The 144,179-nt window shown below is 43.2% G+C and overlaps 1 protein-coding gene across 1 annotated transcript; it reads right to left on the bottom strand.

Annotated features, from left to right (window-relative positions):
* Window positions 1–28,390: 28,390 nt before the first annotated feature.
* Window positions 28,391–137,563, bottom strand: LOC126273428 (cytochrome P450 4C1-like). Its single transcript, XM_049976979.1, has 4 exons — window positions 137,352–137,563; window positions 113,662–113,863; window positions 88,723–88,950; window positions 28,391–28,831 (listed from the first exon to the last, which is right to left on the bottom strand). Exons 1-4 carry the CDS (start codon window positions 137,561–137,563, stop codon window positions 28,391–28,393), a joined length of 1,083 nt encoding a protein of 360 aa, XP_049832936.1.
* Window positions 137,564–144,179: the final 6,616 nt, after the last annotated feature.

Genomic DNA, 144,179 nt, shown 5'->3' with positions numbered 1-144,179 from the left:
CGAACGGTTGTATATGATTGTTAAGTATGGAGCTAATGCATCAGCATACTCCGAAAGGAACCTAATTGGTAAACAGTCTGGACCAGAAGGCTTGCTTTTATTAAGTGACTTGAGTTGCTTCACTACTCCGAGGATATTTACTTCTACGTTACTCATGTTGGTAGCTGTTCTCGATTCGAATTCTGGAATATTTACTTCGTCTTCTTTTGTGAAGGCATTTCAGAAGGCTGTGTTTTGTAACTCTGCTTTCGCAGCACTGTCTTCGATAGTATCTCCATTGCTATCGTGCAGAGAAGGCATTGATTGTTTCTTGCCGCTAACATACATCACATACGACCAGAATCTCTTTGGATTTTCTGCCAGGTTTCGAGACAAAGTTTCGTTGTGGAAACTGTTATAGGCGTCTCGCACTGAACTCCGCACTAAATTTCCAGCTTCTGTAAAGGATCGCCAATCTTGGGGATTTTGCGTCTGTTTAAATTTGGCATGTTTGTTTTGTTGTTTCTGCAACAATGTTCTAACCCGTTTTGTGTACCAAGGAGGATCAGCTCCGTCGTTTGTTAATTTATTTCGTCAATTGCTGCCGATACTATTTCTTTGAATCGGTCACCGAGTTTCTTTTGGCATTCGAAGTGGTCGACGGATCACTATCAGACACCTCGCTTGTCAACTGGACGTCTCTGTTGACAGTTCTGACACACTATTTCACCAGTTGGCGAACTTACAGATCATAAAGAGGGCCTGTTACGATACTGACTGTGACAATTTTTGGACCAGCGAATGATGCACCGTGCTGGAGACAGAATGTGGTTGATGGGGAGATTATCGATGCTCCAGCGTCGAGCAGTAGAGTGGCTCTCCCAATATGGTGCCGAAAGGCTATCGCACTGACCGGCGATTATGTCTAAAAACAGGATTTTGTAGCAAGAAGAATGAGGAATAGTACGGTGTACAGGGATTCCGGATAAAAACAACCTGCTTTCTAAAAAAACATGTTTTGCATTACTTACTGAAAGCCCCTGGTATTTATAAGTCTGAAATTCAGAGACGCAAAGGTATCACGTCATAGCTGAGTTAGCGAAGCCAAGACAGTTAAAGTGGGCTTGCACAGCCAGCTGACTGTATAAACATCAAAAGGGTTCCACCTGTTCTGTAGTGTGACTTCCTTTTGCCTTGTATCAAGGAATTTTTATAGCTGAGAGTTATCCGTTACACAAATACAATGCTTAACATTATCTACTTGCCCCAGAGTGTCGAATCACTTAGAATTCCATGAATATTAATTGAGTATTAGCTCCAGTTCCTATCCTAAGGGGAAAACTGTCCATTAGAAATTTAATTAGTGAACTCCACATCAGCTTATGAGGGACGGCACATGACTGTACACTTCAAATAATTTTCTCTCAGAGGGTATTTGAGGCTATATTTTGCAGGAGGAGGGAAGCTGTGCAGGTATGCACCTTGTGGTAAAGCTTAACCAACTAAGAAGCTGCATACTGAAGATTTATGTAACAGATGGAGCACATTCCTGAAACTACACTTATATGAACCATACATAAAAATACGTAACTTATGGTTCCACAGAAGCAAACGACAATAACGTACCGATTATTATCAGTCAGCGTAGATTTCTGGACTAAGTAAACGCAACATCGACATGCAATTACTCATACAAAAAAACTCAAACTCACAGAGTAATCGAAATCTTCCATTAAAAATTGAATCGTCAAAGCCAGCTTGTGACTCTCAGTGCAAAGAAACGTGGAAGTTAACTGGGCACATGATACATGAAGTGAATTGTGAACAAATAAGGACCAAGTTCAGTCCCATCTGAATTTATATAAATCGGCACTAAACTCATTATTTGTGAGAATCCTATACTGCTCTTATCAGTTGAGATTAATCATTATACAGAATCCTAACTCAAACTGAACTAACTCTCATTCAATAATTACAGTTCACATGTGCACGGAAGCAGCACGCCATGGCTACTTGACTACGGTGTAATGACTAAATAATGGATGTCGGACTTGTTCGCGCTGCAGTCACTTCTATTCAAAAACCAGACTACCTCACCTCTGCGTGCAGACAGCGTAAATATTTCGTGGGAGCGCACTGACGAATCAAAAAGATAAATTTTTCAGGGCTCCCACGCGTTTCTTCCTGTCAGAACACAGGAGAGGAAGCGCCTCGTTCCTTCAGCCTAAAATTGTCCACCGGTTTAAGACTGCAATTTTGAAGACTGTGTGTTGAATTCGGAGGGACCAATCTCGGGACCGCACGTCTAGGGTCGTGCAGCCGTGTCTGGCCACCTCAGCTGCATCCAAAGACGACGTTCGACTGCTGCTGCGAAGTTAAGCTGAGAATTTCCACCTGAATTTACCCAGTTGCTTGCATTTGTAATTACACCCATATTTATTCGAAACGAGTGATCATCCATGTGTAGGACAGGTAGCTGCAGGAACACGTCGTGGTACGTGTTGTGTCGGCTACTGTGGGAGTCAGCACCGACACAAACAAGGAAGGAGAGAAGTTGCAATGGCTGGTGGCAGGAATCCACAATCATCTGTACAAAACACTTTCTAATTAATGGACAACTTTCCTTCTAAACAAAAAAGAACCATTGCTAACTTGATTCCTGTACTTCCTGTGCCTCCTACATACAAGTTCTTCGCTCCTTATTCCTACTCGCAGAATGCAGGCTAAACAACAACTTCCTATTACTGAGTACTGATGCTCTCGAAGTCTGCGACTGAACTGGACCGACCAGCAATGGGCGGCGGTTGAAGCAGCGTTCACAGTAGGTCTTGCAGGTGGTGTGGCGCTGCCCGCCATCTCCACAGTCGCACGAGTCAGCGCCTTCTCGATGCCGTTTCGAGGCACTGCGCTAGCCGGGTGCAGTCGCTGCCTTAGGACTGCCAACTATCAACTGTAACTACGTTGAGAATAAACATTTTCAACTTAGGTTTCCCGGTGTGATCTTCCTGCCAGGCATGGGAAGTGTGAATAAAAGCTGTCAGAGAAAAAATACTGAACTTGATAAGACAAAACGACACAGATACATGAGATAAGGACTGACTGACGTCTTTCAGTAAGTTACGGCTCAATGCACACTAGTGTGTACGCAAACGATAAATAACTGAGGATACAGAGTCACTCACTGGAAAAAGGTTTACAATAATATTCGCTTGCACAAAGTATTTTTGATTATGCAAAGTTTATCGCAATTAATTTCAAAAACTGATACAGACAAAAGTGTGTGATAATAAATCAAAAACGTCCCAGTAAACATAGGTCCCATAAAGAGCCACTGGCGAGATAACTGCACGTTTGCGGTTATAAGGCGCCACTGATTTCTATGTGGGCTGTTACAAAGGAGTCGAAAATATACAGTATGTGACCAAAGTTTTATCTAATTGGGCTTAGATTTCGTATGTGTCCCTTTCACAGAGTTAGAGAATGTGGTACATGTATCATGAGGCCATTTCAATTTTTTCTGCTGCTGATGTAACACAACATCTAATGCATCAAAATGTTCAAAGATGGGTCAGTCACACAGGGTCTTTACTTATGCATCCTAAATCACCTGACATCAAGCCTCTAGATTTTTCTATCTGCAGTCATCTCAAAAGTGAGGTGTACAGAACTACTCTTCATAATGCTGAACAGCTGCAGCCGTGATCTGTAGAGTCTTGTCAAGATTTACGAGATGATCTGGGGTTGTTTGAAAGAATTCGTAGGTCACTGAAGAGTCTAATGCATTGTTCCATCCAAATTCGAGGACAGTATGTTGAATGCCTCCTTTAACTTGTTCATAGTCATTAATTAGTTGCCAAGGCCGTCTGATGACGGCATTTCTTTTTTTTTCTCACCATTAGTTGTCTATGTACTTTCAGTCTGACACTGAGCTTCATATACATATGAGCTATTTACAGTACCTCATATGTACACCGCTGTATGGCTGCTTGGCTCGTTCTTGTACTTCTTTGTGTCGATGCAACAACTGACCACTGTGTGTGCAATTGTTCTGGAGCATTTCACATTGTAATTCCTTCATTTTATTTCTAAAACTGCTATCAATAAATTAAACTGCTGCCAAATCTTTAAGTGCCAATTTTGAATAGTCGGATACCCCTTAGATGGAAGCTTTTGTCTGTCAAGTGAAGAAAACGGTACTCTTTACCCCAAACATAGGTGGTTCAGATAAATTGCGACAACTAGTGATTGGGAAGACAACGAAGCCTCCCAGAGAGTAAAATCTTATCGCACCTAGATAAGCAACATGGCATGGATTACAACCTTCTTCAAGAGTCACCGCAAAGCTTAGTGTCCACATGCATCATGAGAAGAGAAAACTAGCTTGCTTCTGGACAATTGTTCGACACATCCCCAGGCACTATAGTTGATCAACATAGAACTGGTATTTTTACCAGCAAACTGCATGAGACGTCTTAGCCCCTAGACTGCCACAATAAAAACCACATGGAAAGAAGGAGTTAAGTCCATTTTATAGATTTTTCAGGAGAGAAATTTTAAAGTTTAAAACGTTACAGTTTCATTGGTTACTGAAATATGCTTTTGTAATTTATACAGTACAATCAACATCCTTTTCACTCAACGCATGTAAATTATAATGATTAATAAGCCCATGTCTCAACTTTTGTATCTTTAAATCACCTGGTATACAACTACCAGCAATTAATCAATAAACAGTTACAACACATGCATTAAAATATAGTTAATAGGTCATAATTTCAGCTATCAGCATAAATCACACTTTTTATAACCCACAGTCTTTATTTCTCAATTTTACTTATTACAAAAAAATATCACAAAACATGTTTGTAAATTCACTACTGGAAAGGAATATTTGTGTAGTATTCTTGGGCCCTGTGTCACAGAACACCTTCAGTTCTTTCAGATCACTATACTTCTCCTTGATGATAGGTAGCAGTCCTGAAACATTGGACATGCGACCTCTTATTAGCGTGGTGTAACGTCCCCTTGGAAAAATTAATGAATTACTGTGCTGATAAACCTCTTACATTATTTGATTTTCAAACAGCTGAGCAGAACCGAACGTACTCACACATTTTGCTCTTTACCTATTCTGATCAACACTAAACTGACACACAATATTTTTAGCACAACGCAATCTGACTTTCAAAAATCTCTACAATAGAATGGCCCTGACTAACATTAACCTATACCTTTCACAAATCACTTACCTCACAAAATCTTCGTTACACGAACTACTGCAATACAGCGAGCGCCACTACTGCCAGCTAAATAAAAGATTCAAACTACTGAAGGCACTAACTACTGATAGGCATAGTTAGCAAAAGAAAGATTTTGATGGAGAACAAAAAATGTATTTACCTTAATAGTGTTCAGAAGTCATAATATATATAACAGTTCATGACATTCATTCTTACAAATGTACTGTTTCTGATGGACACACGTCCAGATCATCCGCTCTCAAAAATCCGCCATCTCACTTCCCCACATCCACCACTGCTGGCGGCTCACCTCCAACTGCGCAACGCTACGCACTGTTAACAGCCAACTGCCCAACACTACAATAGCGAATGTTACAACAATGCTACCCAGCCATAGACTGCACACAGCACAGCCAGTGATTTTCACACAGAGCGCTACGTGGTGTTACCAACATAAAAGCCTAAACAGCCTAGTTACATAGCCCTCATGCTCCCCACAGAAAATATTACAAATTGTTTTGGGCAGTGGCCAATACACTTTTGAAAAAAATTTTTGTAATTACAATAGCAAAGATATCAAATGCACACACTTATTGATACAATTTTGGCAAAAAGTTAAAATTTTCTCACAGTCCATAAAGACAGTCCTGATCATGTATCACAGTAAAATTGGAGTGTTTTTTTTCTCAAAGTCTGAGCAGTAAAAGAAAATGCACAAGGAAGTAATGGATTTCCATGCAGTCTTGAAGAAGTAGTGTTGTCCTTCCAACAGAAAGATAATGCTGACTCTTGACATGCAGACAGGTAATGGTCCACAACAGAGCAAACCCAGAGTAGAGTCAGTCGAAGTTTTGAAGAATATTGGTAGGTAGGTCATCGCAGAAGAGACCCACTGTAGTCCTGGTAGAGAGTATGGTATTGGTGGGCCACCAGAGGTGCAGACCCACTGCAGTCCTTGTAGATATAATGGTATTGGTGGGTCATCAAAGATGCAGACCCACTGTAGTCCTTGTAGAGATGGCCAGCAGCCATCTGTTAAGACTGTGCGGGTGCACAATCACCATTGAAGAGTCTTGCAGATAATATAGCAAGTCCATGAACCACCACTTGTGCATTCACAAAGTTTTTGAAGTTGGCCTTAGAACCAGAAATGCTGTTAACCAGTCCCTTGCTGAATTATTAACACACTTGCAAACACTAACAGTCCTCTTTTTTCAAATATTGTGCATATACTATGACCAACAGAAATATGTGCAGTGGAATGAATGCTTACAAGTTACTTAATTTGATGAACTGGTGTCAATTACAATTTTATAACATGAGAGTGCAATAACAAAGGTACAAAATACATAATTAAAGAACATAACAATACAGATAACATTTGTAGTAATATGGGCTTTACAAACGAATCGAAATAACATATACATTAGTGTTACAGGAATTATGACATAAGTACATATATAAAAGATCAGAATAACTTTTGAAACATCAACTTCACACATTAGCAACGAAACAGAACAGATAAATAATGTCTGAACATCTTTACAAAGTAAATAACATAGTATTAGAAAAATTTTAAAACATAACTCTCATCAGCTAAACACATAAAGACAGGAAAAACACAAATACACGAGGGTACACAAACACATACAATAACACAAGAGGAAAGGTCAGGGTCTGTTTTCAGTGTAATATTTGGTGCTGCAGTTCAACCCAAAACTTCATTCGATAGATCTTTCGTCTTATTTCAACATTTGTTTCCACCAAAAAAATCCAATCCAAGGATGCTTTCTGTATTTATCATCATCATCATCATCATCATTTAAGACTGATTATGCCTTTCAGCCCTCAGTCTGGAACAAAGCCCCTTATAAAATTGCTCCATGATCCCCTATTAAGTGCTAACATTGGTGCCTCTTCTGATGTTAAACCTATTACTTCAAAATCATTCTTAACCGAATCCAGTTACCTACTTCTTGGTGTGCCCCGACTCCTCCTACCCTTTACTGCTGACCCATGAGTCTCTTGGGTAACCTTGCTTCTCCCATACATGTAACATGACCCCACCATCTAAGCCTGTTCGCCCTGACTGCTACATCTACAGAGTTCATTCCCAGTTTTTCTTTGATTTCCTCATTGTGGACACCCTCCTGCCATTGTTCCCATCTACTAGTACCTGCAATCATCCTAGCTCATTTCATATCCGTAACCTCAACCTTGTTGATAAGTTAACCTGAATCCACCCAGCTTTTGCTCCCATACAACAAAGTTGGTCGAAAGATTGAACGGTGCACAGATAACTTAGTCTTGGTACTAACTTCCTTCTTGCAGAAGAGAGTAGATTGTAGCTGAGCGCTCAATGCATTAGCTTTGCTACACCTCACTTCCAGTTCTTTCACTATGTTGCCATCCTATGAGAATATGCATCCTAAGTACTTGAGACCGTCCACCTGTTCTAAGTTTGTTCCTCCTATTTGGCACTCAATCCGTTTATATTTCTTTCCCACTGGCATTACTTTCGTTTTGGAGATCCTAATCTTCATACCATAGTCCTTACATTTCTGATCTAGCTCTGAAATATTACTTTGCAAACTTTCAATCGAATCTGCCATCACAACTAAGTCATCCGCATATGCAAGACTGCTTATTTTAGTGTTCACATATCTTAATCTCATGCAGCCAGTCTATTGTTTTCAACATATGATCCATAAGTAATATGAACAACAGTGGAGACAGGTTGCAGCCTTGTCTTAACCCTGAAACTACTCTGAACCATGAACTCAACTTACTGTCAACTCTAACTGTTGCCTGACTGTCCATGTAAAGACCTTTAATTAAAGTTTGTCTCCTATTCCATAATCTCGTAGAACAGACAATAACTTCCTCCTAGGAATCCGGTCATATGCCTTTTCTAAATCTATAAAGCGTAGATACAATTCCCTGTTCCACTCATAACACTTCTCCATTATTTGCCGCAAGCTAAAGATTTGGTCCTGACAACCTCTATGAGGCCTAAACCCACACTGATTTTCATCCATTTGGTCCTCAACTAATACTCGCACTTTCCTTTCAACAATACCTGAGAAGATTTTACCCACTACGCTGATTAAAGAGATACCTCTGTAGTTGTTACAATCTTTTCTGTTTCCATGTTTAAAGATTGGTGTGATTACTGCTTTTGTCCAGTCTGATGGAACCTGTCCCGACTCCCATGCCATTTCAATTACCCTGTGTAGTCATTTAAGACCGACATTCCACTGTATTTGATGAGTTCCGACTTAATTTCATTCAACCCAGCTGCTTTATTGCACTGCAATCTGTTGACCATTTTCTCCATTCTCATTGAGCAACTCTTCAAAATATTCCCTCCATCTGCCCAAGGCATCCACAGGATTCACCAGCAGTTTTCCTGACCTGTCCAAAATACTTGTCATTTCCTTCTGACCTCCCTTTCGAAGACTGCTAATTACACTCCAGAATGGTTTTCTAGCAGCTTACCCATAGTCTCCAACCTGTTTCCAAAGTCTTCCCAAGATTCTTCTTGGATGCTGCAATTACCTGTTTCGCTTTGTTTCTTTCTTCAACATAACTTTCTCTGTCTACCTGACTTCTAGTATGTAGCCATTTTTGAGACGCCTTCTTTTTCCTTTTACAGGCTGCCTTGACTGTCATTCCACCAAGCTGTTTGCTTCATCCCACATTTACACACTACTGTTCCAAGGCATTCTTTAGCCACTTCTAGTACTGTGTCCCTGTATCTTGTCCATTCCTTTTCCAATGACTCTAATTGACTACATTCAACTAACTGGTACCTTTCTGAGATCGCTGTTATTTACTTGTGCCTGATTTCCTTATCCTGAAGTTTCTCTACTCTTATCCTCCTACATATGGACCTGACCTCCTGCATTTCCGGCCTCACAATCCCAATTCCACTGCAGATTAAATAATGATCAGTGTCATCAAAGAATCCCCTGAATACACATGTGTCCCTCACAGCCTTCCTGAATTCCTGATCTGTTATTATATAGTCAATGACAGATCTGGTTCCCCTGCCTTCCCAGGTGTACCGGTGAATGTTCTTATGTTTAAAAAAGGAGTTTGTGATTACTAAGCTCATACTGGCACAGAAATCCAAGAGTTGTTTCCCGTTCCTGTTGGCCTCCATCTCTTCTCCAAATTTACCCATAACCTTTTCATACCCTTCTGTTCGATTTCCAATCCTGGCATTAAAATCACCCATAAGCAGAACACTGTCCTTGTCCTTTACTCTATCAACTACATCACTGAGTGCTTCATAAAAACTACCCATTTTATCTTGATCTGTCCCTTCACAATGAGAATATGCTGACACAATCCTAATTTTCTTGTTAGACACTGTCAAATCTATCCACATCAGTAGTTCGTTTACATATCTTACCGCAACTACGCTGGGTTCCATTTCTTTCCTGATGTAAAGCCCTACCCCCCATTGTGCTATTCCTGCTTTGACTCCTGACAGGTAGACCTTGTATTCTCCCACTTCCTCTTCTTTCTCACCCCTTAGCCGAATGTCACTAACAACTACAACGTCCAGCCCCATCTTACTTGCAACCTCTGCCAGCTCTACCTTCTTCCCAGAGTAGCCCCATTGATATTAATAGCTCCCCATCTCATAACCATTTGTTTGCCAAGTCGTATCTTAGGAGTCCCTGGTTTGTCAATTAGAGGTGGGACTCACCTCCAAAGGTCCGAGGCATTTTGCTCTGATTGTTGCCAGCATCATATTTAAAGTACCAGGGAAGCAGGTATTTATATGTTCACATATTTCTTACCTCATTATTTATTTTCCATTATCTTACCTCATCACTTGTTTCCAAGAAAATCCTACCTAAACCTGTTGTCCCTAAACTCTACTTTTTTGTTCATATCCTCTTTCAAAATAATTTTTGGCGAAACCATTTTCTTATAGCTTCTCAATGCATTTCTTCCAATTCATCACAACTCGTTCTCTCATATAGCCGATCCCATCTTAAGTTAACTTAAATCTACTGGGCTCAGATGCTAAACTAAGGGACGAGGCAATGCAGCAGCACAAAATAATTAACACAAACAGCAATGACAAAAAATTCAAATTGGCAAAGCGAGCAGCAATATATATAAGTTATTAAAGCAAATGCAACATTGGCACTAATATGAGCCAATGTGCAGCAAAAAGAAAAATAAATCAGTAGTAAAGCTGGCTTAACAGAGTAATACAAAGTGAAATTTAATAGCACTATGCCTGGCAAGCAGCAGCAAATGCAATAAATTAAATCTAATCATGACAAAGCTCAAGCAAAAAAAAAAAAAAAATTACTGTAAAGATGGCCGTGTGTAATACCTATATCACATCTTAACACTAGAGTGATGCATCACCTTCACTTACTCTAGCAGACAAGTTACCAAACCGTTAAAGAATTATTTTTGCAATTCCTGTGAATGGAAATGTCTATTTGAGCTCTCTTTTCTACGAAGATACATCATAAAATTATTCTTTACTAGGTCTGTAGACAGAAAATAGTGATATTAGTACATCTATTAAATTTTATTTTAACCAATACTGCAGTGCAGCTAGAAACTAGATATTAAACAAAACGAGTAAATATGTACAGAGGAAGGCATGAAACATCATTCACTAGCCATATGGCATTTCATAAGGCAGTAAAAAAATCTCTCAACTAGATAGACAGTAGTCATAAGCAGGTGAATAGACATAAAATATTTCTCGTCATTTCATTAGGAATTTCAGTAAATATCATAAATTTAGAGCTCCACAGTGTAATCATATGTTTTCATGTTTAGGTGTGTAGTATTTGCGAAGTTTTCTACAAAGAAATGTCAATATCAAGGATAATGGCCTCTTTTTTTTCTTCACCTGTGCAACTGAAAGATACACACTAATGGCTTTTTTCCAGGCGCCTGTGTAGCAGCTGCGTGCTTACAGCGACCTACCTTACTTACCGAAATATTGACGACATCAGTTTCCGCTACAGTGACAGTTTGATACAAATAAAATTTCACAGGTCGAAATATTTGAGTTACAAATCTGTAAAAACAAAATCCTATAAACATAACAGTGTCCAAAAAATTTTCGCTGGCATTGTGATACATTCACGCATTCACACACATTTCATAACTTTTAAAGTACGATTCTTGGTTTCCAACATCCTTTTTCACAAGTAAGAGTCCCTATCCACTACTCATCATTCCTTACCTTATTACACAAATATGTAAGTAGGCTGTTTAGATTTTTATATTGGTAACGCCACGTAGCGCTCTGTACGAAAATCACTGGCTGTGCTGTGTGCAGTCTATGGCTGGGTAGCATTGTTGTAACATTCGCTATTGTAGTGTTGGGCAGTTGGCTGTTAACAGTGCGTAGCGTTGCGCAGTTGGAGGTGAGCCGCCAGCAGTGGTGGATGTGGGGAAGTGAGATGGCGGATTTTTGAGAGCGGATGATCTGGACGTGTGTCCATCAGAAACAGTACAAGAATGGATGTCTTGAACTACTATGTATATTATGACTTTTGGACACTATTAAGGTAAATACATTGTTTGTTCTCTATCAAAATCTTTCATTTGCTAACTATGCCTATCAGTAGTTAGTGCCTTCAGTAGTTTGAATCTTTTATTTAGCTGGCAGTAGTGGCGCTCGCTGTATTGCAGTAGTTCGAGTAACGAAGATTTTGTGAGGTAAGTGATTTGTGAAAGGTATAGGTTAATGTTAGTCAGGGCCATTCTATTGTAGAGATTTTTGAAAGTCAGATTGCGTTGCGCTAAAAATATTGTGTGTCAGTTTGGTGTTGACCAGAATAGGTAAAGAGCGAAATGTCTGAGTACGTTCGGTTCTGCTCAGCTGTTTGAAAATCTAATAATGTAAGAGGTTTATCAGCACAGTAATTCATTAATTTTTCTAAGGAGACGTTACGTATGTCGACCCTTAGCCGAGGATACCTCACTGGAATCTTCTGATTTTTTTCTTGTAGTTTGTGTAATTACTGTAGCTATTGTTTATTGCTAGTGCGTAATCATAGAGAGAATTTCCTTTGTAGTTGTAGTTTTTCATTGTTTTACAGTAAAACAGTTGTGGCATGCTTGTAGATTTGCCCCAAGTATTTCGCAGCTGCGCTTGCAATTAACTATATATTATTTTCACTGCTATGTTAATGTGTTTTCTTATTTTGCTCTTCAAATTGTGCTTTTCTGTGTTATCGTGTGAAATATTGTGACAATAATGGCGTGTGAAAAACGTAACACTAGGCTCCAAAGTCATCTGAGAAATAATAGTGACGACGAGCGTAGCTTATCAGCACCACTGTGAAATGAATTAACAGAAATTCAAAGTGGTAATTTGGTAATTGTGCATAGGGAAATGGAGCGGGCGGCAAATAATGGAGTAGACAGTGAAACAATTAGTGAACAGGGAAGCATTATCGATCGATCGGTCGGCAACAGCTCGCCTCAGGAGTCCGAAATGGCAGGACACAATCTCGAAAATACTGTAGATTCAGGTTTTGGGTCCTCACCGTTTTCTCAAATAAGTCAAGACACATTTTCTGCTTGTCAAAATGTGAATGTTGCCGGTGCAAATTCACTGCCGAAAAGCACTGAGGAACATGTTTCAGACACCAGTGCGTTGTTATTACAATTAATACAACAAATGGGACAAACACAGCAAAATCTTCGAGAGTTTGACACAATGGAACAAAATCTTCAAAGGTTAGACACCAAGCTTGAACTGACACGTGAAGATTTAACTACTGAGTTACATAACATCGAATCGAAGTGGCAAATAGTCTGTAATGATGTAGAAACACAAATTTGTGTGCATTTCCAACCTATTTTTTCGCGGCATGAAAACACTTTGCAGAATCACGAAGCAGCCATAAAAGAACTGCAGACTATTGTTCATGAAAATCATGAGACATTGCAAGCTAAGATTGACTCAGCTGCATCTACCGATTCGGTTACACAACTTGCAAAAACTCAGGAAAACTTAAAGGACACAGTAGATACGATTTCAACACAAATGGGCACTCGGAAACTTGGTTCAGAAAAACACACTGAGGAAATAAGTTCACTATCGGAGAAAGTAGCCGAACTTTCGGATCAGTTCACTAACTTATCTACAATGGTGGATGATGATCTGAATGACACAAGACCTGTAGCCTTCACTGACACAGAAGAGTGCGAACAAATTAGGAAATTCAAACAAAATCAGAATCAAATTAATACGCAATACCAAAGAGAAATCCGGGAAGTACAAGATCAGTTGACACAGGTAATACAAGAATTACATACTTCAGAGGACACTAGCGCTCCAATACGGGAAGAGGGGGGGAACAGCCACAAAATAATAACACGAAGAAATTGGCAAGGTACACCGCATTTTGAGATGGAACCGCCGAAACGACGTAACAATGACCGACATGCTACTCGCCGACATGATGATTTTGACTATAAGCTGTTTATTACAACACGTAAATTCAAAACATTTAAGAATTCCGGCAACGACATTCATCCACAAACGTGGCTTCATCAATTCTCTCATTGTTTTCCTCCCAACTGGTCATTAGAGCACAGATTAGAATTTATGTGTGGCTACTTAGAGAATGAACCAGCTGTAAGAATGCGATCGGTCATTCACGATTGCCACAGTGAAGGAGACTTTTACCATGCCTTCCTCTCAGCATATTGATTGCAAGCCACACAAGACCGAGTAAAATATAGCATCATAATGATGAAACATTTCGAACAATCTGAATTTTCCAGTCTTGTGAAATATTTTGAAGACATGTTGCACAACAATCAGTACCTGTCAAACCCTTATAGACCCTCAGAACTCATCCGCATTTGATTAATAAAATTGACTGAATATTTACGACATATTATTTGGCAGGACGTTGCAAAGACGACATTGAAGCTTTTCAGTGACTGTTACAAGAATTGAAAGTTCTTTTAATTACTGTCACTAAAGTCTTTACCAGCCTATCTTCGTAACAGGGAGAAGGGAACAAAAAACCTCGTTCTGCAAGTTCTGGTTCAAAAAATGGTTCAAATGGCTCTGAGCACTATGGGACTCAACATCTTAGGTCATAAGTCCCCTAGAACTTGGAACTAATTGAACCTAACTAACCTAAGGACATCACACACACCCATGCCCGAGGCAGGATTCGAACCTTGCGACCGTAGCAGCCCCGCGGTTCCGGACTGCAGCGCCAGACCCGCACGAGCACCGCGGCCGGCCAGTTCTGGTTCCTCTTCCATTCGTTCTGCAGGAGCTGTAACAATTGATGTGATCCAAGATCCATTGTAAGTGTTATGATGTATGAAAAGCGTTTGATGGTGACGTTCTATCTTCACTTCCTTAATAATTCGCGATGGGAATGGACATTTTGGTCGGTATCTTGGTTGCAAGAAATGAGTCCAGTCACGTGTCATTGAACCATGAACTTCAACAACCTGAAAAGAAGTGGGTTTCGTATGTGCATTTTTAATTATGTCTGTTCAGTCCTTTGGGAGGTCAACTTTCGTTTTACATCTCATGTCTGTGTCAATTTCCAGGTATGAATGTCCTCTTTCTGGGAATGTTACACGAATTGGTTCAAATCGCTTTGCATGATGGGCAAGATAATGGATGAACCTCAAAAGGGTGTAGTTTTTGTTTTGACCACCAAATTATTCACAGACTGTTTCCAACGTTTTAATCACAGGATCCAGAAACGAGGTAAAATAATGATGCAGGAAAGTAACACCTTCGTTTGAACCTTTCTTCCCTATAGTTTCAGGATAAATAGGAAACATTGCATTACTGTCAGAGAGTCAATGCCTGTTAAATAGGCGTAAAGATGGCTGTCGCTTATAACAGAATATGTTGGTGCTGATGTTTACACATGGAAGATCGTTGCAAATCCATACATTTCGATTCTGTGTTTGTAAACTTTCTGCTTTTCTGTCGAGATTGTCTTTTACGCTGAATGAATGCATCATCTTTATGGTGGTGCAGTTCATATTTTATCTCCTCTCTCTCAGTATTACTTTGAACGTCTGATCTTTCCTTTCCATCTAATACACGAGTGAGTTGTGCCTCTAGAGCTTTGAAAGTAACAGAAACATATTACAAGTACTGCATGTATCACTTCGAAGGAAACGGAATGAGATATTAAATTTTTTATTAAATATTTTACGACAAGTTTTGTATGATATGAAACAAGTATGTGTGTCTCTGAAACATATTGAACATCTTCTTGATTGTGAGTACTTCAGGAAAATACTGTTTCTGTGTTTTATTTATGCTGTAATGACTGGACCGTGCTTTAAATGACTTGATGTGAGAGCAGATGTTTTGCTCTGTTTCTGTTGCAAGTTAAGGAACTTGGTTTCTGTGTTTCCCTCGTTTATCAACTGGCGCCATGCCCTCATTTTTTAAGGAATTCCTAATAGTTTACCGAGCGATATGGGGCAGTGGTTAGCACACTGGACTCGCATTCTGGAGGATGACGGTTCAATCCTGCGTCTGGCCATCCTGATTTAGGTTTTCCATGATTTCCCTAAATCGCTCCAGGCAAATGCCGGGATGGTTCCTTTGAAAGGGCACGGCCGCCTTCCTTCCCCATCCTTTCCTAATCTGATGAGACCAGTGACCTTGCTGTTTTGTCTCCTTCCCCAAACAACCCAACCCCTGATAGTTTCTAATCTTTTCTTAAAAGAACATGCATTGATATAAAGGCCTTTTGAGAAACAGAAAATTCTGTCATAGTATTGTCTCTCATTACTCTGACCTTATAATGAAATGCATAATCACGGACAGTAGCTTATGTCTCATCTCTGCGAGGCCTTTGGCATTGTACAGTGTCAACAAAAATCAGTCCCGTCAGGTGATTATTTTGCTCATTCCAGTCCTCCTGCAAACTGAAATTAGATATTAATGTAGATTTCTCTGTATCAGTTAGCTAATCAGTACATTTCTTCTTTCAGTTACAATGCTCTCCTAATTCAGGTGACATTGTTCTTAGCTTTTTAGATACTTCAGATTGCCTACCATAGCTCTGTCTTTTTCTAGACTTACTGCTGCAGCTTGACTCTGGATGTTCCACCACCAGTTGAAACACCGACCTCAGTTGGATTTTACACGAAATTCATTTCTGTCTACCACACCACAAAACGCTGAAGCGATTGTCAAGGCTGCTCTATGTCAGCACAAATCACGGCACGAAATTCAGTTCCGCCACAGCACAAAGTAAAGAAGTTAATGTCAAATCTGCTCCGTGTTATCTTCGATAATACATAAGAAAGATCAACAATGACATTGCATTTAACAGAGTCAACAACGACGCTCCCATAAAACCAGACGAAAAAATCAATACAGCTCAGAAATCCGCACCTGCTGGACTTCACCCTTTCTGTCCATGTATAGGATGGACTTGACCCGTTTTCTCCATGTATACCATATTTTAATCTGGCTACATCTCGGAACTATACCCATCATATTCATTTAAGCTCACCCAACTGAAAGTCCATCGGATGAACTTCATAATGATACCACTAACTCATTTTCGTGAGATTTGGACTGAACTCCTTTCCATGTAGTCTTCAAATGCAAAATACAGGAAGATGCCGGTTCAGTGGTCATTGCACATCTGCACAGTGGGATGGAAGATCCTACAATTAACGTGTTGCAGGTAAGCCAAAGGATTGCGTTATAGGTTAGGATACTGTTTATACATAGGCTCCCTATATTTCATATGTTTAGCATTCCCCGTGATTTCCCTCTGAAAGTCACTGAAATATTTAGAACACATTGTGACTTCGTTGGCTTTCCCTCCGAAATAAGTGTTGAAAATATCCTAGAGTTTACTGCCAGATCCTAAAATCAACTCGATTCAATATTTCGGCGATTCTACTGTGCACCATTTTAAAGAGAACGTTGCATCTCCTGAGTCCCGCTGGACACTGTTGCCAAGCTGCAAATCGACGTCCTTTATAGGTCACCGTACCGTACACGGCGCATGCGCCGCTCATCGTAGCTGCCACACTGTAGGGCAGAGCAGGTGGCGCCGCTCTTAGCAGACCACCAGCGGCAACGAAATACCGCACAAGGACCATTTTCATACACTCGGACTGTACTCACCGAAGAACGTTGTTTTGATGCGGGGTCGAACAGAGTTTCACGTCCTGCTAAGACGAAAGCTTTTGTCTCTATTAACAAAAGATGAAACTCAAGCTGAGCCTGGAAACTTTGAAGGTTATGACGTGGATTTTGATATACCAGAATATTGGGCTCGTGTCTAAAATGGAGTTGATTTTGATAATTTTGTTAACTGTGATGCTGATGCTGCAGTCCAAATGGTTCAAATGGCTCTGAGCACTATGGGACTTAACATCCATGGTCATCAGTCCTCTAGAACTTAGAACTACTTAAACCTAACTAACCTAACGACATCACACACACATCCATGTCCGAGATGCAGGCAGCTACAGTGACATGACGTTAGCATAATGTGCGAAAGGAAATGAAAACTTTCGTGGTTTTGCACTAATAAGAATTCTCACAGTTCAGACTTCCACAAAAATTATTATTCAGACAACACTATCTGCGCTACACATTTCTCACAAAAAATACGTCTTCTCCCTACGAGGACTAAAGACAGAGTCTATGTAATAATTGACAAAAAAAAATGAACGAATTTTTATCATTTGTCATTCGCCTTCCGGCATAGCAAAATCCATCTTTTCCAACACTTACAGAGGTCGCGCTAGTGTTTATTATCATTGCGTTTCAGTTTTTGTCGTAACTTATTGGGGCTTTTCCTTATGTACCTACACATCTACACAGTTTACAAACAGTTTTATTCTTCCAGCAATGTGGAATACGCATGACATAGCTGGAAGAGTTACACATTTTAATTACACTTGACATTATTGGAATATAGCTAGAACAGATGATTGTAGCTACACTTCGTATGGAATATTTGTTTACAGCTCCACCTGTGGGACATAGCACAATACTAAATGTGAGCTCTTTTGGTATGGCTAATGGCAGTGAAACTTAACCTCCTGTACGGATAATACACACAGGGTGTGCAGAAAACGAGTTAACTTTGATACATGACGTGCACTCGAACATATGGTGTGCAAAATAAGACATGTTTCGCAAAAAAGACTTGAAAAAAAAAATCATTCAGACACATCGTGTGCACAACACACACACACACACACACACACACACACACACACACACACACACACACACACACACGAACCTACACATGTACGCATGTGTAGCTATGACACCAGTTTACACTCTGACAAGTGCGCCATACTATTCAACAGCTGCACACACATTGTTTCTCCATCTATGCAGTACATGCACACATTCTGTCGCCAAGGTAAATTGTGGTTTCGATCCCGTCACCTTTCTCTGCATGCCATGTGTACGTCATATGTACAGTAGGCTAAGTTTTCCTGCTGCTGGCCATACCAAAAGAGACTTTATTTAGTTTAATGTTATGTCTCACTGGAGGAAATTATCAAGGGAAATGCCTGATTCAACTTCTGGAGTTAAAGGTGTTAGTTTTTTGGAATAAATGATTCGTTTGAGCTGTACAAGTCAAGGGAAATGGCCGCTTTTTGGAATTACGGATGTCGGTTTTTTGGTATCGTCGGACTGGTTTGATCTATACAAGTCGAGTGAAGTGTAAGATGCTTGCTGGTTTTGTGCAGTAAGTTGTAAGGTGAGGATTTATATTTTATTTACTGAGTTATCCATTTATTTATTTTTTAATGGTGCAGTGTTTTTGATTGTTGTATATTTAGCTTGCCCAACCCATAAACCTCGTATTTCCCAAGGTTGTCCCATTACTTTCATTTTGTCTTTGGAGTGAGACGTTCTTGTGTCTTTTTTAGTTTTGTTCACGTTTGTTAGCATGTGTAAGTAGTGGCGATATCGTCACCACTTTGTATAAGCTGGACATAGACGTTTCCTCATAATGATGATGTCATGGATCAAAGTGGATGAGTTGAACTGGATTCTTCCGTGCTGACTTTATGTGTGAAATGCTTAATGATCAGCTTTACAGATGCACCATTTTAAATGATATTGTTTATTATCACTTTGTTAGGAATGATGACAAATGTAGATTCTGCCTCAAAATCTGGTGGAAGACTGACCTCAGGCGACAAAAATCTGCCAGTATTTCTAGTAAACTCTGCAGTGGGTTGATTGCTATAAACAGACTTTATGTGAGTTACAGTTAAAAGTTTCACATTTAGTTGACAGTTTGGATGGCCAAATATTTCTAATTTATAGGTACATATTTTAAATACAAAGCTCTCAGTAATTTTAGATTTTTGTAATGAAATGAAAGTGTTTAATTTAACAGTAGTTCAGTTACTTCTTTCTTTACTTATGGCCAAACTAGTTAATAAAAGAGTTCCCACCAATAATTGAGAGATGAAATTAAACATAGAATTTCGTGATTTAGGCAAAATTTATGTATCTGGGATAGTTATCAGAAAGTTAGATTTGTTTACATTTCCGAATAGTGACATCACCATGAATTGTGCAGTTTTAACACATTAACTTGTTTCTGTAGCTTCGAACACATTAAAAGCTTAAGAGCATTTAATAGAAATACATTTGGGTTAATGTTTCATTGCATGTGGCAGAAGTAATGTTTGATAAAATTACGTTGCATCACTCATTGTTTGTGATTACGTTTTGATGATTTACAAAAGAGCCAGATAATCTTATTCATTCCTACCAATGTGAGCAGTGCATTTCAATACATAGGACGTTATTATATAGTTATTATTTTCACAATATTTCCCTAATGTGACTATTACTCACGTTTAGCTGTTTTGTGTTACTGCCTTTTGGTACTGTTTGCACCTACATTTACATGTATGTGCTAGTAAATTCATTATATATATCAGACCCAGACATCAGTATTTGGTAAATGAATATTCTATATGTTACTTCGCTTATGGTCGATATCAGCTGTTGTACTTCAGCTACCGGTGGCTAGAAGCAAGATCCGTATGTGAAATGATTTACCGTTTCCATGATATTAATGTATAACCTACGCAGACACTTTTACAAAGAATTTGTCTGAATAATAGACGACTACTGTGGTCCATGAAACAGTAAGATTCACAAACTATACTGTTTTTCGTAGTTATAACGACTTTTTGTTGAAGAGTAATATGAGTTTAACTGTAGATACTAGCTAATAGTTCTATGCACAATAATACTGAGTAAACTTCAATAATCCCATGAATACACATGACATGAACATTTATGGCGCACTGAATAGATGTTCTTTATGTAAACATTTTATACTGAAACAGTATTATAAATGTATATCTTGCTCTTACAGTACTTAATGTAAGAACCTTCAAACCCTAGTTAAGGTATTATTCTGACAGCTTTATGTAGAAGAAGAAACTAGTAGTGTCTAGTGGACGAAAGTTTAGGTGAAGTTAATTGAACGTACACACTGTCTAGTGATGCTCCATGTTTGAACTTTTCTTTTCATTGATTGAGCTTATGTGCGATTTAAACACGTTTTCGGTTTTTCTTGCATTGCCTTGGAAGACGTTTCATGCTTAATATGGGGTAAGCCTTATTCTGAAATCTGAAATAGTGTAGCACCGGTATTTTAATGAGTATTCATAACACCAGATTGGCCTAGCTGCTATTTACTTGCCCTTACCTGACATAATGAGATACAAATTGAACTCTCTTGTAAAGGACAAGAATAGACTCCAAAATGCAAAAAGAAACTGTTTATATTTCTAAGCAGAACTTGCCGCATAAATAAACCTATTTCTTGCTGAGATCCAAAGGGACAAAAATTTCAATTATAGTGCCATGTAAAAACTATGATAAGCTACAACGTGAAAGTACTATATGGGAACTAGAGTGAAAATTATGGGAAACCATTTTGTGAAAGTGTGTCTGTCGTGATGTGGCTGTGAAAGTAAAGATTTTAACATAGACAGGGTCGAGTGTTTGGTGTAAGATGCTACCAGTAAATGAACTATTTCACTCAAACTCAAAGAAAGAAAGAACATTTTTCTTACTTGTCCTACGTCCAGTGAGCAGTTGACTACTTGTGCTCTATGGTGCGAGATTCTAGGTGTGAATGGGCTCTTTCTAGTGGTCACAGGGGAAGATGTTAGACACTCTGCAGCTACACTCAACTCACTGCAACGCCATATGTACGTGCCTGGCGACAATCATAACTACGTACCACAAATATGATTGTTGAGCTGACTGTAGTGCAAGTAGTGCTATCGCAGAATTTCAAATGATATAAAGCGTCAATGAACATAAAGAGAATGGATAACATGGACACTAATACATAATGTGTGTTATGAACATTCATCCTGAACTGAAATGAAAGAGACTGAATTGTATTGTAGAGCAATCACAAAATTTATACAGTTACACTGTACTGAAGAGCAGTAAACAAAATGTGGCAAATAAACTTTAAGAAAAGTCATGTTCCTTGGGAAAAACTTACCAGTTCTTGAAAATAAATACAAAAACATTTTAACTCTGTATCCCTGAACTAGATGTTAGGAACGGCAGTTTTGTATTTCTAAGTCTACATTTTTCTCTCGGCACAATCATCATGAGTTGTGATGAAGTATTACTGATTCTGTTATGTGGTTTTTCCATGATTCCTCAAATTGTTGAGCACCTGAGACCTACGTGAACGTCATCCTGGTCATCCTACAACGCCATGTGTCAGTCTGGACAGACAACTCTATGGCTGGATCCTACTCCCTGGGCTGGTACCACTAGTCATCCTGTGTCACCACTTGCCACATGTGGTCACTATGCTGAGAATGGTTCTATGTCTAAGCAAATAATATACAATGGTACAGAAACAGTGAAGAATCTAAAACTGCAACTCTTATTCTCTACAAAGCAATGCCATGACTATGTGTTGAAAATGTTATTCTAAAACGAACGAGACAATGCCGCTCTAAAGTGAGCAAAAGACAGTAACCACGTAAATAAAATAAAAACTATCGTTTGTTATCTTTGACCTTACATACATGTAAAAAGAAATTCTGTACAATGTTTTGTAAGCAGATTATAGAATCGTTAGTATCAGTATGTGTTAGTAAGAAACCACTATTTGTGTTACTGACAGTAACCATCAAACTACATATTGAATGAAATCACCAATTGAGGCAATAAACTGTGTTTGCACTGTCCAGAGGGGTTGAATGATACGACCTTTTTTTTCTAAATACATTAGACAATGGATTGGTGTGACACCGTGTTGTAAAACTTAAATGTAATCTGTGAAACAAATGATAATGGTTTCCTTAACAAGTGATCTTGTCTCCTTGACACACTTTCTCTCTTCTTTTACACACTGTAATTATGGCCGCAGTGTTTTTTAATACTTGTACCTTGTTTGACAACATATACGTTAAAATTAAATAAACTTGTTTACTAAAATGTTTGTAACTACCTTGACATCATGCATTTCTTATCCATATCAGATTTAACAAGAGATGAGGCAATGTGGAAGTATTGATACGGTGATGTGAAATTTATTTTTACAAACCAAAGATACCTTCGATAACCACTGATATATGAACAGACTGACATATTTTTTTTCAAGGTATAATTACAATGACAGAGCACCACGAAAGGAAATTTAAACTCACTGTGGGCATGGTTACATCTAGCAAGAACCATAATACGTCAAATGTAGAAAGACAAACTACACATTCAGAGTAAACTACTAGCGTCATCACAGAATCAATGATAACCATCGTCGGCAGTTATCGATGGTAAATATTAATTACTAAATGTGTGTAAACGTCATTAACTCTGTTCCTCCGTTGTTTGGGCACGGGAAGAGCAGGGTTCCAAACAACAGAGTTGTTCCTGACACGTTCCACATCATTACGAAGTGTCGTATTCATGATCTATGGAACAAGTATTAATCTAATCTAATCTAATCTGAGGGGAATGTGAGGGGTGGAGGAAGAACGACGTAGCCTTTGCATCTAGAGGGTCACGAGAGGGGGAGTGGTTACTTTTTTTGTGAGGAATACAAGAGGGTTCCAAACAGACGGACACAGTTAATGCTACTTGCCTACATTCACTATGGATAACTTCTGACATTATCGTAATTGTGTGGTTGGCGTTAGTTCTTTACTCTGTGTGTGTGTGTGTGTCTGTGTGTGTTGGATTTCTGTATACTATGGTGATAAGCATTTAATAATGGTTTTAAGGAAGATGACCAGTATGTGACCATCATTTTAAGCGATGTTTAAGGAGATTTAGTCACAGTAAATTTCAGCTGCGCAACAAAATTGCTTTTCTTGGAATGGGTGATTACAGAGTCATAAATATAAAACGAATTGGAGTAATTTGCTTACGTCTATCCTGTTATATAATGCAGTATTATATTTTGGAATAATTCCACAAACAGAGAGAAAATTTTTAGACTCCAAAAATGTAGTAAGACTCATTTGTCTTGTTAATTCAAGAACAGTAAGCCGAAACCTATACAAAGAGGATTCTCTCATTGTTGGGTATATGGAATAAAAATGAATCTCATCTTATCTAAACAAAATAATGTATTTTCCAGAATATGGATTACACAAAAATAATCATAATAATATTTAACAAATTTGCTCATGTACGTTACGTTTACCCTACGAGTATTTATATACAGAACTGCAGAACTCTTTCTGTGCAATCTATCAGTACTGGTTCTTTCAAACCTTTGTGAAATGTTGTGCTGTGTGAGTCAATTGAGAAACAAATAACGTAAACTATATATTTGAACATGAAGGTATCGGTGAGGCACTTTCGTGATTCCTTGTTACTTCCATTTGTTATTTACACAATAGGTGCTGACGAGTAAGAGCATCGACAGTTGCCAGTACTGGCTGAGAAACAAGTAAACATTCCCCCTGTCATGAATCTTCTACAAGCATAGCCTATGTCATTCTTTCTCCGCTCCTCATACTTCCTTCAGACGAACTGTCTTCTTCCCATATAAGTCCGAAAAGAAAAAAGACTGTTTGTTGTCAGTACTATTGATAATTATACGAAAACTATTCCAGATCTGTCTTCTGGGGAATTTAAACTGTCAATAGTAGCTAATTGGATTAATATTTATAACAATGGTCAGAGATGAAATATTTGGGACAAACAGGTAGTTAACAAGAGAGATGGAAGGATTAAAAGAAACTGCTATAATATAGGACAGCCCAGGGAATATGGAAGAATAGGTCACCTTGCTGTATACGCTGTATTCTGGTTGTTGGCTGTTGCATTTTATATCATGAAGAGGGCTGCATTCTCGTAAGTTGTATGAATAAATTTCCTTAATTCTGGTACTATATTCCCTTTTGTTGTATCACAGGTGCTGTCACATAACATAACTTTCACCATTCCGCATCCAGCTAAGTGAAATGACATAGTTGTAATATTCTATCTAGTGTGAATATACCATCCACTGAATCATCTCTGTGATGCAAATGGTGCATAATGTCACATTCCCTTCTGTTCCAGTGACGTCCACTGTGAACATTTAAAGGACAGCTGTAAGTTTGCAGCTACATAATTTTCCAGCGCCTGTGGACTTGGAGCAGTGTCCTTGATTGGTTCTCAAAACGTCCTCGGTCCCACGTTCGAACCATGCCGCCACTTAAATTTTGAATAAAAGTCGTCAGCAACGGTGGATGAAGACTTCCATCATAAGAAGAGATCCTCATGCTGCCAACCGTCTTGTCAAAGAGGACAGAGGAGTGGATAGAGGTTCAGGGCACTCTCTTGCCCTTGGGGTGCTAAATTGCCCCCAGAGGCGGAAGAATCAGCAATGATCAACAGCATGAAAATACAGAAGCTAATGGAAACCATTGCGTTAAAGGCACATAATCTGTATGCACTGGACAAGCGACTTGTAATTGAAAAAGAGTCATAGTGATGTCTCCGTTGGCAAAAGATTCTAGACTAGGCCCCCATTCGGATCTCTGGGAGGGGACTGCCAAGGGGGAGATGACCCAGAAAGAAAGATCGAATAATCGACGAAAGGATAACGGTCGGTGAGTCGGGGCATGGAATGTCAGAAGTTATAACGTATTATGGAAGGTCGAAAATCTGTAAAAATAAGCGCTGAGTTTCAGTCTAGATATAGTTGGGATCAGAGAAGTGAAGTGTAAAGAAGACAAGGACATCTGGTCAGATTGGTACAGTGTATTGTCAACAGCAGCAGAAAATGGTATAATGGGAGTAGGATTTGTTATGAACAGGAAGGTACAAAAAGGAGTGAGTTACTTTGAGCAGTTCAGTGAGAGGTCGGCAGCAAACCAACCCCAACAATGGTATTTCAGGTATATATGTCGAATTTGCAAGCTGAAGATGAAGAAATAAACGATATGAGGATACTAGAAGGGTAATTCAGTACTTAAGAGGGGGTTTTGCAGTGTGATTGTAGGGGAAGGAGTAGAAGAAAATGTGGACTTGGCAACAGGAATGAGAGCGGAGAAAGACTAGCTGAGTTATGCAATAAACTTCAACTATTAATAGCGAATATTCTGGGCAAGACACAGAAGAGGAGGAGGTATACTTGGGAAAGGCCGGGAGGTATGGGAAGAACTAAGTTAGATTGCATCGTGGTAAGGGAGAGATTCCAAAATTGTAAGGCATACCCAGGAGCAGATATATACTCAGATCACAGTTAAATATCGATGAAGAGTAGTCTTAACATTAAGAGACTAGTCAGAAAGAATCAAGACACAAAGAGGTTTGATACGGAATTACTAAGGAATGAAGAGATAGGCTTGAATTTCGCTGATGTTCAGATATTGCCATTAGAAAAAGCTCAGCAGGCACTAGGTAGGTCAGTTGAGGAGGAATGGAAATTTCTAAAAAGGGCAATCACGGAAGTTGGAAGGAGAACCATAGGTACAAAGAAGGTAACTGCGAATAAATCATGGGTAATAGAAGAAATACTTCATTTGATCAATGCAAGGAGGAAGTACAAAAATATTCAGGGATAGTCAAGAATACAGAAATACAAGTTACTTAGGAATGAAATAAATAGGTAGTGCCATCAGGAAAGCTCAGGAGAAACAGCTGCTTCAAAAATGTGAAAAAATCGAAAAAATTACCGTTAGAAGGACCGAGTCAGCATATAGAAAAGTCAAAACGACCATTGGTAAAATTAAAAGCAAATATAGTAATACTGAGAGTGCGGTGGGAGTTCCACTGCTAAATGCAAGGCAGAGAGCAGATAGATGGAAAGAGTAGATGGAGGGCCTCTATGAGGGTGAAGACTCGTCTGATGAAAACGCGCAACAGAAGAAAACCAGGAGTCAATGTAGAACAGATAGGGGATCCAGTATTAGAGTCAGAATTTAAAACATCTCTGCAAGACTTAAAATCAAATAAGGCAGAAAGGGTGGATAATATTCTATCAGAATTGCTAAAATAATTGGGGGAAGTGACAACTAAACGACTATTCACATTGATGCGTAGAATGTATGAGTCTGGCATTAGTTCATCTGACTTTCGGAAGAACACCATCCACACAATTCCGAAAACTGCAAGAGCCGACAAGTGTTAGAAATATTGCACAATCAGCTTAACAGCTAATGCATCGAAGTAGGTGCAAGAATAATATAGAGAAAGATGGAAAAGAATGTTGACGATCTGTTAGATCACTATCAGTTTGGTTTCAGGAAAGGCAAAGGCACCAGAGAGACAGTTCTGACGTTGCGGTTGGTAATGAAAAAACAAATCACAGAAAAATGAAGACACTGTCGTATGATTTATGGACCTGCAAAAAGCGTTCGACAATGTCAAATGGTGCAAGATTTTTGAAATTCTGAGAAAAACTGGAGGAAGCTACAGGGAAGGGAGGGTAACATACAATATTGTACAAGAACCAAGAGGGAAATATAAAACTGGAAGACCAATCGTTGGTAATGGAAAATACACAGAAAATGAAGACACTGTCATAGGATTTATCGATCTGGAAAATGCGTTCGACAATGTCAAATGGAGCAAGATTTTAGAAATTCTGAGAAGAACAGGAGAACGGTACAGGGAAGGAAGGTTAATATACAATATTGTACAAGAACCAAGAGGGAACTATAAAACTGGAAGACCAAGAACGAAGTGCTAGGATTAAACGAGTGTGAGACTGGATTGTACTCTTTCGCCCCTAGTGTTAAATCTATACATTGAAGAAGCAACGACGGAAATAACAGAAAGATTCAAGAGTGGAATAAATAATTCAAGGTGAAAGGATATCAGTGTGCTCAAATGTGTGTAAAATCTTGTGGGACTTAACTGCTAAGGTCATCAGTCCCTACGCTTACACACTACTTAACCTAAATTATCCTAAGGACAAACACACACACACCCATGCCCGAGGGAGGATTCGAACCTCCGCCGGGATCAGCCGCACAGTCCATGACTGCAGCGCCCCAGACCGTCGGCTAATCCCGCGCGGCGGATATCAGCGCTAAGATTACCTGGTGACATCATTATCCTCACTGAATTATCCTCACTGAAAATGAAGAAGAATTATAGAATCGTTTGACTGGAATGAACAGTCTAATACGTACAGAATATGGACTGAGAGTAAATCAAAGAAAGACGAAAGCAATGGGAAGTAGCAGAAATGAGAACAGCGAGAAACGTAACATCAAGATTGGTGATGATGAAGTAAGTAGATGAAGTTAAGAAATTCTGCTCCCTAAGCAGCAAAATAGCCAAGGATGGACGGAGCAAGGACAAAAGAAGCTGACTAGCTGTGGCATAAAAGGCATTCCTGGCTCAGAGAAGTCTACTAGTATCAAATGAAGGCCTTATTTTGAGGAAGAAATTTCTGAGAGGGTATATTTGAAACACAGTTTTTTAAGTTAGTGAAACATGGATTGTTAGAAAGCTGAAACAGGAGAGAATCAAATCATTTGAGATGTGGCGCTACAGATGAACATTGAAAATAATTTGTAGAGCATAAAAACAGAGAATGGAATACATCTAAAAAATAAATTGAGGGTGTAGCTGCAAGTATAAGTACTACTCTGACAAGAAGAGACTGGCACAGGAGAGGAATTCGTGGTGGGCTGCATTAAAAAAAAACCAACACAGTCTTCTCTCACACTGAATTGGAGGGTACGTTTTCTCGTGGGATACAAGTAACTCTAAAGCCAGTGATTGGGTGAGATGATATTGACATCACACTCGCTTCCAGTTCCCCCCTGCTCGTTCCGGGAAGTATTCGGTAGCGCCGCAGAATCGTCGCTAGGATGACTTTCATCTGCAGTACTGCATATCGGTTGCCAATACACTTGCGAGTGCCGATGCCAAAAGGGATGTAGCTGTAGGCTTTTCTGGACGTGGCGCTCCCGCCCTCCAGGAACCGGCCGGGGTCGAACTTGTGTGGCTCGGGGAAGAGATCGGGGTGGCGGTGCATCAGATAGTAGGCTATGAGCACCGTGCTGCCCTGGGGCGCGACGTGCCGGCCACCTGGCAGCGGTGTGTCCTCAGGCACCAGGTACGGCATGCAAGGGACCGTCGTGAACAGCCGCCCAGTCTCCTGCCAGCACAACAGAGGATACATGCAGCAGGCACTGATCAAAGGCTGGGGAAGGGTTCATTGGGACCATCACCTCCCCTCGATAACATTGTACTAGATGCATTTCTAGAGGGTCGACTAAATGCAACTGGCTATAAAATTATTGCATGTAGTCTAGATAGGCAACCCCCTTACATCAGAAGCACATGATTCAATATTTACACTACTGGTCATTAAAATTGCTACACCAAGAAGAAATGCAGATGATAAACGGTTATTCATTGGACAAATATATTATACTAGAACTGACATGTGATTACATTTTCACGCAATTTGGGTGCATAGATCCTGACAAATCAGTACCCAGAACAACCACCTCTGGCCATAATAACGGACTTGATACGCCTGGGCATTGAGTCAAACACAGCTTGCATGGCGTGCACAGGTACAGCTGAGCATGCAGCTTCAACACGATACCACAGTTCATCGAGAGTAGTGACTGGCGTATTGTGACGATCCAGTTGCTCAGCCCCCATTGACCAGTTGTTTTCAATTGGTGAGAGATCTGGCGAATGTGCTGGCCATGGCAGCAGTCGAACATTTTCTGTATTCAGAAAGGCCCGTACAGGACCTGCAATATGCGGTCGTGCATTATCCTGCTGAAATGTAGGGTTTCGCAGGGATCGAATGAAGGGTAGAGCCACGGGTCGTAACACATCTGAAATGTAACGTCCACTGTTCAAAGTGCCGTCAATGCGAACAAGAGGTCACCGAGATGTGTAACCAATGGGCCCCCATACCATCACGCCGGGTTATACGCCAGTATGGCGATGAAGCATACACGCTTCCAATGTGCGTTTACCGCGATGTCGCCAAACACGGATGTGACCATCATGATGCTGTAAACAGAACCTGGATTCATCCGAAAAAAATGACCATTCGTGCACCCAGGTTCATTGTTGAGTACATCATCACAGACGCTCCTGTCTGTGATGCAGCGTCAAGGGTAACCGCAGTCATGGTCTCCGAGCTGATAGTCCATGCTGCTGCAAACGTCGTCGAACTGTTCGTGCAGACGGTTGTTGTCTTGCAAACATCCCCATCTGTTGACTCAGGAATCGGGACGTGGCTGCACGATCCGTTACATTCATGAGGATAAGATGCCTGTGATCTCGACTGCTAGTGATACGAGGCCGTCGGGATCCAGCACGGCGTACCGTATTACCCTCCTGAACCCGCCGATTCCATATTCTGCTAACACTCATTGGATCTCGACCAACGCGAGCAGCAATGTCGCGATATTCTCCTCCTTACACGAGGCATCACAACAACGTTTCACCAGGCAACGCTGATCAACTGCTCTTTGTGTATGAGAAATCGGTTGGAAACTTTCCTGATGTCAGCACGTTGTAGGTGTCGCCACTGGCGCCAACCTTGTGCGAATGCTCTGAAAAGCTAATAATTTGCATATCACAGCATCTTCTTCCTTTCGGTTAAATTTCCCGTCTGTAGCACGTCATCTTCGTGGTGTAGCAATTTTAATGGCCAGTAGTGTAATTTCGGTTGCCTGTCTTAAGTGCAATGTAGGGCAAGAAAATAGATGCAGTACCAAGGAATTACCACAATGGAATGGAAAACGATAAGTGTCATGTACATATAAAGAAAAACATATGATTTCAATTTCAGAAAATCTGGATGATTCGTTCAAGGGAAAGCATCATAAACTGAGGAAGTTAATAATACGTTGATCCACTTCTGACCCTTAAGGAAACAGTTATTCAGCTTGCTGTTGATTGATAGGGTTGTTGAGTGTCCTCCTGAGGGATGTCATGCGTTATTCTGTCCAGCTGCCATGTTAGATCATCAAAACCTCTTGCTGGTAGGAGGGCCCTGGCCATAATGAAGTTTGTGAAGCTCTTTTTCTCGAATAATTCGTCCAATTTTTCTGAAATTGCAATAATTCGTTTGTCTGTAAATGTACATCAAATCTACCGGTTTCTACCCCATTCAGATAATTCTTTCATGGTGCGTTAATTTTTTTCTTCTCTTCTTCTTTTCAGCGTACTTTCTGGATCAGTGTTATTTTCTCAATATGTGTTTATATATTTATTAATTTTCTAAATTTGCTGCAAGCTTTTGGAGCATATATTATCGTCAGAGCTACGAGGGTTGAATGAAAAGTAATGCCTCCATCTTCGTTAGTTGGCTTTGGATGGGGATATTTTACTAAATCAAACGTAGAAATAATCCCTAGAATGTGATCTTTAATTACCAATATTCACTTTTCCACATATTCACCAGCCAATTGGATACATTTCTGCCAACGGTGAACAAGTTTTCTGAAGCCGTCACGGAAGAAGTCGACACTATATTTCCGCAACCATAGTCTCACAGTCTCTCAACGTCTTCATCAGAAGATTAATGGTGACCCCCAGATCGTCTCCTGTCACAACTGAATGGAGAAAGATGTCACCTTTATTCTCGTAACGCGAGAGGAGTTCCTGGCAAATTTCAAGTCTGTGCGCCTTCATTTCAGGGGTCAGCATCTCCCGATAGCCAAGCAAAGCAATAATGTGACCCACACGTTGTTGTGAAATGGCGATTGTGCTCGCAGTTTCTCTCTGAGTGATACGGCGATCGTCCGGAATCAAGCTGTCAATATTTTGCTTGTGAAACTTGGTGGTTGCTGTCACAGGACGTCCAACTCTTTGTTTGTCACGCAGGTCAGATGTTCCCGCCTCAACATCTTTAAACGACGCACAGCACTCACATTAACACAATCACCATAAACTGCTTTCATTCTCTAATGAATCTCCTTTGGGGTTACACCTTCTGCTGTCAAGAATTCAATGACTGCACGTTGCTTAAATCGCATTGACCGACCGTCTGCGTCGGGTTCTGTACCTTACACTGTAACAACACACTGTTCTATGCTAAGGCTTCCCGCCAATTGGAGCTGTAGAGAAGAGGCTACAGTAGAAGCCAGTACCTGCCGCATAGCAATGCTGCCAACTGTTGAAGAGTTACGAAGGTGGAGGCATTACTTTTCAGTCAACCCTCGTAAGAATCACGAAAATGGCAAGAAATCGCCCAAAAAGTTACTGCCTTTATTTAACGTAGGACAGTTTCGAGTTACCATCTCTGTCTGTGTACATTCTCTGCAAGATCATGGTGGTGGCTACTTAGGATCACTGCTAATCATTTTCTTTCATCGGAGTCGAAAACGGAACGAGAGATAAACCACAGTGAATAAGCTTCCATATGAGTCGTGAATTCTCTTTTTTGTCTTTGTGGCCTTACACAAGGTGTACGAGTATTGCCCTGCACTATGTTGCAAGTGCTGTTTCTGTAAATTTTCTCAATAGGCCCTAATGTTCTGTAGGGAGATTATATTCCTCACAGGAATTGCGTCCGCGAGAATTTCCATTATACTTGAATGTTGACTATACCTGCCGGTAACAAGTGTAGCAGCACAATTTCGGACTGCTTTGACATCTTCCTTTAATCTGATTTGGTGGGGACCCCAAAAACTCGGGTTTACAAAGGAAGTAGAAGAAGATGCTGCCTTTCCCATCCTCGATGTCCTAGCACGCAGCAAACAAATTGGATGGCCTTGGCTACAGTGTCTACAGAAAACCTCCACACATGGATTTGTACTCCCACGCCATCAGTCAACAACAGCCAGCACAGAACATCTCTGCGATGCAAATGGTGCATAATGCAAGAACGAATATCAAAAACTGTTAACTTGACCCATTAGCAGAGCAATTATACAAGGTGGTCAGGAGCAATGGCTACAACGATCACCAAATAACTGAAGTGATCTCAAGAATAAAATAAGGCCACCTACCAGGAACACGAAAAGAAATCTAAAGTGTATTGGAATTACTTAAATGTACTTTAGTGTTATCTTAAAAAAACATTTTTGTAAAGTTAGACAAACAAGTTACAGTCTGATGTGTAGACGCTTTTATAAATGATTTCCACAACTTTTACGATTATTTGTAATGAATACAGGCAGTTTTATTCTGTGATGTTAAAATTTCTTGCAACAATTCCCACTGATCCAGATTGTGGTCCATTGCATAATTTCAGGTTTTTGTGTATGTGTATGCTAAGTTGTTTACTTGACCAGTACCTTCCACGTAAGCCACACACACACCAGTGCTCGGACACCCTCCTGCAGGCGCCATGATTTCTTCTGCAGCACGCACAATTAGGCTCGACACTGCAGTTCGAGGCCTATGCCTGTTGGATTCTTGTTGGCATTAAGTTTTTAACTGATGAAACTTAAGCTTCAGTTGACGATAAACAACTGATATGTCAAAGTGGTGTTGTAGATACATACTCTCTGGAAGTTTACATTTCATTGCTCTTGCTGTTGTTTTATTGTAATTAACATTGTTATAACTAAGTCTGAGGGGGGGGGGGGGGATGCGATGGGGAGGATCCCTTGTGAGCCTAGTTAAAGACGTGCCAGAAGTTTACAAAATAGCCTGTCCTTGTAGAAATCTTACATCATACCACAGTGCACAAAGTTAAACAATGCGGGTTGGAGCATGAGAGATTTGATTCCTACAATACCCCATAAAAATTGCCTTAGCTGAGCCTTCTGTAGTGAACTGTTACGAGAGAGTTTTGGTGATATCTCTCTTGTCGCTTGCAGTAACGGCTACAACTCAGTCAACGTGAGGTCGAAGCGGACGCTTCAAACACAAAGTTAACTATACCAAGAGCACATGTGATGTCACAGCCCACGTATAGTCTGTAAGAGTGTGCCAGCAGGTCAACAGCAGTCATTCCACTTGACAGTGTTTGAGTACTTGCTCCAAAGCTCGTGGCGTTTTAATCGCTTGATGCGGCTGGAAGACCGAGAACATTTTATTCTACACGCCATATATAAATAAAACAAAATTGGTGTCTTCATAATTTTGTACTGGATATTAACCCCTGTTCTCAGAAATCTGTAACTGTTGCCTTGTATGGAAATGTTGTTTATATTTACATGATGAACAGAAGAAGACGAATGGTTCAAATGGCACTGAGGACTTAACAGCTATGGTCATCAGTCCCCTAAAACTTAGAACTACTTAAACCTAACTAACCTAAGGACATCACACAACACCCGGTCATCACGAGGCAGCAGAAGAAGACACTTACATGTTGCTCTGCATTTACACAGTGACGATACTTTGTCGTTCGTTGTTCTTACCTTCTTCGGAACTTTTTATTATCTTCACTGTACGTTGCTCATTTTCAAAATTGTGTAGGATAATTAACAGACAGTCCACTCACTACAAATCAGTCTTCTTACAAAATCAAAACTGTAGTAACTTTTGTTAACAGCATTTAACTAAATGTAATCTTTGGCTTCATGAATGACTTCCCTTCAAACATACTTGAAATTCTATGGCTAATATATTATGCCATCGCGCTCTCTCAGTATGTGGCTGCCATTATAGTTTTTCTGTGTCCAGGTCAAATTCTACACAGATTTCAATCTTATTTTACTTGGTAATGTTAAAATCTTCCCCTACAGATACAGCGACTGTGAATGTCGTTTATTCTCTTAGATTTCTTCTAGAGAAGTAAATGTTTAATGAGATGAAAATCCGTCCTAACAGCTTCACGTTTCAAAATTTAAATTCAAAATTTTTCTTACCAGAAGCCAATCACCATATATGTAACATGCACTGAAGAGCCAAAGAAACTGGTACACCTGCCTAATATTGTGTAGGGCCCCAGCAAGCACGCGGAAGTGCAGCAACTCGACTAATGTCTGACGTAGTGCTGGAGAGAACTGACACCATGAATCCTGCAAGACTGTCCATTGTCCATAAATCCGTAAGAGTACGAGGGGGGGGATGGGGAAGGGGGGGGGAGGGAGGGAGGGAGAGATCTCTTCTGAAGAGCACGTTGCAAGGCACCACAGACATGCTCATTAAGGTTCATATCTGGGGGTTTGGTGGCAGCCGAAGTGTTTAAACTCAGAAGAATAATCCTGGAGCCACTCTGTAGCAATTCTGGACGTGTAGGGTATCGCATTATCCTGCTGGAATTGTCCAAGTCCGTAGGAATGCACAACGGACATGAATGGATGCAGGTGATCAGACAGGATGCTTATGTTCGTGTCACCTGTGAGAGTCCTATCTATACGTATCAGGGGTCCCATATCACTCCAACTGCACACACTCCACACCATTAAGGAGTCTCCACCAGCTTGAACAGTCCCCTGCTGACACGCAGTGTCAATGGATTCAAATGGTTCAAATGGCTCTGAGCACTATGGGACTCAACTGCTGTGGTCATTAGTCCCCTAGACCTTAGAACTACTTAAACCTAACTAACCTAAGGACATCACACACATCCATGCCCGAGGCAGGATTCGAACCTGCGACCGTAGCAGTCGCACGGTTCCGGACTGCGCGCCTAGAACCACGAGACCACCGCGGCCGGCTCAATGGATTCACCAAGCTTTCTCCATACCGATACACATCCATCCGCTCGATAGAATCTGAAGCGAGACTCGTCCGACCAGGCAACATGTTTGTAATCGTCAACAGTTCAATGTAGGTGTTGACTGGCCCTGGCGATGCGTAAAGCTTTGTGTCGTGCAGTCATCAAGGGTACACGAGAGGGGCTTTGGCTCCGAAAGTCTATATGGCTGATATTTCGTTGACTGGTTCGCACGCTAACACTTGTTGATGGCCCAGCATGGAAATCTGCAGCAGTTTACCGAAGGGTTGCACTTGTGTCACGTTGAACGACTCTCTTCAGTCTTTTTTCCGGCCACAGGGATGTCGGAGATTTGACGTTTTACTGGATTCCTGATATTCTCGATACACTCGTGAAATGGTCGTGTGGGAAAATCCCCAATTCACCTCTACTTCGGAGATGCTGTGTGTCCGTAGCTCGTGTGCCGACTGTAACACCACATTCAAAATCGCATAAATCATGATAATCTGCCACTGTAACAGCAGTAATCGATCTAATAACTGTGCGAAACACTTGTTGTCTTAAATAGGCCGACTGCAGCGCCGTATCCTGCCTGTTTACATATCTCTGTATTTGAATACGCATGCCTGTACCAGTTTGTTTAGTGTTTCAATGTAGTAAAGTATTCAGGCTTACTATTAGAGGCAACTTTTTCACAGAGGGACCATTTGTCGTGGGGCTGTGTCTTTTATATGTTGTTGTTCCAGTACAATATTGAATGCATTGGTAGGTGAGGAGGTGAAGGCTCAGGTGCACCTGAACAGTCGTCTTGTGGCTGGCACTTGAGAGACATGTTTGGACCGTTTCTAGAGTGGGTGATGCATAGTTTGTAGACATGCTACAGCGCCAGGTGTTGCTGCGGATATCATAGGCAGCTGTAGCATGAGCTGGACAGCAAAGCCAAGAGTGGTGGTGGTAGATCAGCAGGAGATTCGTCACTGATACATAATGCTGCTGATGGGGTAGGAAGCTGCAACATGTTTCAGTTGACAGTAGTCTTGATCAAAGTGTCGTCTTTGGGCTGTGATGTGAGCATGTTGCAGGACCCAGATAGGCTTGGGGTGGGAGAGCAAGACTGTTATGAACTTGCCACAAGACAATATAACAAATGTCTGTGGCCAGCATTGGAGTACCCAGTATGGCCCAGTGCATGATAGCTGCAGGGCTTCCAGAACCATGTCATCCCTCACTGTGACAAATTCAGCCATAGAGAGCTCTTTGTGTATCAATACCTTGGGAGTTGTGTGGTGAGCTAGAGGTGGCGAGTGTATCATCTGAATGTGCTGACAGATGCGTTGTGTGAGTACCTCAAAGTCCTGTTGATGGCCAGTGGTAATATGCGTGCAAATTCAAATGTTAGGACTACTGGTTCCTTATACACTAACCCTGCTAGGTAGGCACTTAAGTCTTCTTTATATTAGGTGCAGATGCAGAGAAGAATCCAGGGCAGCGCTTCAGTCCATGAACCAGTGTTGCACATTACGGCTATCTTCATGGGCCTGTGCCACATCTCTATGAAGCAATTTCTCTGCAGTAGATACACTGCTGTCCATGTGTGTGTAACCCTGTACATACAGCACAGGACGTTGGACAGACCTGACTGTCGGCGATGATTAGTCATGAGCAGCTCAGGCATGGTAAGATGAATGATATAGTTCTCCAAAAAGGACTATGCAACTGATTCGGGGGTGATGGGCGATGTTAGTAGGGGAGTTGCTTCAACCCAATGGGACATTCTACCGATTACTGAAAGTAAGTAAATGAATGCCTCAGGATCTGTAAGTGGTTCAACAATTTCCAATTGGACATGGTAGAATCTTGTCTTGAGAATTAGGAGTTATCTGAGTTGTTGTTGGCTGTGGCTGATACTTTTCGAAAGCTGGCATGCAAGGCAACTCTGCGCCCAGTGACATCAGTCAGGTTTGATGTCAGGCCACACTAACCTGTCTGTCACTAATCATAGTGATGCTTTGAAGCCTGGGTCGCTGAGGTCGTGTAGTCTGTTGTGAAACACTTCTTGGTGCATGATGAGCAGAACTGTGGTCTGTCTTGAGAAACATCACACAACAGTGCCTTATTAGTGGAGGGCAGACTGCTATGTTCGATCTGCAACTTTGTAGCAATATCGTTGAGAAAGTCCGTGATAATGGAGTCTTTCGCTTACTCAGCTGCCTTAAGTTCATAATCGCACCGCAGGGAGATTGCACAGATTCAGGACAGATAATCAGGGACCATATTATCTGTGCTGTGAATGTAACTGATGTCAGTAATAAACTGCATGAAGAGGTCTGTGTGTTTGCACCGCTGAGAGCTGGAATCTTGGGAGGGCCGGCCAGTGTGGCCGAGCGGTTCTAGGCGCTTTAGTCTAGAACTGCGCGATCGATACGGTTGCAGGTTCGAATCCTGCCTCGGGCACGGATGTGTGTGATGTCCTTAGGTTAGTTAGGTTTAAGTAATTATAAGGTCTAGGGGACTGATGACCTCAGAAGTTAAGTCCCATAGTGCTCAGAGCCCATCTTGGGAGGGATTTCTAATGGCATTGACCAGGGTCTTGTGGTCAGTGCAAATTGTCACCTGACGTCTTCCGATGTCTTCCCTAAAATGTCTGACAGCAGTGTACACCACGAAAAAACTTGGCGTCGAAGGCTGACCATTTACACTTGAGAAAAGTCCTTTGAGAAGAATCATAACAACTGAGGCACTCTGTCAACAACCCGCTGCAGCATCACACGATCTGCAGAGTCACTAGCATCAGTGGAATGTATGAAGTGAGCTTCCTAACTTGGGGAGAGAGAGAGAGAGAGAGAGAGAGAGAGAGAGAGAGAGAGAGAGATGTCTTGTGCCAAACTGTTCTCTGCTTTACCGGATGCCTTAAACATCTAGACTGTCTAGTCGATTTTCCTCTTACTCTGCTGATAAGGCATCTGTAAGAGGACTGAAGCTCGGCAACATGTGAGAGATGTCTGTGATAAAAATTCAGAATCTCAAGGAAACAACATAAGTGACCAAGAAATGTTACTTCCAACTGACGCAGCTGTGACTTGTCATCATTGGTGATACCACCTTGCTGCAATGTAAAGTGTGTACTCTTCTGAGGAATGAAAGGTAACCAAAATATTACGGTTGCGTCTTGTCAGCCTCAGCTGAGGCATGTCTCATTTTGAGACTGGGCATGGCCCTTATCCCACGCACGTGCAGCGCATGTCGCCTTTGAAAAGCGATCATTGCACATGCAGGAAAATTGGTTCTTTAGTACGCTTCCTTTTGAAATGCATTTGATACAAGCACTTACGTAATAATATAGAACATGTAACGGAAACAGCACTATACACGATGAACTGAGGAATCCAAGCACGTGGACGCATTTGAATGCAATGTCAACAACATCTCAAAAGCAGAACATGACATATACAAACAGATTCATCAATACAGAAGGCGCAGAAGACAACAAACGTAGATAGCTCAAGTAGCTCCATTACTGACGACGATATGAGTATGTTGTCACATCACTGATGTACAAAGGCACACAAAATATACGTAACGTAAAACATGTACAACTATTCACGTGAACATTCATCGAAGATTGCAATTTATATTTTATTATGAATGGATCTAATTAAAAGTAGAGTAATTAGAAGAGTTCAAGGCTAGATATTCTTCTATAACTCATGTTAAACGTGTAAGTAACTTTGTTAAGTAATTACATAAATGAGCACTTTTTTGTAAATGAAATAACATGTATGTAATATAAATTTTATATAAAATAAGCAAGCAAAATGAAGCAGTGAAATACACAACAGATCATGCATATTACATAAATATACAAAAACAATGGGTCCACTACTGAGAAATGCCTAGTTTTATTCTACAGAAAAGTTTTTGCAAGTGTAATGATAGGTTAGTTGTGGTTTGTTATTTCTCCTACAGCTATATAGGAACAGTACATAACTTAATTAGGTTACTGTGAGGAAGGATATTGTTTCAAAACCATGAATAATTTGTTTACTAACGAACCTAATAGTAGTAGTTCCTATATGACCTAACAGACATCAGCTGACACAGCACTCTGACAAACAATTCTGACATAGATTAGATTAGATTTGCATGGACTAAACATATCGAGTTTTCCAGAGAGGGATGTTCATGTAGATAATTAACAGTATGGGCACATGCAAACACTCGACTTGGAGTTCAGTATCAAGTCCCTTTTCTCAGGTGGTGTTGGTGAACGGGTATCTATATCTATTCTTTCCTGTCTTCCTTTATTCTTTTCTTCAATTATACTATAAATTTACAATTTACTACTTCCAAATTCCTATTTTCTTTGCAAAAAATAAGTGTAATTGCTGTAAGTAAATAAAAGATGGTACCAAAAGGCAGTTAAAAGAACTCTACAGTCTCACCTCCAAGTGATGCTGCATGGGCAACAGTGCCCATGGCCACAACTGCTAGTGCAAAATGGTTCAAATGGCTCTGAGCACTATGCGACTTAGCTTCTGAGGTCATCAGTCTCCTAGAACTTAGAACTAAGTCAACCTAACTAACCTAAGGACATCACACACATCTATGCCCGAGGCAGGATTCGAACCTGCGACCGGAGCAGTCGCTCGGCTCCAGACTGTAGCGCCTAGAACCGCACGGCCACTCCGGCCGGCTGCTAGTGCAATTTTGCTGTGCGGTGGTGGCCATGGGTACAAGATAATAGGTTTGTGTGGAGCACTATGGCCTATATAAAGTAGTAAGATGGCAGGCCTTGACAGTCATATGCAGCTTAAAGAAGGGAAAAATTGCAGCTTGTGGCAGGGAGGAGGAGGATTGGGTTGTATGTGCGCACGACGGCAAGGTCTTCAGCGCCCGCTCAGTAACAGATTGAGACGGGTATCAAGAAAAGACTCAGAACAGTAAGATAAAGCAGAATGTAAAGCACAGGTAACAACGTTGGAAAAATATGGGCCTACGCACACCGAAGCGTGGGACGAAGCATGCCGCCAGCAGTAAAACATGGACAACACAGGAAGAAAGTGGTAGAGGGAGCTAAAACAATATAGCAGATGGAAGTGGCTGGCCGACCGCAAGGAAAAAATGGAGGAGCCACCCACTGTGCAATACACTAAAACTGCAGCGTAAAAGTTTAGGCCAGACTCCAGACACATGACAAAACTTTAAAACTCTAGACGCACACGTCTCATCAGTAGCTAAAACATAGAGAAGATCCCTATCAAATTGTGCTTCTGCCCTTGCATCACGGTATAAAATGCAGTCTGTTAAAATGTGGCGGACGGAGATGTGCACACCACAAGCGTCACAAAATGGGGGATCCTCCCGCCGTTATAGAAAGCTATGTGTGAGAGGACAGTGCCCGATCGGAAGACGCGTGAGGGTCACTTCTTCCCGCCTGAGCAACCGGCAGGAGGAACGCCATGGCCGAGTTGTTGACTTCACCAACCGCAGATTATTGACCGTCACCGCCAGCCATTCTTCCTCCAACAACTCCACGCACCTCTTGTGGAGTGCAGAAATGACAGGCTGCAAGGGAATAGGACACTGTACCACATCCTGATCTCTGCAGGCCTCCTTGGCAGCCCGATCGGCCAGTTCATTGCCCCATATTCCTACATTACCAGGCACCCAGCAGAAGGACACCTCCTTACCCCGCCGTTGGAGCAAGTAAAGTTGGTCATATATCAGCTGGACCATCTCCTCAGTTGGGTACAGGTTATGAAATGATTGTAAGGTACTAAGAGAATCGGAGCAGAGGAGAAATCGATTGCCCCGAACACGATTCATCTGCTCCAATGCCTTCAGGATCGCTTGGAGCTCCACTGCGAAAACGGTATATTCATCAGGGAGGCGAATCCGGGTAACATGATCAGGGAACACTACAAAACAGCCAAGGAAATTCTCCTGTTTTTAGCCACCAGTGTAAAACCGTGATGCGCATCTAAAATGTTAAAAAACTGAGATTGTGTCGCACTGAGACCACTGTGGTGGTAGGTGGCGAGGAGGGTTCACTGCGCAGCCTAGCCGTGGCCCTAGTGGAAGGCGAGCTGTCATACAAACGCTACAGCAGTGACTTATCAACTGGATTGTTTTGCTTGTATTGAACTTGTATATGCCGAAGGACCTTGATTATTTGCATGTCTCCATTTGCTTGCAACATACATTTGTGAACACACAAAGTTAAGTATTATTAATTCCACCTACTGTAATAAACTTCATTAACATGATTGGCTTGAAATGTTGTCGACCGATCCGAGAAAACTGCTTCCTAGGCACGCTGTATTAGGTGAGTGGGCAGGATACTACATTGGCGATGAGTTATAAGAAGAACCGAGTGCCTTGCACCCACAGAATTTACTTTTGAGTTTTGCTGGCGCCTCAATTCTCTCTTGTCTTTTCTTTGCAGGGATATTTACTTGCTTTAACAGTCTTTGATTGTGTTTCTGCTAATCAGTGGTTTCAGGTGGCCGTTGCAGAAATTTTCTTTGCTTTTGCACTTATTTCTCTTGTTGCCCTGTCTGTTTCTTGCATTTGTCTCTTTCAACATGCCCACCTCATCTATCCCAGCCCCTGCTCAGACTCCACAGCTGCAGGTATTAGATGCAATGCAGATAATGTAGATGTTTTGAGTTCCAGACCAAGTAAATATCTACATTGCTAAACACAGTGCAGCAGCTACTAAACAACGCTGTGTGCCCGATGGAACAAGCAACACCTACAACTATACCTCCCTTTCTCCAGTTTCATGAGCAAGACAAGGAATGGCTCGAGTGGTTGTGGTTGCAACAGTTTGAAGCCCATGTAATTGCTCACAATTTACCAGGTACTGTGAAACTCCCCTATTTCTTGTCTACAGTAGGAAGTGCAGTGTTCCATCTCCTACAGAAGTTATTCTCTAACGCCATCTAAGTGAGATTTCGTATGATCAGGTTGTAGATTCGCTAACTAACTATTATGACCAACAAGTGAATAAGGTAGCAGCCAGGTATAACTTCTTTAATTGCATAGAACCACTCCGTCTACAGGCCGCAAGCGGCCCATCGGGACCATGTCACCCTCTGAGGAGGATGCGGATAGGAGGGGCGTGGGGTCAGCACACCGCTCTCCCGGTCGTCATGATGATATTCTTGACCGAAGCCGCTACTATTCGGTCGAGTAGCTCCTCAGTTGGCATCACGAGGCTGAGTGCACCCCGAAAAATGGCAACAGCGCATGGCGGCCTGGATGGTCACCCATCCAAGTGCCGACAGCGCTTAACTTCGGTGATCTCACGGGAACAATTGCATACAACGGTCAAAAAAACTTATTGCGAGTGGGTAACAGATTTTCAGGAAATTAGGAGGAAATGCAAATTCAAATGTGCATGTGGTGCTTTATAGGTGGCGCATGATGCCATCGTGTACAGTGTAACTGATGTCAAACTCAGAGAATAGATTTTGAAACTGTCTGATCCATTATTTGAGCAAGTAGTGCAAATTCTAGATCAATAAGATTCAGGTACCCAGTCGGATGATAAATCTGAGCAGCCAGCAATTTGTTGGGTTGAGCCATTGTTTGCGAATGGCCCATTTGGCAGTGACAGCCTGCTCTCGCCACACTGCGTAAATATCTCTCCATGCCGGGTAAGCACCTCACTAAACAGGTAGCTACACGGGCGAACAGAATTAAGTATTGCCCTCGGTGTTACACACAGCACAAACGCCAAGACTGCCTCTCCCTACAAGCACAATGTTACACTTGTGGCAAGAAAGGACATGTGCAATCCGTATGTTTGAAGTGGAACAACCATAAGAATTTGGCCCACTCACAAAAATCTAGTCACTAGGTCGACGACATTAATGCAGTATATTCATAGTCTGCAACAGGCATTAGCAAAACTAGCCAGCGAGCAATTTCTTCAGTGCTACACCAGTCCAACAAACATTTTCTTCTTTGTGAGAAATGTGTGAAATTTCAGTTGGATATGGGTGCCTCTGTTACACTGCTGAATCGTCTCACATATGAAATGTTAGGTTCCCCATGCCTGTCTAAATCTAGCATGTACCTGACCGCTTATAATGGACAAGACATTCCCATTCTTGGAAAATATACTTTACCTGCCATGTATCGCCTGCATTCATGAAGAGTGATTTTATGGTGCTACAAGCACGCGATTGTGAGAACATATTTCGTCTTGTTTCATTTGATTTGTTTGACTTTAACATTTAGGACAATGTGTTGTTCCATACAAAAGATTGCTAAAATTTTGTTGCAAATATTACTGTGAAAGACAATGCTTAGCCAAAATATTACGGGTCCAGAACTGTTCCAATTGCATTACAGGACAAAGTCGGAATTGCAAGATAGCGGAGCTATTGCACCCATACAAGCTAGTCAGTTGGCACGTCCACTGGTTTTGGATCCCAAACCTTCAGGTCGCATTCGCCTCTGTATTTACAAGTATATGGTCAACCCAGGAACTGTAATTGATACTTACCTATTGCCACTCCCAGAGGATCTCATGGACAGATCAGGCACTGGTCGCTACATCTCAAAAATTGATTTGAGCGAAGTGTATCTTCAAATACCGGTCGGTGAATAATCTCAAAAAGTGTGTGTAGTGAATACTCATTAAGGCTTGTTTAAATATTTGCGTTTGCCTTTTGGCAGTGCTTCCGCACCCTCCATTTTCCAATGGTATTTGGAATAGCTGACTGCTCAAGTGCCAAACCGCTCAAACTATTTGGATGGTATTGTCTTAGCAGGTCGTACAGCTTAAGATCATATTGCAAACCTGTGTACTTTCTTTCGCGTGTTATCTGATTCAGGACTAAAGTGTAGACTGGACAAACGTGATCTTTTTAAACCTGAGTATCTTGGTCAAGTCAAATACAGTCAAGTTGTACATCCTCTTCAGTCGGATTTGTTAGCCATACGAGATTTGCCAGTTCCTCGTAATATCCCATAATTGCAGCCAGTCTTAGGGAAAATGAACTACTATATTAGGTTCCTGCCGAGCGCTGCACAAATCGCAGCTCCATTGTATCGCTTGTGCCGCAAGAATGTCCCCTTTGGTGGACAGATGAGAGCCAAGTACCGTTTCAAAAACTTAAAGATGAATTACTCAGTGGTCGACGCTTAGTTTACTTTGATCCTGACAAACCAATTGTATTGCAAGTTAACGCTTCCTCTTACGGAATCAGTGCAGTGCTTTCGCACATAATTGGTGATAAAGACATGCCTATTGCTTTCGCATCAAAAGTGTTGTCCAAAGCTCAGTGTAACTATTCACAAACTGAGAAAGAGGCTTTGGCTATCGTGTATGGAGTCACCATATTCCACCACTGTTTGTATGGCAGAAGATTCTACTTAGTAAAGGATCACAAGCCATTGCAGTCCCTCTTTCATCTGACGAAACCGGTTCCGGTACGAACTGCATAACAATTGCAGAGATGGGCTTTATTGTAGTCTCAATACCAGTACGAGATTATGTATCGTCTGACAGCTCAACATGGTAATGCGGACGCACTTTCACGTCTTCTGATTGACCCTGATACAGACTTCGACGCTTCTGCTACATCTTGTTGTCACATCGATACTGAGGATTCTGAATTGCTTCAATCTTTTCCTCTGATGTATAAGAAAATTGCACAGACCGCGCAAGCTGATTGAGATTTGAAGATTTTGTTAAGATACTTTCGCACCTCTTGGCCTCGTTCCTTGCATAGCATAAAGAACTCTGTAGTGTGCCGATGATTTGCACTTCGGCATAGCCTCGCTATACAGACGGGTGTGATTCTTGTTAAAAATGAAAGTGGACCGTTATGGGTGTTGATCACTAGAGTTTGCAAAAGGAAGTGTTGCAGTTACTTCACCAAGGACACTGGGGGGCTGTCCATACGAAACAGTTAGCGCGTCGACACTGTACTTATCAGGGCATGGAACCCAAATAGAACAGATGACGTCACAGTGTAACGCAGCTGGGGAAAACCAGTCCGCTCCTCCACAAACATTCTCTGCTCGGCCATAGTCGCAATCACGATGGCAATATGTGCACAGAGATTTTGCGGTTCGTTTTTGGAATACTCGTTGGTTGATTGTGGTTGACTCGTATAGCAAGTTTCCTTTTTCTGTGCAATGCGGATTCCTTCCTGGGAAGTCAACTATAGGTCAAATATTCACCTTAAGACAAATCCTGGAAAAAACAAACGAATACGGAGTTGGCACGCATCACCTGTTTATAGATTTCAAAGCAGCTTATGATAGCATAAATATAGAGCAGTAATATCAAGCCCTAGATGAACTGGGGGTCTCTAGAAAGTTGGTAAAGGTGGTGAGAATGACAATGAGCGAAACACAAGGTAGTGTGAGAATAGGAGGAATGATGTCCAATACATTGAGTATCAAATATGGAGTGCGATAAGGCGATGCATTGGGATGCCTTCTCTCTAATGCCGCCCTGGAGAAAAAAATGTTCAGATGTGTGTGAAATCTTATGGGACTTAACTGCTAAGGTCATCAGTCCCTAAGCTTACACACTAGTTAACCTAAATCATCCTAAGGAGAAATACATACACCCATACCCGAGGGAGGACTCGAACCTTCGCCGGGACCAGCCGAACAGTCCACGACTGCAGCACCTTAGACCCCTCGGCTAAATCCGCGCGGCCCACCCTGGAGAAGGTGATGAGAAACGCAAACCTTCTGAATAGGGGAATGATCTTCTATAAATCAGTGCAGATACTGGCCTACTCAGATGACATAGATATAATAGCAAAAACCCAAAAAGCAATGGAAGAGACATTTACAGCTATTGAACAGGCCAGTAGGAACATGGGGTTAATTATTAATGAACAAAAAAAATATATGGCAGCTGGAAAAGCACACAGAGAAAATATTCCAAATACAATAACAATGGGCAATTATACATTTGAAAGAGTTGAACATTTCAAGTACCTGGCCTCGACTGTAACACATCTAATTGATACCTCGTATGAAATTAAGCAGAGATTAATACTGGCCAACAGAGCCTATTTTGCCCTAACAAGACTTCTATCGTCAAGGCTCCTGACTCGTACCACAAAATTAACTACGTATAAATCTCTTATACAACCAGTGCTTACATATGCATCTGAAGCCTAAACATTAACAACTAAAGATATTGAAACACTGGATGCATTTGAAAGAAAGGTACTTAAAAGAATTATCTGCCCAATCTGTGAAAGAGGAAGATGGAGGAGGAGGTACAATCATGAGTTGTATATGATATACAAAGACCAACCCATCAGAAGGATAGCGAAATCATCGAGACTGAGGTGGGAGGGACATGTGGCTTGCATGAATGATACAGAAGTACCAAAAAGAATATTACAAGGAAAGCCAGGAGGGCAGAGAGGACGTGGTCGACCAAGAGCTAGATGGGAAGATGGAATAATCGGAGATCTTAGTAAGATGGGTTATAGAAACTGGAGAGTATTGGCAAAGGACCGAGAGGAATCGAAGGAAATTGTAAAAGAGGCCAAGGCTCATCATGAGCTGTGATGCCAAGAAAGAAGAAGAAGAAGAAGAACTCGACAACGTCACGTAGCACAATTCATGTGTTGTCCTCTATTTTTTGCCTCGAAGGTTTACCTGAAGTCATAGTGTCAAGCAACGGCCCTCAGTTCAAGTCAAATGAATTTGAAACATTCAATGGCATACAGCGTCTAACTAGTGCACCGTTCCATCTACAGTCAAACGGCGAAGCGGAACGTTTTGTCGGAATCATCAAGCAGTAGATGGCCAAACTTCGTTCCGCGCACACCAGAAATCAAGCATTGCAACTGTTTCTCGCCTGCTATCGTTCGCACCCACGAGATGGAGCATCGCCGGCGGGATTGCTCCACCCTCCTCAGCATCTGGCCCCGGCGACGAAGGGAGGCCGCGAGTATCGCTTCACAGCGCAGGGTTTTTAGTGGCGGCGGCCGGTGGGTGCGGGGCGAGATCGTCTGTCGACGTGGCGCTTGCATGTATCTCACTTCAGATCCAGACGGAATGCAGCGCCATCACAATCAACATCGCCACAGCCATGTGCATGGTGATCCTTCTGTGTCTCTTCCCCCAGACTCGTGGATTCCGGGGACACAGCAGCAGCCAGAGGATGTCATCACGACACCGCGGGATGACCGCATGGAAACGGAGCCTTCGCCTCCTCTCGTCCTGGAGAGGAGCCCGCCCACACCGCAGCAGCCGATGCCTTCCACACCTGGTTGTTGACCTCAAGATGTGCACCTGTACCCTTCTGGTCTTTTGCCGGGGCACGTTTGTGCCAGAGCGAAGGCTGCTTGGCGTGATACGACCGGAAGCTTGAAGTCCCTTGCAGCCACGGCTTCCAGTCCAGCGAAGCGCCCACACTCCTGCCTACTCCGCCGGTGTCGCTTTCCCTACACGGCGGTCCGTCGCATTGGTGGGCAACGGGCCAGAGTGGAAGACGAGCTGCCATAGAAGCGGTACAGCAGTGACTTACGAACTGAATTATTTCGCTTTCATTGAACTTGTATACAGGGTGGTCCATTGGTAGTTACCAGGCCAAAAATATCACTAAATAAGCGCCAAGCAAAAATAAAAAAAAAAAACTATAAAGAACAAAACTCGAAACCAGATGGCGCTATGGTTGGCCCGCTAGATGGCGCTGCCATAGGTCAAACGGATATCAACTGCGTTTTTTTTAAAAAATAGGAACCCCCATTTTTTACTACATATTCGTGTAGTATGTAAAGAAATATGAATGTTTTAGTTGGAACACTTTTTTCGCTTTGTGATAGATGGCGCTGTAATAGTACCAAACGTACATGGTATCACATAACATTCCGCCAGTGCGGACGGTATTTGCTTCGTGATATATTACAAGTGCTGAAATGGACAGTTTACCAATTGCGGAAAAGGTCGATATCGTGTTGATGTATAGCTATTGTGATCAAAATGCCCAACGGGCGTGTGCTGTCTATGCTGCTCGCTATACTGGACGACATCATCCAAATATCCGGACCGTTCGCCGGATACTTATGTTATTTAAGGAAAGAGGAAGTGTTCAGCCACATGTGAAACGTCAACGACGACCTGCAACAAATGATGCCCAAGTAGATGTTTTAGCTGCTGTCGCGGCTAATCCGCACATCAGTAGCAGACAAATTGCGCGAGAATCGGGAATCTGAAAAACGTCGGTGGTAAGAATGCTATATCAACATCGACTGCACCCATATCATATGTCTATGCACCAGGAATTTCATGGCGATGACTTTGAACGTCGTGTACATTTCTGCCACTGGGCGCAAGAGAAATTACGGGCCGATGAAAAATTTATTGCACGCGTTCTATTTAGCGACGAAGCGTCATTCACCAACAGCGGTAACGTAAACGGGCGTAATATGCACTGTTGGGCAATGGAAAATCCACGATGGCTGCGACAAATGGAACATCAGTGACTCTTGGCAGGTTAATGTGTTGTGTGGCATTATGGGAGGAAGGATAATTGGCCCCCATTTTATCGATGGCAATCTAAATGGTGGAATGTATGCTGATTTCCTACGTAATGTTTTACCGATGTTACTACAAGATGTTTCATTGCATGACAGGATGGCGATGTACTTCCAACATGATGGATGTCCGGCACGTGGCTCGCGTGCGGATGAAGCGGTATTGAACAGCATATTTCATGACATGTGGATTGGTCGTCGAAGCACCATACCCTTCACCGGATCTGACACCCCGGATTTTTTTCTTCGGGGAAATTTGCTATCGTGATCCACCGACAACGCCTGACAACATGCGTCAGCGCATTGTCAAAGCATGTGCGAACATTACGGAAGACGAACTACTGGCTGTTGAGAGGAATGTCGCTACACGTTTTGCCAAATGCATTGAGGTTGACAGACATCATTTTGAGCATTTATTGCATTAATGTGGTATTTACAGGTAATCACGCTGTAACAGCATGCGTTCTCAGAAACGATAAGTTCACAAAGGCACATGTATCACATTGGAACAACCGAAATAAAATGTACAAACGTACCTACGTTCTGTATTTTAATTTAAAAAACCTACCTGTTACCAACTGTTCGTCTAAAATTGTGAGCCATATGTTTGTGACTATTACAGCGCCATCTATCACAAAGCGAAGAAAGTGGTCCAACTAAAACATATATATTTCCTTACGTACCACACGAATATGTAATAAAAATGGAGGTTGCTATTTAAAAGACGCATTTGATATCCATTTGACCTATGGCAGCGCCATTTAGTGGGCCTGCCATAGAGCCATCTGGTTTCCCCCTTAAAGGTAGACAAGTATCGTTTTTTTTAGTTCTTTCGTTTGACGCTTATTTCGTGAGATATTTGGCCCGGTCACGATCAATGGACCACACTGTAAACCGAAGGACATTGATTATTTGCATGTCGCCATTTGCTTGCGATATACCTTTGTGGATAGGCAAAGTACAGTCAATTCAACTTACTATAATAAACTCCATTAATATGATTTGCTTGAAATCTTGTCTAGCGACCCTAGAAAACAGTTTCCTAGGCACCCTATATTAGACGATTGGGCAGGATACCACACAACTGCCTCGGACCAAGACTCAGATCGCACTACAGCCTCTCTGCGCCTTCCAAAGTTAATTCTCTTCTCATGGAAGAAGGTGTCTGGAAACTGTAACGAGGTCGATACTTGCATACGTGCTTTCAAGTTAAGAGATTTTTCTATAGTACAGTAATCTCAAAGTGAAACATCATTAATGGTTGTGTCATTATAATTATTTGTATACTGTAGAATAGTAAATACACTACTGGGCATTAAAATTGCTACACCAAGAAGGAATGCAGATGATAAACAGGTATTCATTGGACAAATATATTATCCTAGAACTAACACGTGATTACATTTCAACGCAATTTGGGTGCATAGATCCTGACAAATCAGTACCCAGAACCACGACTTCTGGCCGTAACAACGGCCTTGATACGTCAGGGCATTGAGTCAAACAGAGCTTGCATGGCGTGTACAGGTACAGCTGCCCATGCACTTTCAACACGATACCACAATTCATCAAGAGTAGTGGTTGGCGTATTGTGACGAGCCAGTTGCTCGGCCACCATTGACCAGACATTTTCAATTGGTGAGAGATCTGGACAATGTGCTGGCCAGGGCAGTAGTCGAACGTTTTCTGTATCCAGAAAGGCCCGTACAGGACCTGCAACATACGGTCGTGCCTTATCCTGCTGAAATGTATGGTTTCGCAAGGATCGAATGAAGGGTAGAGCCACGGGTCGTAACACATCTGAAATGTAGCGCCCACTGTACAAAGTGCCGTCAGTGCGAACAAGAGGTGACCGAAACGTGTAACCAATGGCACACCATACCATCACGCCGGGAGATACGCCAGTATGGCGATGACTATTACACGCTTCCAATGTGCGTTCACCGCAATGTCGCCAAACACGGATGCGACCATCATGATGCTGTAAACAGAACCTGGATTCATCCGAAAAAATGACGTTTTGCTATTCGTGCACCCAGGTTCGTCGTTGAGTACACCATCGCAGGTTCTCCTGTCTGTGACGCAGCGTCAAGGGTAACTGCAGCCATGGTCTCCGAGCTGATAGTCCATGCTGCTGCAAAAGTCGTCGAACTGTTCGTGCAGATGGTTGTTGTCTTGCAAACTTCCCGTTCTGTTGATTCAGGGATCGAGGCGTGGCTGCACGATCCGTAACAGCCACACGGATAAGATGCCTGTAATCTCGACTTTTAGTGATACGAGGTCGTTGGGATCCAGCACGGCGTTCTTTATTACCCTCCTGAACCCACCGATTCCATATTCTGCTAACAGTCATTGGATCTCGACCAACGCGGGCAGCAATGCCGCGATACGATAAAACGCAATCGCGATAGGCTTCAAACAGACCTTTATCAAAGTCGGAAACATGATGGTACGCATTTCTCTCCCCCCCCCCCCTACACGAGACATCACAACAACGTTTCACCAGGAAACGCCGGTCAACTGCTGTTTGTGTATGAGAAATCGGTTTTAAACTTTCCTCATGTCTGCACGTTGTAGGTGTCACTACCGGCGCCAACCTTGTGTGAATGCTCTGAAAAGCTAATCTTTTGCATATCACAGCATCTTCTTCTTGTCGATTAAATTTCGCGTCTGTAGCACGCCATCTTCGTAGTGTAGCAGTTTTAATGGCCAGTAGTGTATGAACGCCGCCCCGCCTACCCGCGGCTGGAGTGGAAGACGAGCTGTCTTGCAAGCGGTATACCAGTGACTTATGAACTGAATTGTTTTGCTTTCATTGAACTTGTATATATCGATGGATAGTGATTATTTGTATGTCGCCATTTGCTTGCGACATATCGGTGTGAATAGGCAAAATATCGTCAATTCAACTATAATAAACTCCGTTAATATGATTTGCTTTTAATGCTGTCTAGCGATCCGAGAAAACAGCTTCCTGGGCACCCTACATTAGACCAGTGAGCAGCATACTACACAGCTGTCTCGGACCAAGACTCAGGTCGCACTACACTCTCTCTGCGCCTTCCAAAGATTATTCATGGAGGGAGGTCTCTGGAAGCAAGAGGTCGATACTTGCACACGTGCTTTGAAGTTAAGTGATTTTCCCATCTAGAATTGTTAACATATGCTATAGGCTACAGTCATAGCGTTCTCCATGTATATTTTATTAAATGACAGAGAATTTAATAATTAGTCGCACTTCATTGGATCATTAATAATTTTATTTTTCGTTTATCTCAATGATAACATAAGAACAAGTACCATTTTGTGACGATAAGTGAGGAAACTGCTTAATTTTGTATGATTGAGATATGGTAAAATCTATAGTAAAATATATTCTCCAGAAATAGTAGGAAACTCTCCCTGAATTTAAGTATAAAATTAATAAGGAAAGAATCATCAAAATCAAGGAAATTAAATCCATAAATACCTTGATAATGGCGTCGATGGCTTTAAGATTGGCGAGGTCTGTCGTGGTCACAGATCGTAAATAGTCGCCCCCAGATCCGAAATAGTCATCCAGCTCGCGTTGTGCCAGGTCCTGCCACTCTGGGTAGAGTCCCAGCGCACACAGCATGTAGCCCATAGCGCAAGAGGTCGTCTCGACACCAGAAACGGCAAGTGTTACTAACTGCCAAAAAAAAAAAAATTACCATCCCTCTTGACGTCGAGAGTAGTTACAAATTGACAAATACTCATCTGCCTCATAAACAGTCATACCACAGTGAATACGTACTAGATTTCTGAACTCACTTACTTACAATAGTCTAAGGAACAAGAGTGCTAGGAATTCTTGTGGCCTCTAATTGTGTGAGGAGGGAATGTTGTTAAGCAATGGAGTCTTCATTCGATCTTGTATACTTCACAACTGAGCTCCAACATTTACTTGAGAAATATTTTTAGATATAATCGTTTCGAAGATATTCCCTGTAATCGTAATATGCCAAATTATGTTTTGAGATGTGTTTTACACTTAAAAGTGAAATTGGGCAGAAACAAAAAAATAAGTATTGTCATTTTGCTGCTTCTACACACTCATCAGATTTCATTAAGATCATTTATTGACACTTTTGAATGTTCACTTGTTAGAATCGCTACAGGTATGAAACTGAATGTCTCGATTTGCAGTACAGTCAAAATAAGGAAATGGTATACTTCACATCATCCCACAGGCATTTTTGTTTGACTGACTCTGACACCCAGAGGGGATGCAACTTTTTGATTCTGCATTGAGTGTTTCAATTTTGCGTTGGAAACAAGAAAATTTACTTTGAAATAAGTTTCCAGCAATTTGTATCTAACCTAAAGCAATTCCGGTCCACATACACTCCTGGAAATGGAAAAAAGAACACATTGACACCGGTATGTCAGACCCACCATACTTGCTCCAGACACTGCGAGAGGGCTGTACAAGCAATGATCACACGCACGACACAGCGGACACACCAGGAACCGCGGTGTTGGCCGTCGAATGGCGCTAGCTGCGCAGCATTTGTGCACCGCCGCCGTCAGTGTCAGCCAGTTTGCCGTGGCATACGGAGCTCCATCGCAGTCTTTAACACTGGTAGCATGCCGCGACAGCGTGGACGTGAACCGTATGTACAGTTGACGGACTTTGAGCGAGGGCGTATAGTGGGCATGCGGGAGGCCGGGTGGACGTACCGCCGAATTGCTCAACACGTGGGGCGCGACGTCTCCACAGTACATCGATGTTGTCGCCAGTGGTCGGCGGAAGGTGCACGTGCCCGTCGACCTGGGACCGGACCGCAGCGACGCACGGATGCACGCCAAGACCGTAGGATCCTACGCAGTGCCGTAGGGGACCGCACCGCCACTTCCCAGCAAATTAGGGACACTGTTGCTCCTGGGGTATCGGCGAGGACCATTCGCAACCGTCTCCATGAAGCTGGGCTACGGTCCCGCACACCGTTAGGCCGTCTTCCGCTCACGCCCCAACATCGTGCAGCCCGCCTCCAGTGGTGTCGCGACAGGCGTGAATGGAGGGACGAATGGAGACGTGTCGTCTTCAGCGATGAGAGTCGCTTCTGCCTTGGTGCTAATGATGGTCGTATGCGTGTTTGGCGCCGTGCAGGTGAGCGCCACAATCAGGACTGCATACGACCGAGGCACACAGGGCCAACACCCGGCATCATGGTGTGGGGAGCGATTTCCTACACTGGCCGTACACCTCTGGTGATCGTCGAGGGGACACTGAATAGTGCACGGTACATCCAAACCGTCATCGAACCCATCGTTCTACCATTCCTAGACCGGCAAGGGAACTTGCTGTTCCAACAGGACAATGCACGTCCGCATGTATCCCGTGCCACCCAACGTGCTCTAGAAGGTGTAAGTCAACTACCCTGGCCAGCAAGATCCCCGGATCTGTCCCCCATTGAGCATGTTTGGGACTGGATGAAGCGTCGTCTCACGCGGTCTGCACGTCCAGCACGAACGCTGGTCCAACTGAGGCGCCAGGTGGAAATGGCATGGCAAGCCGTTCCACAGGACTACATCCAGCATCTCCACGATCGTCTCCATGGGAGAATAGCAGCCTGCATTGCTGCGAAAGGTGGATATACACTGTACTAGTGCCGACATTGTGCATGCTCTGTTGCCTGTGTCTATGTGCCTGTGGTTCTGTCAGTGTGATCATGTGATGTATCTGACCCCAGGAATGTGTCAACAAAATTTCCCCTTCCTGGGACAATGAATTCACGGTATTCTTATTTCAATTTCCAGGAGTGTAGTTGCTTTTCCAAGGATACAGCTTGTAGCTTTGCAGAGCTAGCATGGAAGTCTCATACTTATAAATGTTGCACATGGTTCAAGACGTGGTTGAGTAGCCCTTTTGATTTTGACTGCCAGAATTCTGCATTTTGATGTACTTGTACATAAACGACCCACATATACATCAAAAGTTTACAAAGGATTTAGAAATCATTTCTGATGAATTGTATGAGTGCTTGTACAGAAAAATCTCCTGTAACAGTTGATATAGATGTGGCTCAGTCAGTAGAGTACCAATGGTTGTAGTAGTACAAGTAGTAGATTCAGTAGGTTCAAGCAGTGGACCCACTTGGTGAATTCAGTATGTTAGATTCATACTATAGATTCCAGTAGTTTCCCACCTATGTATAGCATAAATTTATAAAAATAGATTCCCTCCCAGTGTACCAGAGTAACAACACACTCTTTTGGTGGGAGTCAGTATTATTCTTAACTGACAAACATCGATTTCCACTATCGGTATACCTTGGTGAGGTGGACATATGTTAAACATTAAATTCCACTATCCTTCCTATAAAAAGAATGTGACCTATTGCCGAGACTAGCACTGAATTTTTAAGTACTTCCTCACATAAATGTAACTGTCTTATGTTGAACATAGGAAGTTTAACATTTCCAGAAGAATCCGTTTCCCTCACTCATCCCTAACATCGAGACTTACCAGGCATGAAGAACATACTCGACAAGAATGCAGGACTGTTTGCAGACAAACTCTATGATGCACTGGAGTGGGACTCACAGAATCTTTTCTAGCCTTTGAGTGTCCACTATCTCCAAAGTCTACACTGTAGCATCGCATAGTGCACCAGTGAAAGATATGGTACTCCTTGTAACATTAAATATGATGTTATGGGATAGTCCTCAGATCGAGAGTTCAAGGTAACGATAATTTATGAAAATCCATGATTTTGATATGAAGGTAACGCAGTCAGCTTGTGATTGATACCGGTCCTATCGGTATTCGGTAATATAACTGTACTGTTCAACTCTCAAACTCTGACAGTTGCATCCCCTCTAGACATCAGAGTCTATTAAATGACGAGGTATGTGAGATGATGTGAAATGCGCCTTTTCCTTGTCGCATCTTGGCTGTATTGTAAATCGAGCCATTCAGTTTCATAGCTGTAGCGATTCGATCAGTGACGGGATGTGATGACGTTATATCAGCTCTAGTCATGTGCTCGGCAGTTATTGTGTGTGAGAAAGATTGGTGTCTTACAGTTAGTGCAATATCAATGCATATTGTTAAGTTCAAACTAAAACGCTGCTGTCCGACACAAGCATGTTTCTGTCACGGAGTTCACTTTCATTGCATTGGTTTCATAATGTGGGGAATTATTATACTGAATGGCAATTCATTTGCTATATAGTGGCTAACATGAATAGTTTCCTGACTTCATCAAAAACAGAAATAGTGAATGGAAGACTTAGATTTGCTGGAATGGTTCTCAGAAAATGACAGGCATTGTAAACGACTACACTAGTATGATTAGTTCTAGAGTGCATGACAAAAGATATCAAAGGTTAGCAGAGACATGCTGCTAGGATCACAACAATTATGAATAACCCATATGAATGTGTAGTGGTATGACGCAAAACTCACTTCCCTTAGGTGCAAATTTTATTGAATTTAGCACAAAACTGAACAGTTTTGATGTACATTTAATGGTTCATTGTAATATGCCAACTGTCTCCATTCAGAAATTCTGTGTGGATGTCTGATGTTATGTGTGCAATGTAAACATGTAGTAACATAGGAACCCTTAGATACGAAATTCTGTAGCTTTCATGTGTTGTTTGCTGGTAGTAGGTTAAATTTGACGTGGAAATTCTCTTACGTATGTGAAAAGTTGATTACTTTTATAGTATATTCGTTGATTTCAATGAAGACTTTAATGTAGCTGGTACAACACTGGTTGTGAAAAGTATAAGACTACATCTGGAGAGGGAATTTACGCTTCTTTAGACGTAAATTACATTCCATTAGTTGCAACATTCTTTCACTGCAGCATTAAAATGATGTGAAATTTAAAATACTTGCTGTGGGTATGCCACCTGTCTTCATTTCGAAATCCTATGCAGATGTCTGATGTTAAGTATAAATAAGCTCATAGTTCACATACTGAAGCATGAACCCTTAGATGTAAAAGCTCCATGGCACAATTGGTGTCATGTGCCATTTGCTGAATGAGTAAGTACATTTGGCGTACATGTTCAATGGTAGAGGAGGAGATTTGATAAAGAAATTTCGCTTATAACCATGGTTAATAATGTCTGCCAGCTGCAAGCTGTTGCTGGCCGGCAATGCACATAATGCTGGCCAGTAGGTGGCCATGCAGAGCCTCCTAACACATGACTGCAGTATATTTAGCGAGGCATATCACTTTCTCCAGTGCTTGTAGCGCAAGGGGTTGTGTCATCCCCTATTACATGGCTGATGTAGACTCTCGATTATATCTTCTGACTATTTGTCTACTAGATGATGGTGTGTGCTGCTGCTGATGGCAGTTCAGTTGTTTCGCTCTGAAATGTAGTGTACAAATAGATTATCGAGTACTGCTCTTATGAAGTATACTACAACTTCATCGTCATATGTATTTGCAATGTTTTAGATGGTTACAATGATACTTGTAAATATGTATAAATGTGCATCGTTCCGAGACGTGTTTGAGACAAGTTTGTCTGTAAGAATGACTAGTTCATGGAAGAAATGTACGTTTGCTAGGAATACTGCAGCTTACTGCTTGTTTTAATAGCTGTCATCCATGCTGCACATTCATTTTTAATGGTGAGTTTTGCAAGCATGGTACCTAACCTTACACTGCAAAAGCGCTGCCCACAGGTCGAGAATACTTCATTGTCCCCTCCAACCTGCCCCCCCTCCCTTCGAATTTCAGATTCCATCTATTGACCGTTTGTGTGGATTACAGGTATTTTTGAATATCCCACCATTTTTCAGTATGATTAAAGCATATGTGTGAAGCTTCCATTTTGAATTTCGCATTTGTTTTTCACTTAGGTCATTTTGGGCTCTGGCTGTACCACCATCACAGGCAGCATGTTAGTGTGACAAAGTGGTTGTCAGCAGTAGCGAGACGTTTGGGACTCAGGGTCATCTGCTTGGCAGGTGTGGATGAGTCCAGTGCAGCATTCCATGAGTGTGCATTGTGATTTAAGGCCTCGAGAGCAGCTGCAGGTGTGATGGTGCAAAAGGGACATTCCTTCCAGTCTGGTGTTAAATAAAGGCTCGGCATTGTTCCTACTATACAAGATGATACTGACTACTACACACTTTTAAACTAATTTTCGAAAAATCTTGTTTAAACTATGGTGTCAGAATGTCAGTTGTTTAAACTTAGGGGAAGTGGACTTGGAAAACCATCGAATTTTGTAAGTGGTCTGACTGCTTTAAATAGCTGTGAAAATCTGAATGAATGCTGCACCAGTATCCTGCGGAGGGGGGGGGGGGGGAGGGAGGGCGGTTCTATAGTCAGCACAAGTGACCTAATTCCAGAGTGATATCAGGAAAAACTTGGCAGCCATACTGAATTCTATTTTGTAAAATGTGACCTATGTCCACCAGCATGACAATGCACCATCTAGGATTTTTTTAATTTCCCAGCAGTTCATACTGAGGGCAATAGCTGCACTTCTGTGTGGTGGGAAAGCCCTGTCTGTTTTCGAATTTCCCACCACTTTATACAGATGGCAATTGACCTATATCAGAAACATGGAGGACGAAGGGTGTAAAAATCTATGACTCATTGATGACATCGTCAGTGACATCACTAGTTCTGTTTGTTTCCTTCACAGTGGTGTCTCGTTCCGGTAAGCAGAAAACGGAAAACTCGGAAGACTTCTCTCAAATAGCATATTTGCTTCAGCAGTCGCCCGTCGACCGATGTTTGGGATGCTACAGTGTCACAGCAATATGGCAAAAGGAATTCTATTGTCAAGCATAAGCGAGCTATGTATCGGCAGCTGTGTGAAGGAAGCGCGCTGTTGTCGCATAAACCTAGTGTTAACAATAGCTACACAGTCCTGTCACATTAATGTGCCCACCGCCTACGTTGGGCGACAACATGTAATACCGACTCACAGACGGCAGATGGCAGAATCAGCAGTGGAGGTTATATAAAGCGTGTCGGAGGGACGCGGAAAACAGTGCAGTCGTTGTCATAAGCGGAAATGGAGTAATTTATCTGGCATGATTACTGGCTTTGGGGCCAAGAGCAGAAGCCTTTTCAAAATGTTTGAGTCTGTAAACTGTTCACATGCCACCAAGCTTAAAGTACACTGTGCATGGTAAAATGGAGCCATCCAAAACTGGCGCCGAGGAAACTGTGGTGGACCACGGACCATAGATGGCAGACCTGAACGACGTCTGCGGAGATGTGGATGGGGTAAAAGGCAGTGAACTGCTGAGAGACTGAACCAAGGGGCTGCCGTCATGTTTCCTCTACGACTGTTCAGTTAACGATGCTTCATATGGGCCTTAGATTAGATTAGTTTTTCGTTCCATAGATCCATACTGAGGAGATCCTCGTGGATGTGGAACATGTCACTTTTTTTTAAGCTGAAATAACACTACTAATAGTATAAATATATACAACACATCATTTGTTTCTATTAAAAAATTCGTCAATGGAGTAGAAGGAAATGGCCACTGGTAAGTCTTTCAGGCTCCTTTTAAACTGATCTTTATTTGTAACTAATTTTTTTTATGTTTGCTGGCAAATTATTGAAGACGAGTGTTCGTGAGTAGTGCACCCCTTTTTGAACTAAAGTAAGTGCTTTTAAGTCCTTGTGCAAATCATTTTTGTTCCTGGTATTGTATGTATGAACTGAGCTGTTTGTTGGAAAAAGAGATATATTATTTAGGACAAATTTCATTAAGGAGTAAATATACTGAGAGGCATTCGTTAGTATACCCAGTTCTTTGAAGAGGTTTCTACAGGACCTCCGTGAATTTACTCTACACGCTTTTGGACGCTGAAAATGTTTGTTTGACTTGAGGAGTTACCCCAAAATATTATACCATATGACATTATGGAATGAAAGTAGGCAAAGTATGCAAGCTTTTTCATTTTTATGTCGCCTATGTCTGTTAACACTCGAATTGCAAATACAGAATTGTTAAGGCATTTCTGCATTTCTGTGGTGTGCTCCTCCGAACAGAATTTATTATCAAGTTGTAATCCCAGGAATTTAAGACTGTCAACCTCTTCTATTTGCTCTTCTTCATACTTTATGCATATGCTAGGTGGAAACCTCTTACAAGTTCTGAATTGCAGATAGTGAGTCTTTTCGAAGTTTAATGTCAGTGCGTTGGCTTTAAACCATTTATTAATATCCATGAAAATATCATTAGCAGATCTTTCTAGAACTACACTCGTCATACTATTTATTGCAATATTTGTGTCATCTGCAAACAAAACGAGCTCTGCTTCTGGCATTGTAACTGATGAGAGATCATTAATGTACACAAAATAAGCAATGGCCCTAAAATGGATCCTTGTGGGACACCACGTGTAATTTCGTCCTATTCTGATGATGACTGATGACTTAATTCACTAGTCTCTTGCACTGACAGCCTCTGTTTCCTCTTAGTGCGGTATGACTACAGCCATTTTGCAGCACCATAGAATTCTAATTTATTTAAAGTGATGTTGTGGTTCACACAGCTCCTGTTAACTGATGTTCACCGACGTCGAAGGCTGGAACTTCCACGCCAATATCGCAACTGGGCGTCCACTGAGCGGCGACAGGTGGCCTTTCCAGATGAATTACATTTTATGCTGCATCGGAGAAATGGTCATTAGCGCGTACGGCGTGAAACGTTTGGAAGCAAACACTAAGCCAATTGTCGAAAAGGCCCAGAATGGAGAAGGGAGCTTCTCGTATGGGGAATGCTCTCCTGGTATTCCCTGGGGAAGCTCGTCATTCTGGAAGGCACATTGGACCAACTCAAGTACATATTTATTCTTGAGAACTACGTCCACCCCTACGTGAGACTTGTTTTTTCACAGAACAGTGACATCTACCAACAGGACAATGTAACTTGTCACACAGCTCACCGTGTATGAGCATGGTTCAGAGAGCACCAGGATGAATGTACCGTACTCCTCTCGCCACCAAACTCCCCAGATTTAAACCGAATCAAAAATCTGTGCGACCATCTCGATTGGGCTGTTCCTATCATTGATTGTCAACCGAAAAAGTATAGCGTAGCTTACGACGGCACCAGCGTCAGCACGGTTCTACATGCCTGCCAGTACATTCGGAAACCTCACTGACCGTCTTCCTGCCACGCCTCGCAGTGGTCCGCACATCACAAGGTGGTTATTCGGGCTTTTGACAAGTGGTCACATCAATGTCACGGGACCGTGTATCTATTTGGTAGCAGTCGTTTCTCTGTGAAGCTGCTTGGTGCCACTTGGGGAAAATGAGTAGCTGGGACTGAAGGCCAAGGAAAAGACTTCGTCTCGTTGGCACAAGACAGGGACGCAAGGAATAGGGCAACGTGTTAATTCGTAAACCGTCTTCCTTTCTTGTTTCTTTGTTTGTTCTGTTTTTGCGCCCACTCTGTGCCCGCCCCTTGGGCGTGGGCATGTCTCTCCACCACCTCAGTACAGCCCGATTGCTCGAGCGTTAGTAATGCTGTTGGCTACAAACTTCCAATCAGTGACATGTACTGGCACAAACAGGAAGTGCTACGCCTTGAACACGTTGACAGACTGCAATCAAACCGAAACTCTAGTACATCATTGCCAGTGGGATATGAAGTTGTACGTAGGCTGTTTAGGTTTTAATGTTGGTAACGCCACATAGCGCTCTGTACGAAAATCAGTGACTGTGCTGTGTGCAGTCTGTGGCTAGTTTACATAGTTGGAATATTCTCTATTGTAGCGTTGCGCCGTTGGAGGTGAGCTGCCAGCAGTGGTGGATGTGGGGAGAGAGATGGCAGAATTTTGAGAACTAAAGATCTGGACGTGTGTCCGTCAGAAAAACGAAATTTGTAAGACCAGGTGCCATGAACTGATATATACATACACTCCTGGAAATTGAAATAAGAACACCGTGAATTCATTGTCCCAGGAAGGGGAAACTTTATTGACACATTCCTGGGGTCATCTGTGCGTCGCTGCGGTCCGGTCCCAGGTCGACGGGCACGTGCACCTTCCGCCGACCACTGGCGACAACATCGATGTACTGTGAAGACCTCACGCCCCACGTGTTGAGCAATTCGGCGGTACGTCCACCCGGCCTCCCGCATGCCCACTATACGCCCTCGCTCAAAGTCCGTCAACTGCACATACGGTTCACGTCAACGCTGTCGCGGCATGCTACCGGTGTTAAAGACTGCGATGGAGCTCCGTATGCCACGGCAAACTGGCTGACACTGACGGCGGGGGTGCACAAATGCTGCGCAGCTAGCGCCATTCGACGGCCAACACCGCGGTTCCTGGTGTGTCCGCTGTGCCGTGGGTGTGATCATTGCTTGTACAGCCCTCTCGCAGTGTCCGGAGCAAGTATGGTGAGTCTGACACACCGGTGTCAATGTGTTCTTTTTTCCATTTCCAGGAGTGTATATTGACTTTTGAACACTATTAAGGTAAATACATTGTTCATTGTTTGTTCTCTATCAAAATCTTTCATTAGCTTACTATGCCTATCAGTAGTTAGTGCCTTCAATAGTTAGAATCTTTTATTTAGCTGGCAGTATTGGTTGCAACAGCGGTGTGTGGACGAGTGTAACCTTGCTGGAAAGCACCTCCTGGAAAGCTGTTGACGCCGGTCAACTGCTGTTTGTGTATGAGAAGTCGGTAGGAAACTTTCCTGCTGTCAGCACGCTGTAGGTGTCCCCACTGGCGCCAACCTTATGTGAATGCTCTGAAAAGCTAATCATTTGCATATCACAGCATCTTATTCCTGTCGGTTAAATTTCGCGTCTGTAGCACGTCATCTTCGTGGTGTAGCAATTTTAATGTCCAGTAATGGGACGTAGCCTTCACAACGGCACCTGTAACGGAGGCGCATCCCAGGCAGAGAGTTGTCATTGAGATCCCTTTGGCGGAAACCCAGAGCATCGCAGTTTTGCAGAACGCGTACGGACACTTGGTAGTGAACAAAAGCATTGTAAGACGTCTTTCATTATCACATCAAGGACGCGTAAACCTGACCGATCTTCCGCGTGCCCGCCGGCCGCACTAGCTCCGACTCCTGCAATAATGGAACGTTCTAAGTAGGCTGTTTAGGTTTCTATGTTGGTAACGCCACGTAGCGCTCTGTATGAAAATCACTGGCTGTGCTGTGTGCAGTCTGTGGCTGGTTGGCATTGTTGAAATATTCGCTATTGTAGTGTTGTGTAGTTGGATGTGAACAGGTCGTAGCGTTGCGCAGTTGGAGATGAGTCGTCAGCAGTGGTGGACGTGGGTAGCGAGATGGCGGAGTTTTGAGAGCGGATGATTTTGATGTGTGTTGTTATATAGTGACTTTTGAACACTACTAAGGTAAATACATTGTTTGTTCTCTATCAAAATCTTTCATTTGGTAACTATGCCTATCAGTAGTTAGTGCTTCCAGTGGTTAAAATCTTTTATTTAGCTGGCAGTATTGGCACTCGCTGTACTGCAGTAGTTCGGGCAACGAAGATTTTTGTGAGGTAAGTGAATCACATCTTAACATCTTGTTGCGCTACTGGACGTTTATGTTGCTAACGCTGCCACACTCGCCCTGTAAGCATGTATCGTGTAGTAGTTTGAATCTTTTATTTAGCTGGAAGTAGTGGCGCTCGCTGTATTGCGGTAGTTCGAGTAACGAAGATTTTTGTGAGGTAAGTGATTCATGAAAGGTGTAAGTTATTGTTAGTCAGGGCCATTATTTTGTATGGATTATTGAAAGTCAGACTGCTTTGCTCTAAAAATATTGTATGTCAGTTTACAATTGATCAGAATAAGTAAAGAGGGAAATGTCTGAGTACGTTCAGTTTTGCTCAGCTGTCTGAAAATCCAATAACGTAAGACGTTTACCAGCACTGTCATTCTTAATTTTTCCAAGGGGATGTTTCAAAGTTTACGATTTTTTCCTTGTGTGAGCTTATTTTCAATACAGAAATATGTCGTTGCTACAGATGCAGTATGATGTTAGTACATGAAGGCTATAGTGTTGTATCTAACAGCAATGGCACTTCATTGGTGAATATCACAACAGAGAACGCCCAGAGAATAAGCATGTGTAACTTATCCCCATCTTTAAGGCTTAGAGAAGTCGAATAACTGGTATGACGGATTTGGGACCATCATACCGACAGATCACAAAGACATTTGGCTGTAGTCCAATGACTGCAGAACATGTGGTAAGTAGATGGGCTCAGGGTGACAGTGTAGCAAGAAGACTGCGCACATATCGATCCAGAAGATCAGGATCAAGAGTGTATCGTAGTAAAATTCTTGGCCTCTGATGAACAGATGAATGGCAACAGTTATCCTGACGGTGCTTACAGGCAGTGTGTGGCCACATTACACAAATCGGGTGACCACTGCGAGTTGCGAAGTGTTGTTCACCGTTGAGACCACACCAAAGACAACACAGACGTTAGTCGTATGAAGGCACAGTAAACTGAGACACCCTATGGTGCTCAGCGGTGAGTGTCGTGTACCAATCCGCGTCTTGGAAACCTGGTGTGATGATATGAGAACAGGACGATTTGGTAACTATTGAAGGGAGGATGAATGATTTATCAGTATGTGCCATGATGGTAGACCTTATATACACTCAGACGGAAAAAAATCGCAACACCAAAAAATAATTAATGTAGAGTAATGAAATTTCGGGAATACATTTGTCAAGGTACATATTTAAGTGATTAACAGCGCAAGATCGAAGGTTAATGTTGGTGTGAGATAAGCCATTGCAAATGTGAAATACTGGTACATTAATAACCAGAGTAACTGCCAGAATGTTGAATGCAAGCGTGCAAACGTGAGTGCATTGTGTTGTAAAGATGCTGACGCTAGTTTGTAGGTTGGAGTTACAGGCCTATTTCACTTGTCGGTCAATACAGGGAGGGTTAATTCTGGTTGCTGATGACACTGGAGTTGTCGTCCGATGATGTCTCAAATGTGTTCGATTGGAGACAGATCTGGTGATCGAGCAGACCAAGAAAATATGTCGGCACCCTGTAGAGCATATCGGGTTGCAACAGCGGTGTGTGGACGAGTGTAACCTTGCTGGAAAGAACCTCCTGGAAAGCTGTTCACGAATGACAGCTCAACAGGTCGAGTCACCAGACTAATGTACAAATTTGGAGTCATGGTGGTACTGCAGTCATACGAAATCACACCTCAGTCCATAATTCCAGGCTTGGGTCCAATGTGTCAAGCAATCAAACAGGTTGGTTGCAAGCCCTTAACAGGCCTCTTTCCAACCAACAAACGACTATCACTGGCACCGAGGCAGAACCAGCTTTCATCAGAAAACACAAGAGACCTCCGCCCTGCCGTCCATGAGCTCTCGCTTGACAACCACTAAAGCCACATATGGCGGTGATTTGGAGTTTATTTATTTACACGTCAAGTTCCGTAGGATCAAATTGAGGAGCAAATATCGAAGGTCATGGAACGTGTCAGTACATGAAATTACAACATAAAAGTAATAACAAATAAAAAATAAAATCCAGAATGAAATTTTCACTCTGCAGCGGAGTGTGCGCTGATATGAAACTTCCTGGCAGATTAAAACTGTGTGCCCGACCGAGACTCGAACTCGGGACCTTTGCCTTTCGCGGGCAGGTGCTCTACCAGCTGAGCTACCGAAGCACGAGTCAGGTCCGGTACTCACAGCTTTACTTCTGCCAGTATCCGTCTCCTACCTTCCAATCTTTACAGAAGCTCTTCTGCGAACCTTGCAGAACTAGCACTCCTGAAAGAAAGGATACTGCGGAGACATGGCTTAGCCACAGCCTGGGGGATGTTTCCAGAATGAAATTTTCACTCTGCAGCGGAGTGTGCGCTGATATGAAACTTCCAGGCAGATTAAAACTGTGTGCCCGACCGAGACTCGAACTCGGGACCTTTGCCTTTCGCGGGCAGGTGCTCTACCAGCTGAGCTACCGAAGCACGACTCACGTCCGGTACTCACAGCTTTACTTCTGCCAGTATCCGTCTCCTACCTTCCAATCTTTACAGAAGCTCTTCTGCGAACCTTGCAGAACTGGCAGAAGTAAAGCTGTGAGTACCGGCCGTGAGTCGTGCTTCGGTAGCTCAGCTGGTAGAGCACCTGCTCGCGAAAGGCAAAGGTCCCGAGTTCGAGTCTCGGTCGGGCACACAGTTTTAATCTGCCAGGAAGTTTCAAGTTTCAAAAAATAAAATGTTTATGAACCCCAAAATGTCAACGCATAAGTTTAAAAGTAAACGCAGTCAACAATACAAGAAGTATCAGCTTATTTTTCAAGGAACTCCTCGATAGAATAGAAGGTATGACACATGAGGAAACTCTTCAGTTTCGATTTGAAAGTGTATGGATTACTGCTAAGATTTTTGAATTCGAGTGGTAGCTTATTCAAAATGGATGCAGCAGTATACTGTACACCTTTCTGCACAACAGTTAAGGAAGTCCAATCCAAATGCAGGTTTGATTTCTGCCGAGTATCAACACAGTGGAAGTTGCTTATTCTTGGGAATAAGCTAATATTTTTAACAAGAAATGTCAGTAAGGAATATATATATTGAGAGGCCAATGTCAAAATACCCAGTCTTTTGAACACGGTCGAGAAGAGGTTCGCGAACTTACACCACTTATTGGCCGAACCGTCCGTTTCTGAGCCAAAAATATCCTTTTGCAATGGGAAGAGTTACCCAAAAATATAATACCATACGACATAAGCGGATGAAAATATGGAAGTAGACTAATTCTCGTGTCGAACGATCACTCACGTCAGATACCGTTCAAATAGTAAAACATTACGTCTTTGAAGAAGATCCTGAACGTGGGCTTTCCCCGACTGAACTGTTCAGTTTCATTAATCTTACGACCATTCTGTAAAATTAAAACGTCGGGTTTTGTTGAATTGTGTGTTAGAAACTGTGAAAACTGAGTCTTACTGTCATTTAGGGTTAGTTTATTTTCTGCAAGCCATGAACTTAGGTTATGGAATGCACTATACGAAACCGAACCAATGCTGCACAAAGCATCCTTTACTACCAAGGTAAAGCCATCAGCAAACAGAAATATTTTAGAATTACCCAAAAAACTAGAGGACATATCATTTACATAAATAAGGAACAGGAGTGCCTCCAACACTCCAACACTGATCCATGGGGCACCCCGTGGCACCCCCCCCCCCCCCCCCCGGACTTGAGCATACCCCACTCAGAGCAAACATGACCTTTCGCTGTCTGTTGAACCAATAGTAAGCCACTCCCTGTGTTCCGTAATGATCCAATTTCTGGAGCAATTTTTTTTTGAGATCGACAAAATCCAATGCCTTAGTTAAATCAAAAATATGTCTAGCGGTCGAAACCTTTTGTTTAATCCATCCAGTACCTCACAGAGAAAAGAGAATATAGCATTTTCAGTTGTTAAACGACGTCTAAAGCCGAAATGTAACATTTAATAGCAAATTGTGTGATGTAGAATGATCAATTACACTTACTTACATTCACAGCCTTTTCAATAACGTTAGCAAATACTGATGGCATAGAACTAGGTCTAAAATTGTCTACATTAGCTTTACCTACCTTTTTATGAAGCGTCTTTAGTACTGAGTACTTTAATCGATCAGGAATCTGACCATTCCTAAAGGAAAAATTACAAATATTTCTAAGTACAGGGCTAACATGTGCAGCACAATACTTTAATATTCTGTTAGGCACTCCATCATATCCGTAAGAATCCTTTTACTACAAACTGCCTTCATGTCGTCGACCTTGTGTGGCTTACCAGACACTTCCTTCACAATTGACCATAGAATTTTAATTTTATCCTATGAATTAGCTATTCTATTTGCATACCACATACTATTTGCCTTCCTAATAACATTTTTAAGCAGCTTACAGTACTGTTTGTAACGGGCTACCGTAGCTTGATTGTGACGACCTCTAACATTTTGGTATAATTCCCACTTTGTTCTACATGATATCCTCATCACACTAGTCAGCTACCCAGGCTGCCTATTACTGCAAGTACCCCATTTAGAACATTCTAATGGAAAGTAACTCTCAAAGAGCATGAGAAATGTGTTAAGGAAAGCATTTTATGTATCATCTATGTTATCGGCACTACAAACATCCTGCCACTCATGTTCCTTGACAAGGTTTAAAAAACTTTCAATTGCTGTTGGACCATCTTTCATACATAGTTTGTAATTATATATGACATTTGTTTGAGTACAAAAGCCTTTTACTGTTAAAATTTGTGCATCATCGTCTGAAAGGCCATTCACCCTTTTACGAACAGAATGTCCATCTAGTAATGAAGAATGAATAAAAATATTGTCTATGGCTGTGCTACTGTTTCCCAGCACCCTAGTTGAAAACACCACAGTCTGCATCAGATAAAATGAATTCTGGAGATCTACCAACATCCTTTTTCTTGCACAGTCATATAAAATTAATATTGAATTCACCATACATAACTAATTTCTGGTACTTCCTATAAAGCGAATCAAGCGGCCTCTCTAGCTTGAACAGAAGTGCTCTAAAGTCAGAGTTAGGGGACATATAAACCATAAAAATTAGAAGTTTCGTTTCACTAAATTCAACTGCCCCAGCACAACATTCAAATATCTGTTCAGTGCAGTACCGCGACACGTCTATGGACTCAAAGGGAATCATGTTTTTTTACATACATGCTCACTCCTCCACACTGCAAGGAACTCCTTGAAAAACAGTCATCCAATCTGTATCCTGGTAAAGGAAGCCTCTGAATTGTCAAATTACGTGGTGCTCCGACATACCAATAATTTCAGAGTCAGCATCTATAAGCAGTTCACTAACTTTTGTCTCTAATACCTTTTATATTTTGATAAAATATGCTAATTCCTTCTCTACTTGGAAACATGACATCCTCTGTAGGAGAGCCCTTACTTAGAGGGACTTCCTTGAAGCAGGTATACTTATCAGCTGACTTCAGTCTAAAAACGGTGCATCTCTAACACTAACTACTACAGGAATTTTTCCATGAGTGATCCCACCACCACCCACTACACTGTCGTCTGTAAGCTTTGCCAGCCTCCCCTTCTCACACCTGTTGAGGTGCAGGCCCTGCCTAGTGAAACCCGATCTGCTGAAAGTCCCAACTGGCACCACTGAAATGTGACCCATGCCCTCTGCCGTCAGCACCTTCTCCAGCCCAATGTAAACGTGTCAAACAGCTGCATTAAGGTGAGGCCGATCATGACGCTGAAACAGTTGCGTGAAATGCACATTAGTGCCACCAGTTTGAGTAGCTATCTTTACCATGTCACCACCTACATCATATTACCCATCCCTATCAAGACTGTTACCTGCTCCACCTACTATCACTACCTGATCCTCCTTCGTAAAATCTACGTAATTCCCCTACGCTGTCAGTCACTTGAGCCCACCCTGCTCTAGGCTTCACAATGCTGGTGACCTGGTACTCATTCCCCAACACTTCCTGCAACAGCTGGCCCACACCTTTGCCCTGAGAACTACGTAGAAGCAGAACCTTCTTCTTTCTGTTAGACTTTGCAAGTGACCTAGACCTCCTAACTGTTGACGACTGCTGTATGTTGACTACACCTACAGCTACACGAGGCTCCTCCCGCTCCACTCTGACAATTGGTCAGATCTATTGCATACACGGAAACTATAACTGTCTCAATATCTCCTCCTCCTAGGTGCCTTCTTGCCAACTGCTAGTTCCCAGTCCTCACGACCCTTCAACCTCCTCAACTTATCTAGTCCCTCCTTTACGCGTTGGAACTGCACCTGAAGGGCACAGATCTTACGATCTTACTCCACTATCGACTTTTTTCTACTACAGATTTTTGCATTCCCAGGAGAGGATCTCACTCGACTGCCCACTGACTTCCCCACTGCATTCCTTCCCCAATGAAAATACTGTGTACAAATCTGTGGAATGTACGCTATAGGATATGTGGCTCGGAGCTATCTTTGAAGCAACTGATTTATAACAGTTCGTGGTGTCACTGCGGTGCCAACTGCTGCTCAAAAAAACGGTTAAAATTCGCAATACAAGATGACCACACTGCAACCTAGAAAATTAGGTGAATGTTTCAAGACGATTTGGTTTACAGGGGAAAGGCAGGGTGTAAGTGTCCTACAGGCACAATATGTTGCCAAGCGACCACATCGCCATCATCGGTTCAGCCGACGAACTGGTTGCCTACGAGCTAACGCAGGGCTTACATTTCAAACCCTCTCCCTCATAGACGGTGCTCGGTGCGTGGTCCGCACCCAGCACCACCTCCGCCCCCCCGCCCCCCCCCCCCCTCCAATCGGTCCGTGGTTCCTGCCCACCGAGCGAGGTAGAGAGCAGTGGTTACCAAAATGGACTCGCATCTCGGAGAATGACGGTTCAAACCCATATCTGGTCTTCCAGATTTAGGTTATCCGCGATGTTACTAAAACGCCCCAAGAAAATGCCGGGACGCTTTCTTTGAATGGGTGCGGTCGATTTCCTTCCCCATCCTTGACACCACCCGATCTTGTGCCCCACCTCTATTGACCTCGACGTCGACGGGACATGAAACTCTATCTTCCTTCCTTCTTTCCGGTTCGTGCCCAGGGAATCGTGCTGGCAACGTATTGGCTGTTATGTCAGTCTTGATTAGTAGGAGGAAGAACGTACATTGAGATGACAAACGCCGTGTGACAGCGGTATCATATACCGATGGCTGCAGTATCGCGCACGTAAGGTACAAAAGGGCAGTGCATTAGCGGAGCTGTCAGCCGCACCCTGGTGATTCATGTGGAAAGGTTTCCACATGATTACGGCCGTACACAGGTAACTAACAGACGTTGAACGTGGAATAGTGGTAGGAGCTAGACCAATCGGACATTCAGTTTCGGAAATCTTTAAGTAATTCAATATTCCGGTGTCTGTAGTCTGAAGAGTGTGCCGAGAATACCAAATTTCAGTCATTACCTCTCATCATGAACGACGTAATGGCCGGTGGTCTTCACTTAACGACCGAGAGCACTGGAATTTACAAAGAATTTTCAGTGCTAACAGACAAGTAGTGTGCTTGAAATAACTGCAGAAGTCAATGTGGGACGTACGACGAACGTGTCCGTCAGGACAGTGCGGCGAAATTTGGCGTTAATGGATTACAGCAAAGGACGATCGACGTGAGTGACTTTGTGAACAACATGACATCGCCTGAAGCGCCTCTCCTTCGGTCTTAGCCATATAGGCTGGACCATAGACGACGGGACAACCGTGGCCTGGCCGGGAGAGTCCCATTTTCGGTAGGCAACAGCTGATGGTAGGGTTTGAGTGTGGCGCAGATCCCAAGAAGTCATGAAGCCAGGTCGTCAACAAGGCACTGTGCTAGCAGGTGTTTGTTCAGTAATGGTGGGGGCTGTGTTTACGTGGCGTGGACTGGTCCTCTGATCCAACTGAACTGATCATTGACTGGAAAAGGTTATGTTGCGCTTTTTGGATACTATTTGTTCTGGAACAACGATAGAATTTTGATGGATGACAGCGCGCCATGTCGTGGGGCCACAATTGTTCGCGACTGGTTTGAAGAATATTCTGGGCAATTCTAGCGAAAGATTCTTCCATCCAGATCACCATAGTTGAACCTCATGAGACATAATCGAGGGGTCAGTTGGTGCACTTCGTGTGGGTGGGTCTTTGAGTCCATGCCACGTCGAGTAGTTGCACTACGCCGGGTAAAAGTAGACCCGACACGATATTAGGAGGTATCCCATGACTTTTATCACCTCAGCGTATACCACAGTTAACTGATTTCAGGACAGGCAGAGCAAATGGATTCTGTTTCCGTTCTCGCGTCCCATTTAAATATCTAAGACAGCGTTTTCTCTAGTAGACTGCCTGCTGTACATCTCGGCAAGAGAGCAGTTGCAGTCTCCCAACATTAAATCGTACAGCGGCCCTGACATCGCCTTTCCATGACTTCATTGACACCACCCAAACGTTCAGGGAAACATTCAAGGTGACTGTTCAAACAGTGATTGAAAGCGCTCATCAGCCACATTAAGTTCCCGGAACTTCTTAAGATGTTGGCTACAGTGTAAACATACTGGCCGAAAAAAACTCACAACACCAAAAACTAATTACGGTAATGAAACTTCGGAAATATATTTGCCTAGGTAACAAGTTTCACTGATTAGCATTGCAAGATCACAGGGTCATGCAAGCGCGAGATGAGCCGTTGCCACAGGCTGACTTCTCGGTAGTGCCACGTGACCGTTCAGATCCCGGTCTTCCTGCGACCGTACTTTCACGTGACCACCGCTGCCAGCTGTCGTGTACAGTGGCTACGTTCCTGTGAAGTCTTTCTGCATTATCGCAGAAGGAACAACCAGCTTCTAGTACCCCAGTTACGCGAACACGTTCAAACTCAATGAGGTGTTGATAATGGTGTCCTTGTCGTCTTAAAGGCTTTCTTGGCTAACATCAACTTACCATGTCCTACCTCAAAGGTAACTAACGCCCACTGCCGGCACAGCTTGTACTAAAAGCAAACCTAATTTGCACTCTCCTAGTGGTACCAATAGCACCACTCTTATGTGACTGCCACGGAATTTGAGTAGACATCATCTTGCAGATGTGCACTACTGGCCATCCATTAAAATTGCTACACCACGAAGATGACGTGCTACAGGCGCGATATTTAATCGACAGGAAGGAGATGCTCTGATATACAAATGATTAGCTTTACAGAGCGTTCACACAAGGTTGGCGCCGGTGGTGACACCGACAACGTGCTGACACGAGGAAAGTTTCCAACAGATTTCTCATACACAAACAGCAGTTGACCGGCGTTGCCAGGTGAAACGTTGTTGTGATGCCTCGTGTAATGAGGAGAAATACGTACCATCATGTTTCCGACTTTGATAAATGTCGGATTGTAGCCTGTCGCGATTGCGGTTTATCGTATCGCGACATTGCTGCTCGCGCTGGTCGAGATCCAATGACTCTTAGCCGAATATGGAATCGGTGGGTTCAGGAGGGTAATACGGAACGCCGTCCTGAATCCTAACGGCCTCGTATCACTAGCAGTGGAGATGGCCGGCATATTATCCACATGGCTGTAACGGATCGTGCAGCCACGCCTCGATCCCTGAATCAACAGAAGGGGACGTTTGCAAGACAACAACCATCTGCACGAATAGTTCGACGACGTTTGCAGCAGCATGAACTATCAGCTCGGAGACCATGGCTGCGGCTACCCGTGAAGTTGCATCACAGACAGGAGTGCATGCGATGGTGTACTCAACGACGAACCTGGGTGCACGAATGGAAAAACGACATTTTTTCGGATGAATATCCAGGTTCTGTTTACAGCATCATGATGGTAGCATCCGTGTTTGGCGACATCGCGGTGAACGCACATTGGAAGCGTGTATTCGTCATCGCCATACTGGCGTATCACCCGGCGTGATGGTATGGGGTGCCATTGGTTACACGTCTCGGTCACCTCTTGTTCGCATCGACGGCACTTTGAACAGTCGACGTTACATTTCAGATGTATTACGACCCGTGGCTCCACCCTTCACTCGATCCCTGCGAAACCCTACATTTCAGAAGGATAATGCACGACCGCATGTTGCAGGTCCTGTACGGATCTTTCTGGATACGGAAATGTTCGACTGCTGCCATGGCCAGCACATTCTCCAGATCTCTCTCTCCAATTGAAAACGTCTGGTCAATGGTGGGCGAGCAACTGGCTCGTCACAATACGCCAGTCACTACTCCTGATGAACTGTGATATCGTGTTGAAGCTGCATGGGCAGCTGTACCTGTACACGCCATCCAAGCTCTGTTTGACTCAATACCGAGGCGTATCAAGGCCGTTATTACAGCCAGAGGTGGTTGTTCTGCGTACTGATTTCTCAGGATGTATGCACCCAAATTGTATGAAAATATAATCACATGTCAGTTCTACTATAATATATTTGCCCAATGAATACCCGTTTATGGTCTGCCTTTCTTCTTGGTGTAGCAATTTTAATGGCCAGTAGCGTACATCTGCAATTTGTTTTTCTGTCTGTGTACAATGCAGGTCCTTTTCCTTCTCTAAGAGCTCTTTAGTAACACCTTTGAATGGTACTCAAGCCTCCCGCTCATTCATTGTCATGATTGATTAAAACCAGGAATCGAACATCATTTTTCAGTTTTATTTCCCGTAGATAAGGACGTTTCTTAGAGATATCTGAAATATTCTATACCTGTTGGTAAAGTTTTGACAACGTTTCCATTGGACCAATTTTTGTCTAGTAATAGGTACCTTTGATAATCGATAATCCAGAGAAGGGCAGCACTAATGGACACAGGTTTGTTTGATCTGTGGGAGAGTGTCGCAAAGATCCTGAAGAAACTGAACTGAGCGACTCTTGATGACAGACAAACTACTCTGAGAGAGCCTACTGAAAGAATTTCAAGACCCGACTCTAAGCGTTGACTGTAGGCACTATCCACAACCCCCTAAATATCGCTCCCATAGGAATCATGAGGAAAAGATTAGATCCATTACAGCAAGGACAGAGGCGTTTAAACAATCATTCTTGCCACACTCTATAAATGAATGGAACAGGAAAAAACTCTAATAGTTGGTACAGTGGGTGTACTTCATACTGTTTTGCAGAGTACATAAGAAGACGTAGATGTCCTCGTCCAAAAAGAAGAAGAGCCGAACAGTTTGACATACCAGTTACGATACTTACTAACCAGAGAAACTTCTTCCACCGCAACTTCAAATTTACTAACAGAAATATTATATGGAATATTTTTCAATTAAAATCTCCAAAAATGTATTTTTCAACTATCGAGTGTTAATTGTAAAAAAATAGTTCAATGAGTTTTTCCATCGTTGACCTGTGGTATTCGACTGGCGAGATGAAGAACCACAGCTGGTCATTCAAATGCCTGAACACACTCTCATGATGCTGGGGGAAATTTCCTGTCCCGAGTGTGAACACATTGGTGCCTTCATGCGAAGAACCCCATTTCTAAGCCTGAAATGAAGCAGTTCAGTGTTTGCTCAGAGGTCACACAGGACTTCGCGATGAGCATGTGGGACTAACAGCTGATTGTTATGTGTTCTGCTACAACTGGTCTCGACCAGTTTCGTCGCCCACAGCCTTCATTCATACTGCCTGAAAATGTGCTATTATCATCCACAGTGCTTGCATTCATGTATTCTTGTCTACAGCATATTGTATGCACTTGCTGGTAATAAAATGCATAATAGCCTTCCAACATAGTTTGCCTGTCAATGTACTGTTTGCTTTACAGAAACAATAAATAACTGCTTTAAAATGATCCTGAAAGATTTTTATTAAGATACTGGACATGTTATTGTTTCCCTGTCTTAATCATAGTGATGCTTTCTAATCATACTTTATACAATGTAAATAACTGAATAGCTATTGTACACATAGAATATTTTAGGTAAAAAATTGTTATAATGTGCTGTGTTGACATCCCTGCCTCTAGCATATGTAATCTCTTTGTTAATGAAATTCACTTCAAATGCCAAAGTCATGTGCTATTATTTCATAACTAATAAAAATAATTGAACTTTACAAGCAACATGCCTTAGCTTTTCCGAAATTCTGTGGTTACAAGTGTATCAAAGACAATTTTTGATATCTAGTTCTCTTCCCTAGATGATAAATAATGTATAATCTTGACATCAAGGAGCCAATCATGTAACACCTATAACAATTCTGAAAACCTTATTTACACATGTGACACATATAATATTCTGGAAAATTTATTTAAATCTCAGGAAGTAGTGTACTCACTTCATCACGAAATTCCTTGTCAGTAAATATCGACCCTGAATGTTCTTCCTTAAGAAGAAAGGTGAGGAGTGTTCTATCACTGGCCTTTAGACCATCTAGATTTTTACTAGCCAAGGTAATGCCACGATCAGCTATGAATTTGAGAACAGTAATAAACCTTTTCATTTTCCGACCTTCTGCAGTCATCCACCTCATCATGTTGATTGTTGTCCATGGACGGAATATAATTGCCTGTTGATGAATGTACAAGAGATTTAGTATTATGAAATATATATGAGATTAGCCAACCATATTACATATAAGTTACCAGGCAAAGAATTATAGCTTCAAGTGATTAATGATTCTCATAACTTCAATGTTCAAATGAAAATGTCTGAAATGTTCAGTATTACAGGAAGTAAGAAACGGAATAGAAATATAATCTATTAACAGCTATCATAATAAAATGTGTAACTGCGTATGAAACATAATTGAAAATCATATTCTACTTGCCAGAGAATTATGTAATGATACAGAATAGTTTGTGGAAACAAATAAATATTATGGAAATAACGATATAGAAGGTACACATCAAATGAATTCGCAATTGCGAATAACGGCTGCCATCAGCTGTAGAATGGTATGACAACCATATATCGTCAACCACGCATCTACAAACTGTACTTGTACATCTATTATGTATATTCCCTTACAGTCTTGAAAATCATTTGCCTGGTACTGGCAGACAAATGCGATCTGACCTGTATGGGAATATATGTAGTGGCTGTATGACACATAGTTGATGACATATGGAAACTTCAGTCTGGCCATGAGTCATGCGTGGAGAGCCAAATGGTAAGGTGGCTGCTCACGATAAGTGGAAAATCCCTGTTCGAGTCCTGGTCTGGCAAAAATTTTCATGGTCGTCATATCATTCTACAGCTGATGGTAGTCTTTACTCGCAATTGCCAATTGATTTGATGTGCATCATAACGGCTGTGGTCGCCATAGTGCCTGCGCCTTTGGGCACACATGCATGCCCAAAGGATCTTTGCATCATAATCAGAATATCATGTATAGAATATAGATACAGACTATCATATGTACGTGATATGCTGACAAAGATGCCACTGTTTTTCCCATGTCATAGTACTTCAATAGCTTTTATTTTGGTTAAAACTGGGTAACAACAAGGTACTCGTTTAAATTAAGTGATATGTAGTCATGATGTCTATTTGAGGTTTCTCAGATTCTGTACTTGATTTTTTTAAATTAACCATATATAGACCAATGAAATTGGTAATTCAAGTGATGTGTGATACATTTATGCAGTAGACTTATAATTAGTTATTTTGTTGTATTAACATTTATTCAATATAATCACATTGTATATCACCTTCAATACACGAAATTACAAAGTTAATCTTTGTGATTCATGAGATGCTGCAATTTATCTGTATGTATGACAAAATATTAAAAAGTTGTAATTGGTGGACTGGCACTATGTCGATCATAAACAGAAAAAATAATAATATTTGCATCAAACACATACATTTAAGTGATCATGTAAATTTACTGGTACTAGTGGGAGTGCTAAACAAATAACACATGGATGTTTTTGTATCTAAATAAGAGAAACTGAAGGGGAATACTACACTCAGGTTCTTCAAAAAAGAATATATTTCACTAAATTTTACAATTAAAGAATCACAATCGAATAAATATAATAATTACATAAATCATAATATAAAAGTCATCTGAAGATGTTTCAGTATAGATTTATATTAAAATCCAGTGTTAGTGTAACAAATTTTCTAAATTATGTAATGAAATACAATTTTGCTGATGTAGTGATATGATGCCTGGAGTTCTAAATATCTGTTTCTTTTTCATGAACTACATCTTACAAAGTTATTTATTTTGTATGAGTTAATTAATTTTCATTTTGTATTTCGTGGAAAAATCAATCAAACATTTTATAATTAAAAAAAATATCTATTGATTCAAAGGTTCTGCAACATCCTTGTGTGTAAAACTCGTAATATATTTATTATTTCTTATGTTTTAGTGCAGTTTATTTCTCTTTTTATTTACGAATGTTAATCAATTTTCCCCCAGCAGGAAATAGCACTTAACAACGGATAAGTGTCCCCAAAAGTAACTGGCTTTTGTATTATCTCCTTTGCCATAAGAATTATTTTGCACAAAGTAGTGTGTAACTATTTGTGATACATATCTATGAAAATACATCCTACATGTTTCCATTATGATTAACTGCAGTATATTCATAGTTTGACACTTCATTCTATTGATTTATTGTTTATTAACTCCTTGCAATGTAATTCAGTCAGCTATTTTAAAATGTTCGATAGCCCCTCTTGTATATAGTTTACTTTCTCTCTTTCTCCAACTGTCGCCCATTTTAAGCATTGAAATGATCTTCATGAATAAATTTTTATGAAGTACATCTGGTTTCTGCATGTCCACTGCTAACTAATGGAGAGCACCACAAGCAGAAAATAAGAAATGTAGAAACGCTGTTTTTTATGTTATTCAACTTTTCGGCTCTCTTAGCAGCTTGCCTTCACCACTTACCAGTTTCAATCATGCAATTGAGTTCCAGGTTTTTATTGTTACTACTGCTAAATTCTATTATTCGTAACCCTTGGTATCTATACATTTTCTCTCTGGGTTCTCTTAGAGAATGATTAACTAGATCTAGATTACATTCCACTATCCTGTGACGTGAAATTGAAGAAAGGTTCATGAGGATCTCTTTATCGAAAAAAAGGTACTATGTCAGTTCTCTATTTGTATCCCTGGAAGGGCACTGCTAAGGGAGAGGCGACCATCAGAAAACGCTGAAAAACATAGAAACATTAACATCCTACGAGTCCGAGCATGGAGTTTCAGAGGAATGAATGTGGCAGGGATGCTAGTAATCGATTTAGATACAGCAGGTTTCGGTGAAGTGTAACAGAAAGGTCGTAATGATTTCCAGTCAAATGGATACAGGGTGGTATCAACAGTGGCAACAAACGGAATAGTGGTAGTCGGGTTCATTGTGAATACGGAGTAGGGAAAACACTAAATTACTGTGATAAGTTTGGTGATAGGATTATTCTTATCAGAATCAACAACCAACCAACATCAAAGTCAGTTCACAAGAAGCTTGTGAGAGAAAGTAATTTTATACGCTTTTCCGTGTTGCTGCATGTCTACGTTAGTTGTTAAATGCTGTAAGTAAACTTCTGTATTTGCTACATGCATTTTACTATTATTACTATCGGTTTCAGAGAACTAATTCTCCATGTTCAGGCAGTTGTTAGTCAAAATTACTTTGTTGAAAAGGCTCAGTCATAAATGTAATGACGTAATCAAAATTGAAATTAATACGATAGGAGTACAGCTTTTCGATGGGAATATAATTCAATTAAACTTTGACAGTAAGTGCCGTATGGAAATGGCCAAGCCGTCCACGGTGGCCGAGCGGTTCTAGGCGCTTCAGTCCGGAACCGCGCGACTGCTATGGTCGCAGGTTCGAATCCTGCCTCGGGCGTGGATGTGTGTGATGTCCTAAGGTTAGTTAGGTTTAAGTAGTTCAAAGTTGCTGAAATTAATATGCAGTGTCTTGGTTGTCCAACGACCAGCTTCTCTCCAGCCACCGATGGATACAGCACTTATCTCCCCATTATTGTAGCACATCATAACTTATATCTTCTGGTTTCCCATCGTGTCCATGTGAATGACTTCTAGCCTTTCTTTCATTGTACACGTCTTGCAAACATACGGAGATACAGCTTTCAGACGTTAACAATAAGACGATTTTTTTTATCATCGAATGAGCCAGCACTATGGTATGTCGTTGTTAACAGTAAATTCCTATGCAATCGTCGGTTTCATTATACAGGACGGGCTACTTCGCCACTTTGCTCTGACAGTCGAGTTGGCGACGAGTGGCCCTCTGGCGAGGAAGAGTGGAGGCTTAGAGAGTACCGACGAAAAAAACGGGACGGCAGAGTGTTAGGGTCGGGATGGTCCGAATTGTGCATTAATAATTTTGGCATTCTGTGGTAATGAACTGATGGTGCAACCGAGACGCTTGGGAATTCAACGCTGCTGTGGAACGATAAGCCATGGGCTCTGCAGTTGTATGGACGCAATTTACGGCGAGCTGTGGCCGATGTCGTTTGTGGGTGTTTTGCCACGGCAGATAAACAAGACAGCGTGGGTCTGACCTGAACACGCTGTGCTGTAGCATGTTCGGCCACAATAAGGATGTCGTCATATCGGAGAAGAAAGCAGTGGAATACGGCACGTGTATTAACCTTCAGTGACTTCTGCGGTGTTAGTAGATTAAGCAGTCACTGTCACTTTTCAACTGAATTTACGACTGTGCAAAAGTGTGGCCAATGCCGGATGGGCGATGTCATAAAGTTATTACACTCCTGGAAATGGAAAAAAGAACACATTGAGACCGGTGTGTCAGACCCACCATACTTGCTCCGGTCACTGCGAGAGGGCTGTACAAGCAATGATCACACGCACGGCACAGCGGACACACCAGGAACCGCGGTGTTGGCCGTCGAATGGCGCTAGCTACGCAAAATTTGTGCACCGCCGCCGTCAGTGTCAGTCAGTTTGCCGTGGCATACGGAGCTCCATCGCAGTATTTAACACTGGTAGCATGCCGCGACAGCGTGGACGTGAACCGTATGTGCAGTTGACGGACTTTGAGCGAGGGCGTATAGTGGGCATGCGGGAGGCCGGGTGGACGTACCGCCGAATTGCTCAACACGTGGGGCGTGAGGTCTCCACAGTACATCGATGTTGTCGCCAGTGGTCGGCGGAAGGTGTACGTGCCCGTCGACCTGGGACCGGACCGCAGCGACGCACGGATGCACGCCAAGACCGTAGGATCCTACGCAGTGCTACGGTCCCGCACACCGTTAGGCCGTCTTCCGCTCACGCCCCAACATCATGCAGCCCGCCTCCAGTGGTGTCGCGACAGGCGTGAATGGAGGGACGAATGGAGACGTGTCGTCTTGATCGATGAGAGTCACTTCTGCCTTGGTGCCAATGATGGTCGTATGCGTGTTTGGCGCCGTGCAAGTGAGCGCCACAATCAGGACTGCATACGACCGAGGCACACAGGGCCAACAACCGGCATCATGGTGTGGGTAACGATCTCCTACACTGGCCGTACACCTCTGGTGATCGTCGAGGGGACACTGAATAGTGCACGGTACATCCAAACCGTCATCGAACCCATCGTTCTACCATTCCTAGACCGGCAAGGGAACTTGCTGTTCCAACAGGACAATGCACGTCCGCATGTATCCCGTGCCACCCAACGTGCTCTAGAAGGTGTAAGTCAACTACCCTGGCCAGCAAGATCTCCGGATCTGTCGCCCATTGAGCATGTTTGGGACTGGATGAAGCGTCGTCTCACGCGGTCTGCACGTCCAGCACGAACGCTGGTCCAACTGAGGCGCTAGGTGGAAATGGCATGGCAAGCCGTTCCACAGGACTACATCCAGCATCTCCACGATCATCTCCATGGGAGAATAGCAGCCTGCATTGCTGCGAAAGGTGGATATACACTGTACTAGTGCCGACATTGTGCATGCTCTGTTGCCTGTGTCTATGTGCCTGTGGTTCTGTCAGTGTGATCATGTGATGTATCTGACCCCAGGAATGTGTAAATAAAGTTTCCCCTTCCTGGGACAATGAATTCACGGTGTTCTTATTTCAATTTCCAGGAGTGTATATATCTTATTTGTGAACATTATTTTCTGTTAACAGGATTACTCGTTGGACAGATTTGAAATTGTCAGTTCTACGCTGTAGTTCAGCGGGTTGTAAATACTGGAATTTGATAAATATGCCAACTGTGAGTTTTGGGTATGTTTTTACATCTGCGTGTTAAATGGAAGTGAATTTTGAAGTTTGTAAGGTACCATTCTGCCATTACTATTCTGTAAGTTTTTATTTGTAAGTGATGTTGTTTGCTACTGTTATTGGTTGAGAATTTATTAACCGATTAATCAAAGGAAAATTTATTTAACCAGTCTTTGTATGAAGTACCTTAAGACTTTTTTTGGTGAACTATTATTAATAAATTACATAAATCAGTAATGTTGTGTAAGCAGTTATTGAAGGCACCCATCTTCATTAGCCAATCAACCATGGCCAGGTGGCAACGGGAACTGATGTAACATTAAGGGGCTAGAGGCTATTAATTAAGTTGTGCCAACGCTAATCCTGTTGTTTGTGGTTCTTGTTGAATTGTCTAGTCGCCCCTAAATTAAATTCTAATACCCAAAACTCACAGTTAGCGTATTGTCTTACGTGCCCTCTGAAACAGGAAGCTTGGTGGCTTCACATCGAGTGCATTGTGGTCTGTTGCCCCTGTTCCCCTCCATCGACGGTTACCCCGGCGTCCCTGCTGTCGCCTAGACTTCACACTACCCTGTTCCAAGACGCATGCACTCATTTGGTTTTGAGGCCAGGCTTTAGAATAACTCTTTCACAACAGTCCGTGCACGGTTCTCGGCTTGTGGAAGCGCGTTGTCACCGCGCAGGGTACTCCTGTCCAGTCGTCCCATTAGCGACGAATCTTCGCAGGGTACCTCCACAGTGCCTTTCTTGATCCCCCGTCTCTCCATTACATCACTGATCACCTTCCGCGGTTATGTGCACTAATACGTACAGGACAATGAATGGATATAATAACAACAATAAAAATCCTTGTTTCATGGTTATTGGGATCGCATATGACTCATTCCTATTGCCCTTAACGATTGGCGTTCGAACGGTTTCCCCTTTTAACTATCACAGTTTTCTTAGGCGGGGAGGGGGGGGTTAAGTGTAGTGACGATGGCAATAGCTGATGATGGATCGGTTTGTTTTTGTTTGTAGGGGTCGCAAGTGGCAGTGCTCCATAGGATTAGTCCTGTTGTATAAAAATTAGAGCTAATATAGAGTAGAGAAAAATCTGACGCACCTAATGTGCTGCACATGATTTTTAGCACCTTTCAGATCTACATTGTTTCTTACTTTTAGACAAATCATATCACAAAATATTTGATGTTTTTATTTCACTTTTTTACTTTATTTTCAAGTTTCACTCAGAGACCATGAGCTTATTGACACCTCATTTGCTTTCCGGGCGTCTTCGGTTCTCGAAATGACCTGGTTAGCTTCTTGAGTGTAAGAAATCAGTTTGACTGTTAAATACCACAGTAATGTAGCTTTTTACGCGCAAGGTAACCAGCCATTGAATTTTTTCACACTTCATTTACATAGCTAGCACTGGTTCTTCGTGAGGCGTTTCAATTTTCTCTCAAATGACTAATTAACTTTTTCTTAATTAACCTGATGACTTTAAAACAATCAAATACTTTTTTTGAAAAACTAGACCTACCACATTTCAGTCTGCTAGCCCATTTGTCCATATACCACTCTCCGTTAGGTTATGAAACTTTGAACGAGAACCCATTGCGTAAACCATTCTACTAAAAAGAGCTATGGCATAGATTAGCGCGAACACGAATAGGTTTCCCAGTTTTTTCATCCGGTGTATGGTGAGTTACGATTTTCGTAACGGAGTTTGACTTGATTTCGTATCATGATTTTTAGTTTAACCGCTGCAACATCACACTCAGGACCTGTTTACTGCATGTAATCCACAATTTATTTAATGCTTGGTCTCACAAATCACAAAGTTTGTACGACTCACTTTCTTGGTTATGTATATTAATTTTATTCATTTCTTCATCCAAAAATCTTTTGATTTTGTGAGACGTCATTGCTTTGTAAGTGTTGCCTCCCTCCCATCGTCCACCACCCCCCTCCCTGCCACATACACAAACACACACACTGCTGCAGAAAATCAAACATAGGTTGCTGTTCTTGCAGTTCCAGAATTTGCGAAAGTGTACCTGCCGACCTTTGTTTTCACTTTCTTCAACAATAAACTGAAAACCCAATGAAGTCGAATGGAGTATAACAGCAATTACTCCACAATACCTGCGGCAGGATGCTCGTGCTTCGAAATACTGCTATCAGGAAGCAATAATGGAAGGAAAGTGGCGCAACAAATGACAACCAAACTGAATTTTTTGTCGCATGACAGAAGTTGCCTCTTTTACGTTGTTACGCCACTAGAACTCGGAGTTGTCTTGTCAGATCTTTGCATAATGAACTGCTTTTGGTACGTGTGATTCTCATGTCAGTAAGAAATACTTTCATCGTTAGGCACTGTCGTTTATCGCGAGTAGAAACAATTCGTAGCAAAATGTAGATTATAAGTGAAACCAATGTAGTCAGTAGCATGCTGGAAATTACAAGAAATTACAGGGAAGGTAATAACATTTTCATATGTAAAGAAGTCAGAGTATTGTAAGTACGATTGAATTTGCCTCAGACTGCAATCAAATGATTTTATACTTGATTTTAACACGGTCAGTTCTGGCCACATCTTTACAATAAGCCAGTGCACATATAAGAGGGGCTTTCGATAAGAAATACAATACATTTTTCTTCTGAAAGCAGGTTGGTTTTATTTAGGATTCCATTACACCATATTACTCCTCGCTATTTTAGCTACAAAACCCTATGTTTCAACATAACCTCCGTTCAGTGCGACAGCCTTACGCCACCTTACTGGAAAGACCTGTATGCCCGCATGGTACCACTTTACAGGTCGACGTAGCAGCCAACGTATTACTGCGTGAATAATCTCCCCATCATCGACGTACACTTTCCCGCAGAGTGCGTCCTTCAATGGGCTGAAGAGATCAAATTCGGAATGATCGAGATCCGGGCTGTAGGGTGGATGAGGAAGAACAGTCCAATGAAGTTTCCTTAGGTCCTCTCGGTTGCGGAGGCGCGTGTGAAGCCACCGATTATCACAGGGAAGGAGAAGTTCTTTTGCAGTTTTGTGGCGGCGAAGACACTGAAGTCGTTTCTTCAATTTCCTGAGGGTAGCACAGTACACTTCTGAGTTGATTATTGCACAGTGAGGGAGGACATTTGTTGTTACTCCGACCGCAACGGTCACGGGGTTTAATTGACGGAAACGCAGCCGGACCCACGGAGAGGCCCGCGAATAACAACACAACGGGAAAGGACTGACACGACCAACGAAGGACAGAACAATCAACAACAAGATCGAACAACGGAGTCACAAGGAAATCTAACAAACACATCCACTCGTGCACGGAACAAGAAAGTAAGTAAGCTGTCTAACGCGAGGCGATGTGTCCACAGACGTACGTGAGATTAGCCAGGCTGGCTGGGCTGAGCTTTTTTTTCCTTTATTGTATTTCAATTCCCCATAGCGGCGGTTTGGCAACAGCAAGCAGCATATGCACTACTCTTCAGGCGAAAGACATAGAACAAACAATAGAAGACATTTAAAAATATACAAAGGAGAAAACATGGTGAACATAGATATAAAAAATGTAGAACATAATGGAAGACAATAGACAAAAAAAGGGCGACTGTAAAATGGAGATAAAAACCGTAAAAAAGTAGTACACACAAAAAACCACACACTGGGACAATTAAAAGAACCCAAGGCACAGTATGACCGAAGCATAAAAGTATCGATGGATGGCGTAGCAAATAACAAACATTGACAGTGACACTAAGTACAAGGCCAGCTCACAAGTAAAATCACACCTCTCGACACACAGCAGAAACAGCACTAAACACAACACTGACGTGGCACACTGGCGATGATCAAAATGGAGGATCTGCCAGGCGCAAGGAGATGAGGGAGACCGGACGAAGAGAGGGAGGGAGGGAAAGAGAGGGGAAGAGAGGGGGGAGATGGACGGGAGGCGCGCTGAAGAGGGCCAAGTAGGGAGGGATGTGGGAAGGAAAGAGACAAGGATGGGGTGCAGGGTCTAAGGAGGGAGGGAAGAAGGAAAATGAGCACTGGGAGAAGGAGGGGAGAGGAGAAAGGGGGTCCTGGGGAGGGGGGGGGGGGAACAAGGCCAGGTTATAGTTGGAAGGAAGGGTAATTGTCACGGCGCAGTTCGTCACCCGGGAGGGGGAGCCGCTGGAAATTGCCCTGATGAAGGATATGGAGGATGTGGAGGTGGAGAGAGGGAAGGTTACAGTGCCAATGGGCGGGGAGTGAAGAGGAAGCAGGAAACCAGAGGATGGGGGGGATCATGCCTGCGGACAATGTAAAGGATGCGGAGATGTTGGAGGAACAAGAAGAGGTGGGGGAAATGGCTGAGCGAGAGGCAGGCGCTTAAGTACTCTATCATGGACGCCGCTATTGGTCACTGGAACCACGTGTTCCACTGTGGCGCCCTCACACTAAAAATGGACCAGGAGGCGCGCGCCGACACAGCTTACGGGGCGATGGTGCAGAGTCCTCTAGGGGTCTTCGACGTCCATGACGTCTGGCGTGGATTCAAATTCTACGGCACATGGTACCAAAACATTAAGCAGAATAACCCCTTCAGAGTCCCAGAAGACCGTCATCTGATCTTGCCGGCTGAGAGTGGCACTTTGAAGTTTTTTTCGGATGAGAGGTGGTGTGGTGTCACTCCATTGTTTGCCACTTTATTTGCGGTTTGTGGCGATGCACCCATGTTTCAGCACCTGTGACGATGTTCGACAAAAACTGTCGCAATAAGCATCGTAACGAGCAAGCCAATTCCCCACAAATGGTGCTTTGTTGCTCTTTATGGTCTTTCGTTAGGCGGCGAGACAAAAATCAGGCACACACCTTTGAGTACCCCAGCTGGTGGACGAGTGAGTCAGCACTAACAAGACAGATGTCCAGCTGTGCAGCGAGGTGTTTGATTGTGATCCATCGGTCAGATCGAATTAGAGTGTCGACTCGTTCCAACATTGCAGGAGTCACAGCTATGTGTGGCCGGCCAGCACCTAGGATATCGGACACATTTGCAGAACTTTGTTGCTACAACGAGAGTCACTTGGCCCAACGACTCATGGTTCTTTTGTTCACAGACAGGTTCCCGTACACATTCTGCAAGCGGCTATGAATATTTGCAGTGCTCTGATTTTCCGCCAAGAGAAACTTAGGGACCGCTTCCTGCTCAGACCGTACCTCCGTTAAAGACCCCACTTCGAAGGCTACGTGCAGTGCCGACAACAATTGGAACTTCATAAAATTGTAGCGGACGAAGAGGGAATACTCCAAAACAAATCCCGCAATTTTTTCAGCCGAAGTTGGCCGAGAGAAGCAAAATTGTTGCATTACTTACTACCGACACTCGTAAACCACCTACATTTCTTGCTGGTTACGTGTTAACAACTTCCTTAACCTTTTTACACTACTGGCCGTTAAAACTGCTTCACCAAGAAGAAATGCAGATGATAACGTGTATTCATTGGACAAATATATTATACTAGAACTGACATGTGATAACATTTTCACGCAGTTTATGTGAATAGATCCAGAGAAATCAGTACCTAGAACAACCACCTCGGCCCGTAATAACGGCCTTGATATGCCTGGGCATTGAGTCAAACAGAACTTGGATGGCGTGTACAGGCACAGCTGCCCATGTAGCTTCAACACGATACCACAGTTCTTCAAGAGTAGTGACTGGTGTATTGTGAAGAGCCAGTTGCTCGGCCAACATTGACCAGTCGTTTTCAGTTGGTGAGAGATCTGGAGAATGTGCTGTCCAGGGGAGCAGTCGAACATTTTCTGTATCCAGAAAGGCCCGTACAGGACCTGCAACATGCGGTCGTGCATTATCCTGCTGAAATGTAGGGTTTCAAAGAGATCGAATGAAGGGTAGAGCCACGGGTCGTAACACATCTGAAATGTAACGTCCACTGTTCAAAGTGTCGTCAGTGCGAACAAGAGGTGACCGAGATGTGTAACCAATGGAACCCCATACCATCACGCCGTCACGCCGGGTGATACGCCAGTATGGCGATGACGAATACACGCTTCCAATGTGCGTTCACCGCGATGTCGCCAAACACGGATGCGACCATCATGATGGTGTAAACAGAACCTGGATTCATCCGAAAAAATGACGTTTTGACATTCGTGCACCCACGTTTGTCGTTGAGTACACCATCGCAGGGGCTCCTGTCTGTGATGTAGCGTCAAGTGTAACCGCAGTCATGGTCTCCGAGCTGATAGTCCATGCTGCTACAAACGACGTCGAACTGTTCGTGCAGATCGTTGTTATCTTGCAAACGTTCCCATCTGTTGACTCAGGGATCGAGACGTGGCTGCACGATCTGTTTTACAGCCATGTGGATAAGATGCCTGTCATCGCGCAGCAATGTCGCGATACGATAAACCGCAACCGCGACAGGCGGAATCGTGTTGGTACGCATTTTTCCTCCTTACACGAGGCATCACAACAACGTTTCACCAGGCAACGCCGGTCAACTGCTGTTTGTGTATGAGAAATCGGTTGGAAACTTTCCTCATGTGAGCACGTTGTAGGTGTCGCCACCGGCGCCAATCTTGTGTAAATGATCTGAAAAGCTAATCCTTTGCATATCACAGCTTATTCTTCCTGTCGGTTAAATATCGCGTCTGTAGCACGTCATCTTCGTGGTGTTATCAGTTTTAATGCCACTGGTATAGATTGTGAGGTTAATTAATTCACTTATTTTCAAGCCAAAAGTACGCACAAAAATTCAGTTTCTTATAACCACAGGCAAGAAACATGTATACAATGATATTGAGCAATTTAAACGTGTTATTATCTAATGCTGTTTTTACAGTTTGCCTTAAATAAACATGCATTCAGAATGACAGTGTATGTGTCACAGTCCAGCGGCATCTCACGTTTATGAGTGAGAAAAAAGTCATAGCCTTGTATATTGAACTTGCTCACATATTATTCTAAAAGGCAGTTGTCAGCACGTTGTCGATAAGTAAAGCGAAAGTTTTATATATGAGGTGACTTATCTTTATTCTTTATGTGAACAGGTGCATCTCAAGATGAAGCTAGAAGCCTCGAAAGCGATTATCTTTAAAAAATTGCGGATGATTTATTTACCGTCTGAGGATAATTCATTCTCACAGTTTATCATACAACTGCGTTCCTGCAGTTCTGTCAACAATGGAAAAAGTAAACGTAAGTCACAGTATATTTCATTAACTTACCGATAAAGTTTTTCCGAAATCCGTCATTAGATCAACCACCTCAGCCTGCCGAAACCGACCTGGTAAAATCCGCTCCAAGTCGATGCCTAAAATAGTGGCTACAACCGAACGAAGAGCAGTGTGCATGAGTGGGTGGTACAGTTCCACCTCTGTGCCTTTCTTTTCCTCCAGCAGCTCGCACAAAAAGCGCCCAGCGTCGTTGAATTTGGACATGAATTTCTCCAGCTCCTGTGGGGAAGGACAAAAAGCGTCTGAAATTCTAATGCAATATAGTTTTCAACGATTCAAATTCGTAATGTTTCATATTTACGTGAAGTTATATCGTTACCCTGTTCCATGTATTTTTCCTGCTAAAATTTGTTTCATGTTGCACAAATATCGTAACATACACAAAACGCTATTTCCGTAGAACTGACATTACACACATGCCCTAGAACGCAGTGCATTATGTTTTACAATGGTGGTGAATGTTCGTTCACAAAAATTACTCTGTATTTCTCCTGAATCTTGTCGAAAACCATACTGTGTGTGTCACAGAACAGTCCATGGTTGATATGAGGAATGACAGTACATAGTTCCTTGGTGGATTACGTTTTCCCACCTCTCGTCATATAGGATGATCAAGGAGGAATGCGACATAGCTTGTAAGATGATTCTACAAGTGAAAATAAAACCAAAATATCCTATGAACATGTGTCCGATTTTCGATCATTAAGGAACTGGAATGGACTGAAGACTACACACATCCATAAATGAGTATGAAGACGAGTGTGAATATTACATACTGAAATGCTGTGTAGGCGCTGTGTCGGACAGGTAAATGATGGAACAGTTGACTTATCCATCCTAAAAATGATGTGGGGGTGCTTCAACAGATGGCAGCACTGTGATACCACACCAAGGCGACAGCTGCAAGTGTACACAGTGGGATGGAACAGGGAGCATTCGTAAGGCTGTGTGCGAGTCGTGTGTGAGTATTGCTTAATTGAGGAAGTCCATTGTGTCGGTGAATACCAACATGCCAAAGACGTTCACCCGTACATAATATGCAGAAACGTTTTTTGTATACAGGTACGGAAATGGAAATGCCTGTGTGGCTATGACAGAATACCAGAGACGGAAGAACTCCCTGCCGGCCGGAGTGGCCGAGCGGTTCTAGGCGCTACAGTCCGGAACCGCGCGACCGCTACGGTCGCAGGTTGGAATCCTGCCTCGGGCATGGATGTATGTGGTGTCTTTAGGTTTGTTAGGTTTAAGTAGTTCTAAGTTCTAGGGGACTGATGACCTCAGAAGTTAAGTCCCATAGTGCTCACAGCCATCTGAACCATTTTTTTGAACCAAGAACTCCCTGTGTCGGGACATTTTCAAAGATTTTTCAAACATTATGTGAATTTAGAACACTGCCCAGTGTAAACGTAACATCAGAACATGAAGCTATCCAGTCAGTTGAGGAAACGGACGACATTATTGCAATGGTAAAACGGACTAAAGAACAGGGCATTAGCTATCAGGTCGATAGTCCACAAAGGTTAGTGCGGCATACATTATGTTCTGAGAGCTTGTACGCACTACATGTGCAGCATGTGGAACATCTGCATCCAGGTGACTCAGTAAGCAGGTAACAATTTTGTGAATGGTTGGCTGTACACAGAGATGTAATGCAAAATGCTTCATTTACAGATGAAGCTACATTTACATGCAATGCTATCATGAATACCTTCAATTTTCATACATGGGCAATGGAGAACCCACATGACACTAGTAAAACTAGGTTCCTAGTTAGGTTCTCAGTGAATGTCTGGTGTGGTAAGAGTGATAATCTGGTGTTAGGCCCTGTGTTCCCGCAAAAACGCATGACAGCTGCAGCATACACACATTTCCTGACACAACACTTACCTGAAATTTTGGGAGACATGACAATACAGTAAAGAGCTTCTGTAAAGTTTGGAAGGTAGGAGACGGATACTGGCAGAAGTAAAGCTGTGAGTACCGGGCGTGAGTCGTGCGTCGGTAGCTCAGATGGTAGAACACTTGCCCGCGAAAGGCAAAGGTCCCGAGTTCGAGTCTCGGTCGGGCACACAGTTTTAATCTGCCAGGAAGTTTCACATTGTTTGTTCTCTATCAAAATCTTTCATTTGCTAAGTATGCCTATCAGTAGTTAGTGGCTTCAGTAGTTAGAATCTTTTATTTAGCTGGCAGTATTGGCGGTCGCTGTATTGCAGTAGTTCGAGTAATGAAGATTTCTGTGAGGTATGTGATTCATGAAAGGTATAGCTTATAGATAGTGAGGGCCATTCTTTTGAAGGGATTTTTGAAAGTCAGATTGCGTTCCGCTAAAAATATTGTGTCAGTTTAGTGGTGATCAGAATAAATAAAGAGAGAAACATCTGAATACATTCAGTTCTGCTCATCTGTTTGAAAATCAAATAACGTAAGGGGTTTATCAGCACACTCATTCATAAGTGTTTCTAAGAGAACACTTCATATGGCGACCCTGCCAGGATTCGAACCTGGAATCTCCTGAATGGTATCTGTTCTTTTGGACATGTCCAAAAGAACAGATCCGACTGAATAGTTAAAATGGCTCTGAGCACTATGGGACTTAACATCTGAGGTCATCAGTCCCCTAGAACTCAGCACTACTTAACCCTAACTGACCTAAGGACATCACACACATCTATGCCTGAGGCAGGATTCGAACCTGCGACCGTAGTGGTCGCACTGTTCCAGACTGAAGTGCCTACAACCGCTCGGCCACACTGGCCGGCCCATCTTCAGATAGATAAGGCTAACCGGCCATTGATCTTCTACAGTGCGGATGCACTCACATTGCCCAAACTCTTACTGAGATCGGTAGATTGAATGCCGTGAGTAATGAGTGTAGTTGGCAGGGACACTACAAATCTAGTGTGTGGACAATAAGCTGGGAATGTGGGTCTCATGGGGAACGTGCCAGAGGTAAGTCCCTGCAGTCGCACTATCCTCTGTGTCCTGGGTGGCTCAGACAGATAGAGCGTCTGTCATGTAAGCAGGAGAGCCTGTGTTCAAGTCCCGGTCAGGGCACACATTTTCAACTGTCCCCATTGATATTTAGCAATGCCTGTAAGCAGCCAAAGGTCTGGATTTCATTGTAATTTCATTCATGTGGAGCACTTGTCACTCGCATCAGCGACCCTGTTGCCCACATTAAAGTCCGCTGACATGATGTCCTTGAGGGGATGGAGGGAGAGAGAGGAGGGGGGGAGGGGGGAGACAACCTCAAATGTGTTGACAAATGAACTGCGATAGGTGAGGGACTTTTGGAACACCTCTTTTAGGATGTATCAGGCATCTGTCCCACCATATTTCTGTCCATCACAGCGCCACACAGCATTTCGGTAAGTGATAATCAAACTTGCCTTCACAATCGTACGTGGATGTGTGTACTCTTCAACCCACCGCAGTACCAAAACGATCGAAAATCGGACACCTGTTCGTATGACCATTTCCGTTTATTTTCACTTGCAGTATCACCTCAGAATTTATGTGACATTCCACCTAAATTATCGCGTACGACTGTACCATCAGCATTGTTGATTGTTTTTGTGGTCCTGGTTCAAAAATGGCTCTGAGCACTATGGGACTTAACTTCTGAGAACTACTTAAACCTAACTAACCTAAGGACATCACACACATCCATGCCTGAGGCAGGATTCGAACCTGCGACCCTAGCGGTCGCGCGGTTCCAGACTGTAGCGCCTAGAACCGCTCGGCCACCCCGGCCGGCTGTGGTCCTGGTCTTATGGTGTAGGGAGGTATAATGTTGCCTGGGCTTACTGGCCTCCAAATCTATGAACACAGTACACTCATCCGCAGATGTTGCTGTGACACTACACTCCTTCTCCATTTGCATTTTGTCAGGGATGCACTCAGCCCGATTTCATTTTTATGGATGGCAGTGCATGACCACATAGAATAGCACATGTGAACGAACTATTGGTGCAAGCGGACATTCAGGGGACAGGCTTGCCCATTTCTCCAGCTTTAATCCCATCAAACGTATGTTGGATGTCGTGGTGAAACATATGTCCACATGCATCAACGATCATCCAATAGCTGTCAACCGCAATGGTGGAATTGAATGTCCTACATAAAAACTCCTTGGGAACTTTGTGACCAGCATGGAAGCACATTTCAGAGCATGCACTGCCGTGGTGATCACACATCCTATTAAGAACCAAATTCCCCTTTTGTAACGTTAAGGGGACCTTCATGAATGACGGCGATTTCGGTGTAATTATCGTCTTTGAATAAATGTCTCATTTCTGTTTTTCTCACTGTGTGATTCTTTCATTTATCTCCTGTACAACAGTGTAGCAGTTCTTTCAATATACGTTCAAATTTTTATCGAACTACCTCATTTGGTAGGGACACATCATACAAAAGCTTCTTTCAGAGTTAAGCTGTGCACACCAGTACAGAAGGAAGTACCAGCCTTTGGGGCGTTGTGACAGTTATTGTACTAAAAAGAACTCAGTTGGTAATAAACCTTTAGATGCTGTTGTAACTACCACTCAGGGAAATCGTACAAACATACTGTTGTTTGATAATCGCACGGACTTCTGTACGAAGGACATAGTAATATGCATTCCTGATAAACAGAACGGGTGAAAAAGCTGAAAACAAATGTATCTCCAGGTCCAGATGGAATCCCAATTCAGTTTTGCAGTACGCGCAAAATCTCGAGTGATTGGAATAAAGCTGTATATATGAAGGGTAAGATAACAGACCCACAAATTTAGAGACGTATATCCCTAACATCTATTTGCTGCAGGATTGTTCAACGTATTCTCGTTTATGACATAATAAATTTCACTCAGATGGAAAATCTGCTGTTCACAAATCAACTCTGTTTCCGAAAGCATCACTTGAGCAAACTCAGCTTGACCATTTCTCACATGATATCCTGCGAACCACACATGAAGAACAATAGGCAGAGTCCATATTCCCAAATACCTTAAATGCTTTTGACACTGCAGATTATTAACCTAGGTACAAGAAAACGGAATAGCTTCGCAGATATATGGGTGGACTGAGGACTTACTAAGTGGCAGAACCAAGTACTTTCTTCTCGTCGGAGAGTGCTCATCAGAGGAAAGAATATCATCAGGGGAGCCGCAGGGAAGTATGACAGGACTGCTGTTATTCTTCACAGACATAAATGATGTGACGGACAGTGTGAGCAGCAGTCTGCAGTTGGTGTGATGAATGGCAGGTAGATCTACACTCCTGGAAATGGAAAAAAGAACACATTTACACCGGTGTGTCAGACCCACCATACTTGCTCCGGACACTGCGAGAGGGCTGTACAAGCAATGATCACAGCGGACACACCAGGAACCGCGGTGTTGGCCGTCGAATGGCGCTAGCTGCGCAGCATTTGTGCACCGCCGCCGTCAGTGTCAGCCAGTTTGCCGTGGCATACGGAGCTCCATCGCAGTCTTTAACACTGGTACCATGCCGCGACAGCGTGGACGAGAACCGTATGTACAGTTGACGGACTTTGAGCGAGGGCGTATAGTGGGCATGCGGGAGGCCGGGTGGACGTACCGCCGAATTGCTCAACACGTGGGGCGTGACGTCTCCACAGTACATCGATGTTGTCGCCAGTGGTCGGCGGAAGGTGCACGTGCCCGTCGACCTGGGACCGGACCGCAGCGACGCACGGATGCACGCCAAGACCGTAGGATCCTACGCAGTGCCGTAGGGGACCGCACCGCCACTTCCCAGCAAATTAGGGACACTGTTGCTCCTGGGGTATCGGCGAGGACCATTCGCAACCGTCTCCATGAAGCTGGGCTACGGTCCCGCACACCGTTAGGCCGTCTTCCGCTCACGCCCCAACATCGTGCAGCCCGCCTCCAGTGGTGTCACGACAGGCGTGAATGGAGGGACGAATGGAGACGTCTCGTCTTCAGCGATGAGAGTCGCTTCTGCCTTGGTGCCAATGATGGTCGTATGCGTGTTTGGCGCCGTGCAAGTGAGCGCCACAATCAGGACTGCATACGACCGAGGCACACAGGGCCAACACCCGGCATCATGGTGTGGGGAGAGATTTCCTACACTGGCCGTACACCTCTGGTGATCGTCGAGGGGACACTGAATAGTGCACGGTACATCCAAACCGTCATCGAACCCATCGTTCTACCATTCCTAGATCGGCAAGGGAACTTGCTGTTCCAACAGGACAATGCACGTCCGCATGTATCCCGTGCCACCCAACGTGCTCTAGAAGGTGTAAGTCAACTACCCTGGCCAGCAAGATCTCCGGATCTGTCGCCCATTGAGCATGTTCGGGACTGGATGAATCGTCGTCTCACGCGGTCTGCACGTCCAGCACGAACGCTGGTCCAACTGAGGCGCCAGGTGGAAATGGCATGGCAAGCCGTTCCACAGGACTACATCCAGCATCTCTACGATCGTCTCCATGGGAGAATAGCAGCCTGCATTGCTGCGAAAGGTGGATATACACTGTACTAGTGCCGACATTGTGCATGCTCTGTTGCCTGTGTCTATGTGCCTGTGGTTCTGTCAGTGTGATCATGTGATGTATCTGACCCCAGGAAGGTGTCAATAAAGTTTCCCCTTCCTGGGACAATGAATTCACGGTGTTCTTATTTCAATTTCCAGGAGTGTAAATGTAAAATAGTGTAAGTTAATGTAGATTGGTAGGAAAAAGAATCCTATACGGTTCAAATAGAGCATTAGTAGTGGTCCAATTCTTCCAGTACCTCGGCTCCTACCTTCCAAACGTCACAGAAGCTTTTCTACGAACCTTGCAGAACTAGCACTCCTGGAAGGAAGGATATTGCGGAGGCATGGCTTAGCCACAGCCTGGGGGATGTTTCCAGAATCAGATTTTCACTCTGCAGCGGAGTGTGCGCTGCTATGAACTGAAGCTGTGAGGACGGGTCGTGAGTCGTGCTTGGGTAGCTCATTGTTAGAGCACTTGTCCGGGAAAGGCAAAGGTCCCGAGTTCGAGTCTCGGTCCGGCACACAGTTTCAATCTGCCAGGAAGTTTCATATCAGCGCACACTCCGCTGCAGAGTGAAAATCTCATTCAGCATTAGTAGTGCTGTTTGACACAGCGACATCAATTACATGTCTAGGCGTAACAGTGCAAAGTGTTATGAAATGGAACGAGCATGTAAATATTGTAGTATGGAAGGGGAATGACTTCAGTTTATTGGGAGAATTTTAGGAAAGTGTGGTTCATCTGTGAAGGAGACAGCATATAGAAAACTAGCGCAATCCATTCTTGAGTACTGTTTGCGATCCCTGCCAGACTGTATTCTAAGGAAGACTTCGAAACAATTTAGAGAAGGACTGCTACATTTGTTACTTATAGGTTCGAATATCACACAAGTATTACAGAGATGCTTTGAGAACTTAGATAGGAATCCCTGGAGGGAAGGCGACGTTCTTTTCAAGGAACAATATTGAAAAACTTTGGAGAACTGTCATTTGAAGCTGACAGCAGAACAATTCTACTGCCATCGATGTACATTTTGCATAGGGACTACAAAGATGAGAGAAATTATGGATTGTACAGACGCATATAGACAGTCGTTTCTCCTTGACCCTGTTTGTGGTTGGGACAGGAAAGTAAATCACAAGTAGTAGTACAATGTACCCTCCACCACACACTGTATGTTGGTTTGTGGAATATGAATGTAGATGTAACTATAGACAAGTGAATCAGCTCATCATCAGAGGTGAGAACCTATGCCGCAGATCACAGAGACATAGAATAATATGGAACCATGTCGACATTTTATCACTGTAGATATGCACGGTGAGCACTGGAAACCGATCCTGAGTAAAACAATGTTTTGTGAGTAACTCTGAAATTACCTTGCAGGCATATCAGTTACAACTGCACAAGCAAAGGGGCACTTTCAACTGAAACGGCAAAACGTCTCGAATCAGATGTAAGATTTGCGGTGCCCTCAAAATCTTTATGAAACTATCATTGTAATTCATGCAAGACCACAATCAATTCTTCAAACCTCGCACTCTCTTTAACGCTAGTGAGCTTAGGGAACTGGATGTCTTTGGCAGGTTGTATCCCTTCAACAACGCGAATTTCTTTTTAAATGCATTCCCATCAAATCAAAACGACACTACCTTGCAATGTCTTCCTGTGGGAGGTGAGTAGTCAAGTCCACTTAAAATGCGAGGTCTGCAATCCTTCCTAGATGTTTCTAATTTTCGTTCCTGCCCTCCTTTTCCCTTCATAAATTCAACAATAGCGAGACTTCTATCGAAAAATCTTTCCAGGCGTGCCTCTCGACTTAACCAAGGTACTTTGCGGTAATATATGACATCTCCACACTCTTCATTTATTTACATTGAAAATCGTTCCTCTGAAAATGGAGTAATATGTGCGATTTCAGAAATTTTACTACTCGCAGTACTACACTATTGGCCAATAAAATTGCTACACCACGAAGATGACGTGCTACAGACGCGAAATTTAACCGACAGGAAGAAGATTCTGTGATATGCAAATGATTAGCTTTTCAAAGCATTCACACAAGGTTGACGCCGGTGGCGACACCTACAACGTGCTCACATGAGGAAAGTTGACTGGCGTTGCCTGGTGAAACGTTGTTATGCGTCGTGTAAGGAGGAGAAATGGGTATCATCACGTTTCCGACTTTGATAAAGGTCGGATTGTAGCCTATCGCGAATGCGGTTTATCGTATCGCCACATTGTTGCTCGCGTTGGTCGAGATCCAATGAGTGTTAGCAGAATATGGAATCGACAGGTCAGGAGGGTAATACGGAACGCCTTGCTGGATCCCAACGGCCTCGTATCACTAGCAGTCGAGATGACAGGCATCTTATCCGCATGGCTGTAACGGATCGTGCAACCACGTCTCGATCCCCGATTCAACAGATGGGGCCGTTTGAAAGACAACAACCATCTGCACGAACAGTTCGACGACGTTTGCAGCAGCATGGACTATCAGCTCGGAGACCATGGCTGCGGTTACCCTTGATGCTGCATCATAGACAGGAGCGCCTGCGATGGTTTACTCAACGACGAACCTGGGTGCACGAATGTCAAAACGTCATTTTTTTGGATGAATCCAGGTTCTGTTTACACCATCATGATGGTCGCATCCGTGCTTGGTGAACGCATATCGGAAGCGGTATTCGTCATCGCCATACTGATGGTATGGGATGCCATTGGTCACACGTCTCGGTCACCTCTTGTTCATATTGACGGCACGTTGAACAGTGGACGTTACATTTCAGATGTGTTACGACGCGTGGCTCTACCCTTCATTCGATCCCTGCGAAACCCTACATTTCAGCAGGATAATGCACGACCGCATGTTGTAGGCCCTGTACAGTCCTTTCTGGTACAGAAAATGTTCGACTGCTGCCCTGGCCAGCACATTCTCGAGATCTCTCACCAACTGAAAACGTCTGGTCAATGGTGGCCGAGCAACTGGCTCGTCACAATACGCCAGTCACTACTCTTGATGAACGGTCGTATCGTGTTGAAGCTGCATGGGCAGCTGTACCTGTACACGCCATCCAAGCTCTGTTTGACTCAATGCCCAGGCGTATCAAGGCCGTTATTACGGCCAGAGGTGATTGTTCTGGATACTGATGTCTCAGGATCTATGCACCCAAAATTCTTGAAAATGTAATCACATGTCAGTTCTAGTTTAATATATTTGTCGAATGAATACCCGTTTATCATGTGCATTTCTTCTTAGTTAGCAATTTTAATGGCCAGTAGTGTAGTTCGATCAATTACTTCATACCTGGAAATTTAGCATAAAGTGCTTCTTGATGTGCAAAACAATGAATCCCATCTGTCGAACATAGCAATTGTTTGTTTCTTCGTTGTCATCTAAAAATTTAAATTGTTGTGCATCGCACTATAATGTCGCTTTCTAGGACGTTAGTAGTACCTGTCGATTATGCGAATAGAGAATTCCCATCCCTCCCTTCTGTCACTCCGATTCATGTTAAAGGATTGAGACGATAGATCGCTAGACTGCCTCTTTTTGTACAAACAGCCACGGGACTTGTCATCGCCCTTCATGCCGCGAACAAACAGCGAAGGATGAACAGTGCTGACCCCACGAATACGCCAAACTCAGAGAGTTGTGCCGACCGCAAAATGCCGCACCATAATGCTAAACGAAATGTCGCGCTGCACCGAGTACTTCCGAAAAGTACCGAGCAAAGCCGAGTGACAGGCCAGATCTCGGCCCACACGCCGCACGCCTCAAGTGTGGTAGACCGTGGCCGTCTCTGGTCTATTCCGACACCTGACACCGAAACAGCGTACGTCGTTGAAAAAAATTTCAGGCTTGCAGCCGGTGGTCGTTTAATTTATCGCCACAGAATATGCGACAAGGATATTTCTTTGGCACTAATTGGCAAAAAGTTTCAGGCTAACATCAATGTTCGTTCTGTCGTGCTCTACCTTTCACCTACTTTACGTTCAACCAAGAACAATTTGAACAGATTGATGGCACCGCCATGAGCAGCCCCCTGTCTCCCTTAGTGGTCAATCTTTCCGTGAAAGATTTCGAGGAGAGAGCGCTTGAATCGTTCGAATCAGCTGCCCTTAAACCAACTATATTTTTTAGTATGGGGACGATACTGCCACAGTGTGGCCTTATGGAGAAGATGAATTGGAGTCTCTCCACCACCTTAACTTAAAACAGCATTCGATTCACTGCGGAAATAGAGAAAGATGGTTGTCTGCCTTTCTTGGACGTCTTGAGTAAACGAAAGAATGATAGCTCTCTGGGGCATTCAGTTTATCGCGAGCCCGCTCATACCGGTTTGTATTTGCAAGCGTCAAGCTATCATTACCCGTCTCAAACTATGGGCGTGCTTAAAATATTCGTACACAGAGCTCACACAGTCTCAGGTCTAGATATTTTGCGAAAAAAGCTCGCTCACTTAAACAACGTGTACAGAAAAAATGGATGCTCCACCCAGAAAACTAACAGAGCACTTTCTGTTAAGGGGACCACACCGTGGTTCAGGTAAAAAACAAATCGATTTTCGGTTTTCATCATGTTTCAATAGATTAAGGTTTTATTTAAGTTCTGTGAAAAGTATTTTGCTGAAAAATTTTTTTTTCGTGCTTTTAAAGAGCATTTTCCTACCACCTGTGTTTATGTGCCACGCCCACTTTTCTGTCACGCACTTTTCTGCATATATTTTAGATCTTTATATCACCTTCATTGCACGTTAGGGACTTTTATTTACTCCCGAGTGTGTTGGCTATCCCTGGAATGCAACGGTCGGTATTCTTTTGTTTCTGCTGTTGGTAAACAACACGCTTTCTACATCTACATCATTACTCTGCAATTCACATTTAAGTGCTTGGCAGAGCGTTCATCGAACCACAATCATACTATCTCTCTAGCATTCCACTCCCGAACAGCGCTCGGGAAAAACGAACACCTAAACCTTTCTGTGCGAGCTTTCATTTCTCTCATTTTATTTTTATGATCATTCCTACCTATGCAGGTTGGGCTCAACAAAATATTTTCGCATTCGGAAGAGAAAGTTGGTGACAGAAACTTCGTAAATAGATCTCGCCGCGACGAAAAACGTCTTTGCTTTAATGACTTCCATCCCAACTCACGTATCATATCTGCCACACTATCTCCCGTATTACGTGATAATACAAAACGAGCGCCCTTTTTTGCACCCTTTCGATGTCCTCCGTCAATCCCACCTGGTAAGGATCCCACACCGCGCAGCAATATTCTAACAGAGGACGAACGAGTGTAGTGTAAGCTGTCTCTTTAGTGGACTTGTTGCATCTTCTAAGTGTCCTGGCAATGAAACGCAACCTTTGGCTCCCCTTCCTCACAATATTATCTATGTGGTCTTTCCAACTGAAGTTGTTCGTGCTATTAACACCCAGGTACTTAGTTGAATTGACAGCCTTGAGAATTGTACTATTTATCGAGTAATCGAATTCAACGGATTTCTTTTGGAACTCATGTGGATCACCTCACACTTTTCGTCATTTAGCGTCAACTGCCACCTGCCACACCATACAGCAATCTTTTCTAAATCGCTTTGCAACTGATGCTGATCTTCAGATGACCTTACTAGACGGTAAATTACAGCATCATCTGCGAACAACCTCAGAGAACTGCTCAGATTGTCACCCACGTCATTTATATAGATCAGGAGCAGCAGAGGTACCAGGACGCTTCCCTGGGGAACACCTGATATCACTTCAGTTTTACTCGATGATTTGCCATCTATTACTACGAACTGCGACCTTCCTGACAGGAAATCACGAATCCAGCCGCACAACTGAGACAATACCCAATAGGCCCGCAGCTTGATTAGAAGTCGCTTGTGAGGAACGGTGTCAAAAGCTTTCTGGAAATCTAGAAATATGGAATCAACTTGAGATCCCCTGTCGATAGTGGCCATTACTTCGTGCGAATAAAGAGCTATCTGTGTTGCACAAGAACGATGTTTTCTGAAACCATGCTAATTACGTATCAATAGATCGTTCCCTTCGAGTCGATTCATAATGTTTGAATACAGTATATGCTCCAAAGCCCTACTGCAAACCGACGTCAATGATATAGGTCTGTAGTTAGATGGATTACTCCTACTACCCTTCTTAAACACTGGTGCGACCTGCGCAATTTTCCAATTTATAGGTACAGGTCTATTTGTGAGCGAGCGGTTGTATATGATTCCTAAGTAGGGAGCTATTGTATCAGCGTAATCGGAAAGGAACCTAATCGGTGTACAATCTGGACCTGAAGACTTGCCCGTATCAAGCGATTTGAGTTGCTTCGCAACCCCTAAGGTATCTACTTCTAAGATACTCATGCTAGAAGCTGTTCGTGTTTCAAATTCTGGAATATTCCATTCGTCTCCCCTGGTGAAGGAATTTCGGAAAACTGCGTTCAATAACTCCGCTTTAGCGGCACAGTCGTCGGTAACAGTACCATCGGCACTGCGCAGCGAAGGTGTTGACTGCGTCTTGCCGCTTGTGTACTTTACATACGACCAGAACACGTGGTTAGTGTTGTTCAAGTGTGATTGCGAGCAGTTGTTACACTTAAGTTTGCAGTGCTTGTTTACATGTGTTGTGTTTATTGAAAATGACGAAAAGTAAAGGCATTTTCAAGAAACGACAATTTAGAGGAAACAAGTTTAGAAAGCTTTCTGTACAAGGTATTATGTCATGGCTTGTGTCCATCAGGAGAAAATTCGTGGTGCAAATACAATAGGCCTCAGGCAACTGGAGAACCTTATTCTCGCCAGCATTCTCGTCCTGCTGCTGTTATTACAGCAATTAAACCTATTTTCACAGACATTGCTCATCCTGACCTTCTAAGGAAATGTCTGCATGGGCAGACACAGAACCCAAATCAATGTTTCAACAGCATAATAAAAGGAACCGCCTTCCTAAAACTGTATTTGTAGGCATGCATACAATGAAACTTGGAGTTTATGATGGTGTTATTACATTCAATTGTGGTAATATTGGAAGGTGTTGGGTACTGAATAAGATGGGAATTAATCCTGGTGAAAATATGATCACTGGGCTGCAACATTGCGATGAAATGAGGATAGCCGATGCAGACAGGTCTGCATCTAATATGGCTAAAAAAGGAAGACAAACATCCAGGAAGCTGAAAAAGAAGCGGAAGACCTGCTAGAGACCAAAGAAGGGCCATCATATGCAGCAGGACAGTTTTAATTAACTATAAGTAACAAATTTCAAAAGTTTTTTCTTTAAAGTCAATTTCCTGCAAACTAAAATTATCAGTACAGATGCCCCATTATATCAGGAACTATCATAGATAAATGAATGAAATTTTCAGACACTCTACATAACATAAAAGGACACCTCTGGTACTACATTCATTAATATTCCCCCATTAGGAAGTTCACAAAAAAATTTTCTGCAGAAAAAACTTAATATTTTTTGTTAATAGATTTAAAAAAGTATTTCTTAAAAACTATAAAATGGATAAAGTAGATTTTAGTACTTTTGACTCTATTAGCATCATGTATCATACAGTAGAAATATTAAGGTCCTGCATCAAATAGTTTTTTTCAGAAATGGGTCAAATACTTCCCTAATTTAACATGGGTTATATAGGTAGGGTGTGGTCCCCTTAAAACCATGAATCAGAAATGGACAGAAAGGAGAACACTCCGGCAAAATTTGTAGCTTTTCTTTCTTTCGTAAACGACATTTCGTTTAAAATAGCAAGACTTCTGTATAAATTTCAGATCGTTTTTTCGTCCACCATCTAAGATTGCAGAACTTTTCGGATCATTAATGGACGACTTGTCATTGCAGAAGGCCGGAACTCACAAAATTCATTGTCAGTGGTGGTGTGCCCCTGTACATAGGTCAGACCACATGCTCCGTGAAGGAACGCCACACCAAACATTAACGTTGCACTCGCCTGATGCAACCAAGCAAATCTGCTATTGACCAATACTGTATTTCCAGTGGACATTCAATGGATTATGATAGAACAATGATTACGACCGTAACAACATGTTCTTGGTACTCCATTGTTAAAGACTCAGTGGAAATAAGCCTGGCGGAAAATCTGACGAAACGCGGTAGTGGCTACCAGTTGGACAGTGCATGGAACCCCATCATCTCCACGATTTGTTCGAATCAAAGACGACAGAGTGCGCCAACGGCCACGGCGAGCGGTGACGCAAGGAAAGATGAATTCCGCAGTTCCACCAGCGAGGGCGCTGCCGCCAGGAAGTGTGGTCCGCCTGTCAGTTTGATTATGTTGCATGCAGGTTACAACTGCAGCGCGCTACATATTGCGGAACACAGCAGCTTTTCGTCATTTTTCGGTGGCTCACCTGAAGATGACTGGCACGTCCTCCTGCACTGATGCATGCTTCTTGTATTCGTCGTGGCATTACTATCCACAAGTTCATCAAGGCACTGTTGCTCCGGATGTCCCACTCCTCAACGGCGATTCGGCGTAGATCGCTCAGAGTAGTTGGTGGGTCACGTCGTCCATAAACAGCCCTTTTCAATCAATCCCAGACATGTTCGATAGGGTCCATGTCTGGAGAACATGCTGGCCACTCTAGTCGAGCGATGTCGTTATCCTGAAGGAAGTCATTCACAAGTTGTGCACGATTTCGACGCGAATTGTCGTCCATGAAGAAGAACGCCTAGTCAATATGCTGCCGATATAGTTGCACTGTCGATCGGAGGATGGCATCACGTATCGCAAAGCCGTTAGAACGCCTTCCGTAACCACCAGCGGCGTACGTCAGCCGCACATAACACCACCCCAAAACAGCAGGGACCATCCACCTTGCTGCACTCCCTGGACAGTATGTCTAAGGCGTTCAGCCTGACCGGTTTGACTTCCGTCAAGAGTGAAGTTGCGCATCATGCGGCCTATTGCGCAGTTTGAGTCGTAGCATGACGTCCTGTGGCTGCACAAAAGCATTATTAAACATGCTATTAGGGTTCCTCCGAACCGTAATCCGTAGGTAGCAGTCATCCACTGCAATAGTGGTCCTTGGGCGGCCAGAGTGAGGCATGTCATCGACAGTTTCTCTCTCTCTGTATCTCCTCCATGTCCGAACAACATCGCTTTGGTTCACTCCGAGACGCCTGGACACTTCCCTTGTTGAGAGCTCTTCCTGGCACAAAGTAACAAAGCGGACGCCATCGAACCACAGTATTGACTGTCTAGGCATGGTTGAACTACAGACAACACGAGCCATGTACACCCTTCCTATTGAAATGAGTGGAACTGATCAGCTGTAAGACCCCGCATACGCGGTCGAACCGCGGTATTGACCGTCTAGGCATAGCTGAACTACAAACACGAGCCGTATACCTACTTCCTGGTGGAATGACTGGAACTGATCAGCTGTCGGAGACCCTCCGTCTAATAGGCGCTGCTCATGCATGGTTGTTTATATCTTAGGGCGGGTTTAGTGACATCTCTGAACAGTCAAAGGGACTGTGTATGTGATACAATATGCATAGTCAACACGTATCATCAGGAGTTCTGGGAACCGGGGTGATGCGAAACTTTTTTTGATGTGTGTATATCAGTAAAACGAATACAGCATTAGACTAATTTGGGGTCACTTTATCGAATGTGCACGTAAAATTAGACATCTAAAGTCATTTTGGTTGTAACGGGGCAAAAAACTGACTTTCTGCGTTGACACCGATCGCCGATGACACATACGAATGAGCAGTATTCGTTTGACTTGATTCCATTTATAGACGGCAAAAAAAAATGCAGATCTCTGACAAAATGGGCCTGACAACTCTTGGGAAAGACGCTGCTGAACCAAAAAAATGAAGAACCCAAAGACATGGATAGATGTCAACGTAACTTCGTACATGCACACGCCCTCATTGGGTATGTAAATGATTAACATTCCAATCCAACAAATTGTATTAATGTTGGTTGTGTTTCGTGTTGTTACCAGGCCTGGTAGGGTAGATTAGAGACGTGAATAGCGTCAGATGCTACGCAATCACTGTGACCGACACAGAGATGGGGGTGTACTGCTGTGAGGCAGTGGTATCGTTGCCTTACAGACATCAAAATGAGCCTCGTTGTGGGTCTTCATTTGATAGACTGTTCGAATTGAATAGTATCAAGATTTGTAGGGCATTCTGATGCAACAATGACCTGACGTTGCACTGCTTGGGAATATAAGGACAGATATGCTCATCATCAATGTTTCATTGGACTACATCTAACCGTCGAAAGGAAGGATCGTCGTATCGTGCACCATGCACTTTGAAACCTCTTTACACCTGTGGCTGCCATCCAAGTAATGGACTCCCTACAAAATTCTGTATTCGTAGTGTATGCTGCCGTTAATAACACAACGCAAGCGGGTGTTGCCATGACCGGGATGCACGGACTGCCGTTGGTTATCGTTGCGTTGTGTTCAGCTATGAATCACAGTGTAAGTAGGCTGTTTAGGTTTTCTTATTGGTAACGCCGCTTAGCGCTCGGTATGAAAAATCACTGGCTGTGCTGTGCGCAGTCTGTGTTTAGTTTGCATTGTTGTTTGCCATTGTAGTGTTGAGCAGCGGCAGCTGGATGCTAACAGCGCGTAGCGTAGCGCAGTTGGAGGTGAGCCGCCAGCAGTGGTGGACGTGGGGAGAGAGATGGCGGAGTTTTGAAATTTGTAAGAACTGGTGTCACGAACTGATATATATATTATGACTATTAAGGTAAATACATTGTTTGTTCTGTATTAAAATCTTTCATTTGCTAACTATGCCTATCAGTAGTTAGTGCCTTCAGTAGTTTGAATCTTTTATTTAGGTGGAGAAATGTAGGGTCCCCCTGAATAGGTCAGGCGTGCACTACACGCCGGAAGCGGCTACGAGGGTAGCGGAGTACGTGTGGAGTGCACATGGGGGTTTTTTAGGTTAGAGAATTCCCTCCCTAGGCCCGACAAGACGCCTCCTGAGACGCGGCAAGGCAGGAGTAGGCAAAATGCAACAAGGAATAACAATATTAATGTGCTAATAGTAAACTGCAGGAGCGTCTATAGAAAGGTCCCAGAACTGCTCTCATTAATAAACGGTCACAACGCCCATATAGTACTAGGAACAGAAAGTTGGCTGAAACCAGACGTAAACAGTAATGAAATCCTAAACTCTGATTGGAATGTATACCGCAGAGATAGGCTGGACAGTGAAGGGGGAGGCGTGTTTATAGCGATAAGAAGTGCAATAGTATCGAAGGAAATTGACGGAGATTCGAATTGTGAAATGATTTGGGTGAAGGTCACGGTTAAAGCAGGCTCAGACATGGTAATTGGATGTCTCTATAGGCCCCCGGGCTCAGCAGCTGTTGTGGCTCAGCACCTGAAGAATAATTTGGAAAATATTTCGAGTAGATTTCCCCACCATGTTATAGTTCTGGGTGGAGATTTTAATTTGCATCGATGATTTCAGCCGTAAATAGAAATATTAAAAAAGGTAGGAAGATTTTTCTGTTTAGCAAAAGTGACAAAAAGCAGATTTCAGAGTACTTGATGGCTCAACACACAAGTTTTGTCTCAAGTACAGATAGTGTTGAGCATCAGTGGACGAAGTTCAAAACCATGGTACAATATGCGTTAGATGAGTATGTGCCAAGCAAGATCGTAAGAGATGGAAAAGAGCCACCGTGGTACAACAACCGAGTTAGAAAACTGCTGCGGAAGCAAAGGGAACTTCACAGCAAACATAAACATAGCCAAAGCCTTGCAGACAAACAAAAATTACGCGAAGCGAAATGTAGTGTGAGGAGGGCTATGCGAGAGGCTTTCAATGAATTCGAAAGTAAAGTTCTATGTACTGACTTGGCAGAAAATCCTAAGAAATTTTGGTCCTATGTCAAAGCGGTAGGTGGATCAAAACAAAATGTCCAGACACTCTGTGACCAAAATGGTACTGAAACAGAGGATGACAGACTAAAGGCCGAATTACTAAATGTCTTCTTCCAAAGCTGTTTCACAGAGGAAGACTGCACTGTGCTTCCTTCTCTAGATTGTCGCACAGTTGACAAAATGGTAGATATCGAAGTAGACGACAGAGGGATAGAGAAACAATTAAAATCGCTCAAAAGAGGAAAGGCCGCTGGTCCTGATGGGATACCAGTTCGATTTTACACAGAGTACGCGAAGGAACTTGCCCCCCTTCTTGCAGCGGTGTACCGTAGGTCTCTAGAAGAGCGAAGCGTTCCAAAGGATTGGAAAAGGGCACAGGTCATCCCCGTTCTCAAGAAGGGACGTCGAACAGATGTGCAGAACTATAGACCTATATCTCTAACGTCGATCAGTTGTAGAATTTTGGAACACGTATTATGTTCGAGTATAATGTCTTTTCTGGAGACTAGAAATCTACTCTGTAGGAATCAGCATGGATTTCGAAAAAGATCATCGTGTGAAACCCAGCTCGCGCTATTCGTCCACGAGACTCAGAGGGCCTTAGACACGGGTTCACAGGTAGATGCCGTGTTTCTTGACTTCCGCAAGGCGTTTGACACAGTTCCCCACAGTCGTTTAATGAACAAAGTAAGAGCATACGGACTATCAAATCAATTGTGTGATTGGATTGAGGAGTTCCTAGATAACAGAACGCAGCACGTCATTCTCAATGGAGAGAAGTCTTCCGAAGTAAGAGTGATTTCAGTTGTGCCGCAGGGGAGTGTCATAGGACCGTTGCTATTCACAATATACATAAATGACCTGGTGGATGACATCGGAAGTTCACTGAGGCTTTTTGCAGATGATGCTGTGGTGTATCGAGAGGTTGCAACAATGGAAAATTGTACTGAAATGCAGGAGGATCTGCAGCGAATTGACGCATGGTGCACGGAATGGCAATTGAATCTCAATGTAGCGAAGTGTAATGTGATGCGAATACATAGAAAGATAGGTCCCTTATCATTTAGCTACAAAATAGCAGGTCAGCAACTGGAAGCAGTTAATTCCATAAATTATCTGGGAGTACGCATTAGGAGTGATTTAAAATGGAATGATCATATGAAGTTGATCGTCGGTAAAGCAGATGCCAGACTGAGATTCATTGGAAGAATCCTAAGGAAATGCAATCCAACAACAAAGGAAGTAGGTTACAGTACGCTTGTTCGCCCAATGCTTGAATACTGCTCAGCAGTGTTGGATCTGCACCAGGTAGGGTTGATAGAAGAGATAGAGAAGATCCAACGGAGAGCAGTGCGCTTCGTTACAGGATCATTTAGTAATTGCGAAAGCGTTACGGAGATGATAGATAAACTCCAGTGGAAGACTCTGCAGGAGAGACGCTCAGTAGCTCGGTACGGGCTTTTGTTAAAGTTTCGAGAACATACCTTCACCGAAGAGTCAAGCAGTATATTGCTCCCTCCTACGTATATCTCGCGAAGAGACCATGAGGATAAAATCAGAGAGATTAGAGCCCACACAGAAGCATACCGACAATCCTTCTTTCCACGTACAATACGAGACTGGAATAGAAGGGAGAACCGATAGAGGTACTCAGGGTGCCCTCCGCCACACACCGTCAGGTGGCTTGCGGAGTACGGATGTAGATGTAGATGTAGATGTAGCTGGCAGTAGTGGCGCTCGCTGTATTGCAGTAACTTGAGTAACGAAGATTATTGTGAGGTAAGTGATTTGTGAAACGTATAGGTTAATGCTAGTCAGGGCCATTCTTTCGTAGGGATTTTTGGAAGTCAGATTGCGTTGCGCTAAAGATATTGTGTGTCAGTTTAAGCACAGTCTAGTATAAATTTTTCTACTAGACTGTGCTTAAACTGACACACAATATCTTTAGCGCAACGCAATCTGACTTCCAAAAATCCCTACGAAAGAATGGCCCTGACTAGCATTAACCTATACGTTTCACAAATCACTTACCTCACAAAAATCTTCGTTACTCAAGCTACTGCAATACAGCGAGCGCCACTACTGCCAGCTAAATAAAAGATTCAAACTACTGAAGGCACTAACTACTGATAGGCATAGTTAGCAAATGAAAGATTTTAATACAGAACAAACAATGTATTTACCTTAATAGTCATAATATATATATCAGTTCGTGACACCAGTTCTTACAAATTTCAAAACTCCGCCATCTCTCTCCCCACGTCCACCACTGCTGGCGGCTCACCTCCAACTGCGCTACGCTACGCGCTGTTAGCATCCAGCTGCCGCTGCTCAACACTACAATGGCAAACAACAATGCAAACTAAACACAGACTGCGCACAGCACAGCCAGTGATTTTTCATACCGAGCGCTAAGCGGCGTTACCAATAAGAAAACCTAAACAGCCTACTTACAACAGTTATGCACTAATTTCACATGACCATCATCATCGAGCATGGCGGCAGCGTAAGGAAGGATACTACTCTTCAAATGTTCTACAGAAGCTCAGCTGTGTTACTCCTGACCTCATGGTGTGGGGTGCCATCTCTTATGACATCAAATCAGGGGTGATAGTGCTTGAAGTAACTAACAGAGCGTTGGTACGTCACTGACACCTTGCATACTCATGCGTTACTTCTCATGTGACATTGCCATGGTGCCATTTTCAACAGGACAATGATCGTCCACTTGTGGCCCATGTGTGCTAATTGTGCGGAACCCAAGTGGCCGGCAAGCTCTAGCAGCAAGATCCCTGGATCTGTCTCGGCGTGTGTGGGACCAGCTCGGACGTCAATTCCATCCCATGTGATGTATAGAAGCTAACATTTAGTCAGTAAATCTACCCATAGTACTGTAGTGTATCACTGTTAACGTGCAGCTAACACCACCGAACTACGAAACCCTACACAGAACCGAGCAGTACTGAACACAAACTTGAGAACAACGAAGTAAGTAGGACATCAAAGTTGTCAACAAAAAGTAACGTGAGTGAATGGTTCAATTGGCTCTGAGCACTATGGGACTTAACGTCTGTGGTCATCAGTCTCCTAGAACGTAGAACTACTTAAACCTGACTAACCTAAGGACATCACACACATCCATGTCCAAGGCAGGATTCGAACCTGCGACCTTAGCAGTGGCGCAGTTCTGGACTGAGCACCTAGAACCGCGAGACCACCGCGGCCGGCGTGAGTGAATGGTAACAAGACATACAGCACACACTGTCGACGTTTGTACTGTTATGTACTAATTTCAGGGCATTACAGATAAAAGCTAACTGGGGCAAGAGAGCAAACGAACTACGAGGGTTGCCCAAAAAGTAGTGCATCACTTTTTTTCTTCAACAGTTCTTTATTGAACACAATGTGAATTACATACACGAAACGACGGTATTTTATCTACATATCCTGTTTTTCCACATAATCTCCATCTCATTCTGTCGCCTTCCTCCAGTGCGAAAAAAGAGCGTGTTAGACCTGTGGGTACCAATCCTAGTCCTGGTGATACAGCCAGTGCTTCACTGAGTCAATCACTTCCTCATCGTCCTCCAAATGTCTTCCACGAATGTCATCTTTTAACAGTGAATGACAACATGACCTTGTAGCAACGCATCCATTGTGACAGCCACGGATGGTCTCCCCAACTGCTGCCTTCCGCTGACCTCTCCCTCCGTGACCAACGACTAACTGTACTTCTGCCTGGATAAACTGGAAGAACCAGAGGTTGTAGATAGCTTCAGGGAGAGCATTAGGGGACGATTGACAAGAATGGGGGAAAGAAATACAGTAGAAGAAGAATGGGTAGCTTTGAGAGATGAAATAGTGAAGGTAGCAGAGGATCAAGTAGGTAAAAAGACGAGGGCTGGTAGAAATCCTTGAGTAACAGAAGAGATATTGAATTTAACTGATGAAAGGAGAAAATATAAAAATGCAGTAAATGAAGCAGGGAAAAAGGAATACAAACGTCTCAGAAATGAGATCGACAGGAAGTGCAAAATAGGTAAGCAGGGATGGTTAGAGGACAAATATAAGGATGTAGAGGCGCATATCACTAGGGGTAAGATAGATACTGCCTACAGGAAAATTAAAGAGACCTTTGGAGAAAAGAGAACCACTTCCATGAATATCAGGAGCTCAGATGGAAACCCAGTTCTAAGCAAATAAGGGAAAGCAGAAAGGTGGAGGGTATATATAGAGGGTCTATACAAGGGAGATGCTCTTGAGGACAATATTATAGAGATGGAAGGGAATGTAGATGGAGATGAAATAGCAGATATTATACTGCATGAAGAGTTTGACAGAGCACTGAAAGACCTAAGTCAAAAGAAGGCCCAGGGAGTAGAGAACATTCCATTAGAACTACTGACAGCCTTGGGAGAGCCAGGCCTAACAAAACTCTACCATGTAGTGAGCAAGATGTATGAGACAGGCGAAATACCTCAGACTTCAAGAAGAATATAATAATTCCAATCCCAAAGAAAGCAGGTCTTGACAGATGTAGAAATTACCGAACTGTCAGTTTAATAAACCACGGCTGCAAAATACAAACACGAATTCTTTACAGACGAGTGGAAAAACTGGTAGAAGCCGACCTCGAAGAAGATCAGTTTGGATCCCGTAAAAATGTTGGAACAAGTGAAGCAATACTAACCCTAAGACTTATCTTAGAAAATAGATTAAGGAAAGGCAAACCTACGTTTCTAGCATTTGTAGACTCAGTGAAAGCTTTTGACAATGTTGACTGGAATACTCTCTTTCAAATTCTGAAGGTGGCAGGGGTAAAATACAGGGAGCGAAAGGTTATTTACAATTTGTACAGAAACCAGATGGCAGTTACTACAAGAGTCGAGGGACAGGAAAGGGAAGTGGTTGGGAAGGGAGGGAGATAGGGTTGTAGCCTATCCCCGATGTTATTCAGTCTGTATATTGAGCAAGCAGTAAAGGAAACACAAGAAAAATTCGCAGTAGGAATTAAAATCCATGGAAAAGCAATAAAAACCTTGAGGTTCGCCGATGATATTGTAATTCTGTCAATGACAGCAAAGGACCTGGAAGAGAAGCTGAATGGAATGGACAGTCTCTTGAAAGGAGGATATAAGATGAACATCAACAGAAGCAAAACGAGGATAATGGAATGTAGTCGAATTAAATCAGGTGATGCTGAAGCTATTAGATTAGGAAATGAGATACTTAAAGTAGTAATGGAGGTTTGCTATTTGGAGAGCAAAATAACTCATGATGGTTGACGTAGAGAGTATATCAAATGTAGACTGGCAATGGCAAGGAAAGCGTTTCTGAAGAAGAGAAATTTGTTAACATCGAGTATAGATTTAAGTGTCAGGAAGTGGTTTCTGAAAGTATTTGTATGGAGTGTTGGCATGTATAGAAGTGAAACCTGAACGATAAATAGTTTAGACAAAAAGAGAATAGAAGCTTTCGAAATGTTGTGTTACACAAGGATGCTGAAGATTAGATGGATAGAGCGCATAACTAATGAGGAGGTATGGAATAGAATTGGAGAGAAGAGAAATTTGTGGCACAACTTGACTAGGAGAAGGGATCGATTGGTGGGGCATGTTCTGAGGCATCAAGGGATCACCAATTTAGCATTGGAAGCCAGCGTGGAGGGTAAAAATCGTAGAGGGAGACCAAGAGATGAATACACTAAACAGATTTAGAAGGATGTAGGCTGCAGTAGGTACTGGGAGATGAAGAAGCTTGCACAGGATAGAGTAGTATGGAGAGCTGCATCAAACCAGTCTCAGGACTGAAGACCACAACAACAACATGTTGCTCGTAACGTACATCACCTAAAGACGCCATTTTGAAACTGTCCTGCAGCTACACTATCTGTCGGGAGTGACGGAAGCCTGGCGCGCTCACTCATTGGACTTCAAATAATACATGTGTAACGTTTCCCATTCGTAGCACTGTTTTCGGCTGAGAAAAATAATGCAGTGCATAACTTTCTGGGCAACCCTCGTACGTTAATTCTGTAACGGACCACCAGAGACTGTGGGTTCGTTATATCAAAACATTCTGAAAGTGTCCCTCAACAACCTTTGAAACTTTGTTGGCGGCTTTAACTTCTATATAAGTATATGCACAAACTGTAATGTACTGTTACGTCTAAGTTAATCTATGAGACTTACAGTGAATGGATATTTCATATACCTCAGTACTCAATAAGCACTCTTACTGTGGCTGCCGGTTGGACGAGCTTTCGCCATAACTACCTCGAACTTAAGTAATCATCATCTGAAGTATCCAATTTCAACTCGTCTGAACCAGCAGTTCAGACAACTGCAAGAAAACGTCTCAACGCGACATCTTTTTCACTAGACTGGAGAGAGGAGAGGAAGAAACTTGTACATGAGCGTTCACACTGCTGCACTTCCCCTATAAGCAGTTACAAGTGAGTAGACTTGATAGTGCATCATTTTTAGGTAGAAGAATCTTACACGGAATTCGACTCACTTCTATATGGAACGCCGGCTCGAGGTTCTTTCGGTGTCTTTTCCAGGTTCCGCCGCTGATGCTGAGTAGCCCGTCTCCCATAAATGTACGGAGTACGTCCGCAACGTAGGGTTCGCGTTGTCGCGGTTTGCTGCCCAAAAGGACACACTTGACGTCTTCTGGCTGTGTTAGCACGATCACCAGCTTCGGGCCCACGTAGAATCTGCAACATGGTGTTTTGTAAGCAATGAATTGGAGTGGATTGGCAAACTGTAATGCATCGTTGCAAACCTCAGACAACGGAGATTAGTAAAGACTTTTTAAGATGTGCATATTTCTATTGTCTATTCTCAGGCCACAATTTATGAAAGATGTTTATATTTTATTAATAGGATTAATTAGGAATAATTAATATTTGACATATTGGAAATAATGCAGGGAATGTCTGCACCATTGTTGGCGGGAGAGACCGCACAATATCATTTTAAAAAGGGCGGGAGAGACCGCGTATGGATACATTTTAAGAAAAGAGCGGGAAAGACTGCGCATAATACATTTTGTAATGGTAGCAGGGATTCTCTGCACCAGAAAGTATAGTTGGCGGGAGAGACCGCACTTTAGCGTTCGTAAGAAGACAGTAGTAAGCGAGATGTGAAGCGAGTCGGTAGCAGATCTGAAGCGACAGGTTAAGAGGAGCGGTGTGCCTGCAAGCCACCAGTTATGATTTACAAGAGATTATAAACGGATGTACAAACCTAACTGTTATCATAAGAGGAACTAATATTAATGAATACTTTTTTTTAGAAACTCAAGACTACTGATGGTGTGTTTGCGCAATGTTAGTTGTAAGATTATTGTAAAAAGTAAACAATCTAATTCGCAAACTAGCTGGGACACAGTGAGGATCACATCCGCAAACTATTCGCTGTTCTGTAATGGCACTGTGCTTTTCTACTGCTGGTTATGCTTCTCCAGTCTGGTAAAGGTCATCTCATGCCAGACAAGTAGACATTGATCTCAACGAAACCTGCAGGTTGATGACAGGTTGCTTAAGACCTATCCCAACTGATAAGCTCTACTGCCTGGCTGGAATAGCGCCACCATGGATACGCAGAACAGTGGCTGCCAACAAGGAGAGACTGAAAGTGGAACAGGACAGTGCCCATCCACTGCACGGACATAATCCACCACAGCAACGGCTGAGATCGCGAAAGAGCTTCCTGAGAACATCCGAGAAGCTCACCATTTCACCAGAGAAGGCAAGGCTGGAGTTATGGAAGAAGTCGACGCCTCACCTGTAGACGCCAGAAGCTGAAGAACTGCCACCCGGACACAACGAGAGCTGGCTGGTGTGGAAATCTTTAAACAGATTACGATCAGGAGTTGGACGATCCAGAGACAACCTGAAGTGATGGGGCCGGTGAGGAGGATGAAATGGTGATGACGAAAACACAACACCCAGTCCCTCGGCGGAGAAAATCTCCAACCCGGCCGGGAATCGCACCCGCGCCTACTTGCTTGGGAGGCGAACACGTTACCATCCAGCTAAGCAGGCCGCGGGCACGCTGAAGTTCCTTAACACGACGTTGCATGGACTCGACTAATGTCTGAATGGAACTGACACGATGAATCCTGCAGGGCTATCCATAAATCCGTAAGACTACGAGGGATGGAGATCTCTGCTGGACAGTACGTTGCAAGGCAACCCAGATATGCTCAATAATGTTCATGTCTGGGGATTTTGGTGGCGAGCGGAAGTGTTTAAACTCAGAAGAGTGTTCCTGGATCTACTCTGTAGCAAGTCTGAACGTTTGGGGAGTCGAATCGTCCTGCTGGAATTGCCCAACCGTCAGAATGCACAATGGACACGAATAGATGCAGATGATTAGACAGGATGTTTATGTACGGGTCACCTGTCAGAGTCGTATATAGACTTGCCAGGGGTCCCAACTGCACACGCCCCACACCATTGCAGAGCCTCCACCAGCTTCAACAGCCCCTGCTGACAAGCAGGAACCATAGATTCATAAGGTTGTCTCCATTCCCGTACACGCCCATTCACTCGATACAACTTGAAACGAGACTCGGCCGACCAGGCAAAATGTTTCCAGTCATCAAAAGTCCAGTATTGGTGATGACGGGCCCAGGAGAGATGTAAAGCCTTGCGTTATGCAGCCATCAAGAGTACACGAGTGGGCCTTCGGCTCCGAAAGTTCATATCGATTATGTTCCGCTGAATGGTCCGCACGCTGACACTTTTTGATGAACCGGGATATAAATCTGCAGCAATTTGCGGAAGGGCTGCACTTCTGTCACGCTGAACGATTATCTTCAGTCGTCATTGATCCCGTTCTTGCAGGATGTTTCTCCGATCGCAGCGACATCGGAGATTTGATGTTTTACCGGATTTCTGATATTCACGGTAGACTCGTGAAATAATCGTACGGGAAAATCCTCACTTCATCTCTACTTCGGATAGACTGCAATGTGCTTCCTTCTCTAGATTGTCGCACAGTTGACAAAATGGTAGATATCGAAGTAGACGACAGAGGGATAGAGAAACAATTAAAATCGCTCAAAAGAGGAAAGGCCGCTGGTCCAGATGGGATACCAGTTCGATTTTACACAGAGTACGCGAAGGAACTTGCCCCCCTTCTTGCAGCGGTGTACCGTAGGTCTCTAGAAGAGCGAAGCGTTCCAAAGGATTGGAAAAGGGCACAGGTCATCCCCGTTCTCAAGAAGGGACGTCGAACAGATGTGCAGAACTATAGACCTATATCTCTAACGTCGATCAGTTGTAGAATTTTGGAACACGTATTATGTTCGAGTATAATGTCTTTTTTGGAGACTAGAAATCTACTCTGTAGGAATCAGCATGGGTTTCGAAAAAGACGATCGTGTGAAACCCAGCTCGCGCTATTCGTCCACGAGACTCAGAGGGCCTTAGACACGGGTTCACAGGTAGATGCCGTGTTTCTTGACTTCCGCAAGGCGTTTGACACAGTTCCCCACAGTCGTTTAATGAACAAAGTAAGAGCATACGGACTATCAGATCAATTGTGTGATTGGATTGAGGAGTTCCTAGATAACAGAACGCAGCACGTCATTCTCAATGGAGAGAAGTCTTCCGAAGTAAGAGTGATTTCAGGTGTGCCGCAGGGGAGTGTCATAGGACCGTTGCTATTCACAATATACATAAATGACCTGGTGGATGACATCGGAAGTTCACTGAGGCTTTTTGCAGATGATGCTGTGGTGTATCGAGAGGTTGCAACAATGGAAAATTGTACTGAAATGCAGGAGGATCTGCAGCGAATTGACGCATGGTGCACGGAATGGCAATTGAATCTCAATGTAGCGAAGTGTAATGTGATGCGAATACATAGAAAGATAGGTCCCTTATCATTTAGCTACAAAATAGCAGGTCAGCAACTGGAAGCAGTTAATTCCATAAATTATCTGGGAGTACGCATTAGGAGTGATTTAAAATGGAATGATCATATAAAGTTGATCGTCGGTAAAGCAGATGCCAGACTGAGATTCATTGGAAGAATCCTAAGGAAATGCAATCCGACAACAAAGGAAGTAGGTTACAGTACGCTTGTTCGCCCAATGCTTGAATACTGCTCAGCAGTGTGGGATCCGCACCAGGTAGGGTTGATAGAAGAGATAGAGAAGATCCAACGGAGAGCAGCGCGCTTCGTTACAGGATCATTTAGTAATTGCGAAAGCGTTACGGAGATGATAGATAAACTCCAGTGGAAGACTCTGCAGGAGAGACGCTCAGTAGCTCGGTACGGGCTTTTGTTGAAGTTTCGAGAACATACCTTCACCGAAGAGTCAAGCAGTATATTGCTCCCTCCTACGTATATCTCGCGAAGAGACCATGAGGATAAAATCAGAGAGATTAGAGCCCACACAGAAGCATACCGACAATCATTCTTTCCACGTACAATACGAGACTGGAATAGAAGGGAGAACCGATAGAGGTACTCAGGGTACCCTCCGCCACACACCGTCAGGTGGCTTGCGGAGTACGGATGTAGATGTAGATGTAGATGCTGTGTCTCATCGCTCGTGTGCCGACTATAACACCATGTTCGAACGCAGTTAAATCTTGATAACCATTGTAGCAGCCATAACCGATGTAACAACTGCGCCAGACATTTGTTGTTTTATACGGGTGGTACATTGATAGTGACCAGGCCAAATATCTCACGAAATAAGCGTCAAACGAAAAAACTACAAAGAACGAAACTTGTCAAGCTTGAAGGGGGTAACCAGATGGCGCTATGGTTGGCCCGCTAGATGGCGCTGCCAGTGGCCAACGGATATCAACTGCGCTTTTTTAAATGGGAACCCCCATTTTTATTACATATTCCTGTAGTACGTAAAGAAATATGAATGTTTTAGTTGAACCACTTTTTTCGCTTTGTGATAGATGGCGCTGTGATAGTCACAAACGGGTAAGTACGTAGTATCACGTAACATTCCGCCAGTGCGGACGGTATTGTATATACATTACCCGTGTTAAAATGGACCCTTTACCAATTGCCGCAAAGGTCGATATCGTGTTGATGTATGGCTATAGTGATCAAAATGCCTAACGGGCGTGTGCTATATATGCTGTTCGGTATCCTGGACGACATCATCCAAGTGTCCGGACCGTTCGCCGGATAGTTACGTTATTTAAGCAAACAGTAAGTGTTCAGCCACATGTGAAAAAAGTAGGTGTTTTAGTTGCTGTTGCGGCTAATCCGCATATCAGTAGCAGACAAATTGGGCGACAATCGGGAATCTCAAAAATGTCGGTGTTGAGAACGCTACATCAACATCGATTACAATCGCAGGATATTCCTATGCACCACGAATTGCATGGCGACGAGTTTGAACGTCCTGTACAGTTCTGCCACTGGGTACAAGAGAAATTACGGGACGATGACAGATTTTTTGCACGTGTTCTGTTTACCGACGAAGCGTCATTCACCAACAGCGGTAACGTAAACCGGCATAATATGCACTACTCGGCAACGGAAAATCCAGATGGCTGCGACAGATGGAACATCAGCGACCTTGGCGGGTTGATGTATGGTGCAGCATTATGGAAGGAAGGATAATTGGCCCCCATTTTATCGATGGCAATCTAAATGGTGCAATGTATGCTGATTTCCTACGTAATGTTCTACCGATGTTACTACAAGATGTTTCACTGCTTGACAGAATGGCGATGTACTTCCAACATGATGGATGTCCGGCACATAGCTCGCGTGCGGTTGAAGCGGTATTGAACAGCATATTTCATGACATGTGGATTGGTCGTCGAAGCACCATACCATGGCCCGCACGTTCACCGGATCTGACGTCCCAGGATTTCTTTCTCTGGGGAAAGTTGAAGGATATTTGCTATTGTGCTCCACCGACAACGCCTGACAACACGCGTCATTGTCAAAGCATGTGCGAACATTACGGAAGGCGAACTACTCGCTGTTGAGAGGAATGTCGTTACACGTATTGCCACATGCATTGAGGTTGACGGACATCATTTTGAGCATTTATTGCATTAATGTGGTATTTACAGGTAATCACGCTGTAACAGCATGCGTTCTCAGAAACGATAAGTTCACAAAGGCACATGTATCACATTGGAAGAACCGAAATAAAATGTTCAAACGTACCTACGTTCTGTATTTTAATTTAAAAAACCTACCTGTTACCAACTGTTCGTCTAAAATTGTGAGCCATATGTTTGTGACTATTGCAGCGCCATCTGTCACAAAGCGAAAAAAGTGGTCCAACTAAAACATTGATATTTCTTTACGTACTACACGAATATGTGATAAAAAGTGGGAGTTCCTATTTAATAAAACGCAGTTGTTTTCCGTTTGACCTAAGGCAGCGCCATCTAGAGGGCCAACCATAGCGCCATCTGGTTTCTCCCTTCAAGCTAGACAAGTTTCGTTTTTTATAGTTTTTTTCGTTTGACGCTTATTTCATGAGATATTTGACCCGGTCACGATCAATGGACCACCCTGTATATACGTTGCCGGCCACCGCGTCATATTCTGCCTGTCTACATATCTCTGAGTTTTCATATGCATGCCTACACCTGTTTCTTTGGCGCTTCAGTGTGTTTGAACTGTTAGCATATCGAATTTCCTAAGGCGCAGTTTGGGTACCTCCTCACATGTTGTGAAATGTAGTTCACCAATTCGAACAAATATTGCAAGGGCGATCCATATTCAAAGTGACTGAAGTGTCGACTACTTGCTAGAGACTCCCTAGTTTTTGGGAAAATTCATGGCAATGTTTGTGATGGAAGATTGTATTGTCAGTGTCATATATCGAAATACTGTCTAAAAAGAAATATTTTTTCGTTTATATAAAATAAGGTCCAAAGTTAATAATGATCGATTTAATGTTTATGTGTTTCCATGTTGAACACTACTGGGCATTAAAATTGCTACAGAAGCGAAATTTAACCGACAGGAAGAAGATGCTGTGATATGCAAATGATTAGCTTTACAGAGCATTCACACGAGGTTAGCGCTGGTGGCGACACCTACAACGTGCTGACATGAGGAAAGTTTCCAACCGATTTCTCATACACAAACAACAGTTGACCGACGTTGCCTAGTGAAACTTTGTTATGATGCCTCGTTTAAGGAGGAGAAATGCGTACCATCACGTTTCCGACTTTGATAAAGGTCGGATTGTGCCTATCGCGATTGCGGTTTACCGTATCGCGACATTGCTGCTCGCGTTGGTCGAGATCCAGTGACTGTTAGCAGAATATGGAATCGGTGGGTTCAGGAGGGTAATACGGAACGCAGTGCTGGACCCCAACGGCCTCGTATCACTAGCAGTCGAGATGACAGGCATCTTATTCGCATGGCTGTAATGGATCGTGCAGCCACATCTCGATCCCTGAGTCAACAGACGAGGACGTTTGCAAGACAACAACCATCTGCACGAACAGTTCGACGACGTTTGCAGCAGCATGGACTATCAGCTTAGAGACTATGGTTGCGGTTACACGTGACGCTGCATCACAGACAGGAGCGCCTGCGATGGTGTACTCAACGACGAACCTGGGTGCACGAATGGCAAAACGTCATTTTTTCGGATGAATCAAGGTTCTGTTTATTGCATCATGATGGTCGCATCCGTGTTTGGCGACATCGCGGTGAACGGACATTGGAGGCGTGTATTCGTCACCACCATACTGGCGTATTACCGAGCGTAATTATATGGGGTGCCATTGGTTACACGTCTCGGTCACCTCTTTTTGGCATTGGCGACACTTTGAACAGTGGACGTTACATTTCAGATGTGTTACGACCCGTGGCTCTACCCTTCATTCGATCTCTTTGAAACCCGACATTTCAGCAGGGTAATGCACGACCGCATGTTGTAGGTCCTGTACAGTCCTTTCTGGATACAGAAAACGTTCGACTGCTGCCCTGGCCATTACATTCTCCAGATCACTCACCAATTGAAAAAGTCTGGCCAATGGTGGGCGAGCAACTGGCTCGTCACAATACTCCAGTCACTACTCTTGATGAACTGTGGTATCGTGTTGAAGCTACATCGGCAGCTGTACCTGTACACGCCATCCAAGCTGTGTTTGACTCAATGCCCAGGCGTATCAAGGACTTTATTACGGCAAGAGATGGTTGTTCTGGGTACTGATTTCTCAGGATCTATGGACCCAAATTTCGTGAAAATGTAATCACATGTCAGTTCTAGTATAATATATTTGTCCGATGAATACCCGTGTATCATCGGCATTTCTTCTTGGTGTAGCTATTTTAATGGCCAGTAGTGTACGTTGAGGATTTGTCTCTTGATGTGTCCTGTAGGACGTAGTCGGCGGCCGTGCAGTGTGGCCTCAGAAGCCGAGCGGTTTGGACTCGCGCGTCTTTCCGCCTGTGACGCGCACAGCCTCCCTCGTTTACTTTGTGGACTTCGACTGCGCTTGATAGCGAGCAGGAACATGGCTTAGGAAAGCAACACTTCGATTCGCCTTTAATAATCGCTGGAAGTAGAACGCTACCTCCTTGATGATGCAAGGCTATCAGCATCGGACCTACAGGGTATACATGTTCATAGTAATCTAGTATACCTTAAGGTCGTTAACATTGCGGCGTGTAACAGGATCTTGAAATCTGCTCAGCATGATCTCTGGTTTTGTCGCACAGACGGAAATGTCGGCGCGGTCGCCTTAGTGTACGCTGGCTTTGGCGTTCGTATTGTGCATTTATTTCGGTTGGCTTTGAAACTGCCGGCGGAAGACGTCATAGTGGTTTACGAACCCTGCGGCGTGGTTGATAATCACACTGCAAAAAGCTGGATGCAGTTCAGTACACACCCCATTTCAAACGGCGTCCGTCAGATCACATTTGATCTTCGTTGTCACTTGCCATCTTAAGTAAACATCAATGGGTGATTTGCGGTCATACATGTCGGTCAACCCAAGACCTGTTCTAGGTGTGGCCAGGAGGCTCATATCCGTTCGGAATTCCTACAACGACGCATAAATCAACTGCCACTCGCTGAGATGCCGAGAGAGACTCTACCAATGGTACTGCCTGTCGCTTATGCGGTGGCCCTCACTCACCGCCTACCGCGACTAACAGACCCACTGTCACAAGTAACACGCCTGCCTGTGGAGTCTGACACATGGGGGGGTGGGCACATCCCTCTCTCTTCCTACCATATTGACACCGTCGACGCCAAGCCGGACGCTTCGATGGAACTTTCATCAGTCTTTGCACGACGACTTTTGTTCCACAAGGCCGTGAATCACTCCCGTCTTCCGACACTAAAGTACATCTGGCAGTACCGCACAACCTCTGACTAGGATTCTTCACCTTCTATCTGAGATTCTGTAACCGATCGCCCTTGTGACACCTCAGTGATTTCTCAAGATGAAGAGGATCGAAGCGTTACTTTGGTCCCCAAACCTGCTGTGACAAGTGCGGTGCCTGCACAAACCGACGACCTAGAACAACTTTGCCCCACTAGCGACTCGGCTGTTCTACCACCGCCATCGGCAATGCTTGCGCTGGATCGTACGGACACACAGGACACACTGCTCCAGGAGGTGCAGTTGGCTGCTTTGCCGGATGTATCCGGTTACGGCTCTTACATCTCTCCTGGTGACGATCCTGGACATGTATCTTCACGAGAACGTGTCAGTTGAGGATGTCATGAACCTTCCATCTGTGAGGGGTATGGTGCTCATCAAATGGGCGCCCGCATTGTAAATGTGTATGGCCATCTGGCCCTGACCATAGAATGGCCAGAGCACGATTTGACTCCGAGGAGATCACTCCCCTCTTTCTCGGCATCTACGAAACATTGCTGGGAGGTGGGATGGCGACTTTGCAAGCGGTCGTTTGCTTCACATCGTGAACTACACCCTTAATTTTTTTACATGAAACTAGTGAATTTACTCATGGCACTTTCGTTGCCGTTGTCTGCAGTCACTTTCAGAACCCAATTAATCATCAAATTAATTAATTTGGTATGAATGCATTCTGAATTGCTGTCATCACAATGAAATAAAAACGGAGAATGGCCAAGGCAGTATGAATGAGAAAAATAGCGCATTTAAGTTTACAAAAATAATGAGAAGTTTTTATTCATAATTTTATACCTAAAATCGAGCTGATAAATCTTAAAAAAATGACAAACATAGATCAGGAAAGGAATGGTGCTTGACTGGCAGAGCGTTCAATGGGGTGGAAACTACACAAGTTCTCCCCCTTTTACAACGCCATCGGTCTTCGTTTACGTGAATCCACTGCGAGGACAAATTCTATTCACATGAATCAACTACGACCAGTTACACCACAATCAGCCCGCATCTCGTGGTCGTGCGGAAGCGTTCTCGCTTCCCACGCCCGGGTTCCCAGGTTCGATTCCAGGCGGGGTCAGGGATTTTCTCTGCCTCGTGATGGCTGGGTGTTGTGTGATGTCCTTAGGTTAGTTAGGTTTAAGTAGTTCTAAGTTCTAGGGGACGGATGACCATAGCTGTTGAGTACCATAGTGCTCAGACCCATTTTTTGAACACCACAAACTATAGTTCACGGAGAACAGGGAGCTGTGAATATCATTTAAGAACTCTACGCTGGTGCAGCTGTACTTTACCATTTGGTTCTAAGGCCACTATTACACTGTCAAATTTCTTTGTCAAAGATTTGATCAAAGATGTGATCAAATATTCGTCAAATATATTTGACAAAGATCTTTGACGTGGCGCTAAAAAGGGGTATTACACTGTCATCATATTTTTCGTCAGAGTTCAAGATGGCTGACAACAACAACTTGTTATTAACGGCAGCAGTTGCATGTACCACAATTGCACTGTGTGCACATGCGGAAGAGAAGTGCGAAAAAAAAGGAAACGTACCTAGGTGAAGCTATGGGTTTTACGACGAGACGATAAAAGCATTCAACAAAACTTGTTACGCGAGCTTATAGTGGAGGACGTCAAGTCGTACATCAGTTACTTAAGAATGGATGAGAATACATTTCTGTAAGTGCTCAGTGAAGTGTATCCTCATGTTACAAAGCACAATACTCACTTGAGAACTGCTATATCTGCAGAAGACAGGCTCACTGTAACACTCCGATTCCTTGCTACAGGAAGAGTTAGGTTAGGTTAGGTTAGGTCTCCAATCTTCTTAATCTATTTTTGTATTAAGGGTGCCTCACGTCGTAAAGCACCTCATCAGCTTCATACATCTCTATTAATTTTGTAGTTGTCGGTACACACAAATTGTATTTACTGTCAATGTTTATAAAAACACTACAGATGACAAACACTGCCGTGATGCTAGCGCTCCATGTGGTAACATGTCACATTACAGTGAACAGAAGACAAGCGACTTCTTTGATCAAATCTACAGCGAGGTCCTAGATGTGATCAAATATTTGACGACATTTGACAAAGTTACCTATTACACCATCAAATTTCTTTGACAAATATATTTGAGAAATATATTGGACAAGGAAATTTGATAGTGTAATACTGGCCTATGCACTATGGGACTTAACATCTGAGGTCATCAGTCCCCTAGAACGTAGAACTACTTAAACCTAACTAACCTAAGGACATCACACACATCTATGCCCGAGGCAGGATTCCAACCTGCGACCGTAGCAGTAGCGCGGTTCCAGACTGAAGCACCTAGAACCGCTCGTCCACAGCGGCCAGCACTTTACCCTTTCACCTTGATTTAGGCGGCAGTAGAAAAAGACACGCTGTGGTGAGGGGTGGCAGCTGTAATAGTCTGACACATCCATGAAAACTTACAAACTGTTCGCACTGGCGTTCTGATTATTAGAATGCGGGAAACGTCCCTATCAGAGCCCTGAAATCATGGCAGATTTCAATGTGAGGTGCGTCCTTTCGCTGATCTGGCCAACCAGATTGACTCACAGCCATGAAGGCTCGCGCTGTAATTTCCAAACGTCAGACGGCCAACTCAACACGAATAATTTCACCATCGTGACACATGATAAGTCCAAGGATATATGTTGTTCCGCTGTTGGAAATTGCCACTGGCTCCTAGTCCATCACAAGTCGCGTACCCCAAGTCTCACCCACTAGCGAAAGACCTGAAGTTCTCTATCAGGGGAGGACCAGAAGACGAGGAAGGCAAACAGTCACAATTATTTTCCATCAAGCCTTATGCAGGAGCCGAATTATCAGGAAAAAAGCCTATCTCCATGTTGTACGCACGAATCAAACTACCCTCCATCACTGAATCGCTCCTCTTGACTGTTTTGCTGGCCTGGTAGCCGATCCAGAGACACCATCGGAATTCCCACGCTGGGGGCAGCGAGATTCTACTTTGCGTATCCTGAAAGGAACCAATCAGCGACTCAGAGTCTCACTTTCTGGAAAAAAAGGTTTTGGACAAGAGAGGCGTCATTCTCACGGTAAGCATGGCCAAGTTTCGTCAAAAGACATCTACCTACATGGGACCAAAGTCCCTCAATTATGAAGAAATCTAATCTTTCCAGGTTGACCATTTCCAATTTCTGAAAGAAGGCGGTTGAGCTGCCCAGACAGTCATACCAGTGAAATATATTTTTTTTCCGATCGCTGAAACAATCTGACGACTCCCGGCATCAGGGGAGCTACAGTTTCGCCTCCACTTAACACATGCACCAGTAACACCGATTGTATCGTCCCAGCTTCTAGTTTGAGAATGCTTATAGTTTTATGACCATCCTTCCCTTTGTATAAAACCTCAGATTACAACAGTCTCTCTTAAATGGCTTCCTCCACTCACTTGCCGCCATCAGGACACCTTCGCGATGTACTGTCGCCTGACCCAGGGAAAATGTTTTGCGAGCCTGCGCCCTCCTGCTCTGTCACAAAGTAGCAAGAGAGGAGTGCCAAGGCCCGAGGTCCCTCTGCAGGTACAGTTCACAGAGTGCTGCTTCCCCAACTCAATCGCACAGCCAGGTCGCTGGGCACAACATTTATGGAGCACAATCCATATTTCTACCTGTTCTCTGTCGCCTCCACTATGGCCACTCAGGTACAAGTTCTCTACTACAGGCTACACGTGCAGTTACAAGAATATTCTGGGCACAATTTCCACATGTAAAAAACAGTCATAACCTACACATACCAAAAGTAGTATTGGGGAACATAGAGATCATGATCTAAAATATGAATATTAATCTGACTGACAGAGCAGTTAAAGTGAGAGAATGACTTGCCACCTTTCACGACCTCCCTGTTATTGAACAATTTCTGCATGGGGAGTGTCACACTCCAATAAAGAGGTTGCACGGAACAGAAGAAATTATGACACTCTGACTGTGTCTTTGAGATTAACATGCTGGAACATGATAGCTTTGCCAACTAAAAACAAAAGAAAAGAAAACCACACCCTGTCTAGCCCTCATTCAACTAGGGGTCATACACACACTCACTGCTGCATACGCACCTCACCATAAACAAAAAGACTGAATGGTTAAAGGATCATGCTGACATTTAACTAACCGATTCAGACGATTCAGAGATGACCATTTTCCCTAACCACAATACAGTATCATCGAGCACAGCATTCTCACCTCAGAGATTTTTTACGCCTAGCCAAACATTCACAATGACTCAATCTTCCATAGAGACAAAAACATGACAAATTCTATCCAAGCATCCAGCAAAACGTGTTCTTTTAGTACAACAGAGAAAATCTTGTTAACACAAAATAAACGAAATGTTAATGGCATGTGTAATATAGCGAGGCGTCACACATATTACACTACTGGCCACTGAAATTGCTACACCAACAAGAAATGCAGGCAATAAACGGGTATTCATTGGACAACTATACTATATTAGAACTGATATGTGATTACATTTTCATGCGATTTGGAGCATAGATCCTGAGAAATCAGTACCCAGAACAACTACCTCTGGCCGTAGTAACGGCCTTGATACGCCTGGGCATTGAGTCAAACAGAGTTTGGATGACGCATACAGGTAGAGCTGCCCATGCACCTTCAACACGATACCACAGTTCATCAGGAGTAGTGACTGGCGTATTGTGACGAGCCAGTTGCTCCGCCGCCATTGACCAGACGTTTTCAATTGGTGAGAGATCTCGAGAATGGGCTGTTCAGGGCTGCAGTCGAACATTTTCTCTATCAAGAAAGGCCCGTACAGGACCTGCAACATTCGGGCGTGCATTACCCTGCTGAAATGTAGGGTTTCGCAGGGATCGAATGAAGGGTAGAGCCACGTGTTGTAACACATCTGAAATGTAACGTCTACTGTTCAAAGTGCCGTCAATGCGAACATACCATCACGCCGGGTGATACGCCAGTATGGCAATGACGAATACACACTTCCAATATGCGTTCACCGCGATATTGCCAAACACGGATGCGACCATCATGATGCATTAAAGAAAACCTGGACTCATCCGAAAAAATGACATTTTGCCATTCGTGCACCCAGGTTCGTCGTTGAGTACACCATCTCAGGCGCTCCTGTCTGTGATGCAGTGTCAAGGGTAACTGCACAACCATGGTCTCCGAGCTGATAGTCCCTGCTGCTGCAAACGTCGTCGAACTGTTCGTGCAGATGGTTGTTGTCTTGCAAACGTCCCCATCTGTTGACTCAGGGATCGAGACGTTGGTGCACGGTCCATTACAGCCATGCGGGTAAGATGCCTGTCATTTCGACTGCTAGTGATACGAGGCCATTGGGATCCAGCCCGGCGTTCCGTATTACCCTGCTGAGCACACCGATTCCATATTCTGCTAACAGTCATTGGATCTCGACCAACGCGAACAGCAATGTCGCGATACGATAAACCGCAATCGCGATAGGCTGCAATCCGACCTTTACCAAAGTGGGAAACGGAATGGTACGCATTTGTCCTCCTTACACGAGGCATCACAGAAACGTTTCACCAGGCAACGCCGGTCAACTGCTGTTTGTGTATGAGAAATCGGTTGGAGAATTTCCTCGTGTCAGAACGTTGTAGGCGTCGCCACCGGCGCCAATCTTGTGTGAATGCTCTGAAAAGCTAATCATTCGCATTTCACAGCATCTTCTTCCTGTCGGTTAAATTTCGCTTCTGTAGCACGTCATCTTCGTGGTGTAGCAATATTAATGGCCAGTAGTGTATGAAACTGTGGGTTCCGTCTCAGAATACTGACGAAGTGTATGAGAACCACACCATACAGGACTTCGGGTACTGGATGTAGTCAAAGAAGGCAACACGAATGGTCACAGGTATGTCTGACTCATGGGAGCGTGTTCCAGAGATGCTGTAAAACCTAAAGTAGCAACTTGTTCTTTTTAACAGGCTCGGATCTAGGGGGGTGGGAGGGGGGAGAGGATAAACCGGGATAAATGCCCTTTTAGGCTATTTCAGATGGAGTCAAATTCATATGCCAAAGGAAAAAAAAAGAAACAAACCTTGCTTCACAAAGCGGTTAGCATCCTGCGCACGTTGTTTTATCGATTATTCATATGATTTTGAAACACGTCCCAGTGGTTTTAAAACACTTCCTGAGCTGATTTCTGAACGTGTTCTAAATTGACTTTTGAATTCGTGCGTAGTGTTCTTGACGTCTTTGCCAGGAAATCTCCGTCACATCCAGAAAAAGAATCTTTACCGCAGACAAAACGGGACGGCGTTACACGAGTTGAGCCGAATAAACACGAACGGTTGAACGTCAAGCCACGATCACTGTTCATTTACGTGGTTGATTGGGTGTGCGAATAATCAGCGATATTATAATTATTAGATAAATCCATAGAGTCAAACAACTGTTATAGCGCTTAGAGGGAGAAGTGTCGTTACTTCAGTTTTCGTGGTATCTTTTATAACGGTAATTGTTGCGCTCACCGACTGACTGCGCAGCGGTCTCTTGCGGACTGAAGCAGATTTATAACAGGACGGCTCGTAAGACACATTTAGAATTGTTGTTGTGTTTAGTTGTATTTCGTGACGTTAAGGATATTTTTATCAAAAATCAACAGTGGAGTAATATTTTCGTGTGTGTTTGTAGATCTTTTCCGCATAACTAATCCCGAGAATTTTAACTGCAGTGAAAACACGGAACTAGTCACGAGAGATATGAATACCGTAATGTATCAGATGCGCTCAACACAAGAATACCAAATAACTCAGTCTACAAAGATTCTCCTTCATACCAATATTAACTGACTTTTGTGAAACCACGCTAAAGAGTACATTGGAAGCTCCTCAGTATTTATGGCCCAGAGCGAAGATGCTCTGGAATGTCATCTTGGAATTTTGAGGTCCATAGGTCGCAACAACCTGCTATCAACTGTAGACTTTCTGCAATAACATACGTCGCACAGTGTATGCATCTCCCCGTTGAGATGGCTTTATCTGCATTCGAGAACTGTGAAACGAATTTAGATTCGTTTATGTACCAAAGAACTGGACGAACGAAACAAACGCATTAACTTGCCAGCTGAGGACAAAATTAAGGAGAAAATGGTAATAGTGGACTGGGAGAACGATCTTCCTATTCCATATAAAGACAATATTCCGAAACAATGTTTAGTTTATCATACAGCAGGTTACAATGTCAAAAAGCGTAATAAATGGAGCAGCTGTGTGAAGTGTGCTCAAACCCTTGTGAATAAAATGCTGTCTGACTCAAAGTAGCAACTTTTACCGCCATAAATGACTTCGGCTCAATAAATGGCATTTCTTATTTGATTTATCCGTCTGACAGCGTTTTCAACATTCTTTTACAGGCTGAAGTCTTCCATCTCAAAAAACTACGGTGGTGATATATTTTATGAGTGTTTAGACAGCACTGACGAAATTGTTTTAGGAACATGTGATTTAGAATGCTCTGTGGAACATAAACTTGAGATTCCCGATAAATTAATTTTCCATTTCATGAAGTGCCGCTTTTTCTTTCGCACGAAAGAAATCAGCAAAGAGTTCTTGTCAGCGAAGACTGCAAAGTCATCACACCAGCTTTCCAAAATTTCTGACAACAAATAGCTGCAAATTACGTGGGTGAGTTTATATTATGCAGCATAATTTATGGTTTACCTCCTGTGTTTTAGTCTGTATTATTGATTGGTGTATGCCTCTATACATGATTTTTTGCTTGTTAAGCTGTATTTCGATCTTCGTCAGTATATTTTATTTGCTTATTATACGTGATGGGCCCGCCCGGTTAGCCGTTCGATCTACGCACTTCCTTCTATACATAGTTCTCGTAGGGGCCGTGAACATAAGATTAGACTAATTACAGCAAGCAGTGAGGCATTTATACATTCTTCCCGTGTTCCACTCGCGATCGGAACCGGAAGAAATCGCAACACGTCGCACCGCCCTTGTACACTTTGCCACGCACGTCACATTGGTTTGCGGAATATGTGTGTAGACGGCGATATATACGATTTTGAGCTGCATAGCCTTGTCGTGGACCTGTCTGCATTAGACGCATGACGATATTTTGGTATCAGTTAGTATGGAGCACTAATTCATATTCTTTGCATGTCAGAGATTTTGCCTACGATTTATGTCTTCCAATCTTTATTTACACGTATTTCCTGCTAGAAAGACTACCTTATATTGCAGAATTCCATCACAATATTATAAGCAGTCTGTACAACAACAACACTGGTTGTAGCTTTCTCGCTCCACCTCCCCCCTCCCCCACATACACACACCTTGTAATCCCTTTTTTCCCTAAAACATATTTTCTCACAGGAAGCAACTTCGTCAAGACTATGGCAGACATATTTAACTTCATATGCAAGCAACAGAATACGCCTGATGATGAGCAAAACATACACAAAAGGTGGATCAATGTATCAAATTAAAAAGTAAATATCGTTACTGGTAGCGCAACATAACTTATTCAAGACACTCGTGGCACCAACGCTTAGCGACTATGGCCATAGTTAGCATTAGGAAACAGTGAAAATGTCTCAATTGCGATCTGATGATTCCTGGATACTGTTGCGAACCCGTGTCCACTTTCTAAATGCTGTTACGACTTCTGCACCACTTGTTAGCAGCACAGTGGCTGCGCCAAAGACTGGGGCGGCGTGGAGTTTTACAATTATTTATTGAACTTTCTTTACAATTTCTCCCTCGTCGTCGCTGCCCAGCCCTGCGGATCCCTCCGCCTGGCTGCTGCTGTGTAGATTCTCCGATAATGCGCGCTACGCGCGCCGCTGATCGCGCTCGGGAGCCTCAGGCCACCAGTGCTCCGCTGAAGCCAGGATGCGCTGTGGTCGAGATGAACTCGTCGCCGCTCGGCGCCCCAGTACGGCAAGGCCAAGGAGCCGCGTCGCCGTGAGGTCACCGGCCGACGCCTGCTGCACCGGCGGCTGGGAAGTCGTCAGTCGCGATGTCCACAAGGTCCCGTCATGCACGGACCACGCGCCGTGGGGCCGGGTTGCCGTGAAGTCCGGGCATCAGTCTCCGGAGGCGCCTGTGACCGAGACCGCACTGTGGCCGGTCCTGCTGGAAGTTCTCGCTGTGGTTAGTCAGTTATGGTGCTGACCAAACTCGGACCGACCTCCAGAGCTGAAGTTGACATCTGGCGGCGAACGGATGACTCCTGCGAGCTGGAACAGACTTCCAGAATCGCCACCTGCGGAGATTGAACATTCTGACACGGACCACGTCCGTCCTCAGATCCGAACTGCTTCCTAATGGCTTCTGTCTGTTGCTGCCTGCACTCCACTATTTATATCCGGCAGGAGGACGTTTTTACCCTCGGTGGTAGCTTTTTGTTATTACTCCTGCAGTATATTGCAACGTAACTTAGCGTGCTGGCCTCACTTCCCCTTACTCAGCACTCTCCAGGCTTCGCTCGGCCCTCGGTCTGTGTGCGTTTTGCGTCAGCCTGTTGGTAGACTGCTGTTGCCAGCAAAACTATCTGTGCCTGCCTACGTCGCAACGCATCGGTCACCGGCGAACCTCTGCTTTGCCATTCTCCACTGCGTGAAGCAACGCTTACTACATGTGGCCACAACAATGCGTAACGGAGTCCGTACGAAAGAACTACAACGCTAGTGGTCGTCAATAACATAGCAGTTAGCTTTCCTAAGAGACAGTATACACTCTTTCCAAACTAAATGTGTAAGGTTAAACCAAATGTGGCTTAAATTCAAGGAAGTAGTATTAAGAGACTTATAGCAAATAAATTAATAAGAGATGGTAACGCTTCCCCATGGTACAGTAAACAGGTCAGAACACTGTTGCAGCGAAAAAAGCATGCGAAATTTTAAAAAAAGACGCAAAACCCTAAATATTGGTGAAGTTCGACAGAAGCTCGAAATGTGCTGCGATCTTCAATGCGAGATGCTTGTAATACCATCCACAACGAAACTCTATCTCAAAGAAAATCCAAAAACATTCTGGTTGTATGTAAAGTAAACCAGCAGAAAGTTACAATCAATACCTCCCCTGCGCGTTCAGAATGGTGACAGTGCCACTAAAAGAGAGTAAGTGATTACGGTTTTCCTAAATTCCTTCACCATATGCATATTCCAGAATTCGAACCGAGAAAACTGCCAACATGAAGTAGACACCCTCGGTTAGCTTAAATCAGTTAATAAAAGCAAGCCATTCGGCCCTGATTATACAGTGTAATCCATTGATCGTGACCGGGTCAAATATCTCACGAAATAAGCGTCGAACGAAAAAAACTACAAAAAACGAAACTTGTCTAGCTTGAAGGAGGAAACCAGTGGCGCTACGGTTGGCCCGCTAGATGGCGCTGCCATAGGTCAAACAGATATCAACTGCGTTTTTTTTAAAAAAAATAGGAATCCCCATTTTTTATTACATATCGTGTAGTACGTAAAGAAATGTGAATGTTTTAGTTGGACCACTTGTTTCACTTTGTGACAGACGGCGCTGTAATAGTCACAAACATATCGCTCACAATTTTAGACGAACAGTTGGTAACAGTAGGTTTTTTAAATTAAAATACAGAACGTAGGTACGTTTTGACATTTTATTTCGGTTGTTCCAATGTGATACATGTAACTTTGTGAACTTATCATTTCTGAGAACGCATGCTGTTACAGCGTGATTACCTGTAAATACTACATTAATGCAATAAATGATCAAAATGATGTCTATCAACCTCAATGCATTTGGCAATATGTGTAACGACACTCGTCTCAGCAGCGAGTAGTTCGCCTTCCGTAATGTTCGTACATGCATTGCCTAGCGAGGTGGCGCACTGGTAGGCACACTGGACTCGCATTCGGGAGGACGACGGTTCAATCCCGTCTCCAGCCATCCTGATTTAGGTTTTCCGTGATTTCCCTAAAATCGTTTCAGGCAAATGCCGGGATGGTTCCTTTGAAAGGGCACGGCCGATTTCCTTCCCAATCCTTCCCTAACCCGAGCTTGCGCTCCGTCTCTAATGATCTCGTTGTCGACGGAACGTTAAACACTAACTACCACCACCACCACCACCGTACATGCATTGACAATGCGCTGACACATGTTGTCAGGCGTTGTCGGTGGATCACGAAAGCAAATATCCTTCAACTTTCCGGGGACGTCAGATCCGGTGAACGTGCGGGCCATGGTATGGTGCTTCGACGACCAATCCACCTGTTATGAAATATACTACTCAATACCGCTTCAACCGCACGCGAGCTACTTGCCGGACATCCATCATGTTGGAAGTACATCGCCATTCTGTCATGCAGTGAAACATCCATAGCGCTATCTGGTTTCCCCCTTCAAGCTAGACAAGTTTCGTTCTTTGTAGTTTTTTCGTTTGTCGCTTATTTCGTGAGATATATGGCCCGGTCACTATCAATGGACAACTCTGTAACCCAGTCAGGTTCCTCTCAGAGTACAATGATACAAAAACTCCACATTTACCAGTCATATACAACCAATCGCTCTTAAAAAGATCCGTACTTAAAGACTGGAAAGCTGCACAAGTCACACCAATACCCAAGGAAAGAAGTAGGAGTAATCCGCTGAATTACAGATTCAAATGGTTCAAATGGCTCTGAGCACTATGGGACTCAACTGCTGTGTTCATTAGTCTCCTAGAACTTAGAATTACTTAAACCTAAATAACCTAAGGACATCACACACATCCATACCCGAGGCAGGATTCGAACCTGCGACCGTAGCAGTCGCACGGTTCCGGACTGCGCGCCTAGAACCGCGAGACCACCGCGGCCGGCGCACTGAATTACAGACCCAGGATTTTGGAACATATGCAGTATTCGTACATTATGAATTACGTCGAAGAAAACGATTTATTGACAAGCGGCCAATATGGATCCAAAAATTATCGTTTTTGTGAACCACAATTTACTCTTTATTCTCACGAAGTAATAGTGCTACTGACAGAGGACGTTAAAGTGATTCCAAATTTTTAGATTTACACACCGTACTGCGAAAGCGATGTCTAATTAAACTGCGTCCCTATGGAGTATCGTCTCAGTTGGGTGACTGGTTTCGTGATTACCTCTCAGTAGGGTAACAGTTCGTAGTAATGGATGGAAAGTTATCGAGTGAGACAGAACTAATATCTGACGTTCCCCAAGGAAGTGTTACAGGTCCTCTGTTGTCCCTGATCTAGATAAACAAATTTGAACACAATCTCTTAGATTGTTTGAAGATGATCCTGTCATCCACAATCTTATACAGTCATCAGATGACCAAAATAAATTACAAAACGATTTAGACAAGATATCTGTACTGTGTGAAAAGTGCCAAATGACACTAAATAATGAAAAGAGTCAACTCATCCATACGAGTACCAAAAGCAGTGGCCTAAAGTTCGGTTACACGATAAATAACACAAATATAAAGGCAGAAACTTTAATTAAATACGTAGGGATTACAACTGTAAATAACTTAAGTTGCAACGGTCACATAGGTAATGTTGTGGCTAAGGCAAACCAAAGACTACGATTTATTGACAGAACGCTGAGATAATACAATGAAGAGCCAAAGAAACTGGTGTAGGCATGAGTATTCAAATACAGCGATATCTAAACAGGTAGAATATGGCGCTGTGGTGGGCAACGCCTCTGCAAGACAAGTGTCTGGCGCAGTTGTTATATCGGTTACTGCTGCTACGATGACAGGTTACCAAGATTTAAGTGAGTCTGAACATGGTGCTGTAGTCGGCGCACGAACGGCGGGACACAGCATTTCCGAGGTAGCGATTAAGTGCGGATTTTCCCATACGATTATTTCACAAATTTACCGTGAATATCAGGAATCCGCTATAACATCAAATCTCCGACGTCACTGCGGCCGAAAAAAGATCCCGCAAGAACGGGACCTACGAGGACTGAAGAGAATCGTCCAACGTGAGAGAAGTGCCACTCTTCTGCAAACTGCTGCAGATTTCAGTGCTGGGCCATCAACAACTGGCAGCGTGCGAACCATTCAACGGAAAACCATCAATATGGGCTGTCAGAGCGAAAGGCTCACTAGTATACTCTTGATGAGTGCACGACACAAGGTTTTACGCCTCGATTGGGCCCGTCAACACCGACAGTGGACTGTTGATGACTGGGAACGTATTGCCTGGACTGACGAGTCTCATTCCAAATTGTATCGAACGGATGGATGTGTACGGGTATGAAGACAACCTCATGAATCCATGGACCCTGCATGTCACCAGGGGGCTGTTCAAGCTGGTGGACGCTCTGTAATGGTGTGGGGCATGTGTAGTTGGAGTGATTTGGGACCCCTGATACGTCTAGATACGACTCTGCCAGGTGACACGTACGTAAGCATCCTGTCAGCTCACCTGCATCCATTCATGCCTGTCGTGGATTCCGACGGATTTGGCAAACTCCAGCAGGACAATGTGGCACCCCCCAGGTCCAGACGTGCTACAGAGTTGTTCCTGAAATATTCTGGGATTAGACACTTCCGCTGGTCACTGAACTACACAGACATGAATATCACTGAGCGTATCTGGGATGCCTTGCAACGTGCTGTTCAGAAGAGACTTCTAACGGATTTATAGACAGCCCCGCAGGATTCACCTTGTCAGTTCCCAACCCCTCATACTCTTACGGATTGATGAACAGTCCTGCAGGATTTATTGCGTCAGTGTCTTCCAGCACTACTTCAGACATTAGTCGAGTCCATGCCACGTCGTGTTGCGGCACTTCTGCGTGTTCGCTAGGGCGCTACACGATTTTAGGCAGGTGTACTAGTTTCTTTGGCTTTTCAGTGTATAAGAGGTCTTCTAAAGTGACTGCCTTGCTATACTTGTACGTTCTCTTCTGGAGTATTGCTTTGGGTTGTGGGATCCGCATCGCGGTCTAAAGGCGCTGCAGTCATGGACTGTGCGGCTGGTCCCGGCGGAGGTTCGAGTCCTCCCTCGGGCATGGGTGTGTGTGTTTGTCCTTAGGATAATCTAGGTTAAGTAGTGTGTAAGCTTAGGGGCTGATGAACTTAGCAGTTAAGTCCCATAAGATTTCACACACATTTGAACATTTTTGGGATCCGCATTAGATTTGATCGACGGGGGATATCGAAAGGTTCATTATATGGTACCGTGATCTAGGAGAGAGTGTGCCACGGAAATGATATTTGAATTGGGGTGTCTATCATTAAAACAAAGGTGTTTTTCGTTGCGACAGGATGTTCTCATAAAATTTCAATAACCGTCTTTCGCCTCACTGTGTGCAAGTATTTTGTTGACATGCCCAGATCATCACAAAAATGCAAGACAAACCAGAGCTCGCACAGAAAAATTTATGTGTTCGTTTTTTCCGCGCGGTGTTCAAGAGGAGAACGGTAGAGAAATAGCTTGAAGATGGTTCGGTGAATCCTCTGTTAGGCACTTAATTTTGAACTACAGAGTAATCATGGACACGTAGACGTAACCGGAGACGTAGTATTGGGTCCCGGCAGTGCTCCAGATGGATGGATGATTTGGAGGAGGGAGGGAGGAGGAGATTAGTGTTTAACGTCCCGTCGACAACGAGGTCATTAGAGCGGAGCGCAAGCTCGGGTTAGGGAAGGACGGGGAAGGAAATCGGCCGTGCCCTTTCATAGGAACCATCCCGGCATCTGCCTGAAAGGATTTCGGGAAATCACAGAAAACCTAAATCAGGATGGCCGGAGACGGGATTGAACCGTCGTCCTCCCGAATGTGAGTCCAGTGTGCTAACCGCTGCACCATCTCGTTCGGTAGTGCGCCTAACTAACCTGAAGATGTCCCCGTAGCGACTGTGCAGCCCCGCGAGGCGGTCCCACAGTACGGGCAGCTTGTAGAAGATGAGCGCGTTTCCCAGCAGCGGCTGTGTCGGGGGTCCTGGGATCGACGTTCGACGGCGGGTTGCCCACAACCACGTCGCGACTGCCAGCAGCCCAGCAGACAGCGAGACCAGTACCACACAGGCGGCGAACGCCACACTCATCATTCAGCGGGGTAAGAAAGAACTGGCCCACCCGTCCCTCTTCTATTTATACGCCGACAATGCGCTCCACCCCCCCCCCTCCCACCCACATTGAAATGTCATTCCAGAACATCTCCGCCAGCTGATTGCATACAAGTGCAGAACAGGTTGCAACGAAGTTGCATAATTTTCAGGACAATGTTGAAGGTCACCTTCTCTCGATCGTGAGAACAGATCGCACAGATACAGGAGCTCCGGCAAGCTGAACTGAGCGAATGCGCAACCAGACGCCACTTCTTTCATGGTTGAGTTACATTTCATTAAGATTCTTCCAACGAATCTGAGCGTGGCAACTGCTTTTCCTACAGTTTAAGTCGTTGTGCATAGTTATTCGTAGGCTTCTTTTTTCTCACGATCGTGTAATCGAACAGTAGTGGATTTCTTCGCCTATATTAGATGTAATACGTTATGTATCTTCACGTTAAGGGTGAAATGCCAGTGTCTGCACCATGCGTCGATCCTCTGGATGGCTTCTACCGCTTCGCTACGGTCCTAAGCTGTTCCTGCATACAAGCGTATTATTAGCAAACGCTCTCATGGAGCTTCTGACATTATCCACTAGAACATACAATGAGGCACCAAAGCAACTGGTATAGCCATGTCTATTCAAATACAGAGATATTTAAATAGGCAGAATACGACGCTGCGGTAGGTAACGTCTATGTAAGGCAACAAGTGTCTGGAGCAGTTGTTAGATCAGTTACTGCTGCTACAGTGGCAGGTTGTCAAGATTTATGTAACTCTGAACGCGATGTTTTAGTCAGCGAACGAGTGATGGAGCACAGCATCTCCGAGATTGTGATGAAGTGGAGATATTCTCGTACGACCATCTCACGAGTGTATCAGGAATTCGGTAAAATATCAAATTCCGACATCGCTGCGGCCGGAAAAAGATCCTGCAAGAACGGGGCCAACGACGACTGAAGAGAATCGTGCAACGTGACAGAAGTGCAGCCCTTCCTCAAGTTGCTCCAGATATCAATGCTGGGTCATCAACAATTATCAGCGTGCAAGCCATCCAACGAAACATCATCGATATGAGCTTTCGGAACCGAAGACCCACTCGTCTACCATTGATGACTGCACGACAAAAAGCTTTGTGCCTCGCCTGGGCCCGCCAACACCGAAGTTGGACTGTTGTTGACTGGAAACATGTAGCCTGGTCGGACAAGTCTCGTTTCAAATTGTATGGAGCAGATGGACGTGTAGGGGTGTGGAGACAACCTCATGAATCCATGCCCCCTGCAAATCAGCAGGGGACTGTTTAGGTTCGTCGAGGCTCTGTAATGGTATGTGGTGTGTGCATTTGGAGCGAAATGGGACCCCTGATACGTCTCGATACGACTCTGATAGGTGACACGCACCCTGTCTAATCACCTGCATCCATTCATGTCCATTGTGCATTCTGATGGATTTGGCGAATTCTAGCAGGACAATGCGACACACCACACGTCCAGAATTATCACAGAGGGGCTCCAGGAACATTCTTCTGAATTTAATCACTTCCACTGACCGCCATACTCCCCAGACATGTACAGTCGTGCTCAAAAGTACCCGAGAGACCTGAATCGCATTTCGCCTGACTCATATGCAACCCGCATAACGCAGCTGTCGAGCAGGTTCTCTAATCGCTCCTTGGTACAGTCGTTTGACTATTGAAAATGGTTCCAACACGGCAACAAGAAGAAAACACTGCTCTGTATCGCAATAACTCAAGATGTGAAGTAATACTACGATATTTCAAATATCAGGGAACACCTTATCACAGATAAGACTGTCCTTAAGGCTTGTAAGCTCACATTTATTACAATAAATGACATTCCTGAAATGTTACCACTCTCATTATTACGTCAGATAGGTAATGCACGAAGTAAGTTCGTCGTATTCATGATTACCTCTTCAAAGTAACATACCCTACTTATTATTTAACACAAAATGTCATTAACAAATTAAGTTATTCACGAGCAGCTAGTTAAGAATATGTATGAACTTCAAATGACACGACGAACCGTCTCGTTCTGTATATGGATTCAAACCCAGGTCATGCAGACTAAGCAAAGAGTTCGTGACTGACTGAAACTAACAGTTATTCCTGACTATATATACAGCGAGTGATATACCTCGATTTTAGACAGTTGTTGTTGCTGTTGTTGTCTTCAGTCCTGAGACTGGTTTGATGCAGCTCTCCATGCTACTCTATCCTGTGCAAGTTTCTTCATTTCCCAGTACTTACTGCAACCTACATCTTTCTGAATCTGCTTAGTGTATTCATCTCTTGGTCTCCCTCTACGATTTTTACCCTCCATGCTGCCCTCCAATACTAAATTGGTGATCCATTGATGCTTCAGAACATGTCCTACCAACCGATCTCTTCTTCTGGTCAAGTTGTGCCACAAACTCCTCTTCTCCCCAATTCTATTCAATACCTCCTCATTAGTTATGTGATCTACCCATCTAATCTTCAGCATTCTTCTGTAGCACCACATTTCGAAAGTTTCCATTCTCTTCTTGTCCAAACTATTTATAGTTCATGTTTCACTTCCATACATGGCTACACTCCATACAAATACTTTCAGAAACGACTTCCTGACACTTAAATCTTTAGACAGTATCAGTTAGTAAAGATCAACTTAAAATTACATAATGTAAACATTTTTAACAGATGCGAATTCCTACCCAGCATCTATCGTCCCCGTTAACAAAATACGAGAGATGTTAAATATTGCTTCTTCACGTGTAACTAACTTGAAATGCCGTGTGGTAAAGCTTTGTGTTGGACAGGGATTCGAAACCAGAACCTAATCGGATTGTCGTCGAAGCACAATCAACTGTGACATATCGGATTTTTTTGGCAGTAGCTAGATGTTTTAACTGAAATGATGAGACGACACATTAATTTTTTCCTTGCCAGGACTCCAACTCAGCAACTATCACTGTTGTATTGTAGAGAAAACGAACGTTAAATGAGTGTTTGTTGCACCAGCAGTGACATGTGAGCATGTTTGAACTAGAAATAATATGACGAAGAGTTCAGTGTTGACTGGTAATCGAACCCCACACATATCGTTGTTGGCTGCACACAAAGAGACATCAGCTACTGAATTTTTCTTTACCAGCAGCTCAGAATAATATTTTTGGACTTAACAGTGATCTCGCAAATAGTTCTGTGTCCCACAGGGAATCAAAAACGTCAGATATCGTTAGTGTTGACAACGAATGAAAATACATTAAGAATCAAAATTATTATCCACCCGGCAGACCACAATGCCATTAAACCTTCTTCATTTAGTGTAGCCGAAAGAGAAGAAAATCTGTCTCTCCCTATCAAAAATCATCAGCGGAAGTTGGAATCTAACTATAAGTATCTGAACCTATCATCAATCCAACAGACCACCAAATCACCTTCTCTCTGACTCATTATTCAATCATAACGCCGTTGCGCCACACTGGATGAGAATTCTGACACACAGCCTCCCTGTAGTGGTTTGCAGCATGTTCAGTACATTCATTTACTTGGTTGACCGAATAGCCATGAACTAGCTGCCTCGGCTACCCAGTGCAAACATTCGACTCTATTTTGTAACTACTGAAATAAAATCACGTAATTGCAACCTACACAGAACTGCTAACTGTGTAGGATGCAGAAATGTAATAGGAAGTGTTACTTTCAACTTTAGTAACTCTATTGCACTATCTGTTTGTTGAAAACGTCATGCAGTGCAAAAGAAAAGCTGTAACTGTCTGTCTCTCAGAAGTATAGATCTGGCCAAATGCATTATCTCACAGTACTGTGGAATGCAGGAGTTCTGGAGGAATTGTTGTTGACTTCTGGAGGTGGTGTAGCTACGTGTCAGCTAGTAGCATAAAGGTAAGTGTCACGCACACCATTCCACAATACGTCAAAAAAGTATTTTATACATTAGCTGTCGTGTGATAGTGGCATTTTATTCTTCTTCAAACCTAGTTTGACAGCTTCAACTCACAACAAGTTTTCTACATGCATGTGATCAATAAACTGTATGTGGTTTGTCAGACTGTTATAGATAACATCGCCACACAAGATTAGCCGAGCGGTCTAGGGCGCTGCAGTGTTGCACTGTGCGGCTGGTCCCGGCAGAGGTTTCGAGTCCTGGGTGTGTGTGCTTGTCCTTAGGGTAATTTAGTTTAAGTAGTATGTAAGCTTAGGGACTGATGACCTTAGCAATTAAGTCCCATAAGATTTCACACACACGCACATAGATAACATCAGAGAATTCGAATATATCGTTGATGATTAATTTCTCTCTCATGTTTACTACTGTTTTAGCAACACAAAAAGAAACCTTACGAAAATAGTGCACTGTATTATAAGAAATGAAATAAAACTATCCAAGATAACCTTAGGCGAAAGTCTGTTTTAATAAAACTGATTATCTGTACACAAGCATGCCTCTATTGCCATGAATTAGTAAAGTACTACTCGCTTAGATTTCGATTGGGTCTGTGTTTAATTGGTATGCTGTGTCATACTCAAGAGGTATCCAAATGTGGCATTTCGTAAACAAAGTTATGTATTCCTAGAAAACCAAAATTTTCTTGTCAGCAACGGAAAGAGGCGTTACCTGTTGTGCAGCATTGTAAGTTTTTCACCAGTGCATTATGGCCGAAAGTATTTTCATGCGATTTCGTTATCGATGTTTGATGTGACTGCTTGTAGCTCTTCCACAGAAGGGATAGAAACGTTACAGTCAGCGAGACTCAACCACGAACCATAACAGACGCTTTTTCACAGGTCACGATGTTACCACAGAGCTAGAGAAGAGGTATGTGTCTTGGCTTTCTCCTACGATGCCAACACTGGCTAGAATGCGTAAACCACTATTTAAAGGACGAGATTAGTTGAGATTTCCACGTGCAACGACTATCCTGGTCTGAAATCCGCAAATTTACAATCTTTTGTAACACTTCAAGTGATAATAACTCAGTTTATTCAATGGAAATGACAGGAAAAAAAATCAAGTGAACTTTGAGGCTTAATTCCGTGCACACCAGGAAGTAAATCGTCGATCACAGAGTTGCGAAACATACCTTGCCTTGTTGCTAAATCTCAGTTACAGTACCAGGAGCAAGAAGACGAACGAACCAATGTGTTCCTACAGCGGGCTGGGAAATGACCATAGCTGGTGTCTTAAAGACGCGGCTGCCACAGCCTGTAAGACGTAATGCGTCTGAGTCACATTTCTGTTTGTTTTGTTACTCTCTACCATACGCTGCATGAGGTATATATTTATATATGTTTTACCACTGTAGGCCTATGTTATTAATTTACTGTATAATTACAAGCTCATATAATGTAACATGACAACTCCTATATCATTGTATATTATAAAATGGATGCTCAATAAATGAAATGAAATGAAATGTAGTGAGAACTTCAGAAAACGTACCGTTTTTGTTGTTTATTTTCGTATTGACGTAATGCCAGAACATTAACTTGCTCTCTTGGGAAAGGACACATTTATAGGCTGGAAATTTATGTCACGTATTAAGGTACCAAGTCTCTTCGTTCTGTACAAAATAGAAACTTCTTAATAAATGCAATCGACGAGTATGCCATTTTACAGGTTTATGTTTTGGCTATCGAAAAATCAATTATTGACCGGTTTAAGCGCCTTGAAATTCACCTAGAACCACGAGTTTTGGCACAAGACGAGGTGTAACCCTCACGATACACGAGAAAATGCGAGAAGCATTAATTTGAGGTAAAAACTTATGAAAATGTACCGTTTTTGTCATTTATTTTCGTATTGACGTAATGCCAGAACGTCACATTGCTCGCCTTTCTCTCGGGAAATGTTACATTTATGGGCTGGAAATTATGTCACGTATTAAGGCACCCAGTCTCTTCGTTCTGCACAAAATAGAAGCTTCTAAGTAAATGCAATCGACAAGTACGCCATTTAACGTGTCATGTTGTGACTATCCAGAACTCAATTATTGACCGGTTTAAATGCATTGAAGTTGACCTAGGATAGGGTGACCAAATTATTTTCGGTGAATACCGGGACACATTCACCCGGGTGCCAATGGACACATCCCATATGTATCCAGGTTTCTTAATTTTAAATATTAATGTTTTGTTGATACATTTTCTTAACCCAATTAATATAACTAATAAGAGGATACAAAATATTGATATAATCTGGATTATCTGTATAATGAATGACATTTAATAAACGTATACAGTAATAAAGAAATGTATTACGATTTTAGGAAATTTTACAGCCATCCAACTTTTAATCAATTAATATTAACATGACCTTTAATATTACTGAGCACTTGTAGATGGAATTGACTGTCCTTGGAAAAAAAGGGCATTTTTCACTGCCTCCAGCCTTCTTGATCATGTCTTTGTTCTTTGAGACACAGTAATAAAACACGGCACAATCCATTTTGTAGTTGTACAGGATCTGCAGGATTGATTCAAGAGAGTCCACCTCCATTCTGGTTCTTTCATCAGTCCACTGGATATTCATGAACGAAAATATTCTTTCCACATTGGCATTATGGGCTGGGATTGCAAATAAATACCTTGTAA

Source organism: Schistocerca gregaria, chromosome 5 (genome assembly GCF_023897955.1).
Source record: "Schistocerca gregaria isolate iqSchGreg1 chromosome 5, iqSchGreg1.2, whole genome shotgun sequence".
NCBI lineage: Eukaryota > Metazoa > Arthropoda > Insecta > Orthoptera > Acrididae > Schistocerca > Schistocerca gregaria.
This window is presented reverse-complemented; position numbering and strand designations above follow the sequence as displayed.

Coding starts and splice junctions, on each gene's coding strand:
- LOC126273428 (XM_049976979.1), bottom strand. CDS start 137,563: ATGAGTGTGGCGTTCGCCGCCTGTGTGGTACTGGTCTCGCTGTCTGCT. Junction 88,951..113,661: donor AGCCGGCGTTCCATATAGAA/GTGAGTCGAATT, acceptor CCTTCCCCACAG/GAGCTGGAGAAATTCATGTC. Junction 28,832..88,722: donor ATTTCGGAAAAACTTTATCG/GTAAGTTAATGA, acceptor TTGTGCTGGCAG/GAGACTGGGCGGCTGTTCAC.